The sequence below is a fragment of the Triticum aestivum genome, chromosome 5B, assembly GCF_018294505.1.
Source record: "Triticum aestivum cultivar Chinese Spring chromosome 5B, IWGSC CS RefSeq v2.1, whole genome shotgun sequence".
In the NCBI taxonomy this organism is placed as follows: Eukaryota; Viridiplantae; Streptophyta; class Magnoliopsida; order Poales; family Poaceae; genus Triticum; species Triticum aestivum.
In genome coordinates, this window is record NC_057807.1 from 548983951 (window position 1) to 549128129 (window position 144179).

Consider the following 144179-nt stretch of genomic DNA (forward strand, 5'->3'; position numbering starts at 1 on the left):
CGCCATCATCCGATCTAGCTTCGCCAGATCTTAGGTTTTCACCCGGAGACCTCAGCCAGAAGACATTTGCACAATGGTTGCATGTCTAGCACTGGCACACGTATCCACTGCGGTAGTTTCCAAAGACACAGCGGTAGTTGCCAAAGATACGGCGGTACGATCTCAGGCTGCTACGGCAGTGCTCCTCGCCGCGTTCTTGGAGTCAGCCCGGCGTCGCCACCCCCGGCAGTACCATTGTCCACTGCAAACTCAAGAGCCACATAAGTCACCTAAATGCAAGGAAATCACTGATCTTCACTCATCTTGGCGTGTGCGTATGTGCTGTTGCGTGTTTGCTACTGCCGATGTGTGTGTGCGCTATTGCCCCACTAATGTTGTGCGTATGCTACTGCCTCACACACATATATCATATGAGGGGCAAAAGAGTCTTTTCAAGTACCATTTAGGCTTAAAATGGACGAAAGTGTTATAAAGGGCATAAAATTTTAGACTCGTTGTCAGATAGGGAAAAAAGAGTTTTTCAGTGTTAAATAAGGAAACAAAATTTAAGATAGTGTTAAATAAGGAATTGTTTCTTATATGTAACTTGACTAAAATTTCGTGTAGATCATCTTGGTGCATTTTAACTTGCTGTTTAATAACTTGAACATAAGGTTTATTCAGATCTGGACCAATTTCGAAATTTGCATATGAGGACTTACCGGGTTTGTTATATGTTGTTTCCGGCCTCATTTAAACTAGCTTTGATGTGTTGCTCTTGTATGCATCATATCTTACCATGAGTAGCATCATATAGCCTTTGTCATGCATCATGCTCGGTTGAGCATCTTGTCATGTTTATGTGTTGTGTGTTTACCATGTGGTTTGCTCCTTTCCGGTTGTGCTTCTTCTCGATAGTTCTTGTTTTGTTGCGATCGTGAGGATTCGTTCGTCTAAGCTTGGTTCATCTTCGCCCGTTCGTCTTCTTCATGGACTCGTTCTTCTTCCTTGCGGGATTTCAGGCCTCACTACTATCATTGCTATGCTAGTTGCTTCGTTCTATCGCTATGCTGCGTTACCTATCACTTGTTTATCAAGCCTCCCAAATTCCCATGTCGTCCTCTAACATTTTCCACCCTTCCTAGCAAACTGTTGCTTGGCTATGTTACCGCTTTGCTCAGCCCCTCTTATAGCGTTGTTAGTTGTAGGTGAAGTCCAAGATTGCTCCATGATGGACAGGATTATGTTGGGATATCACAATATCTCTTTTTATTTAATGCATCTATATACTTGGTAAAGGGTGGAAGGCTCGGACTTATGCCTGGTGTTTTGTTCCACTCTCGCCGCCTTAGTTTCCATCATACCGGTGTTATGTTCCTTGATTTTGCGTTCCTTACGCGGCCGGGTGTATGGGGACCCTTGACAGTTCGCTTTGAATAAAACTCCTCCAGCAAGGCCCAACTTTGGTTTTACATTTGCCTAACAACCTATAACTTTCCCTTGGGGTTGCAAACTCGAGGGTCATCTTTATTTTAAACCCCCGGGTCAGTGCTCCTCTGAGTGTTGGTCCAAACTAGAGCCCTTTGCGGTGCCCCCTCAGGGAAACTTGAGGTCTGGTTTTAGTTGTACGGATTGCTCATCCGTTGTGCCCTGAGAACGAGATATGTGCAGCTCCTATCGGGATTTGTCGGCACAGTCGGGTGGTCTTGCTGGTCTTGTTTTACCATTGTCGAAATGTCTTGTAACCAGGATTTCGAGACTGATCGGGTCTTCCCGGGAGAAGGAATATCCTTCGTTGGTTGTGAGAGCTTATAATGGGCTAAGTTGGGACACCCCTGCAGGGTATAAACTTTCGAAAGCCATGCCCGCAGTTATGTGGCAGATGGGAATTTGTTAATGTTCGGTTGTAGAGAACTTGACACCAGATTCAAATTAAAATGCATCAACCGCGTGTGTAGCCGTGATGGTCTCTTCTCGGCGGAGTCCGAGAGGTGAACACAATTTGGGTTATGTATGAACATAAGTAGTTTCAGGATCACTTCTTGATCACTTCTAGCTTCTCGACCGTTGCATTTCTTCTCTTCTCGCTCTTATTTGCGTATGTTAGCCACCATATATGCTTAGTCGCTGCTGCAACCTCACCACTTATCCTTTCCTTACCCATTAAGCTTTCCTAGTCTTGATACCCATGGTAATGGGATTACTGAGTCCTCCTGGATCACAGATTACTACAACAACAGTTGTAGGTAAAGGTTATGCGATGATCATGACGCGAGAGCGATGTTACTTGTTTCGGAGTTCTTCTTCTTCTTCTTCTTCTTCGATCAGGGGATAGGTTCCAGGTCGGCAGCCTGGGTTAGCAGTTCCACAAGGACGACTCCAAAGCTGTAAACATCACTTTTCTCAGTTAATCGGCCTGTGTAAAAGTACATAGGATCCCAATATCCTCTCGTACCTTGCGCCCTTGTGGTAACCCTAGATATATCCATCGGAATGTAATTTGAAGCTCCAAAATCTGCTACCTTTGCCGTCAGAGTATCATCCAACAATATGTTAGCACTCTTGACATCCCTATGGATTATAGGGATTGAAGCAGCCGAGTGAAGATATGCTAGGTATTTTGCTGCCTCAATGGCTATCCGCAACCTGTTATCCCAAGACAATGATTTTGGTCCTTCTACATGAAGATGCTCGTAAAGGGTTCCATTAGATATGAACTCATAGACCAACATTGGGACTTCAGTTTCAAGGCAACAACCATATAGTTTAACAACATTTCTATGGTTGATTTGTGATAGGATAGCTACCTCATTGATCTCCATCCGCACGATGTTTTTGGGTTTCTTGATGGCTACAATATGTTGGTTCGATAAAATCCCTTTGTAAACAATACCATGTCCCCCACCTCCAATGACGAGATCATTATCAAAACAATGTGTTGCCTTCTCTAGCTCTTCCAAGGTTATGATCATCCTTTCTGCAATACCAGCACTTTGGGATACAAACTATTGCAATAATTGTCCGTGATTTTGTTTGAAGAACTTGCGCTTTAACATTTTAGCCCTCTCGTATTTTAGTTTCTTCATAATCAACAACCCAAGCAGAAACAGAAGTACGACTCCAGCTGCAGCAACAACAACTCCTACAACGGCGCTCGTACCTGAAAGTATACACAATATAGTTACATGTTATTGTTCTACATGGACCATAATACATATAGCAAAAACGTTGCAGTGTTTCTCACCTTTAAACTGTTTGCGGCGACTGCCTAGAGGAGACAAGAAAAAAGGGAGGGAGTATAAAATTAGAATATATAATAGTATAGATAAGCAATAATGCAAATTAAGCTCGCGTATGTGTGCGAGATGCTTCCATGCTAACCTTTACATCCATCCGCGGTGTAAGGGTTGCCGTCATAACCGTCACTACAATGGCATGAATAACCTCTGATCCTTGGTTTGCAGAGGCTATTGTTGCTCCTACAGATGCCGGGACACATGGCATACTGGTGATGCCAACTCACATTGGCTGGTGCATGTGAGTTAATAGGTTGCAACTGCAATATTTCCCAGTCTAGAACAATTTGAACCTCCAACCTAGGAGCAAGATATTTTGTTGACAGTGACCGTGACAGCTGGGAGTAGACCCAATGCTTGTTGAACCACCCTTGCTCTGCAATGAGTGCGTATGAATGCGGCAATGCCTCATCCCATACGCTATTGGGGTCCATTCAATCAATCCAGAATTCACTAGGCATGCCGTCCCTAGACATGGTGATCTGGGCCTGGCAGCATCCATTGCCGAAGCAGTACTCACCGTTGTCATCGATATTGGGAGATGACCTTGCATCATAGGCTCTACTCTTGTTTGAGGAGCAGAAGAAGGAGCAACTACTAAGGATGACCCGGTTATTGCCAGCACTGGACAACCCTGCCTGCACCCTGCAGCCAATGACGATAAGCTCATTGCGAGTTGATAACGTGTAGGGCACATTGTCTCCATGGCTAATCCCAAAATTGATAACATTAACACTGGCTACCCCGCCATAGATGCCATGCACTCGGTTGCTGTTGATGACTCGCACGGTGCTATTGTGGAGGGAGATGTCAACAACTTGAAGAGTGCTGAGCATCAGTCGTGCGGGGTTGTAGCTTGTGTCACAGGTGAGGTTGAACCCTGGCAGATAGCACTTGTGCGAGCCAATGCCGAATGGGTATGGCACACTCATGTTGCCACATAACCTGCTACAGCTATCTGCAGGTGCATATGCTTTGCCTGCATTAGTTTTTGAGGAATGACAATATGTTTCCCTACTCTATGCATTTTAAAATTTCAAAAGTATTCTACCTGTACAGAGTGGAAAAACAAGAAGGACAAGGCCAATACAAAAGCATTAATCCCATGTGGAAAGAAAAATAAATAAATAAAGGCTTCAGCCCGTGATTGAACTCCGAGGTGGGATTTTCTCTTCACTCTACATCACAATTTCATCCCTAAGTTTCTATGCAAACATTAATTAACCATAGTTTTTAATTTGATATAACATATATAAGTAGCATGCAAGCATCTCAATCAGAGTATATGCATGTACTCTAGCTACAAAAAACAAGAAGAAAACAAAGGTATAGATATTAAATAAAAATACATCCTATACTTAAATCATATCAATATTTTCCTTTTATGTAGTGGGCACGTATATCTATACAAATCATTTTATAGGAAGAATAATGCATGAACACATGTAGATCAATACCATAACAAAAAGAAAGAAAACCGGAGATATATACTACATGATGGGCCAGCAGTGATTACTGTTTGTAGACCGAACTTCTATTATATTTATATAGTCCCTCTTTATTGTTGGATGCAAGTTGTCTCATCCTGAAGCTTGATAATTTTACTAACATTCACACAACATAGAAAATTATTTCATTAATCAGGTGATTGCCCGGGACCAACATGGTGATAGCGAGAGCTTAAAAAGCTATATCGTGAAATTCTTTAAACTTTATAAGGACAAGGACTACAAACATATGCCCTACATTCCCATGTAATTCCTTCTCTACTTAGTAGCATACCAGTTTTCCATTTCTTAATGGAACTAGTTTTGTATGTTCACTTTTTTGATCTCATTTGCACATCAACCATGGATACTCATTAGGATCATTTTGAGTGATACGTCTACATATTTTTTTGATTCCCAAATAACATCCAAAATATCAGATACTACGCAGCACTACAACAATAAAAAGAAAGTTTTAGTTTATGTATACTTCAACTTCTGTACAAGGGATCAAATGTAAGGACAAGGGGAACGAGAAATTGGAACACAAGTTTGACAACTGGGTCACACATCAAATGGAACATAGTAGCACATTGGGGTAATTTGTCCATATCAATGCAGATGCAGAGCACGTTGTACATAGGGGGGGGGGGTAAATTATGGACTATGGAACTAGGACACGAGTCACCACCGATGGGTACAGATCACGACAACCTGTCAATAGTGGTAATTACATCAACTGCCTTACAAGTGTCATTACTGATGCATGACCTGCTAGCGCTAATACCATGGCACAGATAGGAATCCTGACCCATTAGTCACCATTGACAAAAACTTATTGATGGGTCTCCACCGACAATGTTATGGGCTTTTGACATAAACCTGATCAAGGGCAGCCTGGCATCCAAGACAGGCTTGGGATCGACTTTTCTGCCCAAACCCATCCCGGAAGCCCAGAAAAAAAATCTTTAAATGGGCAAATTTTATTTTTTCAAAAATTAATTTTGTATAGTGGTGAAGTTGGCTTTTCATGAGTGGTGACATGTTCTTTTTTTCTGTACTATTGGTGTGTTCTTTACCAGTGCATATATACTTTTGTATTGCATTATTGATTTGTTGTCGACATATATTCCAATAGAACTTGGCTGTAAAATTCTAACCATGGATAGTGGAGACTACATGTCTCGGTATCCTAAATGACTCACATTTGTGATGCGGGTGTATCATAGTGTAAATATATTCAATATAAATTATGCCATGATCAATTGATAAATATATTTGGAATTGCTTGTCCAGCTAAAAATTTGATATATTCTAGTCCAGTAACTTAGATGGTCTAATTCAAAATCCGTGATTTTATTCTTGTCAATGGTTTTTAGTTTATCCTGAATGGTCTCATTGATCCTTTTTAATTCTATATGCTCACTAAGCTTAGCAAACAATCGTAGATGCTTTGATTTTCTTTTATTTTGTTTTTGAGTGGTTTCCATGCTATGCTAAAAATGAGGTTATAAGTTTACAATTCTAGATCCTTCCAACTACATATCATATATATAACTTTGTGTATCTAAATCTTTTGCAACTATTGTGATACATACTATTTTTTCAATAATTATTTATTTTTGTGCCCATCCAGCATGCTCAACGTTTTATTTATATAGCCTGTAATTTTAAGTTTGCACATTTCCTAAAACTTAACATTAAGAATCAACATATCTTTAGAATATGTATTATTTATTGACCTTATAATTATTTTTCTTTACAAAACAAGAATAAGATTATAAATGTACACTTACGAGCTGTATAATTTATGTATCATTGTTTCATATACTAAAATTATACCACTTTATTACCATAATATATTTGCACTCATATTAAGATTGTTTTATCTTGGTTAAGAAGAGCAAGATTTTTTATTTATCTTAATTAGTTTTTTCTTCTATTTAGGTATATTTAGAATTATATTTTCATACTTACCAACTACATGTGAATTTGATTGATGGGAGATTACAAAGTCATTGCCAAGCACATCATAGTTATTGATATGGGTTTATTAGTCCAAAAGGTCAACCTTGGCGAAGTTGGTTGACATTTTATTAAATCTAGTTTAGCTTTGTATGTTGATTAACAACTATTTGGCAGTGGCACATTTGTTTCTAAATTTGAGTATTATTTATGTCTCTAATGTGCAACTTATGCAGTTTTACAATTGATCATGTGCAACATATATTATAACTAATTTCATTTATAGTTGACCAAGGATCTGAGATCTTTAATATACTACTTGAGTTGTCTTCTCAAAAGGTAAATGTGGAAGAAAGAAAAGGTGCTTACCTGTGAGGATACTAAAGCAACCACCGGGCATGTAGGGGTCGCCATGGGTTCCTTGTGGACACCGACACTGAAATGCACCATCCGTGTTGGTACATTGACCATAGCACCTATTGATTTGGAATTCTGCATGCTTGCACTCGTCGATGTCTATACAGTGTACATATATTAAGCTAGTTAGTGTGAAGCCCATGTCCAAAATCTAAAGTCACGTACATAAATACCTCACATTTATTTGAGTATTTTTTAATAATAATAATAATCACACAAATGTCCCTGCAAATCTTATTTAGTTTAGAATTATATTGATAGTACTTAACTTACCAGAAAGTAAGTATGAATAGTATATGATATATGAAAATAGTTGGATAGTACATCTAATAATTTTTAGGTAGTATGTACAATATTTTTGGGCATTCGTTCACATGCACAATATTTTAACCAGGACTATTAAGGTGGGAAGAAGCATGCAAGCACCAAACTTTATTATAACTAGAGGGAAAATGTACACACCAGAAAATCAGAAAACAAATTATTTTTTATGGCGGTTTTCCATTATTATTATTTTGCGGGGACATAAATTGACAATGTAACGACATAAACTCTCATTGTCCAGATGTCATTAAGCCAAACAACTGACAAAATAATAATTGGTCTTATGAGCTGCACCATGTGCTACTGAATTGTGATATGTAAATTCTAGTCGAGTCAGATTAATCATGTTAGATTGAATCCCTAAAGGAGTACTCCTTTTGTCAGGGTTTACTGGCCCCCTCGTATTTTAAATCAAACCCTGACCATTAATAGTTACATATAAAATATATTCTACAAAAATATATTGTTGTGTTTGCATTCAAAGGAAGTTTCGTACGGTATAATTTTTATGACATATAATTTATATTTTATTAGTTTAATCAATGGTCAAACTTCGCCCCAAAATAAGAGAGAGTCTAGTAAACTAGTATACTAGCTGTTTGTATCAAGTCCGGGTAGCATCGTGTTGGACACGAGTTCATGTTGAGTTGGACGAGCAATGTAAACGCAATTGCAACCAATAGAAAAGTTGCAGGTTCTAGCTACAAAAATCAGATACGGATGTATCTAGACGTATTTCAATCCTTGATACATCCATTTGAGTGACAAGTAATATGGATCGGAGGGAGTATATTCCTCACTTTTGCTATTATTCAGGCGATGCATTTTGTCTTTTAAATCAACCTTTTTTTAATTCTTTTGTGTGTTGTTTGCTACTTGTTTGGACGCCAATAAGTGTCACACGTGTGGGTGTTAGGGAGTCCGCCCACATATTTTTTGTGATGTATAAGAGGAACAGCCCACACACTTACGTGTGGGCAAAACAAGTAATGCCCACACACCTCTTTTTTCCCCTCCCGACCCCTCTCACACGCGTGCGTGTGGGCGAAGTTGATAACGCCCACACGCACGTATGTCAGGCCTCGTACCTCCTAGTCCCGCACGCCACGCGTGAAAGTCACCGCGCGCCCGCAGTTGCCATGATCCAGACCCTCGTCCATGTTCGTTTAACTGCAGTTGCCATGTCGCTGAACTACGGTTGCCATGTCGCTGAACTACGATTGCCATGGTTGCTCAACTACAGTTGCCATGTATGGTCACAAGCATACATGGGCAGTTGAGAGAGTTGCCATGTGCTCACAAGCATGCTAGGGCAGTTGCCATGTAAAAGGAAGAGTTTCCATCTGCTTACGTGCGCGTTAGGGCTATTGCCATGTACGTGCACGTTAGGGCAGTTGCCATGTACCATGCAAAAACACACGGCAACTCGGTAAAAGAGAGTTGTCATCTGCTTACGTGCACACTAGGCAGTTGCCGTGTACCCTGCAAAAAACACATGGCAACTCGGATAAAAAAGAGAGTTGCCACCTTCTTATAAAGCACACTAGGGGCAGTTGCCAGGTGCACTGCAAAACACACGGCAACTAGCAGGTTGGGTGTGACAGAGGAGACGGGCGTGTGGGCGAGATGGCAAATACCCACACACTAGCCCTTGTGCGTGCGTGCAAAGTGGCGTGTGGGCGAACTGCATCTTGCCCACACACCAGCCCCTCCCGTGTGGTGAAACGGTCGTGTGGGCGACCGGGTGAACGCCCACATACTAGGAGAGTCCTACGTGGCACTAGAAACATGCCAAGATGGCGCTTACGAACGGACGCGGATCCACGTGTGTGGGCGCCATGCAAACGCAAACACGTGTGGGCATTAACATTTTCGATTTGTTTTTGTTTATTGATTTCCTAGTCGGTTTTTTCTTTGTCTCTGAGATAACCCACCATTCATGCCGAACAATATATTTTCTCTTTGTTGGTGTGTATTCGTATACATGTTTCTATTGTGCATGCGGGTTTTTGTGTGTGCGCTTTTTGTTATGCACATGTGTGTACTCCCTCCGTTCCTAAATACTTGTCTTTCTAGAGATTTCAACAAGTGACTACATACGGCGTAAAATGAGTGAATCTACACTTTAAAATATGTCTACATACATCCGTATGTTGAGTCCATTTAAAATACCTAGAAAGACAAGTATTTGGGAACGGAGGGAGTATGTGTGTGTGCATGCATCAGTGTGTGTTTCCCGCTGGACGCCCGTGTGGTTGGAATGTAGCACATGACATGGACACATTTTCTAAACCAACAATATGTAGTATTGTACCTTCATTTTGAATTAGTTAGATTTGTTTAAATACGGATGTTTATATAGTCATGCTTAGTGTTAGGTACGTCCGTATCAAAAGAAATCTAAGATAATGCTACACGCAGGGACTCGGGGTTATGGATTCAACGAAATGTAATTGGGTGGCAGTTTATTTATTGAAGATTAGGAGTGAGGCGGGGCTCACCCCATGAAAATCAGGGGTGGAGATTGTTAGCCCAAAACTATGGACTAGCTAGTTCCCCGAGGATCAACCAGGCAGAGGATACACGGCCTAGAGCCAGCGCAAGCTAGCTATACTAGCAGAGGAGGACGTGAACTCAAGGCATCACACACACAGACGCACTAGTAAGAGTGGAGCTCACTTCTACTGCCTTGTACTGAAGCTGAAAATGACTTGAGTTGATTTACATATGAGGGACTAGGGGGGCGCAGAGTTTCTGCACCCGAGCTCAAATGAACTCTGGTGAACAGTAAAATCAAAACTAAATAAAAAAATCAAAAAAATCCTTTTTTTTGGGAGAAATATTGACAAAAGTTTTAAGTGCTTGCAAAAATTCGTCATGAAATCACATTTTTAGAAGGCGTGGCAAAAAAAAAAAACAAAATCGATATTCTCAAAATGCTACTTTCAAAAGCATTTTGGAGCACTGAATTTGTTTTTTTTTGCCATGCCTTACAGGAATGTGATTTCATGATGAATCTTTGCAAGCACTTAGAACTTTTGTCAATGTTTCTCTCAAAAAAAATTGGATTTTTTTTATTTTACTGTTCACCGAGCTCAAATGAATTCGGGAGCAGAAAGGCACTTTCGGGACTAGGGGTCCTTTTATAGGACTTGGAATGGCACTTGCGAGACAAGCACGACGTAAGTGCACAACACCTTCCTATCTACACTAGGAAACTACCACGTAGTTGCATGTACAGCTCTAGTCTACTTCTAGTCAATTTCCTTGCAACTACTAGGAAATTACTTAGTAGTTGCACACCAAGGAAGCTATTGATGTTGCTGCCGCATGCATGCAACCGAAAGACTGAGGTTGACTCAACAATCTCCCCCTCAACTTTGTCGAAGGAGCTTGGTCAGGATGTCCGCCTTCTGCTCACCAGTCCTAATGAACTCCACGATCACCGTGCCTTTCTCGACGCAGTCACGTATGAAGTGATAGCGGAGATCGATGTGCTTACTGCGGTCATGAAGCACTGGATTCTTACAGAGGGAAATCGCCGACTTGTTGTCGACGAAGATGAGCGCAGGGGCGGTGTCCTGATTCAGCATCTCGCCGAGATGGCGAGCAAGCCAAATGCCTTGACAGGCCAATGTAGCTGCCGCGATGTAATCCGCATCGCACGAACATGCGGCGACAACCTTCTGCCTCACCGATTGCCAGCTGATGGGACTATTCCTGGGGAGGAACAATATGCCCGAGGTGCTCTTCCGGGAGTCCATGTCACGAGCATGGTCGGAGTCGTTGTATCCGACCAAACTCTCGCCGTCGCCACGACAATATACGCATCCATGCGTGAGCGTACCCGCGATGTACCGGAGCAGGTGCTTGACGGCAGCGAGGTGATCGCTTGCCGGGGCTTCCATGAACCTACTCAGGTACCCGACAACGAACGTGATGTACGGTCGGGTGTGCACAAGGTACCTGAGGCTCCCGATGATGCTGCTGTAGAGTGTAGCATCCACCGCCTTCTCAGAGCTATCCTTGCTGAGCTTTAGTCGTGCCTCCATTGGAGCGTGCACGCCATGGCAGTCCTTCATGCCTGCTTGCTCGAGCATCTTGGTGGCATAGGCCGTCTACGTGATCATGATGCGACCACCCTCCTGGTTCACCTCCAGCCCAAGGTAGTGCCAGAGCAGCCCAAGGTCGCTCATGCTGAAGAGACTATGCATCTCTCCCTTGAAGAGTTGAACCTCTTCGGGTTCTGCCCCAGCGATGACCAGGTCGTCGACGTAAATGCCGACGATGAGCAGCGTGTTCGCGGTGCCACACGAGTACACGCCGTGCTCAGAAGCACTGCGTGAGAACCCAAGGGATGCGCGGCTTGAATCGAGCTTGGTGTTCCACGCCCTTGGGGCTTGCCCGAGACCGTACAGGGCCTTGTGTAGCCTGTACATGCCCTGCTCGTGGCTCTTGGCAACGAACCCTGGAGGCTGGGAGACGTACACCTCCTTGTTAAGGTCGCCGTTGAGAAATGCCGACTTGACGTCCATGTGGTGTACCTCCCACCCGCGGTGAGCAGCCACGACAAGGATGAGCCGCACGGACTCCAGCCTTGCCACCGGAGCGAACACTTCCTCGAAGTCCACTCCCTCACGTTGCACGTAGCCCTTTGCGATGAGGCGCGCCTTGTGGTTGACAATGGCGCCGTGCTCGTCCTTCTTGACCTTGAACACCCACTTGAGCCCGATGGCTCGGTGCCCACCAGGCAGCATGGTGAGTGTCCAAGTGGCATTGTTGTTGATCGACGCTAGCTCGTTCAGCATCGCGTGGCGCCAGCAATCCTCTTGCTCGGCCTCCACGAATGTGGTTGACTCCTCGCTGGCCATCAGATGCAAGATGTCGTCGTCATCAACGTCCTCTTCCTCGGACTATTGCGGTGTTGCTGCAGCCTCGCCGAGGAGATCCCCCATGCGCCAAAACCCGTGGAGGGCGCCAACGCCGTCGTCGGCGTTGAACAGCTCCGACCTTGCTATTGGCGGGGTTGCGAACTGCCTTCTGGGACACGCCTTGCTTGACGTCGGGGTGTCCGGGGACACCGTACCCGGGGACGATGTTCTCGGGGTTGCGGTTCCCGGATCCACACCTCCCGGGCTTCCCGGGGTCTTGCTTCCGGGGTTTGTAGAGTACATCGGGTACTCCACAGTGAAGGAGCTGCTTGCCGGGGCCTCCCCCGACGCCTCCCAAGTCCATCGCGCGTCTTCGTCAAAGATGACATCCCGCGAGACATGCACACGCTTTGAGACGGGGTCATACATCTTGTATGCCTTAGAGCCCGTCTCATAGCCCGTGAACACCATAGGGGTGCTCCTGTCATCGAGCTACTTCAGTTGTGGGCGCGTCATCTTGATGTGCCCGACGCAGCCAAAGGTGTGGAGGAAGCGTACATCGGGCTTCCTAACATACCACGCCTTGTAAGGCGTCTTGCCGTCGACGCTCTTTGTGAGGGAGCGGTTGAGGATGAAAACAGCCGTGAGTATGGCCTCCCCCCAATACGTGATCGGCCCCTGCTTTGCCTTGAGCATGTAGCGTGCCATCCCGAGCACCGTCTGGTTCCTCCGCTCGACGACGTCATTCTGCTGTGGCGAGTAAGGGGCTATGAGGTGACGCTGCACCCCTTTCTCGGTGCAGTGCTTGCAGAACGTGGCCAACGTGAACTCACTGCCATGGTCCATGAGTAGCACGCGTAACTTGTGGCCGCACTCGACCTCTGCTGTCGCTTGCTGCTTGACGATGGCTTGCTCCACCTCGTCCTTAGAGGCGAGGAGCAGCACCCACATGAGCCTGCTGTAGTCGTTGATGAGCAGCAGGATGTAGCGACGCCTTCCTGGCGTTGCCGGGGTGATTGCCGCAGATGTCCCCATGAACCATATGTTGGGGAACGTTGCAGAAAACAAAAATTTTCCTACGGTTTCACCAAGATCCATCTTGGAGTTCATCTAGCAACAAGTGATTAGATGCATCTACGTACCTTGTAGATCGCGAGCGGAAGTGTTCAAGGAACGGGGATGATGTAGTCGAACACGACGTGATTCAAATCACCGATGATCTTAGCACCGAACGGATGGTGCCTCCGCGTTCAACACACGTACGGAACAGCCACGTCTCCTCCTCCTTGATCCGGCAAGGGGGAAGGAGAGGTTAAGGGAGATGGCACCAGCAGCAGCACGACGGCGTGGTGTTGATGGAGCTGCAGTACTCCGGCAGGGCTACGCCAAGCACTATGGAGGAGGAGGAGGTGTTGGAGAGGGAGAAGGAGGCAACCAAAGGCCTGGGGTCGGTTTGCTCCTCCTTTTCCCCACTATATATAGGGCCAAGGGAGAGGGGGAGGCGCAGCCCTTGCCCCTTCCTCCAAGGAAGGGTGCGGCCAAGGGGGGAGGAGTCCATCCTCCCCAAGGCACCTCGGAGGTGCCTTCCCCCTTTAGGACTCTCCCCTTTTTTCTTCTCTTGGCGCATGGGCCTCTTGGGGCTGGTGCCCTTGGCCCATGTAGGCCAAGGCGCACCCCCTACAGCCCATGTGGCCCCCGGGATGGGTGGCCCCACCCGGTGGGCCCCCGGGACCCTTCCGGTGGTCCCGGTACAATACCGATAACCCCGAAACTTGTCCCGACGCCCGAAACAGGACTTCTCATATATAAATCTTTACCTCCGGACCATTCCGGAACTCCTCATGACGTCCGGGATCTCATCCGGGACTCCAAACAACATTCGGGTTACTGCATATACATATCCTTACAACCCTAGCGTCACTGAACCTTAAGTGTGTAGACCCTACGGGTTCGGGAGACATGTAGACATGACCGAGATCGCTCTCCGGTCAATAACCAACAGCGGGATCTGGATACCCATGTTGGCTCCCACATGCTCCACGATGATCTCATCGGATGAACCACGATGTCGAGGATTTAATCAACCCCGTATGCAATTCCCTTTGTCAATCGGTATGTTACTTGCCCGAGACTCGATCGTCGGTATCCCAATACCTTGTTCAATCTCGTTACCGGCAAGTCACTTTACTCGTACCGCAATGCATGATCCCGTGACCAGACACTTGGTCACTTTGAGCTCATAATGATGATGCATTACCGAGTGGGCCCAGTGATACCTCTCCGTTATCCGGAGTGACAAATCCCAGTCTCGATCCGCATAAAACAATAGATACTTTCGGAGATACCTGTAATGCACCTTTATAGTCACCCAGTTACGTTGTGACGTTTGATACACCCAAAGCACTCCTACGGTATCCAGGAGTTACACGCTCTCATGGTCAAAGGAAGAGATACTTGACATTGGCAAAGCTCTAGCAAACGAACTACACGATCTTTGTACTATGCTTAGGATTGGGTCTTGTCCATCACATCATTCTCCTAATGATGTGATCCCGTTATCAATGACATCCAATGTCCATAGCCAGGAAACCATGACTATCTATTGATCAACGAGCTAGTCAACTAGAGGCTTACTAGGGACATGTTGGTGTCTGTTATTCACACATGTATTACGATTTCCGGATAATACAATTATAGCATGAATAAAGACAATTATCATGAACAAAGAAATATAATAATAATGCTTTTATTATTGCCTCTAGGGCATATTTCCAACAGTCTCCCACTTGCACTAGAGTCAATAATCTAGTTACATTGTGATGAATCGAACACCCATGGAATTCTGGTGTTGATCATGTTTTGCCCTAGGGAGAGGTTTAGTCAACGGATCTGCTATATTCAGGTCCGTATGTACTTTACAAATCTCTATGTCTCCATCTTGAACATTTTCACGAATGGAGTTGAAGCGACGCTTGATGTGCCTTGTCTTCTTGTGAAACCTGGGCTCCTTGGCAAGTGCAATAGCTCCAGTGTTGTCACAAAAGAGTTTGATTGGCCCCGACGCATTGGGTATGACTCCTAGGTCGGCGATGAACTCCTTCACCCATATTACTTCATGTGCTGCCTCCGAGGCTGCCATGTACTCCGCTTCACATGTAGATCCCGCCACGACGCTCTGTTTGCAGCTGCACCAGCTCACTGCTCCACCATTCAACATATACACGTATCCGGTTTGTGACTTAGAGTCATCCAGATCTGTGTCGAAGCTAGCGTCGACGTAACCCTTTACGACGAGCTCTTCGTCACCTCCATAAACGAGAAACATTTCCTTAGTCCTTTTTAGGTACTTCAGGATCCGCTGTCCAGTGTTCCTTGCCGGGATTACTTTGATACCTTCCTACCAAACATACGGCAAGGTTTACATCAGGTCTGGTACACAGCATCGCATACATAATAGAACCTATGGCTGATGCATAGGGGATGACGCTCATCTCTTCCATATCTTCTGCCGTGGTCGGACATTGAGCTGAGCTCAATTTCACACCTTGCAAAACAGGCAAGAACCCTTTCTTGGACTGATCCATTTTGAACTTCTTCAAAATCTTATAAAGATATGTGCTTTGTGAAAGACCTATGAGGTGTCTCGATCTATCCCTATAGATCTTGATGCCTAATATATAAGCAGCTTCTCCAAGGTCCTTCATTGAAAAACTCTTATTCAAGTAGGCCTTAATGCTGTCCAAAAGTTCTATATCATTTCCCATCAAAAGTATGTCATCTACATATAGTATGAGAAATGCTACAGAGCTCCCACTCACTTTCTTGTAAACGCAGGCTTCTCCATAAGTCTGCGTAAACCCAAACGCTTTGATCATCTCATCAAAACGAATGTTCCAACTCTGAGATGCTTGCACCAGCCCATAAATCGAGCGTTGGAGCTTGCACACCTTGTTAGCATTCTTAGGATCGACAAAACCTTCCGGCTGCATCATATACAATTCTTCCTTAAGGAAACCATTAAGGAATGCCGTTTTGACGTCCATTTGCCATATCTCATAATCGTAGAATGCGGCAATTGCTAACATGATTCGGACGGACTTCAGCTTCGCTACCGGTGAGAAAGTCTCATCGTAGTCAACCCCTTGAACTTGTCGATAACCCTTAGCGACAAGCCGAGCTTTATAGATGGTCACATTACCATCCACGTCTGTCTTCTTCTTAAAGATCCATTTATTTTCTATGGCTCGCCGTTCAACGGGCAAGTCAGTCAAAGTCCATACTTCGTTTTCATACATGGATCCTATCTCGGATTTCATGGCTTCTAGCCATTTGTCGGAATCCGGGCCCGCCATCGCTTCTTCATAGTTCGAAGGTTCACTGTTGTCCAACAACATGATTTCCAAGACAGGATTGTCGTACCATTCTGGTGCGGAACGTGTCCTTGTGGACCTTCGAATTTCAGTAGGAGCTTGATCAGAAGTATCTTGATCATTATCATTAACTTCCTCTCTAGCTGGTGCAGGCACCTCAGGAACATTTTCTTGAGTTGCGCCATTTCCGGTTCAAGAGGCAATACTTCATCAAGTTCTACTTTCCTCCCACTTACTTCTTTCGAGAGAAACTCTTTCTCCAGAAAGGATCCATTCCTGGCAACAAAGATCTTGCCTTCGGATCTGAGGTAGAAGGTATACCCATAAGTTTCTTTAGGGTATCCTATGAAGACGCATTTTTCCGACTTGGGTTCGAGCTTTTCAGGTTGAAGTTTCTTGACATAAGCATCGCATCCCCAAACTTTTAGAAACGACAGCTTAGGTTTCTTCCCAAACCATAATTCATACGGTGTCGTCTCAACGGATTTCGACGGAGCCCTATTTAAAGTGAATGCGGCAGTCTCTAAAGCATAGCCCCAAAAGGATAGCGGTAAATCGGTAAGAGACATCATAGATCGCACCATATCTAATAGAGTGCGATTACGACGTTCGGACACACCATTACGCTGAGGTGTTCCAGGCGGCGTGAGTTGTGAAACTATTCCACATTTTCTTAAGTGTGTGCCAAATTCGTGACTCAAGTATTCTCCTCCACGATCTGATCGTAGAAACTTGATTTTCCTGTCACGTTGATTTTCAACCTCACTCTGAAATTCCTTGAACTTTTCAAAGGTTTCAGACTTGTGTTTCATTAAGTAGACATACCCATATCTACTCAAGTCATCAGTGAGGGTGAGAACATAACGATAGCCACCGCGAGCCTCAACACTCATTGGACCGCACACATCAGTATGTATGATTTCCAATAAGTTGGTTGCTCGCTCCATTGTTCCTGAGAACGGAGTCTTGGTCATTTTTCCCATGAGGCATGGTTCGCACGTGTCAAATGATTCATAATCAAGAGACTCTAAAAGTCCATCTGCATGGAGCTTCTTCATGCGTTTGACACCTATGTGACCAAGGCGGCAGTGCCACAAGTATGTGGGACTATCGTTATCAACTTTACATCTTTTGGTACTCACACTATGAACATGTGTAGTAATACGCTCGAGATTCATTAAGAATAAACCATTGACTATCGGAGCATGACCATAAAACATATCTCTCATATAAATAGAACAACCATTATTCTCAGATTTAAATGAGTAGCCATCTCGTATTAAACGAGATCCTGATACAATGTTCATGCTCAAACTTGGCACTAAATAACAATTATTGAGGTTTATAACTAATCCCGTAGGTAAATGTAGAGCGTGCCGATGGCGATCACATCGACCTTGGAACCATTCCCGACGCGCATCGTCACCTCGTCCCTCTCCAGTTTTCATTTATTCCGCAGCTCCTGCGGTGAGTTACAAATATGAGCAACGGCACCGGTATCAAATACCCAGGAGTTACTACGAGTACTGGTAAGGTACACATCAATTACATGTATATCAAATATACCTTTGGTGTTGCCGGCCTTCTTGTCCGCTAAGTATTTGGGGCAGTTCCGCTTCCAGTGACCCTTCCCTTTGCAATAAAAGCACTCTGTCTCAGGCTTGGGTCCATTCTTTGACTTCTTCCCGACAGCTTGCTTGCCGGGCGCAGCAACTTCCTTGCCGTCCTTCTTGAAGTTCTTTTTACCCTTGCCCTTCTTGAACTTAGTGGTTTTATTCATCATCAACACTTGATGTTCCTTCTTGACTTCTACCTCTGCTGATTTCAGCATTGCAAATACTTCAGGAATGGTCTTTACCATCCCCTGCATATTGAAGTTCATCACAAAGCTCTTGTAGCTTGGTGGAAGCGACTATAGGATTCTGCCAATGACCGTGTCATCCGGGAGATTAACTCCCAGCTGAGTCAAGCGGTTATGAAACCCAGACATAGTGAGTATGTGCTCACTGACAGAACTATTTTCCTCCATCTTACAGTTGAAGAACTTATCGGAGACTTCATATCTCTCGATCCGGGCATGAGCTTGAAAAACCATTTTTAGCTCTTCGAACATCTCATATGCTCCATGTCTCTCAAAACGCTTTTGGAGCCCCGGCTCTAAGCTGTAAAGCATGCCGCACTGAACGAGGGAGTAGTCATCAGTACGTGTCTGCCAAGCGTTCATAGCGTCTTGGTTCTGTGGGACGGGTGGATCACCTAGCGGTGCTTGTAGGATATAATCTTTCTTGGCAGCTATGAGGATGATCCTCAGGTTCCGGACCCAGTCCGTATAGTTGCTGCCATCGTCTTTCAGCTTGGTTTTCTCTAGGAACGCGTTGAAATTAAATACAACGTTGGCCATTTGATCTACAAGACATATTGTAAAGATTTTAGACTAAGTTCATGATAATTAAGTTTATCTAATCAAATTATTAATGAACTCCCACTCAGATTAGACATCCCTCTAGTCATCTAAGTGTTCCATGATCCGAGTCGACTAGGCCATGTCCGATTAACACGTGAGACGGACTAGTCATCGCCGGTGAACATCTTCATGTTGATCGTATCTTCCATACGACTCGTGTTCGACCTTTCGGTCTCTGTGTTCCGAGGCCATGTCTTCACATGCTAGGCTCGTCAAGTTAACCCTAAGTGTTTTCGCTGTGTAAAATTGTCTTACACCCGTTGTATGTGAACGTAAGAATCTATCACACCCGATTAACACGTGGTGCTTCGAAACGACGAACTGTAGCAACGGTGCACAGTTAGGGGAGAACACCTCTTGAAATTTTGTAAGGGATCATCTTATTTACTACCGTCGTCCTAAGTAAACAAGATGCATGAAACATAATAAACATCACATGCAATTATATAAAGTAGTGACATGATATGGCCAATATCATATAGCTCCTTTGATCTTCATCTTCGGGGCTCCATGATCATCTTGTCACCGGCATGACACCATGATCTCCATCATCATGATCTCCATCATCGTGTCTTCATGAAGTTGTCACGCCAACGACTACTTCTACTTCTATGACTAACGCGTTTAGTAATAAAGTAAAGTAGTTTACATGGCGTTCTTCAATGACACGCAGGTCATACAAAAATAAAGACAACTCCTATGGCTCCTCCCGGTTGTCATACTCATCGACATGCAAGTCGTGATTCCTATTACAATAGCATGAACATCTCATACATGACATATAGATCATTCATCATTCATCAGAACTTTGGCCATATCATATCACAAAGCACTTGCTGCAAAAACAAGTTAGACGTTCTCTAATTGTTGTTGCAAGTTTTACGTGGCTACCATGGGTTTCTAGCAAGAACGTTTCTTACCTACGCAAAGACCACAACGTGATATGCCAATTGCTATTTACCCTTCATAAGGACCCTTTTCATCGAATCCGATCCGACTAAAGTAGGAGAGACAGACACCCGCTGGCCACCTTATGCAACTAGTGCATGTCAGTCGGTGGAACCTGTCTCACGTAAGAGTACGTGTAAGGTCGGTCCGGGCCGCTTCATCCCATGATGCCGCCGAATCAAGATAAGACTAGTAACAGCAAGCATATTGAACAAAATCAACGCCCACAACTACTTTGTGTTCTACTCGTGCAAGAGAACTACGCATAGACCTAGCTCTGATACCACTGTTGGGGAACGTTGCAGAAAACAAAAATTTTCCTACGGTTTCACCAAGATCCATCTAGGAGTTCATCTAGCAACAAGTGATTAGATGAATCTACGTACCTTGTAGATCACGAGCGGAAGCGTTCAAGGAACGGGGATGATGTAGTCGAACACGACGTGATTCAAATCATCGATGATCTTAGCACCGAACGGACGGTGCCTCCGCGTTCAACACACGTACGGAACAGCCACGTCTCCTCCTTCTTGATCTAGCAAGGGGGAAGGAGAGGTTGAGGGAGATGGCACCAGCAGCAGCACGACGGCGTGGTGTTGATGGAGCTGCAGTACTCCGGCAGGGCTACGCCAAGCACTATGGAGGAGGAGGAGGTGTTGGAGAGGGAGAAGGAGGCAACCAAAGGCCTGGGGTCATTGCTCCTCCTTTTCCCCACTATATATAGGGCCAAGGGAGAGGGGAAGGGCGCAGCCTTGCCCCTTCCTCCAAGTAAGGGTGCGGCCAAGGGGGGGGGGAGGAGTCCATCCTCCCCAAGGCACCTCGGAGGTGCCTTCCCCCTTTAGGACTCTCCCCTTTTTTTCTTCTCTTGGCGCATGGGCCTCTTGGGGCTTGTGCCCTTGGCCCATGTAGGCCAAGGCGCACCCCCTACAGCCCATGTGGCCCCCGGGACAGGTGGACCCACCCGGTGGACCCCCGGGACCCTTTCGGTGGTCCCGGTACAATACCGATAACCCCGAAACTTGTCCCGACGCCCGAAACAGGACTTCCCATATATAAATCTTTACCTCCGGACCATTCCGGAACTCCTCGCGACGTCCGAGATCTCATACGGGACTCCGAACAACATTCGGGTTACTACATATACATATCCCTACAACCCTAGCGTCACTGAACCTTAAGTGTGTAGACCCTACGGGTTCGGGAGACATGTAGACATGACCGAGATCGCTCTCCGGTCAATAACCAACAGCGGGATCTGGATACCCATGTTGGCTCCCACATGCTCCACGATGATCTCATCGGATGAACCACGATGTCGAGGATTTAATCAACCCCGTATGCAATTCCCTTTGTCAATCGGTTTGTTACTTGCCCGAGACTCGATCGTCGGTATCCCAATACCTTGTTCAATCTCGTTACCGGCAAGTCACTTTACTCGTACTGCAATGCATGATCCCGTGACCAGACACTTGGTCACTTTGAGCTCATAATGATGATGCATTACCGAGTGGGCCCAGTGATACCTCTCCGTTATCCGGAGTGACAAATCCCACTTTCGATCCGCATAAAACAATAGATACTTTCGGAGATACCTGTAATGCACCTTTATAGTCACCCAGTTACGTTGTGACGTTTGATACACCCAAAGCACTCCTACGGTATCCAGGAGTTACACGCTCTCATGGTCAAAGGAAGAGATACTTGACATTGGAAAAGCTCTAGCAAACGAACTACACGATCTTTGTACTATGCTTAGGATTGGGTCTTGTCCATCACATCATTCTCCTAATGATGTGATCCCGTTATCAATGACATCCAATGTCCATAGCCAGGAAATCATGACTATCTGTTGATCAACGAGCTAGTCAACTAGAGGCTTACTAGGGACATATTATGGTCTATGTATTCACACGTGTATTACGATTTCCGGATAATACAGTTATAGCATGAATAAAGACAATTATCATGAACAAAGAAATATAATAGTAATGCTTTTATTATTGCCTCTAGGGCATATTTCCAACACCAGATCCAAGGGTTTCTGCGCCCGATACCGTGCCTTCTCGGGAAAGGGCAGGCACCGCTACTTCATAGAAAGACACACATCGCACAGCTCGTCGACATGCTCGATGTGAGGTAGCCCACAAATGAGGTTGCCTCGCGCCATCTTCCGCAACCCGTCGAAGTGCTGGTGTCCTAGCTGGGCATGCCAACGCCACGCGTCGGAGACATGGCCCACGGCAAGGCACACAGGATGCACGGGTCGAAAGAAGAGCTTGTAGAGGCGGTTTGGCAAGCGGGTTACCTCGATGAGCAGCCTCTTCTACTGGTCGCGCACGGTGAGAACACCGCGCTAGATGCTGATGTCGAACCAGCCCTCGTCGAGCTGTCCAACACTCACGACGGTGCTCTTGAGCGTCGGGATGAAGTAGACGTCCGTGAACGCCCTATGATCACCTCCTTTGTCGGCGAAGATGACGGTCCCGCGCCCGTGGGATCTCCACCACAGATCCGTCCATGAACCGTACCTTCGCGGTGATTGAGCGGTCCACCTCCACGAACACGTCGACCGAACCAGTCATGTGGTTCATGGCACCGGTGTCGAGGAACCAACCCTCACTTTGCTTGCCTCCTGCAAGCGTGGGTGTGGTCACGGCTCTCTCCTCGTTGAGGAAGACGTAGCCACACACACACTCCGTTGTCAGGGAGCCATCTCCCATCAACATGGTGGATCTCGAAAACTTTGTTGTCGGGGTGTGGCTGACCTGAGTATCCGTGCGCTCCTGCATGGAGTCGATGGTCGCCAGCATCATGGTCAGAGCATGGTCCTCCATATGCGTCATTGTCGCGCCAACTTGCGCGACCTTGTCGGGTCCCGTGGTATTTGGGGACATCGTCACCGGGGTGTGGCTCCCCCACACCCGAGCCTTCATCGCCTCCCAGTCGAACAGACCCGAGAACGTTGTTGTCGTGGTGTGGCCTATCACTGGAGTGACGGTTCCCGTGGATGAGTTCCGTGCCTCCTGCACGGAATGGGTGGTTGTCGAGGCCGTGGTCACGAGAGACGTTGTGCTCTCCTACACGGGCTCGACTCTTGCCAGCATCATTGCCGGCCCGCCGTCCACGTCATCCTGGACGAGGTTTGTTGTTGCTGCGGCTACCTCGTCGGCTTTCCTCCTGTGGCAATCCCGGATCTAGTGACCCGACATGTTACAGTAGAGACACTTGCCACCGTTGCCAGCGCCTTGCCCTGCCTGGCTTGGCTTGCGATCACGGTTGCCGGCACTGCTCTGAATGTAACCTCTGCCTCTGTCGCGACATCTACTTCCCGTGGGGACGCCTCCCCCACTGCCGGAAGAGCCGTCGTGGCCGCACTGCTGAAGGCGTGCGTCCCACTGCTCCCAGGAGAGCAGTAGTTCACTGCCGGCGTGGTTGTTGGCTTCGTCTCCGTGCTCCTCGACGACCTTGAGTTGCCCTACCAGCTCCTCGATCGTCATGGTGGAGAGATCCACCAAGCTCTCGATGGATCAGGCCAGTTCCTTGTACTGCCTGGGAACGACACGGAGAAACTTGAGAATTACCATCTTTTTGTCCATGGGATCTCCGAGCGTTGCGAACTCGGTGACGAGACCTTGTAGCCGCAAGGTGAAGCCGTTGACTTGTTCAGCGGCCTTGAACCGGATCTCCTCGTACTCGAGGTGCAAGGTCTGGGCCTTCGAATCCCGTACGCGCTCCACGCCGATGCGCAGAGTCTTGATGGTGTCCCATGCTTCCTTTGCCATCTTCTTGGCACCAAGGGTGAGCACCATCTCCGCTGGGACAGAGTGCAAGATCACCTCCATCGCCAGCCGGTCCTCCTCGTACTCGACATCGCCGGTTTCCATGGCTTTCCACATATGCCGCGCCTCCATGATGACTTTATGTAACACCCTGAATACGATGTGCCAGGTGTCTTCCAGTTATTCGCCGTCGTTGCCATGTCATTTGCTTGCGTGTTGCATTTTGCCATGTCATCATCTGCGTTTCTTCTGCATGTTTTTCAAAACTTGCATCCGTCCGGATCCTCCCAGTTCTCTCCTCTGTCCGTTCTGAGCACAGACACACTCGCACGCGCCCGCGGCACCTCCCAGTTTTTGTTTTGTGAGCTGCCAAAAAACGTTCTCAGAATGGGCCGAGATTTGCCGAGTGGCCTTGGTATATCACTGGTAGACCGCCCGTCAAATTTCGTTCCATTTGGAGGTCGTTTGATGCCCCAACGGTTAACCGAAACCCCTTTTTCTCTTGCAACCCAGCACCTAACCCACCTAGCCCATCTAACACCCCTCCATGCTCTCCGCCATTCGATCACGATCGTGTGGGCGAAAACCGCATCTCATTTGGACTCTCCTAGCCCCCTATACCTATATAAACACCCCCCCCCCCCTCAATTTTTGGATCAAATTCGACCCTAACGCTAGTCCAAACCTCTCCCCGCCGCCGGACAAATTCCCCACCGACGGCTAGACATGTCCTCCCTTCCCAGCCACCTCACTCCGGCCAATCGTGGCCCGTCACCTCAGCACCGCCGCCTTCCTCAACCTATCCCCGCCTGCCACCTTTCCAACGCCCGTCCTGCGTGCCACCGCGGCCCGCTGGACCCGAATCGGGCCCGCGTGAGCCCATTTGCCCGCACCGCTCGCCCAACTCCTTCCCGTCCCGCGCCATCCGTCGCCGGCTCGCCGGAGGCACTGCTAGTGACCACCTCGCCGCGAGCTCGACGTCCATGCCCCGCCTCCCTCGTCGGACTCGCTGGTGAGCCGCGCGCCGCCCCCGTCCGGCTTCCACCTCTCTCTTCGTGACCCCGTCTCTCTCTCGCACAGGGTCGCCGGCCCCGTCGCTGGAGTTAGCCAGGCCGCCATCACCGAGCTTGTTGCCGGCCTCCTCGGCCTCTACCTTCACCGGATCCGGGATCCCCACGCCTGGATCTATCCGTTCCCATCGAGCTCCGCCGCGCCCGTCGCCGGAATCCCTCGCGCCGCGCCCGCCGGACTTCCTCACCGTCGCGGCCTCCATCGTTGTTGCTCTATCCGACACGCGCAGCCGACCCACAACGACGCCAGCCCTCTCCACTGCCCTGGGCCTCGGCCCGCTAGGTGAGAATCCCCCAGCCTGCCCCATTTCTCTATCCGATGCCCTGGGCGTAGGATAGTATCATGCGCTCACTTTTGTTGTCTGCGATTTCGGCCAAGTCTCCAAGGATCTGCATTATGTTAGCATGTTTGAGTGGTTGTTACTTTGTGTATGAGTTCCCGAATGTTATGATCTTGATATGTGAACGTTTATCTTCTGATGCTCTTCATGTTAGTGTATTGTGGTATGCTTGTGAGGATTCATCTTGATGCCTTAATCTTCATTGCAAAACTGCTATAGGATATAATCTGCTGAAATCTGCCGATTGATAACATGATTTGTGCATCTTGTGAGTGCCACAACTTTGTCCCTGTTGACGCTATGATGATGATCTTGATATGCACATGTGATGCTCTTCATGCTATAAATGTTTGTGTGATTTGCATTCATGTTAGGGTGCATCTTGACATATTAATCCCTGTTGCAAAGGTGCATGTTGCTGTTAACTACTAAAAACTGCTGTAACTTGCTGATTTGTCATTTTTGTTGCATTTTGTGTGTGCATCCTATGGGCATGATGTCTACATGTTTTAGGAGCATGTTTATACCATATTTACAGGGGTGCAATCCATGTATTTTTATATGCCATGTAGTGAGTGCATCAAGCTTGTGAAGTGGGTCACTTGCTGTTAACTTTCTGTCAATGTTGAAACTGCTATATCATGTTGCCATGTTTGCACACAACCTTATGATGCTACCAATTAATCCATGCATAATCTGGAGATGCTTAGTTGATATGTTTTATTGTATATGCTATGTTCTATCATGCCATGCCTCTTTATGCCCTATATATGTCATGTAACATACGTTTTCATTGCCATGAACATGCTTATATAATGTTCCAAATTCCTGTTAACTTCATGATGCCTTGTTGTGAGCTTGTTTTTGAGTGATACATGCCTCTTCTGAAGATGCTCCAATTATATGTTTTGAAGTATGTTATGATTACTATTTCACATGCCATGCTTGCTAATTTTGGATGTCATATGCCTCTGTTCCATGCTTGCAAACATGCTATCATAAGGTTGCTGTTTTACACTTGCTGAAATTGTTTCAACATTCAATTTTGTCATGTTGGTTCCTACTAATCCATGAGCCTTTTGTATATGATGTCATGATGTTATTTTCTCTTTGTTATGTGTGCTTTGATTCCATTCCCTTGGTTGCTATATTTACTTATTGTAGCTTGTCTCTTTCTTGCTCTCAAGTTGCCATCATATTAACTCTGCTCATGCGTATGCTGCTGTGTTATAAAGTTGCATTTTTCATTGATCATATTGGTTTAATCTTGATGCCTATGAACCTGAACCTTAATGATATTTGAAGTATGTTATCTGTACATGAAGTGCATGTCAAGTTTGTGCTCATTTGATTCCTGTAGCAATGTTGTTTTGATGTTTGCAAAGTGCCTACTTGCTGTTTTGGACAGATTGTGGTTATACTTGTTTGGAGTGTATGTGTTGCACCATTGCTCCGTTTTGAGCATGCTCTATATGAAACTTGCTTGATTTTGCATGTAGTTCCATATTATCATGTTGAATCTTTGTTTTGAGAGTGTTTGCTTGATGTTTGAATGCATTTTGCATCAATGCCATGTTTAACTTGTTTTGCTCATATCTTCTAGGTCGTAGCTCCGAACTAAATGAACTTTATATGTAACTTGACTGAAATTTCATGTAGATCATCTTTGTGCATTTTAACTTGATTTTTAATAACTTAAACATAAGGTTTATTCAGATCTGGACCAATTTCGAAATTTGCATATGAGGACTTACCGGATTTGTTATATGTTGTTTCCGGCCTCATTTAAACTTGCTTTGATGTGTTGCTCTTGTATGCATCATCTCTTACCATGAGTAGCATCATATAGCCTTTGTCATGCATCATGCTCGGTTGAGCATCTTGTCATGTTTATGTGTTGTGTGTTTACCATGTGGTTTGCTCCTTTCCGGTTGTGCTTCTTCTCGATAGTTCTTATTTTGTTGCGATCGTGAGGATTCGTTCGTCTAAGCTTGGTTCATCTTCGCCCATTCGTCTTCTTCATGGACTCGTTCTTCTTCCTTGCGGGATTTCAGGCCTCACTACTATCATTGCTATGCTAGTTGCTTTGTTCTATCGCTATGCTGCGTTACCTATCACTTGTTTATCAAGCCTCCCAAATTGCCATGTCGTCCTCTAACCTTTTCCACTCTTCCTAGCAAACTGTTGCTTGGCTATGTTACCGCTTTGCTCAGCCCCTCTTATAGCCTTGTTAGTTGCAGGTGAAGTCCAAGATTGCTCCATGATGGACAGGATTATGTTGGGATATCACAATATCTCTTTTTTATTTAATGCATCTATATACTTGGTAAAGGGTGGAAGGCTCGGACCTATGCCTGGTGTTTTGTTCCACTCTTGCCGCCTTAGTTTCCGTCATACCGGTGTTATGTTCCTTGATTTTGCGTTCCTTACGCGGCCGGGTGTATGGGGACCCCTTGACAGTTCGCTTTGAATAAAACTCCTCCAGCAAGGCCCAACTTTGGTTTTACATTTTCCTAACAACCTATAACTTCCCCTTGGGGTTGCAAATCCGAGGGTCATCTTTATTTTAAACCCCCGGGTCAGTGCTCCTCTGAGTGTTGGTCCAAACTAGAGCCCTTTGCGGCGCCCCCTCAGGGAAACTTGAGGTCTGGTTTTAGGTTTACGGATTGCTCATCCGTTGTGCCCTAAGAACGAGATATGTGCAGCTCCTATCAGAATTTGTCGGCACAGTCGAGTGGTCATGCTGGTCTTGTTTTACCATTGTCGAAATGTCTTGTAACCGGGATTCCGAGACTGATCGGGTCTTCCCGGGAGAAGGAATATCCTTCGTTGATTGTGAGAGCTTATAATGGGCTAAGTTGGGACACCCCTGCAGGTTATAAACTTTCGAAAGCCATGCCCGCAGTTATGTGACAGATGGGAATTTGTTAATGTCCGGTTGTAGAGAACTTGACACCAGATTCAAATTAAAATGCATCAACCGCGTGTGTAGCCGTGATGGTCTCTTCTCGGCGAAGTCCGGGAGGTGAACATGATTTGGGTTATGTATGAACGTAAGTAGTTTCAGGATCACTTCTTGATCACTTCTAGCTTCTCGACCGTTGCATTTCTTCTCTTCTCGCTCTTATTTGCGTATGTTAGCCACCATATATGCTTAGTCGCTGCTGCAACCTCACCACTTATCCTTTCCTTACCCATTAAGCTTTGCTAGTCTTGATACCCATGGTAATGGGATTGCTGAGTCCTCCTGGCTCACAGATTACTACAACAACAGTTGCTGGTAAAGGTTATGCGATGATCATGACGCGAGAGCGATGTTATTGTTTGGAGTTCTTCTTCTTCTTCTTCTTCGATCAGGAGATAGGTTCCAGGTCGGCATCCTGGGCTAGCAGGGTGGATGTCGTTGGAATTTCTGTTTGTGTTTCATCTGTAGTCGGATGTGGCTCTTATGTATGATGATGTTGTATTCGTGTGACATTGTATGCCTCTTGTATGTATCCACAATTATTATGTAATGGTACGATGTAATGATATCCACCTTGCAAAAGCGTCTCCAATATGCGCTTCTATCCTTGGTGGGACCTTCGAGTTCCTTTAGGATAGGGTCGCATATTGGACGTGACACTTTCATCAGGACGGACCAACTGGGGTACTTGGTCCGCGTGAGGAGAGGGAAGGAGGCACTGGACATGCTCACGTCTCGCACGGAGCGTGGCGCACCCAGCTCACCTCCCGCCCTGCCTCGCAGCGCGAGCGCGTCCGTCGCACGGGTCTCCTCAGCCGAGCTCTGCTCGGCGGTTTTGGAACCGTCGTCGGTGACACCTCTTTTCGGCATATGCTTCGGCATAACCTGAGTCTCTGATACCAATTGTTAGCCCAAAATTATGGACTAGCTAGTTTCCCGAGGATCAACCAGGGAAAGGATACACGGCCTATACTACAGCCAGTGCAAGCTAGCTATACTAGCAGAGGAGGACGTGAACTCAAGGCTTCACACACACACTGACGCACTAGTAAGAGTGGAGCTCACTTCTACTGCTTGTACTGAAGCTAAAAATGACTTGAGTTGATTTACATATGAGGGACTAGGGGTCCTTTTATAGGACTTGGAAGGGCACTTGCGAGACAAGCACGACGTAAGTGCACAACACCTTCCTATCTAAACTAGAAAACTACCACGTAGTTGCATGTACATCTCCAGTCTACTTCTAGTCAACTTCCTTGCAACTACTAGGAAATTACTTAGTCCTTGCACGCCAAAGAAGCTATTGCTGTTGCTGCCGCATGCATGCAACCGAAAGACCGAGGTTGACTCAACAGTAGGGGTGGAAACTGGTAGCGGATAATCCGAAATATCCGATATTCGTATTCGAGAAAATGCCTATTCGTATGCAAAACATCCGCATCCGAACCAAAATGGAAATGGAAATTATCCGTATCCGAATTTATTAAACAAATAAAAAATAAAATATGGTAGGAGATTTTAACACAAATATGGATATGAAAGTGGATATATCCATATCCGAATAAGATTATGAGAGGTAATTTTCAAAATTTTGAACCCGATATTCCAATTATCCAACATAAAAGCTAAATAAGTGGTCAAATTTTACTCTTTATATGATTAAACTTATAAATTATTATGCATTACAACAGTATTTATTCATAAACCTATTTATCATTGACTTATTGTATGTCACAAGTTGATTATTTCAGGTCACACAGCTATCGACTAATATACTTAAGCAATATGTTGATATTATTCGTATCCGTTCCGAATCAAGAAAATAACCGATACGTATCCGTTTTCGAATAATATCCGAGCCGCATCTGTATACAATAACATCCGTATTCGGATTCGTATTCGTTTTGAAAATATGGAAATGGAAGTGGTAAGAGCACTATCCGATCCGCATCCGATCCGCTTGCACCCCTACTCAACAGAGATTAATTAGAGTTGAGATGCCCATATTCGTCCATGTGTATAGGATTATCCTATTAGTATAGTATATCAGTACTAGTATACGCTAGCGGGAAATAAAGGAAGGATCGAATTAACCTTGGCATCCGTTGGTGATGTAGGCATTGCCCTGGTAACCTTGCTTACAGGAGCACAAGTAGCCGCCTCTGTCACCTCTTGTGCAGCGCGTGTGGTTGCTCTTGCAGATTCTACGTGCCGCGTCCTTAGGACACTCCTTCGACCTCTGCAGCTGACCTGTGTCGTCGGCATCGCCATCGATGACCTCCCAGTTGAGCCAAAGGGGAACTTCCATGTCCGCGGCGGCTTGCGGGTCCGACGACAGTTGTTTAGAGGCGCTCCATGTCGTGATCCAGCCTTTCTTGGCGACGAAGACGCGTGCAGGCCACCGCTGGCCGTCGCTGCGGTTCCGCCCAAAGCACTCGATCTCCACGTCGTAGGACGTGATGGGGACGAGCTTTCCTCCGGCGGCCACCTCGCGGTTGACGACGATGGGCGCCTGGCAGCAGCCCATGCCGGAGCAGAGCATGCTGCTCTTACCAGACTTCATGTAGGATGTGCGCCCGTCGTGGCAGAAGGAGGAGCAGCTGCTCATTGTGAGGTTGCCGCTCCTCAGCGTGGCCCGCACGTTGCAGCCCACGAGGACGAGCTGGTTCCCGGCCGGCGGCAGCGCGTACGGCCCACCATCGCCGAGGCCACCGCCGAGCCTGCCTTGCCCGTTGCCGTCGGTCGGGATGTTGCCGGCGTAGACGACGGCTAGCGTGGCATCGCTGGGGTAGCCGATGTCTTCGGCGACCTGGAGGGTGCCGTCGCCGAGGAGGAGCCGCGGTGGGTCGCTTAACCAATCGCAAGTGAGGTTAAACCCCGGCAGGTAGCAGTAGGACGGGCCCATGCCGAACGGATACGGCACGACCATGTCGCCGCACCTGGTCTCGCAGCCCGGCATCCCTATCACCGGCACCGGTGCAGCTGCTGCTCCGGCACACGGCGGTAGCAGCAGCAGCAGCAGCGCCGCTGCCGCCGAGAATACGATGGTCGTGTGGTGTGCCATCGGTTGAAAGCACCATTAGCCAGCTAGCGTCTGTTTGAGTGGTGCAGACGGGCTTCTGCATCCCTCCACATTAATAGCTGAGAGCCATATATCCATATTATTTGATTGGTTGGAAATGGGAATGAGTCCAGATATTTTGGGAATATATTTTTATTTTTAAAAACAAACTACTCCACTTTACTGGAGGCAGAGCTATCCAAATTATTTGAATGGATGGAAATGAGACCAAGTCAATATATTTTGGGAGTATATGTTTATACTTCTTGAAAAGGTTACAAGTAAACGTCGTCGTCATTTTGACGAAGAGTATAGCAGCGAAAACGAGATATATTGGTATTGCCTTTTGCGCCTCCCCAGTGCAAAAATCTCACTCCTAATTATGGGGAAGACTTGGACTTTGCAGGTGTCTCCGTGATCCACACGGAGTTTTGACGAATGAGAAGAAGTGGTCTAAAGGTCTCGACCGTGATTCCAACCTCTCTTTCGCATGCTAGGCCAGATAAAACAATGTTGAGTAAATCGTGCTCCTGAATCCCAGACAAGAGTAGAATATTTTTCAACTTGTCTGATTGTAAACAATATGTAGTACACACTTTGAATGATAACTAACTGTCCCCAGTTGTCAACATTCCAGCATTCAGCTAGCGAGGCAAGGGCTGCTCTAGTACCCGTCCCAACACTGGCGCTTGTATCCGTTGCAGTAGTTGCTAGGGACATGGTGGCAGGAGCCGAGGCTGCTCCCGGAGCACTCCTTGTCGCGTCCTTAGAGCATCTAGACCCGGACTTTACAAATCTGGTCTCTTAAACGACCGGGGACATAACCGGCGCATCCGCGGACAGTTCCGGTCACGTCTTAAATTAGTCACTCCGCATCTGAATCTTTCATATTTTAATCCCTAAATCCGTAAAGAAATCATATGTCCTAGATACTACATACTACCCTAACTAGTCTTCGTCGTCGGAGATGACCACGACGATGGTGCCGGGCATTGGTGGACGGACGCGTAGGAGGGTCTCGGCACATCCTCCTCCTGCTCGACCTCTTCCATGTAGGCGAGAATCTCCGCAACCGACTCCGAGCGGAGGGAATCGATGATGGCCTGCTGCTCCAGCTGCAGATCCGCGTCGCCAGCATCCCCCACATCCTCCTCCTCCTCCAGCTCATCCTCCTACTCTTCCTCAACCTCCTCGTCCTCCTCCGGATCCACTGCATCCAGAGAGAGCCCCATGGAGATCCGTGCTTCGCGCCTTGCCCAGATCTGCTCAAGGAGCTCCAGCAGGCGCTCCGGCGTTAGAAATGGGTAGCTCCTCACCCGGTAGTGTGGGAGCATGGCTACTAGGCCGACGGGGACTAGAAAGTGGCGGCGACAACGGACAGGTGGAGGAAAATGCGGATGGTAGGGTTTCGGTGCCGGCGGTGAAGTTAAATAGCCGGGATAGGCACTACGCGGCCCGCCGGAGCGGCGGCATCGGTCCGACGGAGGAGACGAGTTTCGGACCGTCGGGTTTCCGGGCGATTCCGCATGGGACCCCGCCGCCAGTCCTGGCGGGCGCGCCTGAGCGCCCCATATCCGCCCCATATTTAGACTGGATATGAGGGGTCCTGGTCAGCCCTGGCGTTTAAGAGCCATTTGAGGTGCCCATCTGGGTTAGATTTTAGTTTTTTTAGACAACCTCGCGAAACTCTTTATTAACCTGTCATCACTGTTACAGGGACGAAAGAAAGATTCCCGGGATTCCCTAACCAAACATGGCGGCCACCACCGAGAGTAAGAACATGTTTCGCTAAGTTGTGAGCTTCATAATTCGAGCTCCTAAACTCATGGCTAAATTTACAGAAATCAAAAGACAAAGAGTGGTCTACTAATTCATGAACTATTGCTCCATAACTTGCTGCATTTTCCTTCCATATTTCCTTGACCCCCCCCCCCCCCTTGCAGTCCGATGCGATATGGATCCTCCGAAGATAAAGGTCGTCCGGGAGAGCTAAAGCCTCCCTTATCGCAAGCGCCTCGAGGGTTTGTGGATCAGCTATATGTCTGAAAAAAAGGCAGGATGCTCCCAAGAAAACCCCATTCTGATGCCTGCATATGGCGCCCATCGCGCCGTAGCCCCGTCGAGAGACAGCGGCATCCACGTTCACCTTTGCAGCAGCCTCGTCTGGCCTGATCCATCGAGCAGACCTAGTAGCTGCAACAACACTTGGTATCTGATGCATGGGTTTCAAAACATAAAGATCGCCCAAATAGCTATTGATGAAACCATTAGTGGAAATCGGAGACTGAAAAATATCCTCATGGATAGCCTTTCTCCGCACTCCCCAGATTGCCCAAAGTGTCACTATGAGCCTTCCAAATAAATCTGTAGGCATCACTTTATGTCTGGCAAAGAGCCAGTCCTTGGCCCTATCCTCTTTTCGCTCACTCATAGCCTGCACGAGATCATCAAGGGCCAGTGCCCACACACCGCCCGCCATTATGCATTTCAATAAAGCATTCTTTCCAAGTGTCCCTCGCCCCACACAGCATACAAGTGTCAATCGTTGCCATATTACGATGCTTTAGAACCTCCCCACAGGGCATGGAATGCCTAGCAGGGCGCCATACAAACATTCTTAATTTGGACGGAACCTTGAATGTGCCATATCATACTCCACATATTGCTCTCATTCTGTCCAAACGAGGTACCCTCCTCTTCGTGTATCCAGTCTGGGTCAGATTTTAGTGAGCAGTCACTGACCGGGTGGGCTGCCCGGGCGTTTGAGGCCGGTTTGGGGAGCCCGGCTGTAGATGCTCTTAGGGTCAGCCGGACATCGCCCCTCCCAGCTGTACCATTGTATTTCGCCGTGACACATCAATTTTATGTGTAGGCATGGACTTTTCCGCCGATGCTATACATCACTTACTGCAAGACAAAACTCGCGCTTGCCTACAAAGATTATTGAAAGTGGGCCGACCCAATAACTAGCACCTTTCGGTTGTTAAGCTTATGAGGACTGATCTGTGGAACCTTCTACCCCATTTGGCTAGTTTTGGGAAGGTTCTAAGCGGTTTAATCTCTTTTTTTCATGTTTTTCTATTGGTTTTCATCGGTGTATTTTTCGGGGTTTTTTTGGTTTTTCTGTACATTTTATTTTATTATTTCCTTTTTCTATTTTTTCCTTTTCGTATTACATGTTGAATTTTATTAACAAATGTTGATTTTTTATACAAATCAAACATTTTAAATAGAATATATATATTTTTATACATGTTGAACATTTATCAACATTTTAAATAGAATTTATATCAACATTTTTCAAATACTTGTTAACATTTTAATAGTTATTCAACATTTTTTCAAAAACTTGGTCAACGCTTTCAAATACTTATTTAACAATATTAAAATACCCATTAAACATTTTAATACCTATTCAACAATTTTCAAATACTGGTTCAATATTTTTAATACTTATTTAATATTTTAAAATACTTGTTCAACATTTTTTCAAATTCTTGTTCAACATTTTAAATACTTGTTCAACATTTTTCATATACTTGTTCAACATGTTTTAATACCTGTTCAACATTTTTCAGCCACTTGGTCAACATTTTTAATACTTATTCAACATTTTTTCAAATACTTGTTCAACATTTTTCAATATTTTTCAATATTCTTTAATGCTTCTTCAATTTTTTTTCAAAAGTGTTTTTGAAGAATGTTTTTGTAATATATATACATTTATATTTATATAATGAGAAAGGTTGAACACGAATAATTTAAAGTATAAATAAAAGTACAAAATAATAAAAAATGTGAACAGAAAACAGAAAAAAGATATAGGCAGGGACTCCCACACGAGAGTTTTCAAAGCACAAAAACATATCCCTATGTCTGTTTTCAAAGCACAAAGAGTTCTTGACGAGATTCGTTGGCGTTACTACGAGGAAACTGTTATGATACTGAACCTCATGCCCTATCGAGCATCTTATCCCATCTTAAAGTTGGTTTATTCGGCAGCCGCAAATGCTACTCATTATAAGGATTTCGACAAAGCGAATTTATTTATTACTAAAGCCGAAGTCAGTAGGAGTACTATTATGAAGAAATTCAGATCTTGAGCTCGAGGACGTAGTTTCCCCATAAAAAAAGCATGTGTCATATAACAATTGTACTAAATATAGTAAAGAAATCTAAATAACCTTTAGATCCATCTAAGATTTCGATTCCCAGTAAAAAAAATATAGAATAGAAAAATATGGGACAAAAAATAAATCCACTTGGTTTTAGACTTGGTACAACCCAAAAACACCATCCCTCCTCTCGTGTAACGCGAGGAATAGGGGCCTCTATTTATCGCGTTAAGTGATTCCCTAGGATCTCTCGGTTGGACGTAAACAGTATCAGGCCAGCCTAGTTAGCGCTCACAGACTTCAAATATCTGTCAGGAAAAATGGCGAACCCAGGGATCAAACCATGGCCTCTAGCGCAATTATCGGCGCAGCTATCCACTCCACACACTTTGAGTTACTGCTCAGTAGTAGGATCGCGGTCTAGTAGAGGCGAGCGGAGCCGGTCTTCTCTGGTTTTTCTTTGTTTTTTCATTTTCTTTTGTTTCATTTTTTCTGCTCCGATTTTTTTCATTCTTTTCTTCTTTTTCTTCTCCGATTTGCTTCATCTTTTTGTTTTTTCCTTGTTTCTTCTGTTTTGCATTCATTCTTATATACACGATCAATATTGTTTTCAAATACATGTTCAATATTTTTCAAATACTTGCTCAACATTTTTCAAGTACTTGTTCAACAAATATTATATACACGATGAACATTTTTTCCAAATGCTTGTTCAACATTTTGAAAATACTTGTTCACCATTTTTTATGTACATGATCCATATTTTTTCAAATACTTGTTCACCATTTTTCAAATACTTTTTCAACATGTTTTTTAATAGTCATTCAACATTTTTTCAAATACTTTTTCATCATTTTAATACCTTTTCCACATTCTTCAAATATGTGCTCCACATTTTTCAAATACTCGTTCAATATTTTTTAATACATGTTCAACATTTTCCAAATACTCGTTCAACTATTATTTTCCAATGTGCTTTTTGAAGAGTGTTTTTGAATTATAAACAAAACTACAAAATAAAGCAAAAAAGAGAAGGAGGAGAAGGAAGCGTGTGTTGCTAATTAGTACACACGCAAAACGTGCGTGCTTCTAGTTGTATATTCACATTTAATCATTTATTCACAATTATGTGATGTTGTGTGCCAATTTCATGCTATAGAAGTTTTTTAGTGTACATTTTAGTTGTATTTTAGTGAAATTGCATGAAAAATCCAAACATTTGAGTGGGATGATTCAAACACATCAAAAAAATTGCAATGGTTTTTGGATTTTTTTTAAATGTACACGTTGTATGAAACTACTGAAATTATGCATGGTGTCATCATGTGATCACTACAATATGTGGTTAAAAATTTAATGTGTTACACATAAGTTAGGACATATGTTGCTTAAAAAACGATCGATATCCAGGGGGAGATTCGTAGTTTCTAGGAGGGAGGGGGATTGTCTTTGAGAGAAACATGGTAGTGTTGTTATTTTTGTGACCTAAAAAGTTTGTATACATGTAATATACATAATTTAAAGTTGCATCTCCAATTTAAACTTTAAAGTTGCTATTTTGAATAGTTTAATATAATTATTCTCTTAGCAGCGATTATGTTGTATTGGACACTGCAAGCATGCACACTAAGCAGCATGCACATCGCTAAGGCGCTACTGGTGGAATTTTACCTTTTACAATTTTGAACAAACATGGGATCATGTGTTCTTATTTTTAAATGAACATTTGGGTGTTTTTTATGAAAGTACTATATCAAAAATCAAACACATCAACTCTTTGAATTTTGTTTAATTTCTTTAAAATATATATCTTTGGTGTTAGCAACGGACGACTATGGTTGGATGCTGCTACTTCTCAATCTAGCAGCGTGCGACGGGCGCTCACTCGTGGCTAATGATAATTTAGCATTTTAGGACTTTAAGCACAATTTCACAATCTTCTAAATGATATCTGATTGAAATTTTGCATGGTGTCATCATATGATCATTTGAATATGTAATAAAAATTTCTATGTATTACACAATAGTTATGAGATATGTTGATTTCAAACCAAAGGGGTCGATATCCATAGGAGATTTGTAGGTTCAAAGGATGGAAGTGTCTGGTTGGATAGAGACATGATAGTGTTGTAATTTTTTGACCTAAAAACTGTGTATACATGTAATATACACAATTCAAAGTTGCATCTTCAATTTTGGGCTTTATGTGAGGTGGATTTGCTATTCAGAACAATTTAATATAATTATATTTTTAGCACTATTTACCAACGCCGTTAGTATGCATACTCCAGCATGCCGCAGGCTGCTGCGCGCTGCTAGTGGACTTTTATGTTTTGCTATTTTGAACACAAATATGGGTCTTGTGTTCCAATTTATCTTAATGAAATTTAGGTGTTTTTCATAAAAGTAATATAAAAATCAAACACCCCAACTCTTTGAATTTTTTTTTTGAATTTTGAAATATTTAAATTAATCATTGGCCATTAGCAGCATCCATACTTTCCTAAACGTGTCTTGTGTACTTTTAGCATTTCATGCTTTCAAACATAATTTTGGTGTCTTGTGTTTCAATTCTTTTTTAATGTACATTTAGGTGTCTTTAATGAAATTAAGTGAAAAACTCAAACGAACCAACTCATTGAATTTAATTTGACATTTTAGTATTTAAGTACAATTGTGGGATCTTTTTTCTTTCAAATTCTTTTAGCAGCGCGCCATAGGCCGTGAACGCGGAGTATGACCTACCGGCGTTCCACTCCTCGACCGGACACTGCTAAGATTTTCTCTATATAGGTCGTGCGCCGCCTAACACTGCACCCCATACCACATACTCCCTCCATTCCAAAATTCTTGTCTTAGATTAGTCTAGATACAGATGTATCTAATATTAAAACATAATTTGATACATCTGTATTTAGACAAATCTAAAATAAAAAATTTGGGACGGAGGGAGTATCATCCTGGCCGGCTAGTGTTCCCCAGACCGTCAAGTGGAGCGCGAGCTCTCTCGCGGTGACCAGCCGGTAGAGCGCGAGCTGTCTCGCAGTGGCTGGAGCACTTTCCCTACCGGCCGGCGGAGTGCAGCAGTTGTCTCTGGGTGTGACTCCAGTGGAGAGGCCCCGCCCGCCCTAGCCATGGCCAGGGGTCCTCCATTGGGGTCATAGTCGGAGGTCGGTAGCCTGAACGTGAAGTAACGGCTCGTCGGTGTCCATCCGTTCCGCAGCACATTATTATTCAATATGGGAACATGTCAAAAACATACAGTTCATGTACGCACCACTAATATGTACACTCACTAGTGAAGGTCGCAACATATACACGCAGCAAGTAGTTTGAACAGACAGAGGCGGGTCATCCAATGTGGGATGCAAGTGGTTTTCGTGGCCTTCAATCCTAGCCGCAGGCGGGTCAGCCAATGTTGGATGCAAGTGGTTTTCGTGGCGTTCAATCCTAGCTGCACGCTGCTAGTTCTTAGTTACACTACTAGAGGTGCTCCGTTTTCTCAAGCACTGCTCGTAGTTCGTGGCAGAAAAACTCCCTTGGTGTGCCTCACTAGCGGCATGCAAGTTCCCACGAGGCCGCTAGTAGTATTACGGCAGTAGCGCCCACGTTCAGACCAAACGCTGCTGGTAGTTGGCCAAGTTAGCGTCGTCGTGAACATTTTAGCTAAACGCTGTTAGTACCATGTAAGGGCATCTCCAGCCGCGCCCCAGGAAGGTCTCCCCAGGCTTTTTTTTCGCGCCGGCGCCGAAAAAACGGCCCAGTCGCGTCCACAGGAGCCCGATTTTCGCCGGCTTGTGCCGAAAACAGCGCCGGCGGACCCAGCCCGAACCCGGCGCGCTGGGGGGCGCCCGGGGGCGCCGGGCGAACTGTTTTGGCGCGAAAAAGCCGCGGGCCCGCCGCGTCAGCGACGCGGCTCTCTTCTCGGCCCTTCGTCATCCTCATCGCCTCGTTTCCCGCGGCGAATCAATGCCAAATCTGCCGCGCGCTGCTGCGCCGGTCAGCCTGCACCATTGATGCCTCACGGGCGGCGCAGTGAAGACCGGACGAGGCCGAGTACCCGGTCCCGCCGGACATGCGGGTGCCCGGGGCGTGGAGGATCAGCGCGGGCGGCGTGCCGGTGCCCCCGGTACCCACCGGCGCGGCGCGGCGTGCGGAGATCGCACGCATCCGCTCGAACCTGCCGCGTGCAGCGAGGGAGGGGCCACGGTACGTCCCCAGCAGCCCTCTCTGGGAACCTTACTTCCGCCGCCGTCACGCCCAGCAGCTCGAGGCCACCAACAGCGTCGTGCCCTCCGGCAGGCTCAACGCCGCCGGCCGGCGTCGGTGGTGGGGCGTGCCCGGACGCACGTTGGAGGCCGTCCTCGAGTACATCGGGGGCGGCAACACGCCGCGCCTCGAGTACCCCGATCCCCCTTCCTTCTCACGCCGCCGGGGAAGCTCCTGGACCCCGAGGCGCATGGAGACCGGGGGGGTCCTCCTCCTCGTCCGGCGGCTCGCCCTGCCTCCGTCCCGTCAAGCCAGAGCCCCAGGACACGCCGGCCAGCGCGCGCACCCGCAGCTCCGGCGTCCGCATTGGCGCCAACGCCTCTCCACCCACCGGCCGCTTCATTCTTGTCGAGCCCAAGCCGGAGCCCGGCCTCCCCACGGAGTAGGAGGAGATAGCCGGGCGCGGCTTCTCCGCTGAGGACGCCATGCCGTGGGCGCGGGACGACTACCTCCGCGACGAGATGGTCCGGCAGCGCCGGGCCCTGAAGGAGATCGCCGCCCGCAAGCGTGGGCGCCAGGACGAGCACAACGTCGTGGTCCTCGACAACAACGACGACGATGACGACGCCCCCGGACCGTCCAACCCGCCGCGCCAACCGGGGGAGGGATACAGCAGGGACGACGGAGGCGGAGGTGGGGGTGGCGACGATGACGACGACGATGACGACGACGGCGGTGACTACACGCGGTTCTACAGCCTCATCGGCATGTAGAACCAACGTGGGCGGGCGGCGAGGTGGGCGGCGAGGGAGACGGCGGGGGTAGCCCGCGGTAGTTTTTTTCTTTTTTTTGTAAAATATGTTTAAATTTGAACGAACTCACCGATGTTTGCGTTAAATTTGAGTCGTTTTTGTGCCTTATTTGACTTTTTTGACTAACCGTGGGCGCCGCGACTGGGGGGCATCACGCCCCCAGTGCGCGATTTAGCGCCGGTGCTCCCCCAGGGGGCGATTTGTTGCCCCTCCTGGGGGGCCAACGGCGGAAGATGCCCTAAGACAATACGTGTTAGGGGAACCGGCACAGCCCTCTAGGGGAGACCAATCACATATATATAATGAGGTGGTATACAGCGTTACAATATACACGTGTAAATACAGAAGATATACAGTCTAACACCCTCCCTCAATCTTAGCCACTTCCTAAAAAATCTAGAAGGGTAAGATTGCGCCTGCAGTCCCCAAACTGTGGTAAAGGCAATGGCTTGGTGAAGATGTCTGCAAGTTAATCATTGGAAGAGATGAACTTGATCTATAGTTGCTTCTGAGAGACACGTTCACGCACAAAGTGATAGTCAACTTCAATGTGTTTCGTTCGGGAATGGGATACAGGATTTGCAGAGAGGTATGTAGTACCGATGTTATCACACCAAAGGACAGGAGACTGTGGTTGGGATATACCCAATTCCCGAAGCAAAGACTGTACCTAGATAATCTCCGAAGTGGCATTGGCCGCAGCTTTATACTCAACTTCAGTACTGCTACGTGAGACAATCGCCTGTTTCCGAGCACTCCAGGCGATCAGATTAGAGCCAAAGAACACATCATAACCCCTCATAGATCGCCTGTCATTCGGATTGCCAGCCCAATCTGCATCAGAATATGCTGAGAGACATCATGAGCCACGGTGAATCGAATGTAGCGCAAGATACGCTTAACAGCAGACCAATGAGTATCATGGGGTGACTGCAGATACTGGCATACTCGGTTCACAACAAAGGAGATGTCTAGTCGTGTGATCGTCAAGTACTGAAGACCACCAAAAATACTCATGTACTCCGTCGCATCAGCAGAAGACAGGAGCGCACCATCAACAGCAGTGAGCTTGTCAGTGGTAGACATGGGTGTAGTCGTCAGTTTGCACTTAAGCATCCCAGCCCGCTGCAACAAATCCAAGGAGTACTTCTTTTGCGTCATAACAAGACCATCAGCCCGAGAAGTAACCTCCACACACCAAGGAAGTAGTGAAGCATCCCAAGGTCCTTGATCGCAAAATTAGCACCAAGCAAGCGAACAAGAGCAGTAGCAGCCGACTGAGAGGAGTTGACCAAAATAATATCATCCACATAGACCAACAAGTACATAGTAACCTCTTGTCTCTGTAGAAGAAATAGTGAGGAGTTGGCAGTTGATGATGCAAAACCATGAGCACGAAGGGCCATTGCAAGACGAGCATGCCAAACACGTGGAGCTTGCTTCAGACCATAAAGTGCCTTGGACAGACGATAGAGATGATCAGGATGATCCGGATCAGAAAAACCCGGAGGCTGGCGCATATAGACCTCCTCTTCCAACACACCATGGAGGAAGGCATTTTGAACATCAAGCTGACGAAGAAACCAACCTCGAGTAACGGCAAGAGAGAGAAGCCTGATGGTAGTAGGCTTGACCACTAGACTGAAGGTGTCTTCATAGTCAAGACCAAAACGCTATCAAAAACCACGAGAAACAAGACGAGCTTTGTAGCGCTCGATGGACCCATCAGAATGCCTCTTCACTTTGAAAACACATTTAGAATCAATGACATTAACCCGCGACGGTGGAGGAACAAGAGTCCATGTCTGATTGCAAATGAGAGCTTGATACTCCTGCTCCATGGCCTCTCTCCAATGAGGAATGCGCATAGCAGCTTGATACGTGTGCGGCTCAGAGGAGGGATCTGCAAGGGCAGCAGTCATGCAGGCAGCTAACCATGCAACTGTACCATCGGTATGTTGCTAAGGCTGAAAGATGCCACTCCAGTTGCGCGTATGTGGACCAAGAGCAGCAGCCGGAGCCGTCGAAGTTTTGGATGACAACGGAGAGGTGCCAGACGAGCCCGCAGTAGGAGCCGGACTGGGCGAAGGCGACGAAGGTGACCCAGTCGGCTGCGGCGACATAGGAGTGCCAGGGGACTTGGAGCCAGGAGACCCGGAGCCAGGCGACGGGCCGGGAGAGGCTGACCCCGGAGACAGCGGCCCGGCCACTAGAGGCGAGGCAAGGGCGGGTGAAGCCGGCCTGGGCGCTGTAGGCGTGACCGGTGTGACAGGTCGGGCGGGCGATGAAGCCTGGGCGGGTGACGAAACCGGCCCAGAGGACAGAGGCGATGAAGCGGGCAGCAGCACCGGATCACCAAGTGGTCGTGCATGGGCACGAGGCCCGAGGCCATGCAGCGGCGCCATGCGATCGACGTGCACACTGGGTGGTGGCGACGATGAAGGCAAGGGCGACAACGAAGGTGATGGAGCCTCTAAAACCTCCAAGCGAGCCCCACGTCGAGTGCCTGCACCATGGTTAGGCTACAATATAGGATAATATGCAACATCGTCAAATTGGTCAGAGGCAATAGAGGATGAATGCATGGATGGTGGTTGAAAAACATGCTCATCAAACACGACATCCCGAGATATATAAACACGATTAGTGGGAACATGAAGACATTTATATCCTTTATGAAGAGAACTGTAACCAAGAAAAACACACTTCTTGGAGTGAAACTCAAGCTTGCTCTTGTTATATGGACGGAGATGCGGCCAGCAAGCGCACCCAAAAACCTTGAAGAAAGTGTAATCGGGTTGTTCATTAAGGAGAACTTCAATGGGAGTCTTGATGTTCAAAACACGAGTGGGAGTATGGTTGATGAGAAAACATGCAGTGGTGAAAGCATCACTCCAAAACCCAAACGGAATAGATGCATGGGCCAAAAGAGTAAGACCAGCTTCAACAATGTGACGATGCTTAATTATGTTCTACTGAACCATTCTGCTGATGTGTATGCGGACATGCTAAACGGTGAGCGATCCCAAGTGACTGAAAGAAGGAGTTGAGGTTGCGATACTCGCCGCCCCAGTCCGACTGGACATGAACAATTTTGTGTCTGAGAAGGCGTTCAACATGTTTTTGAAACTGAACAAAAATGTCGAACACATCAGATTTACGTTTAATAAGATAAAGCCAGGTAAAGCAACTATAAGTATCAACGAAACTGATATAATAACTGTGACCACTGACAGAAGTCTGAGCAGGACCCCATACATCTGAAAACACAAGTTCTAGAGGATGTTTCACCTCACGACTGGACTCTGAAAAAGAAAGTTGATGACTCTTCCCCTGCTGACAAGCATCACACACTGCTACATCTTTATTACTAGACACACTAGGAAGCTCATGCCGACGCAAAACATGACGGACAATAGGTGTGGCCGGTGACCAAGACGAGCATGCCACTGTGACGGAGATACCCGAACTCCACTAAAAACGCGAGCGACGCCAGGATGCTCCAGACGGTAGAGGCCCTGGCACAGCCGCCCACTAAGAAGAATGTCCCTCGTGTCCCGATCCTTAATAAAAAGATCAAAAGGATGAAATTCACAAAGCACATTATTATCACGTGTGAGTTTAGGAACTGAAAGAAGATTACGTGTCACAGATGAAACTCTAAGAATATTGCGAAGCTGAAGACTCCTATTGGCATGTCTAGTGAGAAGAGATGCTTGACCAATATGAGAGATGTGCATACCTGCTCCATTGACGGTGTGGATCTTGTCGGAGCCATGATAGGGTTCACAAGTGTGAAGCTTCCCCATCTCATTCGTCAGGTGCTCCGTCGCTCTAGAGTACATGTAACAGTGTGGATCGATGGAGTAGGACTGAGTGTGTCCCTGTTGCTTCCGCGGCGCCGGATGATCAGCCATGGCAACCTAACGGGCAAAGTTGCGTGTGTCCTTGCCGTCATTGCCAAGACCAAGAAAACTCTGCTGAAAGCATTTGTGACACTTGGAGGCCCAGTGCCCCTCAATGCCACACAACTGACAGACGTGTCGACCACCGGCCCCTGGTAGGGTTGCGGACGTGGGAGGAGCCGAAGAGGACGAAGACGAAGTAGTGGTGGCCCCTTGGACGAGTTGCGGCCACCCTTACTGACGGCGTTCGCAGAGAGGGAGCCGTGACTGGCCTTGGAGCAGCGCGCCGCGACACGCTGCATGGTGAGGAGAAGGCGGGAGTAGACCTCATGTGCCGCCATGGGAGTCGATTTGCCCCGCTCGTTAATGATCTCGACCAAAGCATCATACTCCTCGTCGAGCCCGTTGACGATGAAGGAGTTGAACTCGAAGTCGGTGAGCGGCTGTCCAATGGAGGCCAACGTGTCAGCAAGGCCCTTGACCTTGTTGTAGAACTCTGTGGCCGTGGAATCAAGCTTCTCGCACTCGCCAAGCTGACGGCCGAGCGCGGAGACACGAGCCTGAGACTGCGCCGCAAACGAGCGCTCAAGGATGGTCCATGCCTCATGAGACGTCTTGACGAAGACAACAAGCCCAGCGACAGCCGGAGAGAGCGACCCCTGGATGGAGGAGAGGTTCGCCTGGTCCTGCCCCGTGCAAATACGGTGAGTCGGATTGTAGACTGGACCGTGCATGCTGTCCACCAGCGCGCGGGGGGGGGGGGGGGCAGGGGAGAGAGCCGTCAACGTAGCCAAGCAGGTAATGGCTCCCAAGGAGCGGAAGAACCTGCACATGCCAAAAGATGTAGTTGTCGGCCGACAGCTTGATGGTGATGAGGTGGCCGAAGTGAAAGGCGGCGGCGGTGCACCCATCGAGGAGGCTGCCTGGGGTGACGACACCATGGAGGCAGTCAAGGGAACCGTGGGGGCAGCCGGAGGTGTAGACAGCGCCGAGGCAGCCGGCGCCATGGCTGGGGCCGACGCCGCAAGGCCCGCCATCAAGGCAGGCTGGGGCGCCCCCTGGTAGAGCGGCGGGAGAGAACCCGCAGCAGGGGCGGCGGACGAAGAGGCGCCGGTGTGGACTGCGAGCTCGTGGCCGAGCGAAGACGCAGCCGATGATGTTGAGAAGAAGTAGCCGACGCTCCGTGTTCCAAGCGGAGATTGCACGGCAGACGCATCCAACGGGCGGGACAAGAGCGCCGTGAGGGAGGCCAGCAGGAACCCTGCAGAGGTGGAACCGGAGGCTGAGGTACCCACCATGGCAGCGACGCGATTGGGGAAGAGCGTGATCGGGCGGCGGCGGCGATGGCGGCGGCGGTTTTAGGGTTTAGCGGAAGCGATCGTAACCTAGCGTGATACCATGTAAGACAATACGTTTTGGGAGAACCGGCACAACCCTCTAGGGGTGGCCTATCACATATACATAATGAGGTGGTATACAACGTTACAATATACACGTCTAACATACCAAAATCCTATAAGGGGTTCCTATCAGAGCGCTGCTGGTAGTTGGCCAAGTTAGCGGCAGCGTGCCGTTCCATGTGCTTGTCCATAGACCGACCCTGTGTGTTTTGCTTGCCGGTGGATCGGTGCCATTGCCATGGTAGGGAGGGGATAGGGTTCCTCTAGTCTGTCAGTGACATGGCACCAAATTCTTTGGGATCTGATCTGATATCATCGGTCATTTTATCTCCTTTGCTATATGTTTTTTCGCCCCTCGTCCTAGAACAACTTGTTTTCTTTGTGTATGGACTAGTGGGCTACAATGAGGCTCGTCTCTAGGTGATCTTTACACACAGTGGGTTGCTTTGGCTGAGAATCTCCCAAGGTGCTCTAGAATCACTAAATATCTTTGCTCTATGGCGAGCTGCCCCAACTTCCGATGGTTCAGCATCCTTCGACCCAGGGCAAGGGGTAGGGGGCCCCTTCGGAATTGCAGAAGGTTGGTTTTGTCAATGGTGTCTACCTTTCGAAATAGATGAGGGTGTGTCCATCGTTGCTGGCAGTGTATCCTGTATCCTCTTGAAGTTTGCTCGCTGTCATTTGTATTGGCGCTTCATTCGCGTCGAGGATTCCATCAACATCGAGCTAGCCTTTCTATAGTTTATCTTTGTGTGATTGTTGTTGTGGTGCTTGTAAGCTGCTTTGGCAACACCTTCTATGTGGCATTTTCAGTTTCCTTGTTTTTCTTTCATTGGTATTGGCCGATGTAATTTCTGGCCAGTTGATGGCTTCCTTAATTCGAAACCTGGCTCTGCTTAATCCTTCTTTCTGAAAAAAAAAACCATCCTCCATTTGTCGGTGCCACGACCAATGATTCACCACTGCCAACGGCAAGAGAATCTAGCAGTGCAGGGCCGCTATGATGACATGATGCCACTAGTTCCAAATTGCAACTCCATGCATCCAGCTAGCGTGCGCACACAGAGAAAAAAGCTAGCATGCATACACCCGAAAAGAGAGAGAGAGAGAGAGAGAAGCGCATGCATACACACGGAAGCCCGATCCCGAGGTTCACAACAACATATACATTTTCCAGCTTTGTTTCAGCTACGCAAGATTCATTTCCCAGCACCCAGCATCTTAATGAAGCCACAGACCTGTGCTCGCTGCTTATTGCATGTGCAGCAGCTGAAGCAGTCTGCTAGAAGACGCCCCAAAGTCCGCATGTCCAAAGCGAATTCACTCATGAGGACGCCGAAGCTACAGACGTAGCTCTTGCCGTGTCGGTGATCCTCCCGCGTAGTGGTGCAGCTGACGCGGCCGGCATCATAAGGAAGCTGAAGACCTTTGCTCGCTCCTCATGGCATGTGCAGCTGCAGCGGTCCACTGGACAACTGTGCTTGGTGGTGGGTCTAGGTTGCTAGCTAGCCACTGGGAGCGGCTGGCTCATGCACACAACGAAGCTAGCTACTCCTTCCATTCCAAAATAATTGAAGTTCTAGAATTGTCTTAAGCTAAACTTTTTAAAGTTTGAGTTAGTGTATAGAAAAATCTCCGAAGTTCTATATATGGAAAAGGTTCCAAGTCTCCATGTGTACAAATAGTTACACTCATGTTGGCATAAGAACAACAAGATATGAGTAAACCAAAAAACTACATTCATATGCATAATTTATGCCGTATTTTTATGATCGGATATAGGCTGGGTTTGAGGGGTGCCGGTCAAACCCGGACGTATAGGGCCGGTTTGAGGGGGGTGGCTGGATCACGTTTTTCTGACTAGGCACTAATTGCTTTGGCGATTTGAGGAGTCCGGCTAGATGCTCTAGCAATACACAAGCAAGTTCCTCTTAACTGTTCTGACTTGCTAGTATATATACACGCCAATGAGAGAACATTAGGACACAGCCATTGTAGTCTTGTTGAAATCAGAAATGCATTTGAGAATAGTTTTCTCCTGTGCTCTGCTTCTAGTGACGGTAGTGTCTCCTCCTTTGGCTAATGCGTCCAGCAAAGCAGTAAGATCGACACTTCCTCTTTTAGTTTAAAGGACTTTAATTTGGTTTTTTCCTTCATACTACTTATATCAACTCGGCTTGCTCTGATATTGTTCCTGGACATCCTTTTGCATAACAAAGATACATCAGGTCTACATTGTGTATCTGGGGGAGAAACATGATGATCCCTCCATGGTCACCGCATCACACCATGACCTACTAACCTCGGTTTTGGGGAGGTATGACATAGTTGTTGAGGTTTGCATCCTAATAAGTACCATGAAACTCATGTACTTGCTCATATTTTGTTTTCTTTGAAACAGCAAGGCTGAAGCCTTGAAGTCCATAGTTTACAGTTACAAGCACGGATTCTCTGGGTTTGCAGCAATGCTCACCGAGTCTCAAGCCGAGACACTTGCAGGTAATAATCTGTTAATCTAAGAGACTAAGACGGCATCACACGACACGTTATCTTTGATGATGGGTCCAACCTAACTAAGATTGTTCCAAATACAGAATTCCCCCAAGTCATCAATGTGAATCCTAACACTTATCACCAAGTACACACAACTCGCAGCTGGGACTTCCTTGGCCTTGACTATAAGAACAACCACCAACAACAACCGAGCCTCCTTAGAAGAGCAAAGTACGGTGAGGATGTCATCATTGGGGTGATTGATACAGGTTTGCGATCTCATCCTTAATACCACCTAGCTTATATTTGCATCATAAATATACTGGCTAATCCATGTGTACTTTTGTTGAAACAGGCATATGGCCTGAATCACCAAGCTTTGAAGACAACGGATATGGATCTATACCGGAACGGTGGAGAGGCACATGCCAAACTGGCCAGTCGTTCGACAACACAAAATGCAATCGAAAGATAATCGGGGCACGGTGGTACGGCCACGGCATCAGGGCAGCAGTGCTTAAGAGAGATATCATGTCGCCTAGGGACTCAAACGGCCACGGAACACACGTAGCATCGATAATCGCGGGTAGCCAGGTGAGTGGTGTGAGCTATGGGGGTAACCTAGCCACAGGCACAACACGCGGCGGAGCGCCACGCGCGCGTCTAGGTATCTACAAGGTGTGCTGGGGGGACAAGGGCTGCCCTGACATGGCGATCCTGGCGGCTATCGATGACGCCATACACGATGGCGTGGACATCTTGTCTATCTCGTTGGGACTGGCCGGCCATGAGATCCCAGGGACGTTGCATGCTGTGCTACGAGGGATCTCCGTCGTGGTCTCCGGGGGTAATGATGGTCCTGTGCCACAAACGGTGTCGAATGCCGTTCCATGGGTCACTACGGTGGCCGCTAGCACAATTGACCGTGCTTTCCCCACTCTAATATCTCTCGGAAACAAGGAAAATCTAGTAGTACGTGCTGATCGTAGATTAATAATCTAATTTATCCTTTAACCTATCATTACTTACTCTTAATTTTTTCTTAATTACCACGCAAAGAATTCTTACTTTAATATCGAACACATTCAGGGGCAGTCTCTTTACTATAATGCATCTGTGGTCAGCAACAACTTTGAGGACCTTGTTTATGGGCGAAGGTGCGTAACTAAGTAAATAAGTATAGATAGATCGAGAGAAGTCACTTGAAACATTTGATTGAGTAAATATCCCCTCTCACTTTAAAACTCTTGTGTGTATATGTAGCTGCAACGAGGCATCACTGGCATCGAGAAACGTCACTGGTAAATTTGTGATGTGCTACGCACCGGAGGCGCCGCCTGGTGCACGCCTCCATACAGCCATTTACCATACGATGGATGCCGGTGCCAAGGGATTAATCTTCGCGCAGCATGCCAACAATGAACTCGACACTCTGGACGAGTGCGACGGCATCATGCCTTGTGTGCTCGTGGATTTCGAGATCGCGGAGAGAATCCTATCATACTGGGGCATCACAGGGTACGTACATTGGCCTGTAGATAAAGGATGAAGAAGAACACCGTCATTTGATTATTTATTATGTTTTTTCTCAAAGATTTTCTTCACCCCTGATGGCTTCTGTCATGCTAGGAAACCGGTGGTGAAGGTCTCGCCTGCCGTGACTGTTGTTGGAGATGGGGTGTCGGCGCCGAGAGTCGCCTCATTCTCGTCGAGAGGCCCGAGCCCCTTGTTCCCGGGCACACTCAAGGTATTTCATCTTTAGCTGTGTCAAATAGACTGTAGTTCGTCCTTGTGACACCGTTAGCTATCTGGCCTCCCTGATTGTTTCAGCACTAGTTAGGACTTGCATCTTTAATGCATGCTTGAACTGCAGCCTGATATATCTGCACCGGGAGTCATCATCCTGGCGGCCATGAGAGGCTCCTACCAGTTAATGTCTGGAACGTCTATGGCATGTCCTCATGTCTCTGCGGTCACCGGCCTGCTCAAGTCAGTTCACCCAGACTGGTCGCCTGCCATGCTCAAGTCTGCTATCGTCACTACCGGTATATGGGCACTCATAGACGGTCAATATTAATTAGGTCAAAAAATTAGACACATTGCATGTAGTACATGGCTAACTTGATCATTGTTTTCTGCTGATATGAGTCATTGCTGCAGCGTCGTTCGTTGATCTTTTTGGTATGCCGATCCAAGCAGAGGGTGCCCCAAGGAAGCTTGCCGACCCCTTCGACTTTGGTGGTGGCAACATTGACCCAGACAGGGCTGCTGACCCCGGATTGGTCTATGACGTGGATGCAGGAGACTATATCAAGTTCGTCAACTGCACCCAACATGGATCATGGCTAGACGACTGCGAGTTAAACCAGCGCAACCTCAACCTCCCGTCAATTGCTGTGCCAAACCTCAAGGACTATGTCACGGTCCGACGCACTGTCATGAACGTCGGGCCATTGGAAGCAACCTACCGAGTGGAGGTTGAGGCTCCAGCAGGCGTAGCAGTGTCCGTGGAACCATCTGTGATTAATTTCACCAGAGGCGCTAGCAGAAGTATAACATTCGTGGTGGCTTTCACTGCAAGGCAGAGAGTGCAAGGTGGGTACGTCTTTGGGAGCTTGATATGGAGGTCAAATGGAAGTGCACACTCAGTGAGAATTCCAGTTGCAGTACGAACTGTGATACAAGATTTTGTTGCAGATACATCATAAATCCATGTGCAGTTTAGTTGTGCATCTTCCTAAGTTCATGTATTTATCTCAGAGTCATAATCTCAGCCCCATCACCACCACCTACAAAAGATTGAACGAGTGGTATAAGGCACTCCCCTAGCTTGTTCTAAGCTCTTGGGGAGGTGGCCGTGGTATCTTTCCATTTCATATTTATTTTCTACTTGAATTAGTTATATCCTCTTTTTTTTCCTTGGCTCTATTTGTGAGCCAATACTGGACCTGAGTTCTTGTTTCCGTACTTTAATTAAATAAATAGGTTGCATGGATCACTCTGATGTAGAGGCCGGGGGCTATCCTCCTTTTCAAAAAAAAGTAGTGTGTTTTATTTTCTAAAATTTTATTTGTAAAGCGTGTTATTCCTCTCGAGAGCAATACTAGTGAAGATATGGGATAAGAGTTTTCCTTTTGTTTTTCATTGTTATATATTCTAAAATGGCAATTCCTTATTGTAAAGACTTTCTCATGGCAGGTTGTGATTTTACCATAATTAGAGGCTTTATAAGAAAAATAAATGTTATATTTACCTAAACACCCACACTTATTTATTGAACTTATGAAACTTGATACAAAAGGAGAGATATATACATGCAAAAAAACTTATTTTCATCACTTTTTTTGTAGATATTCAACACGTTATTAGTTGTGAACCATCGGTACATATTCATAAACTTGAATAAACTATTTTGGATAGACATGGAACACTACTAGATATATTGTATATAAGTGTTTCTTTTTATTAAAAAAATGACTGTATGTAAATTACTAATTTATCTCTCATGAAGCCTCTAACAACAATGTTTATTTCTTAGAGCCTTTGCTAGCAAGAACCCATGTAGGTACTTACAATGAACTTTCTACTCTAAAAATAATGAATTTTGTTGGTGCAACCAGTCTCCTTGAACCATGTCACACTACTGCATATCCAGTTAGCACTAACCGGCCAAAAGTAGTCACCACTAACGTGCTCTGGCCCATCACTGATGATTAGTTCATTGGTGACAGACTAGTTGGCCTGTCAGTGATTCCGTGAAATCACTGACCACCTGGCCAATCAGTGATGATTTTCAAGAGGCAACCCAGAAGTTCATCCCTAAGCCATAGTGGAGAGTAACTTACACTAATATCATACACATATCCCTAGACTATGTTACTATCTTCATAGTGGGTAGTAACATAAGTGTGGTGTCATGCAAAACTTAGTTTATTAGGTTATAGACTCATATTGCATTGAGACATGTGATGTTATAGTAACTAGCTAAGTTACTCAAACTATCCCTCTCCTCATTAACTCATTGCCACATAAGCAAATTTGCTGAGTTAGACTCGAAGTTACTGCTGAAGTTACTCCCACTGTGGTTAGTCTGACTGATTGCAAGTCTACGGTCAATAAATGATGGCAATTTCTGTATTGCGCAACTTTGGTGCTGCACTGCTTGCAATCTACTAGCAATGCAGCCCCTGATGCACTACAACACAAAGTCATACACATGCACAATAATATATACGCACATCCACCATAATCGCATTACATTTCATACATACATTGGCTTATGTCCAAATGTGTTGGGCCAACATAATTTATATACTTAATATCATAGATATATCGGCATTACTAAATAGCATTGTAGAATTCACATGCATACACACGGTGTAGGATCGATAAGTATGTATAGGGTCGGGGGGAGGGGGGGGGGGGTTGAATAGAGTACTAAACCAAAAGATGGACCACTAGTAGAAAACCCCCCATTCGTCCCGGTTTGTGAGGGCCATTTGTCTCGGTTCCCGAACCGGGACTAAAGGGTCGTTACTAAATCCCAACTCGTAGAAAAAGGACCTATTGTCCCGGTTCGTAAGGGCCATTTGTCCCGGTTTTTGAACCGTGACTAAAGTGTCGGTACTAATGCCCTAGAGCTTTAGTCCCGGTTCTTGCATAAACCGGGACAGATGGACCTCCACGTGGCCGGTGCGGCGAGCCTAGGCAGGAGGCCCTTTGGTCCCGGTTGGTGGCACCAACCGGGACCAATAGGCATCCACGCGTCAGCATTTTAGGTGCTGGGTTTTTTGTTTTTTTGGAGGGGGGGGGGTTAGGGGGTTTTGGGGGGGTGTTAATTTAGGTGTTTCATATATTGTGTTAGCTAGCTAATTAATAGAGAGAAGTGTCCTCTCTTATCTTCGTGCTTGGTCGACGCTATGTACTATACGTATAGAGAGGACTAGACACGCTAACTAGTAAGCAAATGACGGAAACAGAAGATCGTCATGAACATATGCATACAAAGAGAAGTGATATCGACCACCTCTCCTTCTCTGAAAGATTGGTCGAACAACAAGTTCTCGTATATGTATCCGACGCTATGTACTGGCTACATATATACAATCACTAGTGCAGAACCGGACTTTAGCGCCGGTTCGTAAGGGCCTTTAGTGCCGGTTCTACAACCGGCACTAAAGAGTGGAGACTAAAGCCCCCCCTTTACTACCGGTTCGGCATGAACCGACGCTAAAGTGCCACCACGTGGCACGGGCCAGGCCCGGGTGCTGGTAGACCATTAGTACCGGTTGGTTACACCAACCGGTACTAAATGTTTTGGGGGGGGGTTGGTTTTATTTTCCATTAATTTTGTGTTTTCCATTTAATTCTTTTTTGTTTGCTGGTATTTTACGATACTACAAATTGTACACGTTATGCATCTATATAAAAATAGATTTTCTCGTACGTAGAACCACACACACATATATATATATAAATATATCAGCGAATGTCTCACAACCAACACCATTAATTATTCACACATACACATGTATATACATATACAATTTCTCCTACATGTTGCCTTGGTGCCTTCGGAGCACGATGACAAGTGGTTCATGGGGGCGGTAGCGGGTAATAGTATTCTCCTTTGGGATCTATGACCTGGTCGAGCAAAAATCCCGCTATTTCCTCTTGAAGTGCTAGTATGCGCTCCGCTGGTAGGAGCTGCTCCCGCACCTCTCTGAACTGTTAAGAAGGAGATCAATATGCATGTGTATTAGTTGTGTGACTAGATATCAATAATGGTGTGAATAGTGTTCTGACAAACGTACCCAGTCCTGTCTTTGAGATCTGCTCCTTTCGGACGCCATCATGCGAATGTTCTCGCAAACGTAGAATGCACACAGATCATTCCCCTGCGCCTGCTTCAGGGCCTTTACGAGAATGGAATTGAATCAGATAATGATTAATCAAGCATGATAATTAATTAATGGTATTGAAACAAGAATTAAAGAGATGGTAGCTAGCTAGCTAATAGTACTACTTAATTACTTACCTTTGGTCGATACCAAAACAGCTTTTTTGCCCATTTTCCTGGAGTCACCTTGATGGACTTTGCCCAAGCCCTGCCCGTCGGCAAAGAAAATTAATAAAGGGGTTATTAAATAGTTCATATCAGGAAATGACGAACTAAATAGGCCGAGATATAGTTAATAATGATTGAAATTACCTATTGACTATCCCCTTCATGATGGTGTAGTCTTTTTCTTCTTTAAGTAGTGAGTCCAGTACTTCAACTGTTCCTTTGTCAACTTTAATGTCTAACAAGATCCAGTAGAAACTGCATGTGCACACATTTGCATGTCTTAATTAAGCGGGCATGTGCATAACACTAATCAACTACTGTAAACCCTATACACTTAATTACTAACATCTAGCTAGCTAGTAAGCAAAAACAGAATTTGTAGTACAAGACAGTGTGACTCACCGGAAGTTGTAAGGAAGTAGTATATCCTCATTGGTATTGAGGCGCTTGAAGAACTCCAGCATGCTTTCCTCTAAACTTACTTGACAAGTTGGAAGATTCCATGTGTACTCATTAATGGTATTTGGGTCAATGAACCCAATGCCATAGCGTCCAGATTTTTTCATTTCATACATCTTCATCCTGCATATAATACCACAGAAAAGAATATATAGTGAGGATAAATACATGTAATGATTGATCAAAATGATCACTACAACTAGCTTGAGACTTAAATTACAGAAAGAAATCAATTACAGACAATAGCAACTGACGATAGATTTGTCGAGTGCGTCTTGATTGTATAACTGAAATGGTTCTGAATACTCAACGGACAGAGCTTTCTCATGGAAGTAATGCTCCTCCTTGATAGTCACCATGAGGGACTCTCTATTGGAACTCTTGGTAATGTTCATGTACCATTGATGCAATTCATACATTCTCGTTGGGAGGTTCTTGACCTTGTCTGGCTCGACCAAAGGTTGGCTCCGGACATATTTCTGTTTTATTTCCTCCTCTCTAAGTGGAGACATGGGCTCGATTTCGAGGAGTTGTCCAACCGAGATCTTGAGCATTTCAGCCTGCATTATTTGCTCCTCCGTTATTACCACATCGCACAGCTGGGGAACATTAACGGTTTGCCCACAATAATTGGGCGTGCGTACTCCTCTCATGTGTTGTTGGCACAACAAGCGGGGGGATCGATTGCGCCACCTGTTCTCCCAGCTGGGGAACGATTTTCCCGCATTTTTTGCCAGCTGCTTGTTGGCTCGAGCTCGAGCTCGGTTCCTTCTGTAGTCGTGCTCGATGTGACTTCCTGATTTGGCGCTCATAGTCTGAGTCAACAGGCTTGGGAGATGGTGCTCTAGCCATACGAATGAAGTGGTTAATCTTTTCCTCAGGCACTTTCTCCCTTGGCGGTGGTGTCGGTTTCGGTCCAAAATGGGCGTCCACTTGGGCCTGCACTATGGCTGCGTTTTGCTCCATGGTCATGTCGTAAGGCCTCTGAGGAAGAGGAGCGAGGCTTGGACCATATTTATATCGCTTGTCTCCGCCTGTACTTCCTGTACTACCTCGACTCGTACCGCTACGCACCATAGATGCGGCGTGTCTCTTCTACGATTGCTGAGACGGTGGAGATGACTGACGTGGTTGAGTTGGAGCAGGAGGAGTGGCCTGACGCTGTGCCGGACTTGAAGCAGGAGGTGTGGCCTGACACGGTGTCGGACTTGAACCCGGAGGAGTGGCCTAACGCTGTGCCGGACTTGAAGCAGAGTATGCTCACGCGTTCGGGGACTTGGAGGAGGTGGCGGACTTCGAGGAGGAGTCGGCAGATGACGCGGTGTCGGTGGACTTCGAAAGATGATGCAATCCTTTCTCCATAGGATGATACGATGTATGGCCTCTCCCAGTGTGCGCTCGTCTTCACCTCCAGGAATGTCAGGCTGTAGCCCCGAATATGGGTCCACCACTTCATCAACCAAGACACGAGCATAGCCCTCTGGAATCGGGGTGCAATGGAAGGTTGCATTACCGTCCGCCACCTTCATGGATATGTTCTTCATTTTGGAGTGTAGCTCACAGTTAGTGTTCTCTATGATGTCATCCACAGGATATGTATCCAGCAGTGTGTTGCCCAGGGCAGAACCAACGCTGCTTCTCGGCATGGATGGGACAGTGCTATCCAATGCTAGAAGATCATCCGCTTGCTGCTGCCGCTGCTGAGACCCCCTTTCCTGGCTAAGTGAGTCGACTTGCTGCTGCTGGAATTCGAGTGCCAAGTCCGCGTGCCTGGCTTCTAGGCCTTGAAGGCGTTCTGCGTCCTGCTTCCTCTGCTCCTCCTCCAGCTTCCTCTTCTTCTCCTCCTCCATCTTCTTTCTTGCACGGGACCTGTAGTCGTCGTTCCATTCTAAAAATCCCTCATACCAGAGAATAACGCCCTTGCCTCGTGTTCTTCCCGGGTGTTCAGGATTTCGCAGGGCACGTGTAAGCTCGTCATTCTCTCTATTGGGCGTGAACACCCCTGTTCGAGCTTCTTCTATTGCGTCAAGTATCTTTTGTTCGGCTCCTTTTAGACTTGCCTTCTGGAAAACCAGGCCTGTCTTTGGGTCCAACGCCCCCCATGCGCATAGAACCAAGTTCTGCACCTGGGGGGCCAGCTCCTAGGAACCGGAGTGACCCCTGCATCCTCCATCTCTTGCTCAGACTTATCCCACTTAGGCATTCCCATCGCATAGCCACCTGGACCCAGTCTATGGAACTGCGTCTTTTTTGCGGCATTGGCCTTGTTTTTTATCGACCGTTCCTTAGATAATTCTGATTCCTTGAATCTCACGGAATCGGCCCAGTGTTCTCTTTACTTCTCCAGTGTTCCCGTGAATTCTGGAGTCTTCCTTTCTGTAGCGAGGTAGTTGGCCCATACAGTTTTCTTGTGGGTGTCGAATGCAATTGCCATCTTCTTAAGAGCAGCGCCCTTGACTTTCTCCACATCTGCTTCAGTGAAATAATCTGGCAGGGTGAAACGTTCCATCAAAGATTCCCAAAGGTTTTTTTTTGCTTTGTCGTCGACCCAAGTAACACCTAGACGTTTAGTTTTTGGCTCTTTCCATTCTTGAATGGAGATCGGGAGTTGGTCCTTCACAAGAACTCTGCACTGACGAGTCCACTTGTTTGCAATGTTCTTAGGCGTGAGGGGTTCGCCACTAGGTTTGACGGAGTCGATGTTGTACTTTACACCCTCCTTCAACTTTCTGCCCGGGCCTCGCTTTGTCCTGCTGTCTGTAGAAGCAGATTTGCTCAACCCAGAGGGCTGAAAGAAGAAAGATCGATTCGTTAATATATCTTCAAATAAAGAAAAACATGTGATGATCACCAGATGCCTGCTTATATAAATATACCTCGCCGATAGTCTTTGTTATTTGAAGATCAGCATTGTTTGTGTCATCATAAACATTGTCTGTGTCATCATAATCATAATCATAGTTCATGACTTCATCAGCTCGGTCATCGAGATCGAATATCTTTTCATCACCCTCTCCGGTATTGTTCAGATATTGGGAGCCATCATCTGCTTCATTCAGATCATCTAGCCTGCGAGGGCTGCGTATGATGTCAAACAATTACTCTTCTCTCTCTCTGCCGGTATTGTCCGCCATAGCTTTTACTTAACTAATACAGAAGAAATATAAAACAATTTAGTATTCAAATTACAATGCATGGATGCAATCAATAAGGAAAAACTGAATCATATAGTACATAATATATGCATCGTCTTGATTAATATATAATCTCGAATACATCATCGTCTCGAATAATATATATAATCTCGAATACATCGTCTCGAATATTATATATCGAATACATCACTGGCTAGGTACCTAATAAAGATCGAGTACTACAGAAGAATCTAGGCCACTCACGGTTCCTGGGGCGCGGGCGGTGGACACCCAAAGAGAAGGAACCATCACAGGATCATATCTCCGGTCATCTTCTCAAAGAACCCACCAAGTATTGGAGAACCTGACGTCCATAGCAGCCATGTAGCGATGGACGTGCTCGTCCTCCTCCTTGACACGGCGACGCACCACCTCCGGCGGGGCTGGCTCCCTCTGCACCGAATGTGGCCCACGGGAACGCCACCAAAGGAGATCAGGGTCGACGACGGGACCCGAGGCCGGGTTCCTCACCAAGCGGCGTGCCCCTCCAGGTAGCACCTCCCAGTGCCAGCGCAGCAGAGTCCAGTCCCGGACATGGGTCCTCTGAAGCAGGACGTCATCGCGAACGGGTCGACGACGAGGATGCGGGTCGGGCATATCGTCGAGAACAAATACTATATGTTCGCAAAAAGTAACATTTTTATAAATGATTGGATTGTGATAACTAAAATTCTATATGCAAATTCTAATAATTTGACATTAATCTAATTCATCTAACTAAAACTAATTCTAAAATTTCTAATATTTCTGATTATATAACTATCATTTCTATAACATTTCTAATATTTCTATAACTAAAAAACAGAAAAATTGCTAACCTTTCTATAAATATTTCTATAACTAAAAAACAGAAAAAAATTATAACATTTCTATATAACAAACATTTCTAATATTTCTATAACTAAAAAACAGAAAAATTTCTAACATTTCTATAACTAAAAAATCGAAAAATTTCTATAACTAAAATTTAAAACAAAAAAACTAATGTGTGTGTGTGTGTATTTGTTTGTTTGTGTGCGTGTGTGTGTGGACATGGGGCGGCCGGGTATGAGCTCACCATCGAGGCGACGACGGGGCGGCGACGACGGGGCGGAGCGTGGCGACGGGTCGGGGTGCGGCGACGGGGCGGGGCACGGTGACGGGGACGACGGGGACGGGAAGGCCGGGGCAGCGACAACGACGGGGGCGGCGACGAGGGGCGGGGATGGCCAGGGCGGCGACGCGTCAGGTGCGGCGACGGCGTCGATTGGGGCAGGCGGCGTGTCGTTGACGGAGAGGAAGAAACAGAGGGAAACTGAATTTTTTTTCAAGTGTTGTATATATAGGATGGACCTTTAGTACTGGTTGGAGCCACCAACCGGTACTAAAGGTCTCTTTTGGCCAGGACAAGCGGCGGGAAGCGCCCCCCCTTTGGTACGGGTGGTGGCACCAACCGGTACTAAAGAACCCCTCTTTAGTACCAGTTTCAGCCACCACCCGGTACTAAAGGGGTGCGCTAGCGCAGGTGCGGTGCGGCAAGTTTAGTCCCACCTCGCTAGCCGAGGGGCGTCCGCAATAGTTTATAAGCCCCAGGGCGGTAGTTCTCTTGAACTCCTCTCCATAGCAGGCGTACTGGGCCTACCCGTTCTCTGTTGTCCTGTGGGCCTACTGGGCCTTTGCGGGCCTGCATCCTGGCCCAACAACACGTTGGGTTTCTGGTCGTATCCAGGCCGCTCTGGCCTAGTAGCCGGGTTTTTTTTATTTTCTTATTTTTTTTTGCTTTTTTTGAGTTGTTTTTTGCTGTATTTAACGTTTCTTTGTGAATATTTTTTCTTTAGGTACAAAAAATTACAAACTTTCTGTTAGTGCCAGTAGTTTTCAAATTTGAATAGTTTAAATTTTGAATTATTTGAAATTTGTGTGAATCACTAGTTTGTGAATAACTTAACTTTGAAAATAGATTTTTCAGTGATTCTTTTTTTATGTTTAATATTAGTGTGTTTTATCATTATATTCAATTTGGTAATGCTTAGGTTATTTAAAAAATGAAATGCCTGTGTAACCGATGAGTTTTCGTCCGAAACCCTGATACTTCGAAAGAGATTGTCCATTTTGTACACGAAGTGCATCCAGTTTTTGCCGTAACCCTCTCTACTTTTTTGCACATGCTATGTGGGTGAAATTATGATACCATGCCAACTTTCAACCTTTTCTGAGTTCATTTGAAATGCTTTTCAATTTCAGGGTCATTTAGCTGAAAAAATCAGTAAATGCATGAAATAATTTGTTTGCACATAAAATTTCTTCGCATTTCAAATGCCAAAACACATAACTGCCCTAACTATTACAGAGATTCCCTCCTGGGTGTGAAACACAGAAGAAAGTGATGATAGTGAAGCCGATCACATCCCAGATCTTTGGGTGTGAAACTTTTTCTTCGCGTGTGTCCCTTTGCGCCGTAGCCATGGAAAATCTTCATCATTTAACTGGATGCTCGGGTCAATATTCACTGTGAATGGAGCAATTTCATCAAACTTTTCATAATCTTCTGACATGTCTGTCTTGTCATCCACTCCCACGATGTTTCTTTTCCCTGAAAGAACTATGTGGCGCTTTGGCTCGTCGTATGATCCATTCGCTTCCTTATCTTTTCTTTTTCTCGGCCTGGTAGACATGTCTTTCACATAAAAAACCTGCGCCACATCATTGGCTAGGACGAATGGTTCGTCTGCATACGCAAGATTGTTGAGATCCACTGTTGTCATTCCGTACTGCGGGTCTTCCGTTACCCCGCCTCGTGTCATATTGACCCATTTGCACCGAAACAAAGGGACCTTCAAACCACCTCCATAGTTAAGTTCCCATATGTCCTCTATGTAACCATAATATGTTTCCTTTCCCGTGTTGGTTGTTGCATCAAAGCGGACACCACTGTTTTGGTTGGTGCTCTTCTTATCTTGGGCGATCGTGTAAAATGTATTCCCATTTATCTGGTACCCTTTGAAAGTCATTATATTCGAAGATGGTAACTGGGACAGCGAGTACAGGTCATCTTCAATATCGCCATCATGCATGGCACGTTTCTGCAACCAACCGGCGAAAGTCCTCGTTTGTTCACGTGTAATCCAGTCGTCAGACTTCTCCGGGTGTTTGGAGTGTAGAAAATTCTTGTGTTCCTCCATATACGGAGCCACCAAGGCGGAATTCTGTAGAACTGTGTAGTGTGCTTCAGTGAGAGAATGCCCGTCCATACATATTATTTGATCCCCTCCTAGCGTGCCTTTTCCATCCAGTCTGCCCTTATGCCGCGATTCAGGAACACCAATCGGCTTAAGGTCAGGAATAAAGTCAATACAAAACTCAATGACCTCCTCATTTTCATGGCCCTTCGAGATGCTTCCTTCTGGCCTAGCACGGTTATGAACATATTTCTTCAAGACTCCCATGAACCTCTCAAAGGGGAACATATTGTGTAGAAATACAGGACCCAAAATGTTAATCTCTTCGCAAAGGTGAACTAGGACGTGCGTCATGATGTTGAAGAAGGATGGTGGGAACACCAACTCGAAACTGACAAGACATTGCACCAAATCATTCTGTAACCTTGGTATGATTTCTGGATCGATTACCTTCTGAGAGATTGCATTGAGGAATGCACATAGCTTCACAATGGCTAATCGAACGTTTTCCGGTAGAAGCCCCCTCAATGCAACCGGAAGCAGTTGCGTCATAATCACGTGGCAGTCATGAGACTTTAGGTTCTGGAACTTTTTCTCTGCCATATTTATTATTCCCTTTATATTCGACGAGAAGCCAGACGGTACCTTCATGCTGAGCAGGCATTCAAAGAAGATTTCCTTCTCTTCTTTGGTAAGAGCGTAGCTGGCCTGACCCTGATGTATGCCGTCTTTTCCGTGCATACGTTGCTGGTCCTCCCGTGCCTCTGGTGTATCTTTTGTCTTCCCATACACGCCCAAGAAGCCAAGCAGGGTCACGCAAAGATTCTTCATCACGTGCATCACGTTGATTGCGGAGCGGACCTCTAGGTCTTTCCAATATGGCAGGTCCCAAAATATAGATTTCTTCTTCCACATGGGTGCGCGTCCGTCAGCGTCCTTCGGAACAGGTTGTCCGCCGGGACCCTTTCCAAAGATTACCTTCAAATCCTTGACCATATCATGTACATCAGCACCAGTACGGTGGCGAGGCTTCGTCCGGTGATCCACCTCACCTTTGAAATGCTTGCCTTTCTTTCTTACGGGATGCCTGCTCGGAAGAAATCGACGATGTCCCAGGTACACAATCTTCCTACAACTATCCAAATATATACTGTCGGTATCATCCAAACAGTGCGTGCATCCGCGGTATCCCTTGTTTGTCTGTCCTAAAAGGTTACTGAGAGCAGGCCAATCATTGATGGTCACGAACAGCAACGCCTTTAGGTCAAATTCTTCCTGTCCGTGCTCATCCCACGCACGTACACCTGTTCCATTCCACAGCTGTAATAGTTCTTCAACTAATGGCCTTAGGTACACATCAATGTCGTTGCCGGGTTGCTTAGGGCCTTGGATGAGCACTGGCATCATAATGAACTTCCGCTTCATGCACAACCAAGGAGGAAGGTTATACAAACATAGAGTCACAGGCCAGGTGCTATGGTTGCTGCTCTGCTCCCCAAAAGGATTAATGCCATCTGCGCTTAGACCAAACCATACGTTCCTTGGGTCACCTGCAAACTCCTCCCTGTACTTTCTCTCGATTTTTCTCCACTGCGAACCGTCAGCGGGTACTCTCAACTTTCGTCTTTCTTACGGTCTTTTCCGTGCCACCGCATCGCCTTCGCATGCTCTTTGTTTTGGAACAAACGTTTCAACCGTGGTATTATAGGAGCATACCACATCACCTTGGCAGGAATCTTCTTCCTGGGGCGCTCGCCCTCGACATCACCAGGGTCATCGCGACTGATCTTATAACGCAATGCACCGCATACCGGGCAAGCGTTCAAATCCTCGTACTCACCGCGGTAGAGGATGCAGTCATTAGGGCATGCATGTATCTTCTGCACCTCTAACCCTAGAGGGCAGACAACCTTTTTTGCTTCATACGTACTCTCGGGCAATTCGTTGTCCTTTGGAAGCATATTCTTTATCATTACCAGCAACTTTCCAAATCCCTTGTCAGATACACCATTCTCTGCCTTCCATTGCAGCAATTCCAGTGTGGTGCCCAACTTTTTTTTGTCAGCTTCGCAATTCGGGTACAACAATTTCTTGTGATCCTCTAACATGCGCTGCAACTTCTTCTTCTCCAAATCACTTGCGCAGTTTCTCTTTGCATCGGCAATGGCCCGACCTAGATCATCAGCGGGCTCATCTGATGCCTCTTCTTCAGCTTCTTCCCGCATTGCCGGCTCACCTTCTTCCCCCATTGTTGTATCATCGTATTCAGGGAACCCATGGCCAGGATAGCTGTGGTCGTCCTCTTCTTTTTCATTGTCTTCCATCATAACCCCTCTTTCTCCGTGCTTGGTCCAAACATTATAGTGGGGCATGAAACCGGACTCAAATAGGTGGACGTGAATGGTTCTTGACGTAGAGTAATTGTGACCATTCTTACAGCCAGCACATGGACAAGGCATAAAACCATCCGCCCGCTTGTTTGCCTCAGCGGCAAGCAGAAAAGTATGCACGCCATTAATGAACTCGGGAGAGCATCGGTCATCATACATCCATTGTCGGCTCATCTTCATTACACAACACCGAATAGACCAAATTAATACAAGTTCATACATAAAGTTCATATACAACACTTAATTAAATGCAACATACAAATAACTCTCTAGCTAAAGAATTTAAATGCAACAACAAATGCGATCAAGATCGCAACTAAGGTAACAATTGATCCAACAGCATAATGATACCAAGCCACACTATCAATGGCATATTTTCTAATCTTTCTAATCTTCAACCGCATTTTCTCCATCTTGATCTTGTGATCATCGACGACATCGGCAACATGCAACTCCAATTCCATCTTCTCCCCCTCAATTCTTTTCAATTTTTCTTTCAAATACTCGTTTTCTCTTTCAACTAAATTTAACCTCTCGACAATAGGGTCGGTTGGAATTTCCGGTTCACATACCTCCTAGATAAAAATATCTATGTCAACTTGATGGGCATAATTTGTCATAAACACGAAATGCAACAACTAGTTTTAAAAGAGAATATACCACATCCGAATCATAACAAGGACGAGGGCCGACGGGGACGGATATCAAAACCATGGCACTATGTATAACAAACAACGTACGGGTAAGATAATTATACGAGTAACTATATATCCAAATCACACAAACATCAATTTGGTAATGTAAAACATTCATGAACAAGAGCCTCACCACAAGGTGGTGCCGGCGATGGGACGGTGCGGGCGATTGACGGTGGTTACGACGGAGATTTAGAAGGCACTAAGTAAACCACACCAACATATGCAAACTAAGTGTTATTTTTGACCTCAAATTGCATATAAATCAAATACTAGCACATATAATTCCTCCCAAATTACTAAACTCACAAAGTAATCACTATACAAAGCATTGCAAGAGCTAATCTAGCAATGAGAGATGAAAGAACAAAGCTGCTAACCTTTATGATCATTTGAATGGATGGGGGCCCTTAAAATCCTGACAAATTTTGGGCAAAATGTGTGATGAGCTCGAGGAAGAGAGGGGAAGAACAGAGGAGGAGATGGGAAAGGGGAAGAACAGAGCGATCTCGGGTGGACGAAGGGTTTATGTACAATGACCTTTAGTACCGGTTCGTGCCACGAACCGGTACTAAAGGTGCTGGAGGGGCCCCAGACTGACAACATCCTGCCACCACTCTCTTTAGCACTAGTTCATGGCACGAACCGGTACTAAAGGTTCGCCAGGAACTGGTACTAATGTGAGCGGCCGGCTAGCCATTGGAACCGGCACTAATGGACACATTAGTGCCGGCTCAAAATCAAACTGGCACTAATGTGCTTCACATTTGACCCTTTTTCTACTAGTGAATATAAGTATCTCTTACAATATATTCTCCTAATTAAAAACGAGCTGATTAGGGTCCACGTGGTATTCTCCGTCTTTAGCGATCACGTGGTCAAGAAAGAATTCCGCCAATTCCTCTTGAATTCCTCGCATACGATATGGTGGTAGGAGTTCATCCCGCATCCGAAATATCTAATTTGAAGAAGGGGGTCAATACATATATATGAATAAATGAAACTGAAGACAAATGATGGTAATAAAATAAAATTGTGAATATTATTATTTACGCACTTCATATTGTTTGTCAGAGTAGCCCTGCTCACAGGTCGTGTGGCGGATGGACTCGCAAATGTAGTATCCACAGTAATTATTCCTTTGTTCCCGCCACAACCACTTTACAAGAAATAGAGGTCAATGAAACTGATAATTAGCAAGCATGCTAAATGGTATTGATGAAACTAGCGCTTGAATCACTAGGAGATGCGTGGAACATGCTACTATATTACTTACTTTCAGGTGTCTAAATGGCAGCTTCTTCGGCAGTCCCGGAGTTTTTGAGGTGAATTTTTTCCAAACCCTACCAGACAAAGAAAACAATTACTTGATATCAGGAAATGAACAAAAAGTTGCCGATATGGTGCGATAATGATCGATTTAACTTACTTCTCTAGGATTTCAGTAATGTCCGCATACTCCTTGGGATCTTTTCGTCTCGAGTCTAAAACGGTTACTAGTCCCTGCTCAAGCTTAATCTCTAGGAGAATATAGTGGAAGCTGCGCACGCATGCATAACTCATTAGTTACATTACTATAACCTCGACTAATAAGGGAAACCGAATATGCACAAGATAGTAACACTCACTTGAATTCGTAAGGGAAGAGTATTATAGCTTTGTTTTGATTTAATACAAACGATTGTAGCAGCTTGGCCTTGGTATCTCTGCCCTGAAATTTAACCATATATGCATCTATGAGATTTGTGTTAATGAACCCAATATCACCGATTTGCCTTTTCTTCAATTCGGTGATCTTCAATCTGCATAATATATTGAGGATAATTAAAATTACATGCAATGAAAGAGCTGACCTATATATAGAGACTTAATGACAGAAGTAGTACTACTTATAGGCAGTAGCAAGTGATCATTAATTTATCGGGGGCCTTTAGATTGAAAAACGCAAAGAACTCCTCGAATGGAACATTCAAAAGTTCAATTCCAACGAGGTCATGCTCCTCTCTGACTCTCAGTGTCAAAATATTCATCCCCTCAGACTCTTTGCAGGTTTTCATGTACCAATCATGGAATCTGTACATCATCGTTGGTAGAGACCTTTCATCTTTGACGAGAGGCTTCCCGTACACGTATTTGTGTCCGTCCACCTCCAAGAAATCATAATGTACATCGTCGGGCAGGTAATCTTCAAGATTGTTATAACCGGGCACCATCCCGCTCGGAACATTAGCGACAATATCGCTAGACACATGGAGCGGGGGGAACGATTGGTTCGCTTGATCGCCGAGCTGGGCAACTTTTTTCCCAGCTCGTCGTTGGCCACTTATAGTACTTCCCGACCGCGACGCTTCCTTAAATGACTTTGTAAAAATGCGCTCATAATTGCATTTCGCTGTAGACTTTGGTGGTTTCTTCAGGGCAGCCAGAGTAAGCTTCACTTTTACGAGATCTATCTTCTCCTCCGGAGGTGGATGTATCTTTGCTTTCACCCCTTCAAAGAAGTTATCCACTTCAGCTTGCACGATCTGTGTGTTTTCCTCGATGGTCCTCTCGTATGGTAACTTCTCTGGAGTCTTGAAGAAGGACCGAATTTGTATTGCCTCCTGGCTCTGGCTGTGCTGCTAGACGCCGGAGTAGACGGAGTGGATGCAACTGTCTTTCATTTCTTACGAGGCGGAGGAGAAGTACTACGATGAGCCAGAGAAGCCGAAGCGGCGGCGGGTCTCATGATCCGCCCTTGTTGACGAGGCGGAGAAGGAGGAGGCTGGCTGCTCGGGCGCGACGGTGCGGGCGGAGAAGGAGGCGGAGTGCCACCACGTGCCGGAGAAGGAGGCTGAGTGCCCTGATCACTCGCGAGAGGAGGAGGCGGATTTCCCTGACTCACCGGTGGAGGAGGAGGAGGTGGAGGCGTCCAGTTCGGAAGGTCGATGAGCTCCTTCCACCATAGGCATGGAGTCTTCAGAGAAGAACCCAGCCGAATCTCCCCTTCACCCATAGGGTGGTCAAGCTCAAGGTCCTCAAATCCGTCTGTTATTTGATCAACCATCACCCTAGCATATCCTTCTGGAATCGACTGGCCATGGTAGGTTGCCAGGTTCATTAGGTAAAACAGAGCCAACAGCCGCCTTGACTTTCAATGTCATCCATCGCGTCATAAGGTGGCAATATTGAGACTCCGTGATAGCATCCACGGGGTAGCTACCAGGAGCCGTGAAGACAGGCTCCAGCTGCTGAGTCTGCTTGGTGGAAGCCACACTGCTTCTCCGCTGAGATGGGAGGGTTGCTTCAGGGGAAGCTTTGGCAGGTCATTTGCTGTGATCTGCTTCTCGTTCCTCTAGACCTTGTACCCTTTCGTGCAGCGCCTGCAGTTGGCTATGCTCCACTTTCTTCCTCCTCTCCTGGGTTTGGTAACCCCCTGCATCCGGAAACCCAGCCTTCCACGGAACAGAGCCTGGCGTGCCTCGTGTCCGTCCAGGGTGCTCAGGATTCCCGAGGGCCATTGTGAGCTCGTCCTTCTCTCTATCTGGGACGAACGTCCCTTGCTGCGCTTTCTCGATATACTCCTGAATCCTTGTGACGGGTATTCGCAGTTGCTCTTCCATCCAAACCCCGAAGAACCTAGTCCGGCAACGGTCTGGCCACTTCAATGTCTCTAGTTCCACCCCTTTAGCAATCAGGTCATTCTCAGCCTTGTCCTACAAAGGCTGGGTTTTGAGGTAGGCACCTGACCCCGTGCGATGGTGATGTTTCTTCTTCGCAACATTTTTCTTGTTTGTCGCTCACATCTTTTTACTCTTTTCCGATGTCTTGTGGGCCACAAATATGGGCCAGTGATCTCTGATCTTCTCATACTTTCCGGTGAATTCTGGTGTCAAATCTTTGTCGACAAACTCTGTTTTCAGCTCATTCTTCCACCTCCTGAATAGTTCTGCCATCTTCTTAAGAGCATGAGACTTGATCAATTGCTCTTTAACTGGCTTCTCCAGATCCTCCTCTGGTGGTAGGGTGAAATTTTCCTTAAGCGATGTCCAAAGATCTTCTTTCTGCATATCGGAGACATAAGACACCTCAGGGTCTTCATTCTTAGGCTTTAACCATTGCTGGATACTGATCGGGATCTTTTCCCTAACAAGAACCCCGCACCGAGCACGAAATGCATCCCTTGTCCGGATGGGTTCTATTGGCTTGCCATTGCGTGCGATTGCTGTGATCTCAAACCTTTCATCCGAGCGCAACTTTGCTTTGGGCCTCGTTTCTTTACGGAAGTTGTGCTCGATCCGGAGGGCTAGAGAAAACAAGCAAGAAGAGAGTTAGTTAATATGTGTACATACAAAAACAATGAATGCATCAATTAGCTAGCTAGTCAGCACAGACTTAACTAATATATATACCTGGCCAGACTCGGTTCGATTACCGGAGCCGTCATCACGGTCTACTTCTTGTACCGGCATTGGGTCAGCGGAGCCATCATAATCATAATCTTCTTCTTCACTACCCTGTCCTTCCAGACAATCGGTGTCATTGAGAAACGACACAATGACATCACTTCCTTTTGTGACTATGTCCCCCAACATCTCTTCTGTTGCTTCGTCTCGGGGGTGCTCCATAGTTTCTGCTATTCAAACATGACAGATGGATATATTAATGACAAACGTAGAACTAGCTAGCTAATATAATCACAATAAGGAATCATATTAGTGGCCTTGACGCTGCTTATCTAGGGTTTGGGGTGGCCTCGGCAACGCTTCAAGGGTTTGGGGTGGCCTCGACAATGCTTCAAGGGTTTGGGGTGGCCTCGACGACAACGCTCTTTTAACTTGGTAAATTTGGGTGGCCTCTATAGAGTTTGTCGGGTAGGGGCGCGGCGGGAGGGGGTAGGAGACCAACATCATTTTTTTCTAGGGTTTGGTGTCCTCGAGAGTTTTGGCCGAGTGAGAGGGCCGGGGGGGTGCTCCCGTGGTATAAGTTATCACAGTCGAGAGGGGGTATATATATCGACCGCCCCTAATGTCGAAGTTATCCGGGATGGGGTTATATCAACAACGACGACATACATACATGGGAAAATAATGTTATCGGGGAGGGGGTATATCGACCCCCTCCCCCCTCGTGTTGAAGTTATCGGGAGGGGGTATATCGAGAATGACATACACGATAAAAAATAAGAAGACAAAATAAGAAATAAAAAGAGGACAAGAAGAAAGGAATAGAAGAGAAGAAATCGAAGAAAAAGAAGAAGAAAAAAAGGAGAAGAATAAAGGAATAGAGGAGAAGAAGAAAAAAATAGAAATTTTTCTATTTTTTTCTTCTTCTCCTCTATTCCTTTCATCTTCTCCTCTTCTTTTTTTTTCTTTTTTCTCTTCTTATTTATTTCTCCTCTTCTTCCTCTCCTCTTCTTCTTTCTTCCTCTTCTTCTTTCTTCCTCTTCTTATTTTCTTTTTTCCTATCCTTCTTTTTCTTCTTCTTACTTGTTAATATCACTTAGCAACTTTTGCAACGATAGGGGGGGGTGCTCCCGTGGTCTAAAATCGGTCTATGCACGATAGAAAATTCTGAAAAAATTACATCTATGATCCCTTGACGTCCCTGCCTCTCTCATGAACAAAAAAAATCTATGAATAAAAAAACATCATGTTCTATGAACAAAAAATATATCATATTTCATCCACATCGATGCATACATCATATATGTGATCATCTATGAAAAAAAACATATACATGAAAAACAAATTATGATAACAAGCATATATATCATCATATATATGAAAAAACAAGCATATACATGAAAAAAACAAGCATATATATGAAAAAATGCTAGGGAGGGCGCTGCCCGGACCAAGGTGAGGAGGAGCGCGGGGTCAGCGGCAAGGATGGTGACGGGGCAGTGGGTGCGCGCTCGGGGTAGGGGGCGACGGCGACGGCGATGACGGGGGCGGGCTGGGGCGGTGTGTGTCAGGGTAGGGGAGCGGGCGACGGCGAGGGCGCGGGCGACGGCGACAGCGGGGGCGGCGGGCGGCGTCGGGGCAGCCTAGCGGCATCGATGTCATCAGCGTCGTCGGAGCGGCAACTGCGAGATGAGAGTGAAAATTTCCTAAGTGTGAACTTATATAGCAAAGCCTTTAGTCCCGGTTGGTGCCATGAACTGGGACTAAATGTGAGCATTAGTCCTGGTTGGTGCCACCAACCTAGACTAAAGGCCTCTTTTCAGCAGCCCAAAGGGCGGGAAGCACAGGGCTTTGGTCCCGGTTGGTGGCACCAACCAGGACTAAAGGGGGGGGTCATTGGTACTGGTAGGTACTAGCAACCGGTACCAATGCCACCAACCGGGACTAAAGGCTTTGCGCTGGCGCGGTGCGGTGGGATGTTTAGTCCTACCTCGCTAGTTGAGAGGGGGCACAGTGGTTTATAAGCCCCACTGCCGCACCCCTCTCGAGCTCCTCTCCATTGCAGGCTTACATGCCTAATTGTGATTGCTATGCCTGATGGGCCTACTGCGCCTGCTGCGGGCCTGAATCCTGGCCCATGGATCGGTTTCTAGTCGTATTCAGGCCATGGTGGCCCAGTAGGTGGCAAGTTTTTGATTTGTTCCAAGTTTTTTTGTTTTATTTTTTTCTTTATTTATTCTGTTTTGTTTCTACTTACAACAAAATACTTATTTTTTTATTTTATTTTGTTTCTAATTACTTATTTATTTTATTTTATGATAGATCTTTTTGCTATTAAAGTTTCTAACAAAAAACAGTTCTTTATGAAAATTCTTTTTTGCTTTTAATGATTTTGAACAGAAAATACGTTGATAATTTTCGTTGCATCAATTTTATATAATTTTAGTTTCAATAATACTAGATGTTGCTTATAATGTTCTGAACAGGAAATACTTTGGTAATTTTAGTTTCATAAATTTTATTTATTTTATTTTATTTCTACTTATATATTTTATTAAAGTTTATATTATTTTGTTTCAAATAACTTATTTATTTTATTTTATGATAATTCATGTACAAAACTTATTTATTTTATGATAACTCGTCTGTACAAAGGGATTTCATTTTTTGAACTTATTTGAACTCCATAGTTTTTCTGTGTTCAAAACGCACCATTCAAAGCCACATCAACAATTTACAACCATTTCTGACTACATTTGTTATTTTTCATGCATTTACTAAGTATTTTGAGATATAAGACCATGAAATTGTAAGCATTTGAAATGAACTCTGAAAGGGTTCCAAGTTGGCATGGTATCATCATTTCACCCACATAGCATGTGCGAGAAAGTAGAGAGGGTTTCGGGCAAAACTATATGCACTTCGTGTACAAAACAGATAATCTCTTTCGAAGTATCAGGGTTTCATACGGAAACTCGTCAGTTACAAAGGGATTTCATTTTTTTGAACTTATTTGAACTCCATAGTTTTTCTGTGTTCCAAATGCACCACTGAAAGCCACATCATCAATTTACAACCATTTCTGACTACATTTCTTATTTTTCATGCATTTACTGATTATTTTGAGCTATTAGACCATGAAATTGAAAAGTATTTGAAATGAACTCTTAAAAGGTTCCAAGTTGGCTTGTATCATCATTTCACCCACATAGCATGTGCGAGAAAGTAGAGAGGGTTACGGCAAAAACTGGATGCACTTCGTGTACAAAACGGACAATCTCTTTCGAAGTATCAGGGTTTCATACGGAAACTCGTCTGTTACAAAGGGATTTCATTTTTTTAACTTATTTGAACTCCATAGTTTTTCTGTGTTCAAAATGCACCATTGAAAGCCACATCATCGATTTACACCCCTTTCTGACTACATTTGTTATTTTTCATGCATTTACTGATTATTTTGAGCTATAAGACCATGAAATTGAAAAGCATTTGAAATGAACTCTGAAAAGGTTCCAAGTTGGCATGGTATCATCATTTCACCCACATAGCATGTGAAAGAAAGTAGAGAGGGTTACGGCAAAAACTGTATGCACTTCATGTACAAAACGGACAATCTCTTTGGAAGTATCAGGGTTTCATATGGAAACTCGTCTGTTACAAAGGGATTTCATTTTTTGAACTTATTTGAACTCCATAGTTTTTCTGTGTTCAAAATGCACCATTCAAAGCCACATCATCAATTTACAACCCTTTCTGACTATATTTGTTATTTTTCATGCATTTACTGATGATTTTGAGCTATACGACCATGAAATTGAAAAGCATTTGAAATGAACTCTGAAAAGGTTCCAAGTTGGCATGGTATCATCATTTCACCCACATAGCATGTGCGAGAAAGTAGATAGGGTTACGGCAAAAACTGTATGCACTTCGTGTACAAAACGGACAATCTCTTTGGAAGTATCAGGGTTTCATACGGAAACTTGTCTGTTACAAAGGGATTTCATTTTTTTGAACTTATTTGAACTCCATAGTTTTTCCGTGTTCAAAATGCACCATTCAAAGCCACATCATCAATTTACAACCCTTTCTGACTACATTTGTCATTTTTCATGCATTTACTGATTATTTTGAGCTATAAGACCATGAAATTGTAAGCATTTGAAATGAACTCTGAAAGGGTTCCAAGTTGGCATGGTATCATCATTTCACCCACATAGCATGTGCGAGAAAGTAGAGAGGGTTTCGGGCAAAACTATATGCACTTCGTGTACAAAACAAACAATCTCTTCCGAAGTATCCGGGTTTCATACGGAAACTCGTCTGTTACAAAGGGATTTCATTTTTTGAACTTATTTGAACTCCATAGTTTTTCTATGTTCAAAATGGACCATTCAAAGCGACATCATCAATTTACAACCCTTTCTGACTACATTTGTTATTTTTCATGCATTTACTGATTATTTTGAGCTATAAGACCATGAAATTGAAAAGTATTTGAAATGAACTCTGAAAAGGTTCCAAGTTGGCATGATATCATCATTTCACCCACATATCATCACTAATAGAAGTTCATCATCACATTAAAGCCAAAGTACATACATAGTTCTCATTGAACAACATATAGCGCTCTCCAGAGCATCTAATTAAACCATACATCGAAATTATGTAAAACATTTCAATGCAACAACGAATGCGATCATAATCGCAACCAAGGTAACAACTGATCCAACTACATAATTATACCAAGCCTCAGTATGAATGGCATATTTCCTAATCTTTTTAATCTTCAACCGCATTGCATCCATCTTGATCTTGTGATCATCGACGACATCTGCAACATGCAACTCCTATATCATCTTCTCCTCCTCAAGTTTTCTTATTTTTTCCTTCAAGTAATTGTTTTCTTCTTCAACTAAATTTAACCTCTCGACAATAGGGTCGGTTGGAATTTCCGGTTCAACAACCTCCTAGATAAATAAAATCTAGGTCACGTTGGTTGGCATAATTGTCATAAACAATAAATGAACCAAATAGTTATGAAAAGATAATATATACCACATTTGAATCATAGACAGGACGAGGGCCGACGGGGGCGGACTACCAAAACCATCGCACTATATAATAACAAGGAATAATAAAAGTAAGTAAATTAGACAAGTATCTATCTGAAGTAAGAATTTTTTTATTCAGAAAGAAGATAAGAACAAGAGGCTCACCACGGTGGTGTCGGCGACGAGATCGGCGCGGGTGATCGACGGCGGTGAAGATGGGGACATGACGTGATGGACCGCTAAAACTAGACAAATCTCGGGGAAAATGGAGCTCAGAGGTCGAGTTTCAAGAGGAGAAAGATTAACTAGTGTGGCTCGGGCATTTTATCGAACACCTCATGTGCATAGGAGGTGAACTAGAGCACCCAAATGCCCTCCCCTCGCCAGCTTGAAAAAACAGAGCACTGTGGAGTGCTTTGTGGCGGCGATGGGTATTTATAGGAAAATTATTTGTCCCGGTTTGTGGCATGAACCGGGACTAAAGCCCCTCCTTCTACACCGGTACCAATGGCTGTGGGCCAGGAGCGCGGCCCATTGGTCCCGGTTCGTGCCTAATACCGGGACAAATGGCTCGAGACGAACCAGGACCAATGCACTCGAGGCCCCGGCCGGCCCCCTGGGCTCATGAACCGGGACTAATCCCCCCATGGGTCCCTGTTCGTGAGGAACCGGGACTAATGGGCTGGCCAGGCCCGAATGATAGCCCTGTTTTCTACTAGTGCCCTGTCCCTTTAGTCCCGGTTCGCCCAGGAACCGGGACAGATGGGGCTCCACGTGGCCAGTGCCGCTTGCCCAGGAAGGGGGGCCTTTTGTCCCGGTTGGTGCCACCAACCGGGAACAAAAGCCTTCCACGTGTCAACATTCCAGGGGCTAGGTTTTTTTTCTGAAGGTGGTGGTGGTGGTGGGGGGGGGGTTTGGGGGGTTTGTAGGGTTAATTTAGGGGTTTCATATATTGTGTTAGCTAGCTGATAGAGAGAAGTGTCCTCTCTTATCTCCGTGCTTGGTCGACGCTACGTATAGAGAGGACACGACATGCTAGCTAGCTAGTAAGCAAATGAAGGAAACTATTAAGTACAGAAGATCATCATGAACATATACATAGAGAAGTGATCGACCTCTGCTTCTCTCTGAGAGATTGGTAGAACAACAAGTTTTCGTATATCTTATCGATGGTACTGGCTACATATATATATACAATGTGTAAGATCTCTTACAATACCGTAACATATGAACTCAACTTCCACATGCATGGTGGTATTCTCCGGCTTTATTGATGACGTGGTCAAGAAAGAATCCAGCCAATTCTCTTGAATTGCTCGCATGCGATCTTGTGGTAGGAGTTAATTCCGCATCTCCCACATATAATTTGAATAAGGGGGTCAATAGATATATATGAATGAAACTCAACAGTAATGATGGTAATAAAATAAACTTGTGAATATTTTTGCTTACACACTCCATATTGTCAGAGTAGCCCTGCCTATTCTTGGTCGTCGCGTTGTAGATGAACTCGCAGACGTAGTATCCACAGTAATTATTCCTGGGTTCCTACCACAGGCACTTTACGAGAAATAGAGGTCAATCAAACTGATAAGGAAGCTTTATAAATGGCATTGATGAAAGTAGCTAGAATCAACGGGAGATGCGTGGAACTAGCTAGCTAGTAGTACTTGCTTTCGGGAATTTCCATCACAGATCCCGCGGCAGTCTCGAAACTTGTGCGGTGAATACTTTCCAAACGCTGCGAGACAAAGAAAACAATTACTTGATATCATGAAATGAACAAAGTTGCCGATATGGCACGATAATGATCGATTCAACTTACTTCTCGAGCATTTTAGACATGTCCGCATATTCCTCGTGATCTTTTCGTCTCGAGTCTAAGACGCTTACTAGTCCCTGGTCAAGCTTAATCTCTAGGAGAATATAGTGGAAACTGCGCACGCATGCATATAACTCATCAATTACATTAATTACTATAACCTCGAGTAGTAATTAAGGGAAACCGAATATGCACAAGACAGTAACACACTTGAAGTTGTAAGGAAAGAGTATTGTATCTTTGTTTTGATTTATTACCAACAATCGTAGCAAGTTCTCCTCGGTTTCTTCGGCATGAAATTTAACCGTAAATTCATCTATGAGATCTGTGTTAATGAACCCAATATCATACATTTCAGCTTTTCTGCATTCGACAATATTCGATCTGCATAATATAGTGAGGATAATTATATATACATGCAATGAAAGAGCTGAGCTATATATAGAGACTGAATGGCAGAAGTAGTACTTACAGAAAGTAGCAAGTGACCATTAATTTATCGAGGGCCTTTAGATTGAAAAACTGGAAGAACTCCTCAAATGGAACAGACAACTCCTCAATTCCAATGAGGTCATGTTGATCCTCTTTAACTTTCAGCGTCAAAGCATCGATTTTCTTCCCAGTTGACTGCTTTCTGCAGGTTTCCATCTACCAATCATAGAATCTTTGCATCATCATTGTTAGAGTAGTTCCATCTTTGATGAGAGGCTTCCCGTACTTGTATTTGAATTCGTCCACCTGCATTATATCAAAATGTACATCATCGTAATCTCCAGGATTGGTACCGGGCAAGATCCCCGGATGATTAGCGACAATATCGCTAGACACCTTGAGCCGGGGGCACGATTGGTTCGCTTGTTTGCCGAGCTGGGGATTTTTTTGCCAGTTCTTCGTTCTTGTAACCTTTTTTCACTGCAAGTATACCCGACGACTTCGCTTCCTTATATGTCTTTTTAGTACTGTACTCATAGTTGGTTTGCGGCGGATACGGTGGTGGTCGCTGCAGGACATCCAAAGTGCGCTTCGCTTTCACCAGATCCATCTTCTCCTCCGGAGGTGGATGTCTCTTAGCTCTTTGCGTTGCGAAGTAGTCCTTCACTTGGGCTTGACAGATCTCCTCGTTTTCCTTCTCGGTCATCTCGTATGGTAACTTCTCTGGAGTCTTGAGAGATGGACCAAATCTGTATTGCCTCCCGCCTGTACTGCTAGACGCCGGAGAAGGCCGAGCGGCTACGACTTTCTTCTTTAGTTGCTTACGAGGCAGAGGATAAGGAATGCGACGTGCCGGAGCAGTCGGATTGGCGGCGGGTCTCTTCCGCCCTTGCTGATGAGGCGGAGAAGCAGGAGTCTGGCTGGTCGGGTGCGCCGGCGCGGGCGGAGAAGGAGGTAGAGTGCCGCCACGCGCCGTAGAAGGAGGCGGAGTGCCCTGATCACTCGCCGGAGGAGCGGGCAGAGGAGGAGGCGGAGTGCCGCCACACGCCGAAGAAGGAGGTGGAGTTCCCTGATCACTCACCGTAGGAGCAGGCGGAGGAGGAGGCGCAGTGCCCTGACTCGCTGGTGGAGGAGGAGGCGGAGGCGTCCAGTTCGGAAGGTTGCTGAGCTCCTTCCACCATATGCATGGAGTATTCAAAGAAGAACCCAGCCGAGTCTCCCCTTCACCGGTAGGGTGGTCAAGCACGAGCTCCTCATATCCCTCCGTTATTTCTTCCACCATCACCCTAGCATATCCTTCTGGAATTGGACGGTAGTGAAAAGTTGCGCCAGCTTCAGGAGGTTTAACAGAGCTGACAGCCGCCTTGACTTTGTACTTTTGCCATTGCGTCATAAGGTGGCAATGTTGAGACTCCGTGATAGCATCCACGGGGTAGCTAGCAGGAGCCGTGAAGATAGGCTCCAGCTGAAGCAGCTCGGTGGAAGCCATGTTGCTTCTCCGCTGAGATGGCGGGGTAGCTTCGGCAGGTCGCTTGCTTCGAACTGCATCTTGCTCCTCTAGCTTCTGTACCCTTGCGTGCAGCTCCCACAGTTTGCTCTACTCCACCTTCCTCCTCCTTTCTTGGAATTTGTAACTGCATGCGTCCGGAAACCCATCCATCCATGGAACGGAGCCTGGCGTGCCTCGTGTCCGTCCAGGGTGCTCAGGGTTCCCGATGGCCATTTTGACCTCGTCCTTCTCTCTGTCTGGAACGAACGTCCCTTCCTGCGCTGCGTTAATATAGTGTTGAAGCTTCATGAGGGGTATTCACAGTTGCTCCCTTGTCCAAATGCACTTCCCTGTTAGAGGGTCCAAGGTTCCGCCAACCCCGAAGAACCAAGTCCGGCAACGGTCTGGCCAGTTCAATGTCTCTGGTTTGACCCCTTTATCAAGCAGGTCGTTCTCGGCCTTGGCCCACAACGGTCGGGCTTTGAGGTAGCCACCTGACCCCGTGCGATGGTGATGCTCCTTCCTCGCAGCATTGATCTTGTTTGTCACTGACATCTTCTTACTCCTCTCCGATGTCTTGTTGGCCACAAATGCGTCCCATTGATCTCTGATCTTCTCAAATCGGCCGACGAATTCTGGTGTCTTTTTTTGTCGACAAACTTTGCTTTCAGCTCATTCTTACACCTCCTAAATAGACCTGCCATCTTCTTGAACGCAAAGGACTTGATCATTGGCTCCATAACTGGATTCTGCGGATCCTCCTCTTCCGGTAGGGTGAAATTTACCCTCAGTCCTTTCCAAAGATCATCTTTCTGTCTATCTTCGACAAAAGAAACTTGAACCTCTTCATCCTTGGGCTGATTCCATGGCTCGATGCTGATCGGGATCATGTCCCTAACAAGAACCCCGCACTGAGCGGTAAATACGTCCTTGGTCCAGAGGGGTTCAATCGGTTGGCCATCGCGCGCGATTGCTGTGATCGTGAACCTTTCATCTGAGCGCAACTTTTTCTTTGGGCCTCATCTCTTTACCGAAGTTGTGCTCGATACGGAGGGATAGAAATAAGAAGAAAGATGAGAGTTAATATGTGTAGATACCAAAACAATGAATGCATCAATTAGCTAGTCAGCATAGGCTTAATTAATATATATACCTAGCCGGACTCTGTTCGGTCACCGGAGCCGTCATGACGGCCTCCTTCTTGCACCGGCATTCGGTCACCGGAGCCATCATAATCATGTCCTTCCTCCTTCGTTGTTTGATAACCGTAGCCTGCTTCTTCACGCTCTCCTTCCAGACCATCGATTTCGTTGAGATACGACATCAGCTCTGGCGGCGATTATGTCCCACAACACCCGTTCTGCTTCCTCGTCTTGGCCGTGCTCCATAGTTTCTGCAAATATTACAACATGGCAATTATTATACAAACATGATAGATGGATATATTAGTGGAAAACATAGACCTAGCTATAGCTATTCACAACAAAGGAATTATATGAATTAATGGCCTCGACGCTTCTCTAGGGTTTGGGGTGGCCTCGGCAACGCTTAAAGGGTTCGGGGTGGCCTCGACGACAACGCTCTTTTAATTAACTTCATAAAGGAGGGGGTATATTCACAACGACGACATACATACATGGAAAATATGTTATCTGGGAGGGGGTATATCGACCCCCTCTCATGTCGAAGTTATCGGGGAGGGGGTATCGACCCCCCCTCATGTTGAATATATGTTGAATTCCCGAGAGAGTTAGGAACCGGAGGGAAACATTCATCGAACAAACTAAATACGAGTTTTAACTGAGAACATTCATCGAACAAAATTACAACAGAAAAAATTGACCAAGTTTTCATATCGTCATCATCATCATCTACTACAAAACAAATTAACATATTCTTTGCATATGAACATACAAACATTTGCATATACGACAATAATATCACCAAAAAAAATTCTATGAAGCAAACATTATAAATTCTAACTTTTGCATATTCCTAGAACCCTCGAACCCTCGACCCTCAACCCTTGAACCATCGACCATATAGAACCCTCGACCCTAGAACAGTCGAACCCTCGACCCTCGACCCTCGACCCCTTGACCCTCGAACCCTCGAACCCTCGACCCCTCGACGACCCTCGCCCCTCGAACCATCGACAACCCTCGACCCCTCGGTGACCCTCGACCCTCTACTCTAGTTCCCGACCCTCGACCGCTCGGTGATCCTCGGAGAGTTGGTCGAGCGAGAGGGGGTTGATCGACGCTCGAAGAAGAAGAAATAGACTAACCTAAAATTTACTAACCTAAAATGCACTAACACAACTAACCTAAAATGCACTATAAATCAACTAACCCAAAATGAACTACCCCGAATCAACTAACTCAACATATGAAGAAGGAAATGCTATTGGAGACGGGGTATATCGCCCCCCCCTCATGTATCCACATACAGACATCTATACATACATACATCCATCTATGGATCATCATTGGAAAAAAATGCATACATCCATGGATCATCATTTCTCATATATATCCATATATAGCCACATACATATACAAATGGAAAAAATGCTATGAAAAAATTACATATATGAACAAAAATACATATATACTTGGTAAATATTCTATGAACATCATTTCTCATATATATCAATGCATACATCCATGGATCATCATTGCTCATATATGCATAGTCATATATAAAAACTTTCTATATATGAACAAAAAACTTTCTACGAACAAAAAAACATTTTTGACATATTTAGCATATTCTAAATTTTCCTAACTCTTTTACAACCAGAAAAATTACTCCAACTTCATGATAGTACCCACACTCCATTTCACCAAAAACCTTCTGATCCATAGTTCAAATTACTTTCTAAAAACCTATTCTAAACCACTCCAAAAATTCTGAAATTTTGCCTCTTCTCTCCTTCTCCTCTCCTTCTGCTCTTCTCTCCTTCTTCTCTCCTCTCCTTCTCCTCTCCTTCTGCTCTTCAATGCGTCGGGGCCGGGGCGACCATGGAGCCGGCAGGGGCGCTCGGGCGCAAGAGCGGCACTCAGGACCGTGGGAAAGGGGGGGGGGCTCACTTCGAGGGGGCAGCGATGGCTAGAGTCCGACGACGAGGACGGCGGGCTCGGGGTGGCACGTGATCCGTCTCCAACGTATCTATAATTTTTGATTGCTCCATGCTACTTTATCTACTATTTTAGGCAATATTGGGCTTTATTATCCACTTTTATATTATTTTTGGGACTAACCTATTAACCGGAGGCCCTGCCCAGATTTGCTGTTCTATGCCTATTTTAGTGTTTCGAGGAAAAGGAATATCAGACGGAGTCAAAACGGAACGAAATCAACTAGAGAAGTTAATTTTGGAAGGAAACCAACCTGATGGGCTTGGAGTGCACGCCAGGGGAGTCCCGGGCTGCCCACGAGGGTGGAGGGCGTGCCCCCTACCTCGTGAGCAACCCGGAGGTCCACCGACGTACCCCCTGCACCCGTATATACCTACGTACCCTAAAACTTCCAGAACAGAAGATAGATCGGGAGTTCTGCCGCCGCAAGCCTCTGTAGCCACCAAAAACCAATAGGGACCCTGTTCTGGCACCCTGCCGGAGGGGGTTCCCATCACGGGAGGCCATCTTCATCATCCCGGCGCTATCCATGATGAGGAGGGAGTAATTCACCCTCGGGGCGGAGGGTATGTACCAGTAGCTATGTGTTTGATCTCTCTCTCTCTCTCTCGTGTTCTCTCTCGTGTTCCTCTATGGTACGATCTTGATGTATCCCGAGCTTTGCTATTGTAGTTTGATCTTATGATGTTTCTCCCCCTCTACTCTCTTGTGATGAATTGAGTTTCCCCTTTGAAGTTATCTTATCGGATTGAGTCTTTTATGAACACTTGATGTATGTCTTGCGTGGGATAACTGTGGTGACAATGGGTTATTCTATTGATCCACTTGATGTATGTTTTGGTGATCAACTTGCGGGTTTCGTGACACTTGGGAACCTATGCATAGGGGTTGGCACACGTTTTTGACTCTCCGGTAGTAGCTTTGGGGCACTCTTTGAAGTACTTTTATGTTGGTTGGATGAATTTGAGATTGTGTGATGCATATCGTATAATCATGCCCACGGATACTTGAGGTGACAATGGAGTATTTAGGTGACATTAGGGTTTTGGTTGATTTGTATCTTAAGGTGTTATTCTAGTACAAACTCTTTTATAGATCGATCCGAAAGAATAGCTTTGTGGTGGTTTCGTACCCGACCATAATCTCTACGTTTGTTCTCCGCTATTAGTGTCTTTGGAGTGACTCTTTGTTGCATGTTGAGGGCTTGTCATATGTTCTATCTATGTTATTATTGTTGATAGAACTTGCACTAGTGAAAGTATGAACCCTAGGCCTTGTTTCCTACCATTGCAATACCGTTTATGCTCACTTTTATCGCTCGCTACCATGCTGTTTTTATAATTTCAGATAACATAAACCTATATCTACTATCTATTTTGCACTTGTATCTTCATCTCTTCGCCGAACTAGTGCACCTATACAATTTGCCATTGTATTGGGTGTGTTGGGGACACAAGAGACTCTTTGTTATTTGGTTGCAGGGTTGTTTGAGAGAGACCATCTTCATCCTATGCCTCCTATGGATTGATAAACCTTAGGTCATCCACTTGAGGGAAATTTGCTACTGTCCTACAAACCTGTGCACTTGCAGGCCCAACAACGTCTACAAGAAGAAGGTTGTGTAGTAGACATCAAGCTCTTTTCTGGCGCCATTGCCGGGGAGGCTAGGTAAGTGAAGGTATATCTTTAGATCTTGCAATCGAATCTTTTTGTTTCTTGTTTTAGCACTAGTCTAGTTTATAAAAGGAAACTACAAAAAAATGGAGTTGAGTTTGTCTCATACGCTTCACCTTTTTAATATCTTTCGTGAGTATGATGGAAAGGAAAATTGTGTTCAAGTGCTAGAAGAAGAAATCTATAGAATGTTTGGTACTAAATCTTTGAATGATGAGCATGATTGCAATGTTGTTAGTATGAATTCCTTGAATCTCCATGATGCTAATGATATGCAAAGCCACAAGCTTGGGGAAGTTATGTTTGATGGAGATGATATTTTTTGTCCCCCAAGCTTTGATGAGCAAATTTACTATGATGAAAGCATGCCTTCTATCTATTATGATTATTGTGATGACACGTATGCTTTAAAGAATAATGATAACCATGAAACGTGTCATCTTGATCTTAATGTTCAATCACATGATAGTTATTTTGTTGAGTTTGCTCCCACTACTATTGATGAGAAGAATTCTGCTTATGAGGAGAGTATTAAAAATTCTATGCTTGTAGATCATGAAAAGAATGCTTTAGGTGCTGGTTATATTGTTGAATTCATTCACGATGCTACTGAAAATTATTATGAGGGAGGAACATATGCTTGTAGGAATTGCAATAATGTCACGTTTCCTCTCTATGTGCTTAAAATCTTGAAGTTATGCTTGTTGTGCCATCCTATGCTAGTTGATTATTGTTCCCATAAGTTGTTTGCTCACAAAATCCCTATGCATGGGAAGTGGGTTAGACTTAAATGCGCTAGTCATATGCTTCATGATGCTCCCGTTATGTTTCAACTCTTATCTTTTATGTGAGCATCATTGTCATCATCATGCCTAGCTAAAAAGGCATTAAAGAAAAGTGCTTGTTGGGAGACAACCCAATATTTATCCTTACAGTTTTTGTGTGTCCACATGATTATGCTACTGTAGTAATCATGTTTTATAGCTTTTGTTTCAATAATGTGCCAAGTAGAACCTTTGGGAAGACTTGGGTGAAGTTTATATGATCTTGCTGTGAAAAACAGAAACTTTAGCGCTCACGAGAATAGCTGCAATTTTTTACTGGAGAGTGATTTTAGGTTGATTCTTTTTTCAGATGATTAATAGACAAATTTCTCAGGTCCAGCAATTTATTTCATAATTTTTGGGTTCCATAAGTATACATTTTATACATATTACTACAGACTGTTCTGTTTTTGACAGATTCTGTTTACTATGTGTTGTTGCTTATTTTGATGCATCTATGGCTAGTATTAAGTGGTATGAACCATAGAGAAGTTAGAATACAGTAGATATTACATCAGTATGAATTTATAATGAGTTCATTACAGTACCTAAGTGGTAGTTTTATTTTCTTTTACTAACAGAGCTTACGAGTTTTGTTTTGAGTTTTGTATGGTTGAAGTTTTCAAGTTTTGGATAAGAATTCGATGGACTATGGAATAGGGCGTGGCAAGATCCTAAGCTTTGGGATGTCCAAGGAACCCCAAGGTAATATTCAAGGACAACAAAGCAACTAAGCTTGGGGATGCCCCGGAAGGCATCCCCTCTTTCGTCTTCGTTCATCGGTAACTTTACTTGGAGCTATATTTTTATTCACCACATGATATGTGTTTTTCTTGGAGCGTCATTTTATTTTGTTAGTATTTGCGTGCTGTTAGTTAGAATAGTTTTTTACATCTTTAGTTTCAATAAAAAGTCAAGGATAGCCTTTGCCATGCTTATTTTGCTAGTTTGCATGTTGCTGTTTAAAAACAGAAAGTTTACCGCTGTTGCAAAAATTCCCTAGAAAATTAAGAGCGTGGTATAATGTTGAATCTTTTTGAATATTGATCTCTGATAAATTTATTACAGTGGGAATTTTAGTTCATAATTTTTGGAGTCAGGGAAGTATTGATACTCTTGCATTCTTTACATACTATACTGTTTTGGCAGATTGCTGTTATGGTTGCATTGTTTGTATATGTTTGCTTTTTTAATGATTCTATTTGAGGATACGAGTATTAAATATACAGAGGCATTTAGTATGCAATGTTGAATAATAATTTTAGTGATTTGTTACAGTAGAATATGATAAGGTTTTGCATTGGTTTATACTAACCTATCTCACGAGTTCTGGTTGAGTTTGTTGTGAATGAAGCTTTTGATAAAAAGAGAAACCATGATATGAGATGAATTAAGGAGACACACAAGTTAAAGCTTGGGGATGCCCAAGGCACCCCAAGATAATACTTCAAGAAGTCTCAAGCATCTAAGCTTGGGGATGCCCCGGTAGGCATCCCACCTTTCGTCTTCAACAACTATCGGTTAGTATCGGTTGAGCCTAAGTTTTTGCTTCTTCACATGAGTTGTGCTATCCTTGCATTGTAGTTTTCTTTAGCTTTGCTTGCTGTTTGAATAAAGTATCAAGATCTGAAATTCTTTAATGAGAGAGAGCCTTACACAAATTGGAATTTGTTAGAACACTCTATGTGCTTCACTTATATCTTTTGAGCTTGATAGTTTTGCTCTAGTGCTTCACTTATATCTTTTAGAGCACGGTGGTGGATTTGTTTTAAAGAAACTATTGATCTCTCATGCTTCACTTAGATTATTTTGAGAGTCATTTATATCATGGTAATTTGCTTAATGTTAATATACTTGGTGTTCAAGATATGTGAAATTTTCTTTTGAGTGAATTGAATACTAAGAAAAGTTTGATGCTTGATAATTGTTTTGAGATATGGAGGTGATAATATCAAAGTCGTGCTAGTTGGGTGATTATGAATTTGAGAAATACTTGTGTTGAAGTTTGCAAGTCCCGTAGCATGCACGTATGGTTAAAGTTGTGTAACAAATTTGAAACATGAAGTGTACCTGGCTTGTGCATCCTTATGAGTGGCGGCCGGGGATGAGCGATGGTCTTTTCCTACCAATCTATCCCCCTAGGAGCATGCGCTTAGTACTTGATTTTTGATGACTTCTAAATTTTTGCAATAAGTATATGAGTTCTTTTGACAAATGTTGAGTCCATGGATTATACGCACTCTTCGGTACCGTGCATTGCCCTTTCTCACCTTGAGAGTTGGCGCAAACTTCGCCGGTGCATCCAAACCCCGTGATATGATACACTCTATCACACATAAACCTCCTTATATCTTCCTCAAAACAACCACCATACCAACCTATTATGGCATTTCCATAACCATTCCGAGATATATTGCCATGCAACTTCCACCATCATCATCATGACATACATTACTTTTGTCATATTGCCATTGCATGATCATGTAGTTGACATCGTATTTGTGGCAAAGCTACCATGCATTATTTTTCATACATATAACTCTTGATTCATTGCACCATCCCGGTACACCGCCGGAGGCATTCATATAGAGTCATATCTTGTTCTAAGTTTTAGGTTGTAATCCTTGTGTTGTAATCAATAGAAGTTTGATGATCATCATTATTAGAGCATTGCCCCAAAAAAAGGCCAAAAAAAAGAAAGGCCCAAAAAAAAGAAAATAATAAAAAAAGGGCAATGCTACTATCTCTTTTTCCACACTTGTGCTTCAATGTAGCACCTTGTTCTTCATGTAGTGAGACTCATATATTGTTCTTCAAAGTAGCACCTTGTTCTTCATGTAGTGAGTCTCATAAGTTGTCTTTTTATACTAGTGGGAATTTTTCATTATAGAACTTGGCTTGTATATTCCAACGATGGGCTTCCTCAAAATGCCCTAGGTCTTCATGAGCAAGAAAGTTGGATGCACACCCACTAGTTTTCTTTTGTTGAGCATTCATAGCTCTAGTGCATCCATTACATGGCAATCCCTACTCCTCATGTTGACATAAATTGATGGGCATCTCCATAGCCCGTTTATTAGCCTCGTCAACGTCAGACTTTCTCCTTTTTTTGTCTTCTCCACACATTCCCCATCATCATATTCTATTCCACCCATAGTGCTATATCCATGGCTCACGCTCATGTATTGCGTGAAGGTTGAAAAAGTTTGAGATTATTTTAGTATGAAACAATTGCTTGGCTTGTCATCGGGGGTATAGAAGTTGGGAACATCTTTGTGTGACGAAAATGAAGCATAGCTTAACTATATGATTTTGTAGGGATGAACTTTCTTTTGCCATGTTATTTTGAGAAGACATGATTGCTTTGATTAGTATGCTTGAAGTATTATTATTATTTGTGTCAATATGAACTTTTGTCTTGAATCTTTCGGATCTGAATATTCATATCACAATTAAGAAGATTTACATTGAAATTATGCCAAAGTATCACTCCGCATCAAAAATTCTTTTTTATCATTCACCTACTCGAGGACGAGCATGAATTAAGCTTGGGGATGCTTGATACGTCTCCAACGTATCTATAATTTTTGATTGCTCCATGCTACTTTATCTACTGTTTTAGGCAATATTGGGCTTTATTATCCACTTTTATATTATTTTTGGGACTAGCCTATTAACCGGAGGCCCAGCCCAGATTTGCTGTTTTATGCCTATTTCAGTGTTTCGACGAAAAGGAATTTCAGACGGAGTCAAAACGGAATGAAATCAACTGGAGAAGTTAATTTTGGAAGGAAACCAACCTCATGGGCTTGGAGTGCACGCCAGGGGAGTCCCGGGCTGCCCACGAGGGTGGAGGGCGCGCCCCCCTTCGGCGCGCCCCCCTACCTCGTGAGCAACCCGGAGGTCCACAGATGTACCCCCTGCACCCATATAGACCTACGTACCCTAAAACTTCCAGAACAGAAGATAGATCGAGAGTTCCGCCGCCGCAAGCCTGTGTAGCCACCAAAAACCAATCGGGACCCTGTTCCGGCACCCTGCCGGAGGGGGATCCCATCACCGGAGGCCATATTCATCATCTCGGCGCTATCCATGATGAGGAGGGAGTAGCTCACCCTCGGGGCTGAGGGTATGTACCAGTAGCTATGTGTTTGATCTCTCTCTCTCTCTCTCGTGTTCTCTCTCGTGTTCCTCTATGGCACGATCTTGATGTATCCCGAGCTTTGCTATTGTAGTTGGATCTTATGATGTTTCTCCCCCTCTACTCTCTTGTGATGAATTGAGTTTTCCCTTTGAAGTTATCTTATCGGATTGAGTCTTTTATGAACACTTGATGTATGTCTTGCGTGGGATAACCGTGGTGACAATGGGTTATTCTATTGATCCACTTGATGTATGTTTTGGTGATCAACTTGCGGGTTTCGCGACACTTGGGAACCTATGCATAGGGGTTGGCACACATTTTTGACTCTCCAGTAGTAGCTTTGGGGCAGTCTTTGAAGTACTTTTATGTTGGTTGGATGAATCTGAGATTGTGTGATGCATATCATATAATCATGCCCACGGATACTTGAGGTGACAATGGAGTATCTAGGTGACATTTGGGTTTTGGTTGATTTGTATCTTAAGGTTTTATTCTAGTACGAACTCTTTTATAGATTGATCCGAAAGAATAGCTTTGTGGTGGTTTCGTACCCGACCATAATCTCTATGTTTGTTCTCCTCTATTAGTGTCTTCGGAGTGACTCTTTGTTGCATGTTGAGGGCTTGTCATATGTTCCATCTATGTTATTATTGTTGAGAGAACTTGCACTAGTGAAAGTATGAACCCTAGGCCTTGTTTGCTACCATTGCAATACCGTTTACGCTCACTTTTATCGCTCGCTACCCTGCTGTTTTTATAATTTCAGATTACAAAAACCTATATCTACTATCTATTTTGCACTTGTCTCTTCATCTCGTCGCCGAACTAGTGCACCTATACAATTTGCCATTGTATTGGGTGTGTTGGGGACACAAGAGACTCTTTGTTATTTGGTTGCAGGGTTGTTTGAGAGAGACCATCTTCATCCTACGCCTCCTACGGATTGATAAACCTTAGGTCATCCACTTGAGGGAAATTTGCTACTGTCCTACAAACCTGTGCACTTGCAGGCCCAACAACGTCTACAAGAAGAAGGTTGTGTAGTAGACATCAGCACGCAGTGACGGGGACGACGGGCTCGGGGCAACGCGGGGCGGCACTGGGAGGTGATGGTGACGACGCGGAGTGGCGCGGGCGGCGACGGGGGCGGCGACGACTGGCGCGGGCGACGGCGACAAGGAGCAGGGCGTCGGGGAGAATGAGGAACTGAACGAAATTTTTAGCAAGTGTTGTATATATAGCAAGAGCTTTGGTCCCGGCACCAACCGGGACCAATGCACCGCTTTAGTCCCGGTTGTTGCTACCAACCGGGACCAAAGGTCTCATTTCAGCAGCCCAAAGAGCGGGAAGCAGAGGCCTTTGGTCCTGGTTGGTGGCACCAACCGGGACTAAAGGTGGGCATCGGTACCGGTTCGTGGCAACAACCAGGACCAATGCACACCTTTAGTCCCGGTTGGTGCCATCAACCGGGACCATAGGCCCTGTGCTGCCCGTGGCCAAAACTTTAGTCCCACCTCGCTAGTTGAGAGGGGCGCGCAGTGGTTTATAAGCCCCACTACCGCACCCCTCTCGAGCTCCTCTCTATTGCAGGCTTACGGGCCTATTTGTCACTGATATGCCTGTTGGGCCTTCTGCGGGCCTGAATCCTGGCCCACAGTAGGGTTTCTAATCGTATTCAGGCCGCAGTGGCCCAATAGGTGGCATTTTTTATTTTTCCCAGTTTTTTTTTCTGTTTTTGCATTATTTATTTTCTTTTGTTTTTTGCTTTATTTTTCATTACCTTTTGCTTTTAGGTAACAAAAATTATAAACTTTCTGTTAGTGTCATTTGTTTTCCAATTTGAATAGTTTAAATTTGAATTTTTTGAAATTTGTGTGAATCACTAGTTTTTGACTAACTTTACTATAAACATAGATTTTGAGTGATTTTTCCTACTATTTAATATTACTATGTTTTATCATTATATCCAAAAGTATATTTTGTTATTTTAGTTTCTAACAAAAAATTCTTTATGATAATTCCTTTTGCTATTAAAGTTTCTAACAAAAAAATTCTTTATGAAAATTCTTTTTTCTTTTAATGTTTTGAACAAAAAATATGTTGATAATTTTAGTTGCATAAATTTTATATAATTTTAGTTTCAATAATACTAGAGGTTTTATAAAAGTTTATTTTGTTTTTACTTCACTACTAGAGAAAACCTTACTAGTGGCGCTGGTTTTTACATACCAGTAGCACAGGCACCCGTGCTATTGCTAGGGCGCTATAGCTATTACTTAACAGTAGCGCGTTTATAAACAAGCGCCGCAGCTAAGATACTTAGTAGTAGCGCATGTTTCTCTACCAACGCTACTACTATCATCATGTAGTAGTAGCGCCATATTTTCCCCCCACGCTACAACTAGGCAAATAGAAATAATAATAAAAAATGTCACATGCAATATTCATGGAAATCAAGACAAGTCCAGTGCAAATAAACTAAGTTCACAAAACCATCTCACAAACATTAAGGACTAAGTTCACAGAACCGTCTCACAAACATTAACGACAATACCACATTTAATATAACCACACAATCTCACAAACCCATATATAGTAGTCAACAATGCACGGATAAATCATAGTTGATAAGTCTACTAGGTAGTCATACTAGCATATTTATGGTTCAGCAGCCACATGCAAGCATATGTAGTTCTAGATGATATCGATGACGACCATCATCCTCAAGCCTGGGCGGTGGGTGTTCCTGATAGTACATAGGATTGCCTGTCCAACATGAAGATTCTTGCCGACGAGGGAGCTCTTCCACCCAACCGAGTTGAAGTATGTGCAACCGTCCGTGTCCACGCCGTACGCACAAGTGGCGACGGAGCCCTTCACGGTAAGGCGTATTCCAGCAGAGCCTTCTTCATCGGGCTTGATACCACAACTCTCAGATAGGCTCTTTGGTAATCTCTGAATAAGAAAAACATATCAATTAATAAGTAGCCTCACGCATTCTACACTCTCAAAAGACAGTACTACATTTGTGCTAAGCATGAATTCTACTAATAAGTATATATGGATTCTACACTATTAACAGTTCTTTGGATTCTACACGAAGCATATAGATCATCAGATTCACTAAGCATATAAGATTCACTAAGCATATATATCATCGGACTCTACACTAAGTATAACAATAAAGCATATATATCATCGGATTCACTAAGCATATAGATCATCAGATTCACTAAGCATATAAGATTCACTAAGCATATATATCATCGGACTCTACACTAAGTATAACAATAAAGCATATAAGATTCACTAAGCATATATATCATTGGAATCTACACTAAGTATAAAAATAAAGCATATCATCAAATTACTACAGTAAATGCAACATACCATGATATGCCGGTCAACCATGGTACTTGTCAGGCGGGTCACGAATGGTACCCCGACAAAGTCAGCACGTGGCGGAATGATTTCCCATAGGTTGCACACCTCCTCCTTGCTCAACCTCATTCTTTGAGCTACGATGGCTTCACCAAGTGGGTCGTCATCATCATCATCATCTTCATCATCTTTTGCTTTGTTGACATAAATCACGGCCAGCTTGGGTCTTTCTGCTCTGAAGGAGAAGCTAATCAACTCACCACCGGTGATACGCATGTGGGCGATGAAACGGACCCATCCATCTCCTCCCACCTGCGTCATATTTCGTCCTTTCTCGACCTCCATAGTGTAGGGGCCCCCAAGAGCCTCAAAGGTCACAGAGTCTCTGGTCAGCTTGTTGAATTCTGACCTCACATTGCATGGGACCATCTGTGTACAAAAAGCAAAATGATATATACACGATGCATTAATGCCAATAACACTAAAAACAAAATAGTGGTTACTAGTTTCATATAATTTATTACCACCGCATGAAGAAAACTAGACTCGAAGTAGATGCCGAACAGCGTGCCGGTTGTAAGGCTGCTGGCGCACCTTGACTTGCACCGTCGACATGGTGGTGGTGGTGGTGGCGCTAGTTCCCTAAAGCAATATGATTAAAGGATTAACGATCCAAAAAGTAAACATAAAGTTTTCAATATACATCAGGTTTTGAATAATATACATGTCATGTTCACATCATAGAGAATACACATCAGGTTCACATGGCAAGCAAAATAACAACTAAATTGTAGTTTAGTTCGGACAATAACTTAATAGAGATCATGTAACCCAAACAGAGCCTAATAATAAGATAAATGGCATATTGCCATTATTGCACAAGCAGACAAGCAAAAGTAGTTCAATCGAGAGAGAGAACCCCTCTCTAATCCCTATAACACTAGGCACCGCCGCCGCTGCCACTAAACAAAAGCCAAGGCAGGAGGAGAGAGAGAACCACTCTCTAAACCCTAGAACACTAGGCACCGCCGCCGCCGTCACTGCTCCAGGGACAGTAGCCAAGGAAGAAGAAACCAAGCCTCCGCCCTTCTGCTGCCCTTAATCCCCCCTCGCTCAGGTCAGTTCACTCGCTCCCTTCTGCTGCCCTCAATCCCCCCCTCTCGCCTCTACCCGCTTCCTTTTCTGTCTCCCGGATTTGACTAAGCTTGGCTGACCAAACTTGTGCATCTGGATTAGTTCCTCACCTAACCCCTGTCTCTACTCTCACCTAATGCCTCTCACCTAACCCCTCTCTCTACTCTCTTTACTTTAATGTCTCTTCTATGCAAGTGAAACATGCACTCGAGGATACAAAATTGACTAGTTGTTGTGTTCTCAATTCTCCTAGGCTAGGCCATATTTAGCACCAGCTGCAAGAGCCAACCAACATAGTCGCACCATCAACCACACCTTGTATACATCTAGTATGATCACCTAACCCAGCCACCTTACTTGACACCCTCGATAATATAACCATGTAGTATAAATGTCAACAAATACACAACAATTCAGTACACTTCCACCTAAAATCAACCACGCACACACTTTACGGTGAAGCTATCGGACTTCGGGCTGGCCAAGGCCGCCATGGTGGCATACAACTGCCAGCACAGGGTGCCCAAGAACCGCCCCACCATGCGCGAGGTCGTCGACTCGCTCGAGCCGCTGCGGTGAATCGATCGAAGCCTAGCTAGCTAGTGGTGGCGCGCGCAGGGAGGAGGAGATCGAGGGGGACTTACAGGGCTGGAGCGTCGGAGGAGGCAAGAGGCGACCGTGCGTGGTGGAGGCACACGGCGCCGTCGATGGGGGTGAGGCGGCCGGGAAGGAACCCTAACCGCGGCGGCGGCGGCAGGCGGAGGGGATCGATAATATGAGAGTGAGGGGGTGGGGGCGCTTGGGCCTATTTTCTTTTCCTCTTGTAGTAGCGCTGGGTAGAGGCCGGCGCTACTGCTAAGCCCACCAGCTGTAGCGCCCATTCGAAACAAACGCTACAGGTAAGTGGGCTACCATTTTTGCCCTGCAGCCCATGTAACAGCAGCACGGCCCAAGCTAACAAATGCTGCTGTTATTTAGTAGTAGTAGCGTGTTTTCTACACAACGCTACTGGTAAATACCAGTAGCATGTGGTCATAAACAGGCGCTGCTGGTAAACTTCTATCTATAATCATTTTCCTAGTAGTCCTTACTTATTAAAGTTTATTTTGTTTCTGCTTATTTATTTTCTTTTCTTTTTGCTCTTTTCATTTTGTTTACGAAAATTCTTTCTTTTTTTCTTTCTTTATTTTATTTTGTTTCTACTCACTTTTGCTATTATTTATTTATTTTTTTACTTTATTAAAGTCTATTTTGTTTCTACTTATTTATTAAAGTGTTTTATGTTTCTACTTATTTATCTTATTTTTATTCTACTTATTTATTTTCTTTTTTTGCTTTTTTATTTATTTCATGAAAAAAATCGCTCTTAATGTTTTACACACAAAAGCCCTCTCCCCTAGCTGGTTGACTCGTCCCAGTTCGTGGTTTGACCCGGTACTAAAGACCACCCTTTGGACCCGGCTCAGGCCACCAACCTGGACCAATAGTGGTGGGCCAGGAGCGAGGCCCATTGGTCCCGGTTCGTCCCACCAACCGGGACCAAAGGCACCAGACGAACCGGGACCAAAGCCCCCACGAGGCCCGGCAGGCCCCTGGCCTCGCGAACCAGGACCAATGGGCGCATGGGTCCCGGTTCGTGACTGAACCGGGACTAATGGGCTTACCTGGCCCAAACAAAAGCCCTGTTTTCTACTAGTGGACTCTTTTCACAAATTTCAATTTCCTTGGCAATTTTAAGATTTTCTACCAATCTATCAAGCACGCAAGCATGATCTACTAGAGTGCAGGCAACGAAAAGTAAAGACATGAAAGTGAAAGTAACTAGGTAGAGTTAGAGAAATGCAGAGATGGATCGGCTTAGTGAACATTTTTCCCATGGTTTAGATAGTTGGTGCTATCTTACATCCACACTGATTTAGGTTTTGAATCGCAAAGGGTCTAAGATCACAAGGATTTTGGTTGCAATATTCCACCAACGAACAGCCGCCGGAGGACACTGACCCATAAATAGTCCACAAAACAACAACCAAATAATCCCACCATGGTGTACTGATACGTCTCCAAGGTATATACTTTTCCAAACACTTTTGCCCTTGTTTTGGACTCTAACTTGCATGATTTGAATGAAGCTAACCCGGACTGACGTTGTTTTCAACAGAACTTCCATGGTGTTGTTTATTGTGCAGAAAACAAAAGTTCTCAGAATGACCTGAAAATCCACGGAGATAACTTTTGGAAAATATAATAATATTGGTGAAAGAATCAAGGCCAGGGGGGCCACACCCTGTCCACGAGGGTGGGGGCGCGCCCCCTCCCCCTGGGCGTGCCCCCTGTCTTGTGGGCCCCCTGATGCTCCACCGACCTCAACTCCAACTCTATATATTCCGTTTCACGAAGAAAAATCAGATAGAAAGTTTCATCGCGTTTTATGATACGGAGCCACCGCCAAGCCCTAATCTCTCTCGGGAGGGCTAATCTGGAGTCCGTACGGGGCTCCGGAGAGGGGGATTCATCGCCGTCGTCGTCATCAACCATCCTCCATCACCAATTTCATGATGCTCACCGCCGTGCGTGAGTAATTCCATCGTAGGCTTGCTGGATGGTGATGGGTTGGATGAGATTTACCATGTAATCAAGTTAGTCTTGTTAGGGTTTGATCCCTAGTATCCACTATGTTCTGAGATTGATGTTGCTATGACTTTGCTATGCTTAATGCTTGTCACTAGGGCCCGAGTGCCATGATTTCAGATCTGAACCTATTATGTTTTCATGAATATATGTGAGTTCTTGATCCTATCTTGCAAGTCTATAGTCACCCATTATGTGTTATGATCCGACAACCCCGAAGTGACAATAATCGGGATACTTCTCTGTGATGACCGTAATTTGAGGAGTTCATGTATTCACTAAGTGCTAATGCTTTGGTCCGGTTCTCTATTAAAAGGAGGCCTTAATATCCCTTAGTTTCCATTAGGACCCCTCTGCAACGGGAGGGTAGGACAAAAGATGGCATGCAAATTCTTTTCCATAAGCACGTATGACTATATTCGGAATACATGCCTACATTACATTGATGAACCGGAGCTAGTTCCGTGTCACCCTATGTTATAGCTATTACATGAGGAATCGCATCCGACATAATTATCCATCACCGATCCAATGCCTACGAGCTTTTCACATACTATGCTTTGCTTATTTACTTTTCTGTTGCTACTGTTACAACTACTACAAAACTGCTATCGTTACTTTTGCCAGTATTACCATTACTATCATTTTACTTTGCTACTAAATACTATGTTGTAGATATAAGTTATCAAGGTGTGGTTGAATTGACAACTCAATTGCTAATACTTGAGAATATTCTTTGGCTCCCCTTGTGTCGAATCAATAAATTTGGGTTGAATACTCTACCCTCGAAAATTGTTGTGATGCCCTATACTTGTGGGTTATCATGTACGTATACACCCATTAAAGACTAGCTTCATGAAGGTAGATCTTCATGAATTAGGCGATCTCAAAGCCCTTACAAACGTCTTGGGTCCTTCAAAAACTTGAAGACTTCCAAGCACCTAGTGGATCTAGGAGGCGCACACACTACTGGAATCAGGATCTTTGTCGTTAGCCAGCTCTTTGCTGTCAGCCACCTGACGACAAAGAATGTCTTTGCCATCAGCTTGAAGAAAACTGACAGCAAAGAATGAGCTGATGGCAAAGGTCATGTTTGTCGTCGGCTAGCGGATGGCATAGAAGCTTTTTCATCAGCTAGCAGACGTCAAAGAGGGAGGGTGGCCCACTAGCGAGAACCACCTAACCGACACTTTCTTTGCTGTCTGCTAGTAGACGGCAAAGAAAGTGACCAAACTAATGTCTGTTAGCCGGGCTCTTTGCTGTCTGCTAGCAGACGGCGAAGAACCGTGCCCTAACTAAAATGCCAACGACGCCCGCGCCCATCTCTCTGTCCTCTCTCTCTCTCTCTCTCTCTCTCCACCCTGTGCCCGAGCTGTTGCCGCCCCGCGCCACCCCCATCCGCCACTGCCCTGGTGACCCCCTCCTCCGCCCCGCGCCATCCCAGTCGCCGTGCAGCCCCTACCGCCCCGGCGACCCACTCCTCCGCCCCGCGCCACCCCTGCCGCCGCACCGTGCCGCCCCGCCCCCGTGCCCGAGTCGCCGCCACCCCACTCCACCCCAATCGCCGTGGCGCCCCCTCCTCCACCCCGGTGGCCCCGACGCTCCTCTCCTGCGCCACCACGGCCGCCCCGTCACTCTGGCGCCCCCTCCTCCACCCGGCCGGCCCGACGCCCCTCTCCTCCACCACCGCGGACGCCCCGCCGCTCCGGTGCCCCCTCCTCCACCTGGCCGCCCCGGCGCCCCTCTCCTCCACCCCCGCGGCCGCCCCATCGCTCCAGCGCCCCCTGCTCAAGTGAGACCACTTGTATTTTTTTTCTTGTTTTTTGATTTAGTTTAGGTTTAGTTTAATTCAGGCTTGGTTTAGTTTAGGTTTACTTTAGGTTTTGTTTCTGTTTTTTAAGTTTCTGTCTACATTTAGTTCACTTTAGCTTTAGTTGAAAGTGATTGGTAGGCCTAGTGATTGTGTGATTCTGTGATCCTATCCAGTAAAATTTATATGCACACCTCATATGAATCTATGATCATATCCAGTAAAATTTATATGCATGTTCCACTTAACTGTCTACACATTTACTTAGTAATACATACTTCTGCACTTCTGTTATGCTTCTCTCTTTGTTTGTATGAGGCGTCCAGGCTACCTATTTGGTAGCAGTTTGCTTCCATAGTGTTTGTATGGAGTCGAGATAATTGTGTTTTCCTCTTCATGAATGCTCAACTAAACCGCTCTTTCATTGTACTACCAAATACTAAAGTTTTGCTATGTATAACATTGCTACATGTGTTTTTAACTATATAGAATTGCATTAATTTCCTCTTCTCGACATGAACCAGCTCTTGCATAGAACCGAATCTGATACATTTGTGTAGTAAATGTGTGTAATCCCCAAGTGCAGGGAATCATCGTAGCAATTTCCAAAGGTGGAAGTGATAAGTATGGAGTGTCGAACCCACAAGGAGCTAAAGGTAAGATAATATTCTATCAAGTCCTATCTGCCACTGATACGACTCTACGTACACCGAACGTTTGCTTCCAACTAGAAACGAGAAATAAAACTATGTTGTGGGTATGAAGAGGATAACTTTGTATGATATCAGAGGACTAAAATATAAATGTAGGTGCTGTTATCATATAGTTAGAGTATATTACTTAAGTTTTATAAATAGCGAGTGTGGAATAATGATGGGTTGGTGTGCGGAATTTTCCTAGGCAATTGTTAACAAGACCGGTAATCACTATTGCAATTTCCTATGAGGGAGAGGCATAAGCTAACATATTTTCTCTTCTTGGACCATATGCACTTATGATTGGAACTCTAGCAAGTATCCGCAACTACTAAAGATCATTAAGGTAAAACCCAACCATAGCATTAACGTATCAAGTCCCCTTTATTCCATATGCAACAACCCCCTTACTCGGGTTTATGCTTCTGTCAGTCAAGCAACCCACTATAAGAGAATCATGAACGTATTGCAACACCTTACAGCGGGAATCCCTCACGCTTGTGCGACACGGAGGTCACAATAGGACAGCACCAGAATAAAACATACAACTCATACCAATCTAGATCATCAATCAACCCAAAGATAAAAGATGTCTACTCAAAACATCATAGGATGGCAACACATCATTGGATCATAATATGTGGCATAAAGCACCATGTTCAAGTAGGGATTACAGGAGGGTGCGGGAGAGTGGACCGCGTAAAAGAGATGAGGATGGTGATGTTGATGAAGGCGATCACCGCGACGATGATTCCCCTCCTGATGGCACTCCGGCGCCACCGGCAGAGAGGAGGAGAGGTTCTCCCCCTTGTGCTTCCTCCTCCATGGCTACCCCCCTGGATGGAGAGAGGTTCCCCCTCTGGTCATTTGGCCTTCATGTAAATGATGGCCCTGCTACATCTTGATCACTGCGTTGGTTTTCCCTTGAAGAGGAAAGGGTGATGCAGCAAAGTAGCATAAGTATTTCCCTCAGTTTTTGAGAACCAAGGTATCAATCCAGTAGGAAGCTACACACAAATCCCTCGTACCTACACAAACAAATAAGAACCTTGCAACCAAACCGATAAAGGGGTTGTCAATCCCTTCACGGCCAATTGCAAAAGTGAGATCTGATAGAGATAATAAGATAAGATAAATATTTTTGCTATTTTTATGATATAGATTGGAAAGTAAAGATTGCAAAATAAAGTAGATCACAAACTTATATGATGGAAAATATTCCCAGGGGCCATAGGTTTCACTAGTGTCTTCTCTCAAGATAGCATAAGTATTACGGTGGGTGAACAAATTAATGTCGAGCAATTGATAGAAAAGTGCATAGTTATGAGAATATCTAGGTATGATCATGTATATAGGCATCATGTCCGCGACAAGTAGACCGAAATGATTATGCATCTACTACTATTACTCCACACATCGACCGCTATCCAGCATGCATCTAGAGTATTAAGTTCATCAGAACAGAGTAACACATTAGGCAAGATGACATGATGTAGAGGGATAAACTCAAGCAATATGATATAAACCCCATCTTTTTATTCTCGATGGCAACAATACAATACATGCCTTGCCGCCCCTGCTGTCACTGGGAAAGGACACCGCAAGATTGAACGCAAAGCTAAGCACTTCTCCCATTGCAAGAAAGATCAATCTAGTAGGCCAAACCAAACTGATAATTCGAAGACACTTGCAAAGATAACCAATCATACATAAGAATTCATAGGAGATTCAAATATTGTTCATGGATAATCTTGATCATAAACCCACAATTCATCGGATCTCTACAAACACACCGCAAAAAGAATTACATCGAATAGATCTCCAAGAAGGTCGAGGAGAACATTATATTGAGATCCAAAGAGAGAGAAGAAGCCATCTAGCTAATAACTATGGATCCGAAGGTCTGTGGTAAACTACTCACAATTCATCACAGAGGCTAAGGTGTTGATGTAGAAGCCCTCCATGATCGATTCCCCCTCCGGCGGAGCACTGGAAAAGGCCCCAAGATGGGATCTCACGGGTACAGAAGGTTGCGGCGGTGGAAATAGGGTTTTGTGGTTCTCCTGGATGTTTTGAGGGTATATGAGTATATATAGGGGAAGGAAGTTGGTCAGGGGAGCCACGAGGGGCCCACGAGGGTGGGGGCACCTACCCCCTGGGCGCGCCCTCCTACCTCGTGGCCGCCTCATCTCTTTCTTGACGTCCACTCCTAGTCTCCTGGATCGCATTTGTTCCAAAAATAACTCTCCCGAAGGTTTCATTCCGTTTGGACTCCGTTTAATATTCCTTTTCTGCGAAAAACTGAAATGGGCAAAAAACAGTAATTTGGGCTAGGCCTCCCGTTAATAGGTCAGTCCCTAAAATAATATAAAAGTGTATAGTAAAGCCTATTAAACAACTAAAATAGGTAATAAAGTAGCATGGAACAAACAAAAATTATAGATACATTGGAGACGTATCAAGCATCCCCACTTTTAATTCCTGCTCATCCTCGAGTAGGTAAATGATAAAAACAGAATTTTTGATGTGGAATGCTACCTAGCATATTTCTCAATGTAATTTTCTTGATTGTGGCATGAATGTTTAGATCCAAAAGATTCAATATAAAAGTTCATATTGACATAAAAATAGTAATACTTCAAGCATACTAACAAAGTAATCATGTCTTATGAAAATAACATTGCCAAAGAAAGCTTATCCCTACAAAATCATATAGTTAGGCCATGCATCATTTTCATCACACAAAATGCTCCCGTCATGCACAACCCCGGTTTCAGCCAAGCAATTGGTTCATACTTCCTAACGCGCTTCAGCTTTTTCAACCCTTACGCAATACATGAGTGTAAGCCATGGATATAACACTATGGGTGGAGTAGAGTATGATGATAGGGATTGTGTGAGAGAACAAAAAAGGAGAAAGTCTCATATTGACGCGGCTAATCAACGGGCTATGGAGATGCCCATCAACTGATGTCAACATGAGGAGTAGGGATTGCCGTGCAACGGATGCACTCGAGCTATAAATGTATGAAAGCTCATCAAAAGAAACTAAGTGGGTGTGCATCCAACTCGCTTGCTCACGAAGACCTAGGGCATTCTGAGGAAGCCCATCATTGGAATATACAAACCAAGTTCTATAATGTAAAATTCCCACTAGTATATGAAAGTGACAACATAGGAGACTCTCTATCATGAAGATCATGGTGCTACTTTGAAGCACAAGTGTGGAAAAGGATAGTAACATTGTCCCTTCTCTCTTTTTCTCTCATTTTTTTATTTTTGTTTTTATTTTGGTGGGCTTCTTTGGCCTCTTTTATTTTTCATAAAGTCCGGAGTCTCATCCTGACTTGTGGGGGAATCATAGTCTCCATCATCCTTTCCTCACATGGGACAATGCTCTAATAATGAATATCATCACACTTTTATTTATTTACAACTCAAGAATTACAACTCAAAACTTACGACAAAATATGACTCTATGTGAATGCCTCCGGCGGTGTACCGGGATATGCAATGAATCAAGAGCGACATGTATGAAAGAATTATAAAGGTGGGTTTGCCACAAATACGATGTCAACTACATGATCATGCAAAAACAATATGCCAATGATGGAGCGTGTCATAATAAACGGAACGGTGGAAAGTTGCATGGCAATACATCTTGGAATGGCTATGACAATCCCATAGGTAGGTATGATGTCTGTTTTGAGGAAGATATAAGGAGGTTTATGTGTGATAGAGCATATCGCATCACGGGGTTTGGATGCACCGGTGAAGTTTTCACCAACTCTCAAGGTGAGAAAGGGCAATGCACGGTACCGTAGAGGCTAGCAATGATGGAAGGGTAAGAGTGTGTATAATCCATGGACTCACATTAGTCATAAAGAACTCATATACTTTATTATCCCTCGAAGCAAAGTACTACTACGCATGCTCCTAGGGGAAGGGTTGGAAGGCAATCAAAGAACACCCCTTGCTTCAAATTTGTCACACAACATTCACTATACATGCATGCTATGGGACTTGCCAACTTTAACACATGTATTTCTCAATTTCATAATTACCCAACTAGCATGACTCTAACATTACCACCTTTATATCTCAAAACAATTATCAAGTATCAATTTTATCATAGTATTCAATGCACTCTATATGATAGTTTTTATTATACCCAACTTGGATGCCCATCATATTAGGACTAATTTTATAACCAAAGAAAATACCATGTTGTTCTAAAAGACTCCCAAAATAATATAAGTGAAGCATGAGAGATCAATAATTTCTATAAAATAAAACCACCGTCGTGCTCTAAAAAGTTATAAGTGAAGCACTAGAGCAAAATAATCTAGCTCAAAAGATATAAGTGAAGCATATAGAGTATTCTAATAAATTCCGATTCATGTGTGTCTCTCCAGAAGGTGTGTACGGCAAGGATGATTGTGGTAAACTAAAAAGCAAAGACTCATATCATACAAGACGCTCCAAGCAAAACACATATCATGTGGTGAATAAAAATATAGCCTCAAGTAAAGTTACTGATAGACGAAGACAAAAGAGGGGATGCCTTGCGGGCCATCCCCAAGCTTAGGCTTTTGGTTGTCCCTGAATTTTACCTTGGGTGCCTTGGGTATCCCCAAGCTTAAGCTCTTGCCACTCCATATTCCATAATCCATCAAATCTTTACCCAAAACTTGAAAACTTCACAACACAAAACTCAACAGAAAATCTCATGAGCTCCGTTAGTGCAAGAAAACAAACCACCACTTTAAGGTACTGTAATGTACTCATTATTTATTTAAATTGGTGTTAAACCTACGGTATTCCAACTTCTCTATGGTTCATACCCCCCGATACTAGCCATAGATTCATCAAAATAAGCAAACAACACACGAAAAACAAAATCTGACAAAACCAGAACAGTCCATAGCAATCTGTAACTTTGGAATACTTATGGAATCCTAAAACTTCTACCAAAATAGGAAGTCCTAGGCAATTTGTCTATAAATCTTCTACAAAAAGTATTAACTAAAAATCAGGTTTCTGTGATTTATTAAAATTATTCTGGTGCGTGCAAAAGTTTCTGTTTTTCAGCAAGATCAAATTAACTTTCACCGTAGGTTATCCTATATGTTCTACTTGGCACAAACACTAATTAAAACATAAAACCACATCTAAACAGAATCTAGATGAGTTATTTATTACTAAACGGGAAAAAAAATTAAAGAACAAAAAAAATTGGGTTGCCTCCCAACAAGCGGTATCGTTTAATGCCCTAGCTAGGCAGAAAAGCAAGAATAGATCTAAGTATTGCCATCTTTGGTATTCAATTCATAGGCGTCTCTCATAATAGATTCATAAGGTAATTTGATTTTCTTCCTAGGAAAGTGTTCCATGCCTTTCCTTAATGGAGATTGGAATATAATATTTCCTTCTTTCATATCAATATTTGCACCAATCGTTCTAAGGAAAGGTCTACCAAGAATAATAGGACATGAAAGATTGCAATCTATATCAAGAACAATAAAATCAACGGGCACACAAGAGCCAAGGGAAAAAGAGGAGAACGGGAAAGAGAGGGCATATAAAATAGCAAGGGTGAAGTGGGGGAGAGGAAAACAAGAGGCAAATGGCAAATACTGTGATGCGAGGGATAAGAGTTTGTGATGGGTACTTGGTATGTCTTGACTTGTGCGTAGACCTCCCAGGCAACTGCGCCAGAAATCCTTCTTGCTACATCTTGAGCACTACGTTGGTTTTCCCTTGAAGAGGAAAGGGTGATGCAGCAAAGTAGCGTAAGTATTTCCCTGAGTTTTTGAGAACCAAGGTATCAATCCAGTAGGAGGCTACACGCAAATCCCTCGTACCTACACAAACAAATAAGAACCTTGCAACCAACGCGATAAAGGGGTTGTCAATCCCTTCACGGCCACTTGCAAAAGTGAGATCTGATAGAGATAATAAGACAAGATAAATATTTTTGGTATTTTTATGCTGTAGATAGGAAAGTAAAGATTGCAAATAAACTAGATCAAAAACTTATATTTTCACTAGTGGCTTCTCTCAAGATAGCATAAGTATTACAGTGGGTGAACAAATTACTGTCAAGCAATTGATAGAAAAGTGCATAGTTATGAGAATATCTAGGCATGATCATGTATATAGGCATCACGTCCGCGACAAGTAGACCAAAACGAATCAGCATCTACTACTATTACTCCACACATCGACCGATATCCAGCATGCATCTAGAGTATTAAGTTCATAAGAACAGAGTAACGCATTAGGCAAAATGACATGATGTACAGGGATAAACTCAAGCAATATGATATAAACCCCATCTTTTTATCCTCGATGGCAACAATACAATACGTGCCTTGCTGCCCCTGCTGTCACCGGGAAAGGACACCGCAAGATTGAACCCAAAGCTAAGCACTTCTCCCATTGCAAGAAAGATCAATCTAGTAGGCCAAACCAAACTGATAATGCGAAGAGACTTGCAAAGATATCCAATCATACATAAAAGAATTCAGAGGAGATTCAAATATTATTGATAGATAATCTTGATCATAAACCCACATTTCATCATATCTCGACAAACACACCACAAAAAGAATTACATCGAATAGATCTCCAATAAGATCGAGGAGAACTTTGTATTGAGATCCAAAGATAGAGAAGAAGTCATCTAGCTAATAACTATGGACCCGAAGGTTTGTGGTAAACTACTCACAATTCATCAGAGAGGCTAAGGTGTTGATGCAGAAGCCCTTCATGATCGATTCCCCCTCTGGTGGAGCGCTAGAAAAGGCCCCAAGATGGGATCTCACGGGTACAGAAGGTTGCGGTGGTGGAAATAGGGTTTTGGGGAGCTCCTAGATGCTTTCAGGGTATATGAGTATATGTAGGCGAAGGAAGTCGGTCAGGGGAGCCACGAGGGGCCCACGAGGGTGGGGGCCGCGCCTACCCCCCTGGGCGCGCCCTTCTACCTCGTGGCCGCCTCGTCTTTTTCTTGATGTCCACTCCAAGTCTCCTGGATTGCGTTTGTTCCAAAAACAACTCTCCCGAAGGTTTCATTCCGTTTGGACTCCGTTTGATATTCCTTTTCTACGAAACACTGAAATAGGCAAAAAAACAACAATTTGGGCTGGGCCTCCGGTTAATAGGTTAGTCCCAAAAATAATATAAAAGTGTATAGTAAAGCCCATTAAACATCCAAAACAGGTAATATAATAGCATGGAACAATAAAAAATTATAGAGACATTGGAGACGTATCAGGTCCCTCCGAGATCCTTCCCCATGGCCTCCGATGATGATGGCCCTCTCTGGCAGGGTGCCAGAGAGGGCCTAGATTGATCTCTCATGGCTACAGAGGCTTGCGGCAGTGGAACTTCCGATCTAGGTTTCTTTCGGGAAGTTTGGCATTTATAGGAGGGTTTGGTGTCGAGAACAAGTTAGGGGGACCCTCGAGGAGTCCATGAGGCACAGGGGCGCGTCCCAGGGGGTGGGTGAGCCCCCCACCCTCATGGGCCCCATGGGACTCCTCTCCGATAACTTTTTATTCTAGTATTTTTTATATTTTCCTAAAAAATCTCTGTTGATTTTCAGCGAATTCCGAGAACTTTTATTTTTGCACAAAAACCGCACCACGGTAGTTCTGCTGAAAACAACGTCAGTCTAGGTTAGTTCTAATCAAATCATACCAAAATCATATAAAAATGTTGTAAACATGGCATGAATACTTCATAAATTGTAGATACGTTGGAGACGTATCAGCATCCCCAAGCTTAATTCCTGCTCGTCCTCGAGTAGGTAAATGATAAAAGAAATAATTTATGAAGTGTGAATGCTAGTAAGTGCTTAAGTTTGATCGATGATAGTTTCCGTCACTTTTTCTAGCACCATTATATATCATAACAGTAGCTCAACTCATAAAAATTCTCATGATCAAGTAACAAGCTATTCACATGTTAAAGTATATATATATCATAAACTTTCTTGAAAACTAACAAACCATGTTCTTAGTCATGAAACAACTGCAATTCATCTAATTTTCGGGAAGGGTCTAGTCAGAGCTTTGGTTCAGCAAAACTCCACATACTCAACTATCATTTAATCTATTACAATTGCTAACACTCATGTGATATTTATGGATTCAATGTTTTAATCGGACACAGAGAAAGATAGGGGCTTATAGTTTCGCCTCCCAACCTTTTACCTCAAGGGTAATGTCAACAATAATAATTTATGAAAATGTACATCCAAGTGGATATATATATTCGTATTGCTCCAACACAAAGTGCTTGCCAAAGGAAAAAGTGTAAAAAGGAAAGGTGATGATCACCATGACTCTTGTATAAGGGTAGGAGATAAAAGTAAAAGATAGGCCCTTCGCAGAGGGAAGCATTGGTTGTCATGCGCTTTTATGGTTGGGTGCACAAAATCTTAATGCAAAAGAACATCACTCTATATTGCCACTTGTGATAAAGACCTTTATTATGCAGTCCGTCGCTTTTATTTCTTCCCTATCACAAGTTCGTATAAAGTTTATTTTCTTCGCACTAATAGATCATACATATTTAAGGAGCAATTTTTATTGCATGCACGATGACAACTTACTTGAAGGATCTTACTCAATCCGTAGGTAGGTATGGTGGACTCTCATGCAAAAACAGGTTTAAGGGATGTTTGGAAGCACAAGTAGTATCTCTACTTGGTGCAAAGAATTTGGCTATCATGAGAGGGAAAGGCAAGCTCAACATGTTGGATGATCCAAGTCAATATAACATTTCGGATATAGGAAAACATAAACCATTAAGTTGTCTTCCTTGTCCAACATCAACCTTTTAGCATGTCATATTTTAATGAGTGCTCACAGTTACCAAATATGTCCAAGATAGTATATTTATATGTGAAATCTCTCTTCCTTAAATATTATTTCATGAATTGTTCAAGTGACCAATTATGTGTTTGCTAACTTTCAATAAATTTACCACCTATACTTATTATGTGTGAAGCCATTACTCCCCATGGTATAAGAATATGAAACATATATAAATTCAGATTTATGATATTCAATTCATTCAATCATTTAGTCATAAGATATATGTGAAGCACGTGAGTAAATGACAAACTACTCCAAAAAGATATAAATGAAGAACAATGAGTAGTCAAATAATTAACTAGCCATGGGAGGATTATTTTTCATTCAAGATTTCAGATCCAGTGACTTTATTCAAACAGCAAGTAAAATTGAAAATACGCTCCAAGCAAAACACATACCATGTGACGAATAAAAATATAGTTCCAAGTAAGGTATACCGATAGTTTTGAAGACGAAAGAGGGGATGTCTTCCGGGGCATCCCCAAGCTTAGGCACTTGAGTCTTCCTTGAATATTACCTTGGGGTTCCTTGGGCATCCCCAAGCTTAGGGTCTTTCCACTCCTTATTCTCCTCATATCGATAACTCACCCAAAGCTTGAAAACTTCAATCACACAAAATTTAACGGAACTTCGTGAGATAGGTTAGTATGATAAAGAGTAAATCATTCACTTTGGTACTTTCAAAGACAAGATTCATAATTGTTATCACACAATGCCTACTGTACCATATCATTCCTACAAATTAATTGAGCAATATAAGTCAAAGAAACTAGAAAACAAGCAAACTATGCATTGAAAACAGAATCTGCCAGAAACAGAACAGTCTGTAATGATCTGAACAACAACCATACTTCTCCTACTCCAAAAATTCTGAAATAAATTGTGGCGTGCGGAATTTGTCTATTAATCTTGTACAAAAATAATCAACTCAAAATCACTCTTCTGTAAAACATGACAGCTAATCTCGTGAGCGCAAAGTTTCTGTTTTTTACAGCAAGATCACATTAACTTTCACCCAAGTCTCCCCACAGGTCTTACTTGGCACTTTATTGAAACCAAAGCTATAAAACATGATTACTACAGTAGCTTAATCATGTGAACACACAAAAAAAGTAGGGTAAATATTGGGTTGTGTCCCAACAAGCGCTTTTCTTTAATGCCTTTTAGCTAGCCATGATGATTTCAATGATGCTCACATAAAAGATTGGAATTGAAACATAAAGAGAGCATCATGAAGAATATGACTAGCATATTTAAACCTAACCCACTTCCTATGCCTAGGGATTTTGTGAGCATACAATTTATAGGAACAAGAATCAACTAGCATATGAAGGCAAAACAAGTATAACTTCAAAACTTTAAGCACATAGAGAGGAAACGTGATATTATTGCAACTCCTACAAGCATGTATTCCTCCCTCATAATAATTTTCAGTAGCATAATGAATGAGTTCAACAATATAACCATCACATAAAGCATTCTTTTCATGATCTACAAGCATAGAAATTTTTCTACTCTCCACATAAGAAAAATTCTTCTTATTCAGAATAGTGGGAGCAAACTCAATAAAATAACTGTCATGTGAGGCATAATCCAATTGAAAATTAAAATCATGATGACAAGTTTCATGGTTAACATTATTCTTTATATCATACATATCATCACAATAATCATCATAAATAGCAACTTTGTTCCGATAATCAATTGGAACCTCTTCCGAAATAGTGGAATCATTACTAACTAAGTTTACACTCTTCCAAATCCACTTCCATAAATATCGCACTAAGATTCAACACCCTCCAAAATAGTGGGATCACTAATTCCTAAAGTTGACACTCTTCCAAACCCACTTTAGATGATAGTATTATTCATACTCCAAAAGGTATTAGTAAAGTTCATGGGGCATTCTACAATTAATATATACTAACCAATATCCAAGCTCAAAATATATAAGTGAAGCACACGAAGCATTCTATAAAACCATACTAAAAAGATTTAAGTGAAGCACAAAGAGCATTCGGTAAGATCATACTCAAAAGATATAACTGAAGCACATGAAGCATTCTATAAATCAAGGAAGGGATATCTCATACTAACATAGTTCTTAAAGAAAAAGAAAAACACAAAGGACAAAAATCATGTGAACAAAACAAAAACCAAGGTATACCGATAATTGTTAAAGAAGAAAGATGGGATACCAACCGGGGCATACCCAAGCTTAGATGCTTGAGTGTTCTTGGAATATTTGCTTGGGGTTCCTTGGGCATCACCAAGCTTGAACTCTTGCCTCTGTTTTTTCTTCTCACATCTGTAACTCCTCGTTCTTCGAACACTTCATCCACACAAAACTTAACAAAAACTTTGTTAGATCCGTTAGTATAATAAAGCAAATCACTACCTCTAGGTATTGTTGTAAACTCATTTCAATTTCATATTAGCACTATATCTACTTTATTCCAACTTCACCATGGTTCAGACCCCCCGATACTACCCATAGATTCATCAAAATAAGCGAACAACTCATAGAAAACAGAATCTGTCAAAAACAGGACAGTCTGTAGTAATCTGGAAATTTAGTATACTTCTGTAACTCCAAAAATTCTAAATAAAATATGAAATTTTTTTTTTACAGAAGTAATGTGCAAAAAGTTTCAGACCCAGTTGACTTTCCAGTAAAAAATGTAAATTCACGCGCTACAGCCAAAGTTTCTGTTTTTGTACTGCACATAGTAAACAAGCAGTCTAATCATCCTAAAACCAAAGCTTGGCACATTATTTTTATAATACAATGGATGTATACAAGGGGATAATTATTTTCAGATAAACTTCAATGAATTTTTTTACATTGTTTCCATGAGCATGAACACAAGTGTTCAAGGTCGACCCTCACTTCTCCAATGCATAACTTTCCAATCACTTATCTTTTTGAAAAACTTTTTAGGCATATGAGGCCAGTGAATCTTTTTATATTTTCATTCTTTTAATTTTTTTCTATGTTTCACCCACAACTAAGCAAAACAAAAAAGGAAAACAAAAACTACTTAGTGAAAAAAGCAAACAAGTACACACGAAAATATCAACCCCACGCTATTGCTCCCCCGCAACAGCGCCAGAAAAGAGCTTGATAAGTATGGAGTGTCGAACCCACAAGGATCTAAAGGTAAGATCAATATTCTCACATGTCCTATCTGCCACTGATACGACTCTACATACACCGAACGTTTGCTTCCATCTAGAAACGAGAAATAAAACTACATTGTAAGTATGAAGAGGATAACTTTGTATGATATCCGAGGACTAAAATATAAAAGTAGGTGCTGTTATCATAGAGTTAGAGTATATTACTTAAGTATTATAAATAGCGAGTGTGGAATAATGATGGGTCGGTGTGTGGAATTTTCCTAGGCAATTGTTAACAAGACCAATAATCACTATTGCAATTTCATATGAGGGAGAGGCATAAGCTAACATACTTTCTCTTCTTGGATCATATACACTTATGATTGGAACTCTAGCAAGCATCCGCAACTACTAAAGATCATTAAGGTAAAACCCAACCATAGCATTAACATATCAAGTCCCCTTTATACCGTACGCAACAACCCCCTTACTCGGGTTTCACAACTAGAGAAAACCCTAGAATTAGCGCGGGTATTTTGCCTATCAGTAGCGCGGGATGACGCGCTACTGATAAGGCACTACAGCTAACGTGTAGCAGAAGCGCCTGTCATCCCACTCTACTGCTATTCATGGCTAGCAGTAGCGAGCTTTAGTGTAGAGCGCTGCTGCTAATATCTGCAGCACTTTTTAGCAGGAAGCGCTACTGCTAACTTTATTCCCCTCGCTACTGCTAGTTTTATTAGTTCCTGTTTTCTTTTCATATTTGTTTTGTATTTGAATAGGCTTTATACAATAATCTTTAGCATATCATACACATACAAATGTAATCATAGCATATACATACAAATAGTCTCATCAAATCATGTCATCATCATAATCATCATCCAACACAAAGTGGTCTCTCGTCATCATCTCGAAAATAGTGATACAAGTCTCGATTACTGGCAACTACATCGTCATCCATCTAAACAATGATATACGTGAGAAGAGTTATCACTATGAGTGAGAGCAGAACTATGCAGTACATGAGTTCGTATCCCTCTCTCCCATTAGCGTGAACCTAAAATAACTACCAGCTATCGCTTAGAAATCGGAAACCGGTACACCTGGGCCTGATACTCCGGCCACTCATCGTATACTCCTGGCGTAGCACTTGTTCTCCATCGAAGATCTATGCACCTACATCATCACACGAGTCGATGATATACAACATATATAGTTGAGCAACAGAAAGGGACAGACTTGGCAAAAATAGAAGCAACATATCATAAGCATAAACAACAAAGTTCATCGTATCCTAAATGCCCTAACTAGAGTGATCTTCGCCAGTCAAGGAGGACGGTCTAAATACATCACAAATAAAGTTTCGTCGTGCATAACTCAAAGTTTCGTCATACATAAAGTATGGACTAAACGGACACATTGTCATATATCAACAATCACAACATGTCATGCCATCCATCCAAGTCAGGGAGATAGTCCCCGAGCTTAGTGAAAGGCTTCAGGTCGAGACGCTGAGCGGCTACGTGTGTTCATACGTCTTCCCGCGACTTTTGTCCTTCTTGGTAGAACATCACTGTTTTTTCGATGACCTCCTTCATGATGATTTGGGCAAGTTCGCGCTGGATGTGATAGAACTCAGCTCGAAGTCGATGACCCTCGATATCTCCTAAGTCCTTTGCCAGATATGGGCATCGCCAGATCTAGGTGACATGTGAAGGTTTTGGTGATCCCGTCTATACTCTAGCATGTGGTGTAGGATATAGAATCCATCATTAAGAGAATCACTCGGTTGCTGGATGCAGCAGAAGTCGGTCTTATGGCTGAAGGTGGGCCTGCCGTTCCTCTTCTTCTTGTCCTTGATCTCTCCACCCCATATGCCATAGAAAAACATAGTACTATCAAGAACATAATTGATGTGGGTGTAATGCTTTTTGGTAATGTTCTTGGACGAGTCCAAGTAAAGAGCGTGGGAGTATCGGGGATAGAGGATGATGAGGACGGCGCGCCCGCCGCTGCGCAAAATAAGTACACCTCATATCCACGCGGATGACTTACAGTGGATGATAAGGCGAGAATGGCCTCCTTGTCCTTATTGGCGAGCATGAAATTGACGAGGTAGTCCCTCGTGTAAGGCACGAGAATGGCCTCCTTGTCCTTATTGGCGAGCATGAAATTGATGAGGTAGTCCCTCGCGTATTCACAGTGCTTTGCACAAACAGCCAAAAAGCCCTCGTGCATGAGGTATGGGTCAGCGACACAGATAAAAGGTATCTGCTCAACCCTGATGAGGTAGTTCATGTGCAAGGCATAAAGGCAGACAAACGTAAAATCCAGCTTCTTCAATTGAAACATATCAAAGATGAAATCGAATCGAAGGAAGAACTTCTCCGTGGGGAATGTGTCGACGTGCGACAATTGCCGCGTCACGTTAACCACGTAGAGTAGGTATCCTGGATTTTTCAAGGCGAGGCCATTCTGTATCCGCAGCACATCGTCATGAAGTCTCCTTACATCGTCAATCTGGAAGCTATCGCTGCTTTAGGTAGGATCCATTCACCGGCGATATGCCATTTTGCTGCACCGGGGATATCTATACGGTCTTGAACCCGAGGCTGCTGAGGCGGCTGGATCATACAAGAAGCTTTGTTGCCTTTCTTCGGTCTCTTCCTAGACTTCTTTGCAACTGGAAGGTCGTCCATAATACGTTCAAACTCCGGAGGTGTCAATTCAGGCACCGACTCATGACGCTCAAACCCTAAGTAGGCGCCAGTATTGACATACTGTTGAGTGTCATTGTCATCCTCATCCTCATCTATGGCGACGTCACCTGCGACTAATGGAGCCTCTTCCTCACCCCGTCCGCTATCACCCAGCACGACAACCGATGCTAATTGGGTAGGTTAGGTGTTGATGTTCATACCTAACTGCGTGCTCGTGCGTGTGCTCTCGGCCGCCTCCAGATGAAGCAGACTCTTTGGCCACAACAGGACCCACCCATTGCAATCACCAAGCCGCCGCGGGGTCTCGTTGTCATCCCCCCTAGTACCAGAGGAGCCAAATTCTCGTGGCCTGGTTTGACACTGGCCATGGAAACCTTGAAGATGTCCGGGGGGATCTGCCGGTTGTGGAACAATGGTTCCTTCAGCTCCATTATCGTCGCCTTCCCCAGGTGCACCTTCCGGTCGTCGATGGTGTACAATATGGTGCACGGGGTTTCGTCAGCCTGCAAAGAAAAGTCTGCGACATGGGACATCCGAAAGGCAACGAAAACGGAAGATTATACATTTATTGAAGAGAGCCGGTGTGATAGATACCGTGAGGGCGTCGAGCTCAGCCAAAGACCAAGCACCACCGAGCACGTCCAGTGCCGGAGCCGGTCCGGGAGCCGGTGCGGGAGCAGGTGCAGGTGCAGGTGCTGGTGCAACGCTAGTCGAGCTGCTCCCGAAGAAGTCAGCAAGGGGAAAGTCTGCTGCATTTTTTCTGGATTTTGCCTGCTCTAATTGAAAACGGCCGGAACCAAGACAGTAGACATATCTGCAAGCACCTGTTTTGTGGCAGCTACCGCTGTTGCGACAGTCTCAGATGATTTCTTCTCAACCGCAATCTCAACCTTCTTGTCAATGTTTTCTTCAGTTAACTTCCGTCTTTCCTTTCTCTCCTCCGTGGTCTCACGGTAATACTTCTTCCACGTGGCACCATCTCTGCCACCGTGCACACGTCCATACGACAATCGAGTCTCCACCGGGAGTCCTTTCAATATGTTCAATGCCCGGTTGAATGGAGTGTCCCACTTTAGCTTCGCCAACGCCTCAGACGGCGAGTTGCTTTCGGCCATAGTCCTATGCTTCTCTCTCTGCAAAAGGCACAAGGATTGTTTACAAATATGACCAACATGCAGTCGAATTGATCAGAAACTAAAATTACCAACAGTCTCATGAACTCCGTCGTGATCGCGTTCCTCTCTAAAACCTTCTTCACTGGGTCCCAACGGTGTCGGGCCCTGAGGACGTCACACTCCTGCAGGACGGTGAACTCCGCCAAGGGGTCTGGGATACCCAGACTCTCGGTTTCCGCATCCTCCTTGGCCCATATGGACCTCTTCCCGCTGTAACCACGGCTTCTGAGGTGGTGGCACCCAATGTTCCTCTGTTGAAGCCCCTTAATGTACTTCTGAGGTGGTGGCACCCAATGTTCCTCTGCCTCGCAAGCCGCCTTGAATATTTCAAAGTGCTCTTCCATGATTGTCGGATTATCCTTTACAATCTCGAAGTAGGGTTCCTTTTTGTTGACGATCCGATGTTTCACCCTTGCTTTCCAGGCGGCCAACGCGTCGCTAAACTTGCTCATGGCGTGTTTTTTTATCTTCATCATTGTCGGGTCCTTATCTGGATCTTTATAATCCTTTTCATTCCGACCCGGGAACAAGAATATCTGGTGCAACTTCTTTAGGAGGGAGGGCCTCATATTATCTATCTTCTTTAGTTTCTCTTTGTTGATGGTGGCGGCTATCCGTACGATGCAGCCTATTTGATTGCCGTAGCACGCGCGCGCTTCCGCGGGCGCGTTTGGCTCAAAATTGCCGTCGTCCACCTCCATGACCACTAGTCTAGTAGTCCTGAGCTTGTTAGGAACTCGTTGCCTCACTACAAGAAATATGTCAACTTGTGACCTTCTATCAGTGACCCTGGAAGAATTGGTCATAGATCTATGACCATTTCGGACCAATTGGTCAAAAGCTGTTCGGGGGGCTCCAAACCCTAAACCATTGCGACCATTTTTGGCAGAAAGGTCGTAAGTTCCTTACACGAAATGGTCATAAAGCAAACAGCGCTAGTCCGCTGCCTTATTTCTAGTTGTTAACGACCAATATAGATGGTCATAGCCTTGTAAATTGTGGTGGGTTGCGATGACTAGGCGCCATCTCATCAGTTTTGCCTATGTGTCATGTCCATGTGGCAGTTTTTGCCCTAGGTTGTGAAGCAACCTATATTTCTGTCATGGCCAAAATTCCCAAACAAATCTCATAAATTCTTTGGGTCATATCTTCGTCAAATATGTAAAAACCTTCCTTGCCTAGTTCAAAAATAATTCAAAAATATTCATTTTCCTATTCTGTTCAGAACAACAGTTTGTGAAGGAAGTACCACTTTGGCATGTCCAAATAGCATCCATTTTCTACAGTGCTTTCCTATGCCCAAATAACCATCCTCCACCAAATGCCAGCTCAATCGATTCATTATTTTGAGCCGAGCTTCAACATTCGTAGTTATGTCCAGTGTGGTAGTTTGCAAAGCAAGTACCACCTAGGCTCCTCCTTTTGAGCTGAAAATTTGTGAAAACGGTCTTCTTAGTAACTGATCATCCTCAGCCAAAACTCACGCCCATTAGCCATGTACATTTCCCGTACCGCTAATCAAACACTTGGCTGGTAATTCATGTTTGAGCATCGATTGGTCTCCTCGTGAGAATCTTATGTTGTAATTTTCTTCCTAGTACCAACCTGGGGAGTGCCCAACCCACTAGACATGCCTAGGCCGCCCAGAACACATGGCAATGCCACGGTCACGCGGTGACCATGCGGCGGGCATGCGAGTTTACGCGCTCTAGAGTTGGGGCCCTCGGCCACCGCCCAAACCTCGACGTATCGCCACCAAACCATGTATTTATGATTAAATAGGTCCTTATGTAACTAGAAATGATTTTTGGAAAAAATAAATAGCAAACTATGAGGCAGCTGCAGTTCAAATTTGACCCGCTTCCAGCTGAATCGGCAGAAATTTGTCTTTTTCATGAGAGGTCGATCAAAAAAGTTTACACTAGACCATTTTGTCAATTGTGCGTTAAATATGGCCTAGTATTTTATAAAAATGATTTGGTCCAATTTTGCAACAATTATTTGGTAGTTCCTTCACAAAAAAACCTCCTTTCGGGCACTGGAAAAATGGAAAATGGTTTTTTCGTCCAACGAAAATGAAAACTTCCTTAGGCAACATTGTTTTCCATTCAAATATGCACCCTTGTGCACAATATGAGATCATTTGAACAAACTATGCTATGAATGTGGCCATAAGATTGATCATTTGGCTTGAAAGCCATGAATCTTCACACTTGATAGCTCATTTCTGAGAACACTTTTTTAAAATAATTACCGTATTACAATTTTATTATTTTTCCTAGAAACTTGTTCACATATAATGACACAATGCGAAGGTTTTCCAATTTTTTGATTTTTTTGAATTTTTTATACCCGTTTCAAAATGCGGTCAAAACGTCGGGAATGACCATTGCTAGCTAGTGGTTGAATCTTGGAATTTTTTTGGTGTTTCTCTGATTAAATAGATACTTATGTACCTAGAAATGATTTTTGAAAAAAATAAATAGCAAACTATGAGGCATCTGCAGTTCAAATTTGACTCGCTTCCAACTGAATTGGCAGAAATTTGTCTTTTTCACCAGAGGTGGATCAAAATTTTTGACACCCTACCATTTGGTCAATTGTGCATTAAATATGTCCTAGTATTTTATAAAAATGGTTTGGTACAATTTTGCAACAATTATTTGGTAGTTCCTTCACAAAAAAACCTCCTTTCGGGCACTCGAAAAATGGAAAATGGTTTTTTCGTCCAACGAAAATGAAAACTTCCTTAGGCAACATTGTTTTCCATTCAAATATGCACCCTTGTGCACAATATGAGATCATTTGAACAAACTATGCTATGAATGTGGCCCTAAGATTGATCATTTGGCTTGAAAGCCATGAATCTTCACACTTGATAGCTCATTTCTGAGAACACTTTTTTAAAATAATTACCGTATTACAATTTTATTATTTTTCCTAGAAACTTGTTCACATATAATGACACAATGCGAAGGTTTTCCAATTTTTTGATTTTTTTGAATTTTTTATACCCGTTTCAAAATGCGGTCAAAACGTCGGGAATGACCATTGCTAGCTAGTGGTTGAATCTTGGAATTTTTTTGGTGTTTCTCTGATTAAATAGATACTTATGTACCTAGAAATGATTTTTGAAAAAAATAAATAGCAAACTATGAGGCATCTGCAGTTCAAATTTGACTCGCTTCCAACTGAATTGGCAGAAATTTGTCTTTTTCACCAGAGGTGGATCAAAATTTTTGACACCCTACCATTTGGTCAATTGTGCATTAAATATGTCCTAGTATTTTATAAAAATGGTTTGGTACAATTTTGCAACAATTATTTGGTAGTTCCTTCACAAAAAAACCTCCTTTCGGGCACTCGAAAAATGGAAAATGGTTTTTTCGTCCAACGAAAATGAAAACTTCCTTAGGCAACATTGTTTGCCATTCCAATATGCACCCTTGTGCACAATATGAGATCAGTTGAACAAACTATGCCATGAATGTGGCCATAAGATTGATCATTTGGCTTGAAAGCCATGAATCTTCACACTTCATAGCTCATTTCTGAGAACACTTTTTTAAAATAATTACCGTATTACAATTTTATTGTTTTTCCTGGTAAATTGGTCATATATAATGACACAATGCGAAGGTTTTCCAATTTTTTGATTTTTTTTTGAATTTTTTATGCCCGTTTCAAAATGCGGTCAAAACGGCGGGAATGACCGTTCCTAGCTAGTGGTTGAATCTTGGAATTTTTTTGGTGTTTCTCTGATTAGATAGATACTTATGTACCTAGAAATGATTTTTGGAAAAAATAAATAGCAAACTATGAGGCAGCTGTAGTTCAAATTTGACCCGCTTCCAGCTGAATCGGCGGGAATTTGTCTTTTTCACCAGAGGTGGATCAAAATTTTTGACACCCAACCATTTTGTCAATTGTGCATTAAATATGGCCTAGTATTTTATAAAAATGATTTGGTCCAATTTTGTAACAATTATTTGGTAGTTCCTTCACAAAAAAACCTCCTTTCGGGCACTCGAAAAATGGAAAATGGTTTTTTCGTCCAACGAAAATGAAAACTTCCTTAGGCAACATTGTTTGCCATTCCAATATGCACCCTTGTGCACAATATGAGATCATTTTTTGAATTTTACATGTGAAAACCTAGAAAAAAAGAATGCTCAGGGATTCTTTTTCTGAAACATTAATTGTCTTTTTGATGAGAGGTGAATCAAAAGCATTTTACATTTTAAGATTTGGTAAACTGTACCTAAAATGTTGTCTTATAGTTTTGGAAAATGGTGTAGTGCCATTTTGAAAGAAATATTTGGCAGATTATTCACAAAAAAGGAATTTTGTCACTCCGAAAATAGAAAATGATTTTTCCCCTAAAAACTCATTTCTCATAACACTTTTTAAAGATAATTGTCTTATTCCAATTCCAAGTTTGTTAGTTTTCCTAAAAAACTAGGTCACATTTGCTGACACAATGAGAATGTTTTTATTTTTTTGAATTCTCGTATCATAAAACTGTTTATATGATTCAACATCTTATTTTTAATTGATTAAGACCAATTTAGATGGTCATAACGTGTACTGGGCTCTGATTGGTCCATGAGCATGTCACGCGGATCGTGCCTTCAGCGCCGTCGGATGCTCCTCTCCAGATCCAGATCCGACGGTAGCCCTTTCTCCCTCACCCCCTTTTTGTCTAAAAAAGGAAACTCCCTCCCGCACGCGAACCCTAGCGTTGTCTCCCAACCCCTCTCGAGATCCAGATCCACCACCCCTCTCCTTCTCCCCTCGCCGCCTCGCCTCCCCTCTCCCTCTCCCCTCGCCGCCTCGCCTTCCCTCGCCGCCGCACCGCCCATCGCCTCCTGCACCCCCCCACCTGACCTTCTCCCCCTCCCCTCCCCTCCCCTCCCGTGTCCCCATCCCATCGAAAGCCTAAGTGGCGGCAGCCGCCATTGTAAAGGGACGCACGGGGCAGCGCATCAGGCTCTACGTCCGGAGCACCATCCTCGGCTTCAAGAGGTGAGCAGCCCCGTTCTTGGCCATGCTCTCACCGGATCTGGCGATTCATTTCATGGTGAGATTGGGCGGCGCACTGATGGCGATGTGGGGGGTTGATCTGCAGGTCGAAGTCGAACCAGTACGAGAGCACGTCGCTGGTGCAGGTCGAGGGGGTGAACACCAAGGAGGACGTGGCGTGGTACGGTGTCGCCGTGACGGAAGAAGCCTCCTCTGCTCTGCTCTGCTCGCCGGTACGGACCCCCAACCCCTTCCTCCCGCCCTGGCCGGCCGGCCGAGGTTCTGATTGGATCCCCTCTCGCGCTTCGTCCCCGGGTCGGCCGGCTCTCCCACCTCTGTTTGCATCCCGTCCAGCTAGCCGATTGACCGCTGGTGCCCTGTTCGCTCACGCACGGGGCACGCTAGCCAGCTGATCCTGTCCGGCGTGTCTAGTAGTAATAGACGACGACATGTTCTCTACTTATCAACTCTGTTACTTCTGCGCATCTGGACAGTGTGCTGCTTATTAAGGGGTCTAAAACGTCTTATATTCGTTAACAGAGGGACGACACCCACTACCGCTGCCTCTGGGGCAAGATCACCTGCCCGCACGGCAACTCCGGCGTCGTCCACGCCCAGTTCAAGTCCAATCTCCCCGTCGAGTCCATGGTCAGTGCCTGCCCGCCCGTAGTTTTCTTGATGGTGCTTTTTGCTGAGGCTGTTTGTTGCTTTGCGTTGTGTGCAGGGGCGCAAGGTCAGAGTGTTCATGTACCCGAGCAGCATCTAAAGTTAGCATCTGATGCACTATCCCTGATGATGTTTGTTTAAGGCTGTTGCTTTGCTCTGTGTGATTTTACTCTAGCATGTGTGTTGCATTTTGTCCTACGCCTTGAGAATGACTAGGATTTATGTTATAGAATTCCAAGTGTAGTCGCAATATATAACATGCCTAAAGTATATGGACTTGTGAAGTGTGTCCATCGAGAGTAGATAGACTATTTCTTTCATGATTCATCTATATATGCTGCTCTTATATGCTAGTTTGTATCTGGATGTCTTATGCATGACAGAAGTTTGTGAAATGCAATGTTTTTCTGTTGTGGTCTGTTTGATGGGGATTGATGCACATGTAGGTCATATCTCTGTGTGTTTGGACCGAGGGAACAACACTAGCTTATTAGCTTACTTTTCATCAAATACTAGTATTAGTTGAGATGTAGATGGACTGTTTCTTTCACGATTTTATCGATATACAGCTGTTTACATGTTTTTTATCTGGATGTCTTATACATGACAGAAGCTTGTGAATTGAAATGTTTCTTTTGTGGTCTGTCTGATGAGGATCGATGCATGTGTGGATCATATATCCCTGTGTGTTTTGGATCTAAGAACTAGCTTATTAGCATACCTTTTTATCAAGTACTACTAATTTAGGTGTAGATGGACTATTTCTTGCATGATTCATCAATATGCAGATATTATGCCGTTTACATGCATGCTTGTATATGGATGTCTATTGGTGTATATGGATTTTCTTTCAAGATCCATCAATATGCAGTTATATACATGTTAGTATCTGGATGTTTATATTACATAATAAGGTTTTCTACAAATTAGTAAGGTAGTGGTTTCAGCTGCTGCATTGTTGCTTATATTTGATACTACACAATGTGACTGGAGTTTATTGTGATTTGCAGAAGATAGAATCTGGATGCAATTGCTTTGATATTCCTGTTTGGCCCCCAGGCATGCTCATGAAGTACAATGAGGTGTCCTCATCTGACTATTTCGCCAATGGGTAAGCCTCACTGCCAATCTTTCAAGTAGTAGTAGTACGGTGTCACTATCATCTCTGTTTGTATATAAGTACGCCACTGTTGAGGTTTAGCTATCTCTGTTATGGTGTTGATCTGAATCATGCTTTTCTATATGTGGCAGCGAACTGGCTACCCTCGTGTAGTTGAGCAATTATTATCCATACATGCCCAGTGCATGCCTAAATCCTGAGTTTTATTTTTAAACACCTCTTCTGTCTGTGCCTAATACATGCCCAGATATGTGCAGTGCCTATTGTAATTGTCAAGTGTGAATTCTGTATATGAGGTGTGTTCTCCTTGTAGTAATTTCTAGTAGCCTGCTTGTTATGTGTAGAGTGCACAACACATTACGTGTATTGAGGATGAAATGGTCAGAGTATGGCATTTTCAATTTAACTTACTTTTTTGGTGTTGAGCTGTCGATAAATTGGTGTTGGTACCATGATTAATACACTCAATACACTCTACTTGTTTTCCTGTATAGTTTTCTTACTTGTTTTCCTTTATGCATTCACTCTTTTTCAGGAGCTCCAAGCCTATTTTTTTCCTTTATGTTCACTCTTTTACAGGAGCTCCAGTCCTAATTTTTCTGAGTGTGAAGCCATGAAGCCAAGTGCGAAGCAGTGAATGCTGGAGAGAGATGATGCTAAAGAGATGCCCTTCCTGTAGGTCTGCACATAAGCGGAAGTTCCTGGGTATACAAGATTCGATGGTTAAACTGGTTGATGTGATGTGAATGAGTGTATGGAAACTGGTTGTGTGATGTGAATGAGTGTATGTAGTTTCATGTGTTCTGTTCTGTATAGCATATTGTAATAAACTTATTTTAGCTATTATTTGAAGATTTTCATATGCTTTCTCTCTTCTGTCTGTTTGATATATACATATATATTGCTTATTAATAAGTTGTGAAAAATCTTACTTTTGGGACCCATCTGTAAACTGGAGCCGGGAAAAAAAGCTGGAAATAAAATATAAATTGACTGCAAAATGTTGTGCGCTAGAAAATAAAAAGGCCAAATTGTAAGCCAGGCCCCCAGGTAGCTAACCAAAATTAACATAAAATACATATATTAAAAGGGCTTTCCTAAAAAAATACATGGGCCGAATTACTGGGTCAGACCCATGTAGCTAATTAAAGCACAGGAAAAAATACATTAAGAAGGCTGAATTAATGGGCTCGGCCCATGTAGAACACCAAATCGGACCAGGCTGAATCTTGTGCCACATCAGCTTGCCACGCTGGATGCCTACGTGGCCTGGGGAGGTTGCTAGTGACCAAAACGCCACAGTAGGAATATTTTGGTCGTAAACGTCTTTGACCATTCCAGAAGAAAGGTTGCTATAGTCAGTTTACGACGGCCAGCTTTTGACCTTCTGTTTTTGGTCACAAAAAGGTCATAAATGGAAATTTGTGACCTTTCAGTGACCAATAGTGGTGGTCATAAGTTGACATATTTCTTGTAGTGCCTCTTTACTTTTGGTTCTATACCGGCTCCGCTAGTCTCGGCGCCGGTCTCAGTCTCAGCACCGGTCTCGATGCTGGTCTCAGTCTCAGCGCCGGTCTCAGTCTTAGCGTCGGTCTCGATGTCGGTCTCAGTCTCTGATGTGACAGGTGGACCCAGCAACATCAACTACTGATCGTCGGCTTCCCTCAAAAATTCCTCTGCCGCCAGGTACACGTTGTCGCAGTTACCAGAACCCTGTCATTCATTGTTGCTAGCCATGTTTCCTATGATTAAATCTAGTCAATTAATTCTAGACCTAATAAAATGAATAATGACATAAAAAGGCCTATGCTTTGCAGGAACATTGACTCCTTCCCGGTGCGGCAAATCCCGGGCACTCGATATGTCCTAGTTTGTAGCACAAGTCATGCCGAAATTCACGAAAAATTTCGGCATGACTTATGCTAAAAAGTGGACAAATCGAGAACCTGAAATTTGCCAGAACGGAAATGAATCAACATTCCGGCAAAACATAGGCCACTCGGCTTCATTCCCTGGAAACAATAAAGCCACTTGGGCACAATCAAAACATGTGCAGACACAATTGAGGAATTTGCATATATCCTAACCGCTTCAAATTTGCATCTCCTAGCGTTTGACACTTTAAGAACATCTACACAAATATCATGCTCTCTCAAACTCAATTCAAAACCCAAATATAGATTATATTTAGTTAACTACTGAACTAAACTTTGCTCTAAACTAAACCCTACTGCCCTAATTAACATCTAATTAAACAAACTCAATTCAAAAACTAAACCCTACTGAACTAATTGACATCTACATTATCTACTACTTAACATCTATTATTACCCTCACTAAAAAATATCTACTATTAACCATACTGCCCTAGTTAACTAGTACCATCACTACTACTAATTAACATCTACTACTACTACTCAAAAATCATTATGTAAGAACCCTAGTACTAATTAACATCTACTACTACTGCTAATTAACATGGAGGAGGAAGAAAAAGCATAGAGAGGGGGTGGGGGAGGGGTGGGGGGGCTTACAGAGAGGGGAGAGATGGTGGCGGGGAGGTGCTCGGCGACCGAGGTAGGGGCGGCGAGGGCGGGCTCGGGATCGAGAGGCGGCGGTCCTGGGCGGGCTCGGGCGGTGGCGGTTAGGTCGAGGGTGGCGACAGTGAGGTCGAGAGCAGCGACGGGCGGCGGCAGTGAGGTTGAGGGTGGCCTTGGGCAGCGGCGGTGAGGGCAGGCTCGGGCTCGGGCGGCGGCGACAGAGGAGTTGGGGGAACAGGGGGGAGGGGGGAAAGTAGGACTTAGCAAAATTTTGAGCCCGCGGGTGGTTAAGTCGAACTAGCAGTAGCTCTGTTTTGGAAACGCGCTATAGCTAAGTTAGCTATAGCGCATTTTAGCAAAACGCGCTACTGCTATAGGAAGCAGTTATTTCTTTTGTTTATCCTTACATTTTTTTTCATTTCTCTGTTTCCTACTTCTTTCATTTTCATTTACTTTTCTATTTTTCATTTTTCTTTTCTTTCTTAGCAGTCGCGCTCTACGCAGGAAACACACTGCAACAACGACCATGGTGGTAGCGCGCTTTGCGCGGAATCGCTACTAATATTCCTAGCCTACCGCCAACATGGTGGGAATTATAGTGGTAGCGCTTTTTGCTGCACACGCGCTACTGCTATAGTTGTAGCTATAGTGCGCTTTTCTGGAACGCGCTACTACAAAGTAGCAGTAGCGCCCTATTTTAACCAGCGCTACTGCTATAGCACTGTGTATAGGCTTTTCCCTAGTAGTGTTTATGCTTCTGTCACTCAAGCAACCCACTATAAGCGAATCATGAACGTATTGCAACACCCTACAACGGGAATCCCTCACGCTTGCGCGACACAGAGGGCACAATAGGACAACACCAAAATTAAACATACAACTCATACCAACCTAGATCATCAATCAATCCAAAGACAAAAGATATCTACTCAAAACATCATAAGAAGTCAACACATCATTGGATCATAATATAATGCATAAAGCACCATGTTCAAGTAGGGATTACAGCGGGGTGCGGGAGAGTGGACCGCGTAAAAGAGATGAGGATGGTGATGTTGATGAAGACGATCACCGCGGCAATGATTCCCCTCCTGATGGCACTCCGGCGCCACCGGGAGATAGGAGGAGAGGTTATTCCCCTTATGCTTCCTCCTCCATGGCCTCCCCCTGGATGGGGAGAGGTTCCCCCTCTGGTCCTTAGCCTTCATGGCGGTGATGGCCTCTTTGAGATCCTTCCCCATGGCCTTCGACGATGATGGCCCCCTCTGGCAGGGAGCCAGAGAGGGCCTAGATTGATCTCTCATGGCTATAGAGGCTTGTGGCGGTGGAACTTCCGATCTAGGTTTTTTTCTGAAAGTTTCGGTATTTATGGGAGGGTTTGGCATCGAGAACAAGTTAGGGGAACCCTCGAGGAGTCCACGAGGCACAGGGGCGCCCACCCACCCTCGTGGGCCCCATGGGACTCATCTCCGATAACTTTTTGTTCCAGTATTTTTTATATTTTCCAAAAAAAGTCTCTGTTGATTTTCAGCACATTCCGAGAACTTTTATTTCTGCACAAAAACAACACCACAGTAGTTCTGCTGAAAACAACGTCAGTTCGGGTTAGTTCTAATCAAATCATACCAAAATCATATTAAACTATTGTAAACATGGCATGAATACTTCATAAATTATAGATACGTTGGAGATGTATCAATGAGTATGTTAGCATTTCACCTGGCTTGTAATCAAATTTGTTACTGCTAATGTACCTCAACTTTATTTGTCGATGAGATGCCCGAGTCTTGGTAGTTTTGGAATCCCTATTAGTTGAAACATGAGCATTACAAAGTTTCATATCAATGATCAATTTGTTGACAGACCCTTATCTTGGTAGAATTTCTCTTGCTGGTAGATGCTTATTTCTTTAGGTTTTGTCTTTCATGTTTGTTTAGCTGATGCTCATGATGTTGCGATTGTCATTTTTTTGTCTCAGGGTCTGGTCGTTCTGTCTCCTACTTCAACAACGGCTAAGGTGTGTGTGTGCCTCAAACTTGCAACATGGACTCAGTGTATGTTTGATAAATGATAACCTCATGCCGTTAGCCCTCAAGTTAAAATAGGACCTATTCTCCTACATTAGTTGCATCTCCTGTGCTCATAGTTGAGCAAGTATAAGATTGAAGTATGGATATAATGTCTTACCCCAGCTTGCATTTCCATACCTTTCCTGTAATAGGATCCTATGGTACTGTGATGTGGTACTTGTTCTGATTTGCATACAAAGTAAATTGATTTTAGAACATTGTCCTTAGTTCCTGATTTGAGGTATGTTTGTTTGCTTGGTGTGTGTCAATCTCAAAATGGCAGACAAAACATGACAAGGGGAAAATCCACATACCAAGGATAGGTCACCTGCCCTCATCAAACAACTTGTGCATTCTCAAAATTTTAATAGTAAATTGTTCAATTTAACTACTACAACTTCCGCATTTTACGATTGATATTTTGGTGTATTGATATTTTTGTGTATCTTTGTATATGAATTCGTAAGGCTTATGGTGTCATGAAGTACTTATCATTATGAGAAAATTTCATTAATCATACACAAACTTAATTTCTTCCAAGTAATCATGTGTCCGTTGTCTAGTCCAAAATCTATGCTGAAATTGTATTAACTTTCAAGTAATCCCAGGCAACAACGATTTTTAGTGGAATCTCATAAATGGAAGATTGAGGCACACAATGACATGTTTAAGGGTATATTTGAGCATATACCACTATGTAGATTGCTCCCTTGAGATTTACTTTTGTTCCTATCAATCTTAACATATCTTGAAGCTAAAGATGGTGAGGATATATATTCTCTTACATTTGATGATCAATAATATATGGAATAACATGCTACTAATAAATCTTGTGCTCTTCTCTAGTATGTCAACCTAGAGCCACCTAAAATATGGTGCAACCATGATTGTTGCCACAAGTATTCAAATGTGATCACACCGCAAGGAACTTTAGTTTTAGTTTCGGTTAAGAAGAAAGAAGAAAGATGGAAAAAATAAGAAGAAGAAGAGGAGGAGGAGGAAGAGGAAGTGTGTTTTTCCCTATTTTTAGATTACTATGCTCTGTTTTTCAACATTTTCAGTTTTCTTTCATGTCTAAAGAAATCCCTAGTTTTGAAGGGTGCCAATTGACATTGCCAACTAACCAACCAAATTAATTAAGTGTTCTTGATGTTGTTGAGCACAAGTGCATTGCTTTTTTTTTTCTCAGTTTTCTTTCATGTCTAAAAACTTGGCTCTGTTCCAACTATGTCCATTTATCAAATATAATAGAGTTGAATTAGAGCCAAGTTGGATTAGAGCCAAGTTGTAGTAGATATGCATATGGTCCATTTATCAAATATGGTTCTAGTTGTGTTTATAGATATGGTTCTAGATACTAATTGGTCTCTTCCGCTGCTTATTAGAGATGGGGGAGGCCGCCACCGCAGGCTGCGCTCTGCCACACCGGAGTACGACTTGGAAGGTTTCGAGTTCTTCACGATCATACTTGAGAATTCCTCCAGGAGACAGATTATAACAGGAGAGATCTTCCCTTCACCCATCTCTTTATCATAACCCTGCTATTTTCTACATTACTCCGTGACCCATGCTGCAGAGGCTGACTAACATTTTTATGAAGATGTTGGATGGCCATCGGCCAAAGAATGTGAAGCTGCGACAGGCCGGCAGCGTGCTTCGCAGGCTGTGGGACGTGGAGGTGGTGTTCAGGTACGACCATGTACCTTTGTTGTGGCTAGGAGCAGTTCCTCTATGCCTATGACCTGCGGCACAGGTACTTCCTTGTCTTCAGATACGACGGCAACGCCATTCTCACTGTGAAGGTGTTCAACACGACTATGTGCCGCATGCGCTACCAGGACGATGACGATGCCAGTATGCTCTGCCTCTTCTTCCTCTCCATTTGTCTTTGCCTCACACCGATTGTTAAAAAAACTTTGTTGCATTTGGTCAGGGAATGGGAGCAGTAGCAGCGACTCTGGCTACAGCAGAAGTAGCAGCAAGGATGAGGAGGAACATAGTGGGGAAGAAGAGGAGCAGAGCGGGGATGACCTCGCGATGGTGGTGGCTGACGCTGGACACGTGATGGTGGTGGCCGACGATGGCCACGTAATGGTGGTGCCTGACGATGACCTAGCCATGGTGGTGCCTGAAGATGGCCTCACGATGATGGTGGTGCCTGATGATGACCATGCAATGTTGGTGGCGCCTGCGATCCCACAGCCGGGGGACTATAGAACCTATGCCAATTGTGGTAGAGGAGTACATCCCACTGCCTCGCCGCTCTAAGCGCATCAAGATGATGAAGGAGAAGAAGAAGGAGGAGGAGTGAAGATCTTAAGAAAAGCTAGTCTTCTTCTTATTTTAACTTTCATCTTTCTAATTTGCAGATATGTTTTTTTGGAAACTTGTTTTGGATATGTAGTTGGAAACTTGTATGTTGGAAACTTATTGTTGTTATGCTTGTTAAAATTATTTTGAATAGTAACACTATATATATATATATATGAAATTCTGTCAAATTGAATGAATTTAAGAAAAACAGAAAAAAAACAGGGGCTATACAGCCACTTTGTCGTCCGCTGGCAGACGGTGTTTGCCGCCAGCCAGCAGACAGGAAAGCTGACACATGGCAGCTACCTGTGCAACCTGGGGTGCACTAGGCTGGCCTATTTGGCAGCTTTGTCGTCAGCTGGCTGACAGCAAAGACCTTTACATCTTTGCCGTCCGCCAGCAGACGACAAAGATGCAAAGGTGTTTGTCGTCTGCCAGCTGACGGCAAAGCACGTCGTTAACCCCTTAATGGGCCTAAGCTTCCATGTGCACCGTCGAGGCCCTTAACGGGCCTTTGCATCTTTGTCGTCTGCCAGCAGACGGCAAATAGGCCTTTGCCGTAGCTTATTCTGCCGGACCTATTGTCATCTGCTGGCTGACAGCAAAGGCCTTTGCCGTCCGCCAGGCATACCTTCACTACTAGGGAAAACCTTATACATAGCATCCTAGCAGTAGCGTTGGACAAAACAAGGCGCTACTGCTACTTCGTAGTAGCGAGTTTAAATAAACCGCACTACTACTACTACTTTAGCAGTAGCCCGTTCTGCTAAAACGCGTTGCTGCTATACTTGTACTGGGAACAAATGGCAAGCCCCACTTAGCAGTAGCGCGTATGCCTGACCAGCGCTACCGCTACGTCCCTTAGCAATAGCGTGTTTCCCTGAAACGCGCTACTACTTACTTACCTTATCCTAGAGCGGTTCACTGCACCCCTCTCACTCACTCTCTCCCTCTCACTCGCTCTCGCCCGCGCCGAACCCGTCGTCCGCCGCCGCCGCGCTGCTCCTCACCGAGGTACTTGCTACCTCTTGAGCTTGCGTTGGTTTTCCCCGAAGAGGAGAGGGTGATGCAGCAAGTGTAGCGTAAGTATTTCCCTCAGTTTTGAGAACCAGGGTATCAGTCCAGTAGGAGGCTCGTCAAAAGTCCCACGCACCTACATAAACAAACTGAGAACTCGCAACCAACGCGATAAAGGGGTTGTCAATCCCTTCATGGCCTCTTGCGAAAGTGATATCTAATAGAGAGAAGAAGCCATATCGCTAATAACTATGGACCCGTAGGTCTGTGGTAAACTACTCACAACTCATCGGAGGGGCTATGGTGTTGATGTAGAAGCCCTCCATGGTCGATTCCCCCTCCGGCAGAGTGCCGGCGAAGGCTCCAAGATGTGATCTCGCGGATACAGAAGGTTACGGCGGTGGAAATTGTGTTTCGTGGTGCTCCTGGATGTTTTCGGGGTCCGTAGGTATATATAGGAGGTAGAAGTACGTCGGTGGCCGCCCGAGGGGCCCATGAGACAGGGGGCACCCTCCTATCTTGTGGGGCCCTCGGAGCTTTCTTGACTTGCACTCCAGGCTCTCCGGATCAGATTTGTTCCAAAAATAACGCTCCCGAAGGTTTCATTCCGTTTGGACTCCGTTTGATATTCCTTTTCTTCGAAATACTGAAATAGGCAAAAAAACAGCAATATGGGCTGGGCCTCCGGTTAGTAGGTAATTCCCAAAAATGATATAAATATGTAAAATAAAGCCCATAAACATCCAAAACGGGTAATATAATAGCATGGAACAATAAAAAATTATAGATACATTGGAGACGTATCAAGCATCCCAAGCTTAATTCCTGCTCGTCCTCGAGTAGGTAAATGATAAAAAAGAGAATTTTTGATGTGGAATGCTACCTAGCATAATTCATAATGTAATTTTCTTCTTTGTGGCATGAATGTTCAGATCCAAATGAATACAAAATAAAAGTTCATATTGACATAAGAAATAGTAACAATTCAAGATACTAATCAAAGTAATCATGTCTTCTCAAAATAACATGGCAAAAGAAACTTCATCCCTACAAAATCATATAGTTAGGCTATGCTTCATTTTCGTCACACAAAGATGTTCCCAACTTCTATACCCCCGATGACAAGCAAAGCAATTGTTTCATACTTAAATAATCTCAAACTTTTTCAACCTTCACGCAATACATGAGCGTGAGCCATGGATATAGCACTATGGGTGGAATAGAATATGATGATGGGGATTGTGTGGAGAAGACAAAAAAGGAGAAAGTCTCACATTGACGAGGATAATCAACGGGCTATGGAGATGCCCATCAATTGATGTCAACATGAGGAGTAGGGATTGCCATGCAACGGATGCACTAGAGCTACAAATGCTCAACAAAGGAAAACTAGTGGGTGTGCACCCAACTTGCTTGCTCATCAAGACCTAGGGAATTTGAGGAAGCCCATCGTAGGAATATACAAGCCAAGTTCTAAAATGAAAAATTCCCACTAGTATGAAAAAGACAACTTATGAGACTCACTACATGAAAAACAAGGTGCTACTTTGAAGCACAAAATATGAGACTCACTACATGAAGAACACGGTGCTACTTTGAAGCACAAGTGTGGAAAAAGAGATAGTAACATTGCCCTTTTTATTAATTTTCTTTTTCTTTTTTTTCTTTCTTTTTTTTCTTTTGGGCCTTTTTTTGGCCTTTCTTTTTTTTCTTTGGGCAATGTTCTAGTAATGATAATCATCACATTTCTATTGATTACAACATAAGAATTACAACTTGAAACTAGAACAAGATATGACTCTATATGAATGCCTCCGGCGGTGTATCGGGATGGTGCAATGAATCAAGAGTGACATGTATGAAAAATAATGCATGGTGGCTTTGCCACAAATATGATGTCAACTACATGATCATGCAATGGCAATATGACAAAAGTAAAGTATGTCATGAGAACGGAACGGTGGAAAGTTGCAAGGCAATATATCTCAGAATGGCTATGGAAATGCCATAATAGGTAGCTATGGTGGCTGTTTTGAGGAAGATATAAGGAAGTTTATGTGTGATAGAGCGTATCGTATCACGGGGTTTGGATGCACCGGCGAAGTTTGCACCAACTCTCAAGGTGAGAAATGGCAATGCACGGTACCGAAGAGGCTAGCAAAGGCGGAAAGGTAAAAGTGCGTATAATCCATGGACTCAACATTAGTCAAAAGAACTCATATACTTATTGCAAAAATTTAGAAGTCGTCAAAAATCAAGTACTACGCGCATGCTCCTAGGGGGATAGATTGGTAGGAAAAGACCATCGCTTGTCCCCGACCACCACTCATAAGGATGCACAAGCCAAGTACACTTCATGTTTCAAATTTGTTACACAACTTTAACCATACGTGCATGCTAAGGGACTTGCTAACTTCAACACAAGCATTCTTTGAATTCATAATCACCCAACTAGCATGACTTTAATATCACTACCTCCATATCTCAAAACAATTATCAAGTATCAAGTTGATCATAGCATCTAATTCTCCAATTCACTTCCTATGATAGTTTTTATTATACCCAACTTGGATGCTCATCATTCTAGGACCAACTTCATGAAAATAGCAAATACCATGCTGTTCTAAAAGACTCTCAAAATAATATAAGTGAAGCATGAGAGGCTAGCAATTTCTTCAAAATTAAGACACCACCGTGCTCTAAAAGATATAAGTGAAGCACAAGAGCAAAAACTATCAAGCTCAAAAGATATAAGTGAAGCACATAGAGTATTCTAGCAAATTCTAATCAAATAGGATTCTCCCAAAGTGGGTGTACAGCAAGGATTATTGTGGCAAACTAACAAGCAAAGACTAATATAATACACGACGCTCCAAGAAAGACACATATCATGTGGCGAATAAAAATATAGCTCCAAGTAAAGTTACCAATGAACGAAGACGAAAGAGGGGATGCCTTCCCGGGGCATCCCCAAGCTTAGGCTTTTGGCTACTCTTCAATATCTTGGGGTGCCATGGGCATCCCCAAGATATGGCACCCCAAGCTTAGGCTCTTGCCACCCTTTATTCCATAGTCCATAAAAGCTTTACCCAAAACTTGAAAACTTCACAACACAAAACTCAACAGGAAATCTTATAAACTCCGTTAGTGAAAGAAAACAAAACCACCACATAAGGTACTGCAATTAACTCATTCTTTATTTAATTTGGTGTTAAACCTACTGTATTTCAACTTCTTTATGGTTTATAAACTAAGTTACTAGCCATAGATGCATTGAAATAAGCAAACAACACACAAAAAACAGAATCTGTCAAAAACAGAACAGTCTGTAGCAATCTGTAACTAACACAAACTTCTGGAACTCTAAAACTCCTACCAAAATTTGTCTATTGAACAGCAGAAAAAAGAACCAACGCAAAAGCACGTTCCTCTGATTTAACAAAATTATATTCGTGCATGCAAAGTTTCTGTTTTTCAGCAGAATCAAATCAACTATCATCGTAGGTTATCCTATAGGTTCTACTTGGCACAAACATTAATTAAAAGATAAAAACACATCTAAACAGAGAGTAGATGCAAGATTTATTCCTAAACAGGAGCAAAAACAAAAAACATAAAGAAAAATTGGGTTGCCTCCCAACTAGCGCTATCGTTTAACGCCCCTAGCTAGGCATAAAAGCAAGGATAGATCTAACGCGTGCCATAATAATAAGATAGATCTTGAAGGCTCATCTCATATTCTCTAAGTTCGGTGGCAAGTTTTCTTTGAGGCAGACAAAAGTAAACAAAAGGGCTAAATTTAGTGGGACAGATGTCCCCAAGATCAATCATAGGAGGAATGGGTTCCTCCTTTGGCCCTTCATAGTGCACAACTATTTCATCACTAAAAGCATTCTTTTGGTAGAATTTTGTGAGCCTATACTCAAGAGAGTATCCTAGCTCATTGTTTCGAAGAGCAAAATCATTATTAAGTTCGTTAATGCAATCAACCAAGACATTGGTAGGAACCTTTTTTCTAAGGTTTTCATTAAAGGCAACGTAGTCCGAAGATTGAAAACGCCTAAATTTCTCTTGATCATAGAGGATCGCCTCTATGGGAGGACGACCGGCGTCCACCCTATAGTGCACAAAGATTTCTTTGGCTTCTCGTATGATAAATCTAAACTTGTGAGCCAAAAAGATAGTAACAGCGCGCTTAACAGAAGAATGCTCAATATTAGAGATTCTAGAAAAATTCTTTGTATGCAAGGATGCATATGCACAAATTGTCTTTCAAGTTCAACTACAAGCATAGCGATAGCATCTGCAAGACTACTAGTTCTATGAAGAATAGAACATCCCAAGGAAGGTAAAGCACCGGCACAAGTAAAGAAATCTTGAATAACGCCTTTGCCAATGATGTTACCACTACCGATTCGAAACTCTTTAGTATGCAAGATAGGGGGTTCATCGGCCGGAGCCTCGGGATTTTCCATGTTATCATTATTGTCCATATCGATGATAATCTCCCCAATTTCAGACATAGCTGCAAACAAAAGTAGGGCGGAAGAAAGCGAGTGAAAAAAGAGAAGAGGAGATTGCGAAAGACAGGGCGAATAAAACGGCAAGGGTGAAGTGGGGGAGAGGAAACCGAGAGGCAAATAATGTAAATGCGAGGGAGACGGGTTTGTGATGGGTACTTGGTATGTCTTGACTTGAGCGAAGACCTCCCCGGCAACGGCGCCAGAAATCCTTCTTGCTACGTCTTGAGCTTCCGTTGGTTTTCCACAAAGAGGAGAGGGTGATGCAGCAAGTGTAGCATAAGTATTTCCCTCAGTTTTGAGAACCAAGGTATCAATCCAGTAGGAGGCTCGTCAAAAGTCCCACGCACCTACACAAACAAACTGAGAACTCGCAACCAACGCGATAAAGGGGTTGTCAATCCCTTCACGGCCTCTTGCGAAAGTGAGATATAATAGAGAGAACAAGCCATCTAGCTAGTAACTATGGACCCGTAGGTCTATGGTAAACTACTCACAACTCATCGGAGGGGCTATGGTGTTGATGTAGAAGCCCTCCGTGGTCGATAACCCCTCCGGCAGAGTGCCGGCGAAGGCTCCAAGATGAGATCTCATGGATATAGAAGGTTATGGCAGTGGAAATTTTGTTTCGTGGTGCTCCTGGATGTTTTTGGGGTCCGTAGGTATATATAGGAGGAAGAAGTACGTCGGTGGCCGCCCGAGGGGCCCACGAGACAGGGGGCACGCCCTATGGGGGGGGCCTCCTATCTCATGGGGCCCTCGGAGCTTTCTTGACTTGCACTCCAGGCTCTCCGGATCAGATTTGTTGCAAAAATAACGCTTCCGAAGGTTTCATTCCGTTTGGACTCTGTTTGGTATTCCTTTTCTTCGAAATACTGAAATAGGCAAAAAAACAACAATATGGGCTGGATCTCCGGTTAGTAGGTTAGTCCCAAAAATGATATAAATATGTAAAATAAAGCCCATGAACATCCAAAATGGGTAATATAATAGCATGGAACAATCAAAAATTATAGATACGTTGAAGACGTATCAGTACTCCCTCCTCCCCCTCCTCCTCCGGCCGCCCTTCTCCCACCGCCCCTCCCTCCTCCTCCAGCCGCCCCCTCCCTCCTCCTTCTTCGGCCTCCCCCTCCCCCTCCACCCCTCCCCCTCCCTCCTCCTCCTCCTCTGACCGCCCCCTACCCCTCCTCCCCCTGGTCGTCCCTCCTCCGATCCCACCGGCCTCCTCCCCCTCCTCCTCTCTCCTTCTTCCTCCTCCCTCCGTCTCTTTTTTTCTGTATTTTACTATTGTATAATGTAGTTTTTTTACTGTTTTTAGTAAGTGTTTAAAATAATCAGTAAGTAAATTAATAAACTAGTTGAACTAGTTTGGTTTTCGTAAGAACTAATTGAATTAATAGAACTAATGTATTTTTAGTAAGAAAATTAATATAACTAGTTGAACTAGTTTATTTTTAGAAAGAACTAGTTTATTTCTATTTATAGTAAGTTTATTTTTAGTAAGAACTAGTTGAATTAATAGAACTAGTTGAACATGTCACATTTGTTGTTATTTTTTAGTTTAAGCAATTATTCCCGCATAGACGTCGATCGACATCGACGATGCCTATCCCGCATCCTCGTCATCGTTACCCGTCGTTCGCTAGGGTTTTAGTTGTATTAGTGATGTTATATGTATGATACTATTCGAGATTTATTAGTGTTAACTTATATGGTTTTTGTTTTTGCAGAAATCAAGGAGCCCCTCCATCATCCCCGCCGTCGTCCCCGTCACCGACCCCCACCGACCTCAAGGTGAGACCAGCCAAATCTCCATGTCAATATGAGTCCTATAAGATATGATGTAGATAAAAACATGTATATCTTGTGTTGATCAAATAGGATATGTGGCTGCCCAAGTGGCCAGTCATGTTTGCAGGTTACACCTCTGAGTGGCCTATGTTTTGCCGGAGTGTTGATTAATTTCCATTCCGGCAAATTTGAGGCGCTCGATATGTCCTATTTTAGCAAAGGTCATGCCGGAATTTTCCGTGAATTTTGGCATGACTTGTGCTAGAATATGTAGGAAATATCGGGTGGCCTAGATTTTCTAGAAAGATAATTAAACGATATTTTGGGTTGACTTTAAGACTGTCGAGGCTGAAGAATCCCCACTGTTGTTGTGGGGGTCATTTCTCCTTCTTCTCCGGGTGCTAGAGCTTTGTTATGCACTAGGGGAAGGAGGAGTAATGACCATCACTGACGGTCGCAAATGTCAGAGAGGAATCAATGAGGGAGAGTATCCATCATATATGAGAGGACGAAGAATCCCGACTGTTGTCGTGGGGGTAGCTTCTCCTTTGTTCCCATGTGCTAGACAATTTGGTGTAATGCACTCGGGAATGAAAGGAGGAGCTACCATCACCGACGGTCGAATATATACACCACGTGAGCTAAAAGTTTTCAAGAAAAGACTCGACAGACCCATAGTCAACCCGTGATGAATAATAACGATCTAATTTAGTTTTTGTAGTACATATATTTAATTGTACAAATTTAATCTTTGAATTATGAACATAGGAAATGTCGTCGGACGAAGAAGGTCCCGGGGAGTGCACCTGGTGCGGCGACAACCGGGGTTTGTGCGACAGGCCTCACCTGGACGAAGGTCTATGCTTCAGCATTAAGCTTGAGGAGGCCTTTGATGACCCACAAGTGTAGGGGATCTATCATAGTCCTTTCGATAAGTAAGAGTGTCGAACCCAACGAGGAGCAGAAGGAAATGATAAGCGGTTTTCAGTAAGGTTTTCTCTGCAAGCACTGAAATTATAGGTAATAGATAGTTTTGTGATAAGATAAATAGTAACGAGCAACAAGTAAATAGAGTAAATAAAGTGCAGCAAGGTGGCCCAATCCTTTAAGTAGCAAAGGATAAGCCTGGACGATTTCTAATAATAATAAAGGAGCTCCCGAGGACACATTGGGAATTATCGTCAAGCTAGTTTTCATCACGCTCAAATGATTCGCTTTCGGTACTTTGATAATTTGATATGTGGGTGGACCGGTACTTGGGTACTGCCCTAACTTGGACAAGCATCCCACTTATGATTAACCCCTACTGCAAGCATCCGCAACTACAAAAAGAAGTATTAAGGTAAACCTAACCACAACATTAGACATATGGATCCATATCAACCCCTAACGAAGCAACGCATAAACTAGGGTTTAAGCTCTTGTCACTCTAGCAACCCATCATCTACTTATTACTTCCCCATGCCTTCCTCTAGGCCCAAATAATGGTGAAGTATCATGTAGTCGACGTTCACATAACACCACTAGAGGAAAAGACAACATACATCTCATCAAAATATCGAACGAATACCAATGTCACATGACTACTAATGGCAAGACTTCTCCCATGTCCTCAGGAACAAATGTAACTACTCACAAAGAATATTCATATTCATAATCAGAGGAGTAATAATATGCATAAAGGATCTGAACATATGATCTTCCACCAAGTAAACCAATTAGTATCAACTACAAGGAGTAATCAACACTACTAGCAACCCAAAGGTACCAATTTGTGGTTTTGATACAAGATTGGATACAAGAGATGAACAAGGGTTTGAGAGGAGATGGTGCTGGTGAAGATGTTGATGGAGATTGACCCCCTCCCAAAGAGAGGATCATTGGTGATGATGTTGGTGATGATTTCCCCCTCCCGGAGGGAAGTGTCCCCGGCAGAACAGCTCCGGCAGAACAGCTCCGCAAGAGCCCTAGATTGATTCTGCCAAGGTTCCGCCTCGTGGCGGCGGAGTTTCGTCCTGTAAGCTTGCCCACGATTTTTTCCAGGGTAAAAGTGATGATATAGCAGAAGATGGACGCCGGAGGCCCACCAGGGGGCCCAGGAGATAGGGGCGCGCCCTATAGGGGGGCGCATCCCCTGTCTCCTGGACAGGGTGTGGGCCCCCTGGCCTATTTCTTTCGCTCAGAAATTCTTATTAATTCCAAAAGGTTGTTTCGTGGAGTTTCAGGACTTTTGGAGCTGTGCACAATAGGTTTCCAACGTTTGCTCCTTTTCCAGCTAGAATTCTAGCTGCCGGCATTCCCCCTCTTCATGGTAAACCTTGTAAAATAAGAGAGAATAGCCATAAGTATTGAGATATAATGTGTAATAACAGCCCATAATGCAATAAATATTAATACAAAAGCATGATGCAAAATGGACGTATCAACTCCCCTAAGTTTAGAACTCGCTTGTCCTCAAGCGGAAGTCGAAATCAAAAAATATGTCCGCATGTTTAGACATAGAGGTGTCGATAAAAATAAAATACGGACATGAGGGCATCATGATCATTCTAATAACAGCAACATATATAGATTTTGTCATATGATTTCCTATGCTCAAGTAACAAGCAATGCACAGTGTCAAGTATGGTTCAAAAACTACATTGGGAACTAACAAACTATAATCTCAGACATTGAAGCAATTGCAATTTATCGCAACATCAGAAAGAATCAAAAATAGAACTTTTCAGCAAGCTCACATACTCAACTATCTCGTAGTCTCCTACAATTGCTAACACTCACGCAGTACTTGTGGTTATAGAGTTTCAGCCGAACACTGAGAAAGATAGGGGCTTATTGTGTTGCCTCCTCACATATTCACCTTTAGGTGATGTCAACAATAATAGCCCATGCTAACTTACATCCAGTTGGATATACATATCATGATATTTCAAACACAAGGAGCTTGCCAAAGGATAAAATGAAAAAGGAAAAGGTGAGGATCACCATGACTCAAGCATAAAGTAAAAACATAAAGTAAAAGATAGGCCCTTTGTAGAGGGAAGCAGAGGTTGTCATGCGCGTTTAGGGTTGATGCATAAAATCTTAATGCAAAAGAACGTTACTTTATATTGCCCCTTGTATGTGTCCCTTTTTTATGCAGTCCGTCACTTTTTTTACTTCCACAACAAGTTCGTACAAAGCTTATTTTCTCTGCACTAATAAGTCATACATATTTAGAGAGAAATTTTTATTGCTTGAACCGATGACAACTTACTTGAATGATCTTACTCAATCCATAGGTAGGTATAGTGGACTCTCATGGCAAAACTGGGTTTAAGGATATTTGGAAGCACAAGTAGTATTTCTACTTGGTGCTAGGAATTTGGCTAGCATGAGGGGGAAAGGCAAGCTCAACATGTTTGTAAGGTCAATGACAATATACTTTAACTGAGATGTCGGAAGACATAAACCTTTATGCTGTCTTCCTTGTCCAACATCAACTCTTTTAGCATGTCATACTTAATGGGTGCTTCACAATCATAAAAGATGTCCAAGATAATATATCTACATGTGAACCCCTCTTTCCTTATCACTTCCTATTAATTGCAACGATGACGAAGGATACGTTCATCAACTCTCAACAATTTTTATGCCTCATACTTTCTATATGTGAAGTTATTACTATCCATAAGATCAATATGAACTCTTTTATTCTTTCTACTTTCTCAAGATCATAGCACATAGCAAAGCCCTTGACTCAACACTAAACTTTATTATAGATAGCACACGGACTTGATTACATAAAGAGATCACAATGCAAAACTCGAACTACGATATCAAAACTTCAAACTACTAAATCAAGATACTACTAAAAGGATCGAACTAAATAAAGCGGTAAAGGCAGGAGTGTGATGGTGATACGATACCGGGGCACCTCCCCCAAGCTTGGCAGTTGCCAAGGGGAGTGCCCGTACCCATGTGATTATGTCCTCGAAGGTGATGGAGGTGGTGATGATGACGGTGGATAATCGCACATCGAGCATAGAAGTTCCTCCAACTTGTGGATAATGCCCTTAAGCCCAGCAATATGATCCTTCAAAAGAATATTCTCCTGTGTGAGATACTTGTTCTGTATGCGAGCTAACTCAATCATCCTTAAAGCTTCAATCTCTGTTGGAGTGAAGAGGTTAGGTAAAGGTTGAGGGATATCTTCTTCTTTCACCGCTGGAGCTTCAACCTCCATGGCTTCCTTGATCCCTTCATCCTTGTTGATCTCTTCTAGTTCTTCTCTTTTCAGCTCTATCTTCAAATGCCAAGCATCCTTGTCTTCATTGTTGGAGGAGGGTGAAGTCATGGTGCTCTAAATATGAAACAGAAACAGCTCGAAACGAAAACAGATGATATTTGTGTGATACGATGGTCAAAACCTTCGGGAGTATATATAATGAATCTTTACCGACCAAAATGCGTAATGTGTAAGAAAACGGAGTCCGGGAGGCACACGAGGTGCCAACGAGACAGGGGGCGCGCCCTACAGGGGGGGCGCCCTCCACTCTCGTGGGAGCCTCGTGTCCCTTTCGGACTACTTCTTTCTTCCTAAAATTCTTAAATAATCCAAAACTGATAAAAAATGCCATTGGAGTTGTTTTGGAGTCGGTTTACTTACCGTACCACATACCTATGCCTTTTCGGAGTCTGGAACATTCTGGAAAGTGTCCCTTATGTATTCCTCAGGGGTTACGGTTTCAATAATATTAGTTTCAACATTGACAGGATTACCTGAAATATAGTGTTTAATTCTTTGGCCATTTACCACCCTCGGATTCGTGCCTTCGAAGTTGTTGATTTTTATAGCACCAAAACGGCAGACCTCCTCGATAACGTAGGGACCTTCCCATTTTGAGAGAAGTTTTCCTGCAAAAAATCTTAAATGAGAGTTGAATAATAACACATAATCTCCTACGTTAAACTCACGCTTTTGTATCCTCTTATCATGCCAGCGTTTGACTTTTTCTTTGAAAAGCTTGGCATTCTCATATGCTTGGGTTCTCCATTCATCAAGTGAGCTAATATCAAATAACCTCGTCTCACCGGCAAGTTTGAAGTCATAATTAAGCTCTTTAATAGCCCAATATGCTTTATGTTAAAGTTCAAGAGGTAAATGACACGCTTTTCCATAAACCATCTTATAAGGAGACATACCCATAGGATTTTTGTATGCAGTTCTATAGGCCCATAATGCATCATCAAGTTTTTTGGACCAATTCTTTCTAGATCTTTTCACAGTCTTTTGCAAAATTAATTTGAGCTCTCTATTGCTTAACTCTACTTGACCACTAGACTGTGGATGATAAGGAGATGCTATTCTATGATTGACATCATCCTTAGCAAGCATCTTACGGAAAGCACCATGAATAAAATGTGAACCACCATCAGTCATAAGATATCTAGGGACTCCAAACCTCGAAAAAATAACTTCTTTAAGCATTTTAATAGAAGTGTTATCATCAACACTACTAGTTGGAATAGCTTCTACCCGCTTAGTAACGTAATCAACAGCAACTAAGATATGTGTATAACCATTAGAGGCAGGAAAAGGTCCCATATAATCAAAGCCCCAAACATCAAACGGTTCAATAACAAGAGAGTAATTCATAGGCATTTCTTGTCGTCTACTAATGTTACCTATTCTTTGACATTCATCATAGGATAAGACAAACTTACGAGCATCTTTGAAAAGAGTAGGCCAATAAAAACCAGATTGTAGTACCTTGTGTGCAGTTCTATCTCCAGCATGGTGTTCTCCATAAGATTCAGGGTGACACTTACGTAGAATCTGTAACTGTTCATGCTTAGGCACACAACATCTAATAACACCATCTACTCCTTATTTATAAAGGTCTGGATCATCCCAGAAGTAATGTCTTAAATCATAAAAGAACTTTTTCTTTTGCTGGTATGTGAAACTAGGCGGTATAAATTTAGCAACAATGTAATTAGCATAATCAGCATACCAAGGAGCAGTACGAGAAGCATTGACGACCGCTAATTGTTCATCAGGGAAGCTATCATTAATAGGTAGTGGGTCATCAAGAACATTCTCTAACCTAGAGCAGTTATCTACAACGGGGTTCTCGGCTCCTTTTCTATCAGTAATATGCAAGTCAAATTCTTGGAGCAAGAGAACCCATCTAATGAGTCTAGGCTTAGCATCTTTCTTTTCCATAAGATATTTAATAGCAGCATGATCAGTGTGAATACTAACTTTGGAATCGACAATATAAGGTCTAAACTTATCACATGCAAACACAACTGCTAAGAACTCTTTTTCAGTAGTAGCATAATTTCTCTGGGCGGTATCAAGAGTCTTACTAGCATACTGGATAACATTCAATTTCTTATCAACTCTTTGCCCAAGAATAGCACCTACAGCATAATCACTAGCATCGCACATAATTTCAAAAGGTAAATTCCAATCAGGTGGCTGAACAATAGGTGCAGTGATCAAAGCTTTCTTAAGTGTTTCAAAAGCTTCTACACAATCATCATCAAAGACAAAAGGAATATCTTTTTGCAATAAATTAGTCAGAGGCCTAGAGATTTTAGAAAAGTCCTTAATGAACCTCCTATAAAAACCGGCATGACCGAGGAAACTTCTTATACCTTTTATGTCCTTGGGACATGGCATCTTTTCAATAGCATCAACTTTGGCTTTATCAACTTCAATACCTCTCTCGGAGATCTTGTGCCCCAAGACAATGCCTTCATTAACCATAAAGTGACACTTTTCCCAATTTAGGACGAGACTAGTGTCTTCACATCTCTGCAAAACTCGATCAAGGTTGCTCAAACAATCATCCAAAGAGGATCCATAGACAGAGAAGTCATCCATGAATACCTCACAAATCTTTTCACAAAAATCAGAAAATATAGCCATCATGCATTTTTGAAAGGTAGCAGGTGCATTACATAAACCAAAAGGCATACGTCTCTAAGCAAAAGTACCAAAAGGGCAAGTAAAAGTAGTTTTAGATTGATCCTTCGCGGACACAGGTATCTGAGAGAAACCAGAATAACCATCTAGAAAGCAAAAATGTGTGTCCTTCGATAGCCTTTCTAGCATTTGATCAATAAAAGGTAAAGGGTAATGATCTTTCTTAGTAGCTTTATTCAACTTACGAAAATGAATTACCATCCTATAACCTGTAATAATTCTTTGTGGGATCAATTCATCTTTATCATTAGGAACGACGGTAATACCTCCCTTCTTAGGGACACAATGGACAGGGCTTACCCATTCACTATTAGCAACGGGATAAATAATACATGCCTCAAGGAGCTTTAGTATCTCCTTTCTTACCACTTCTTTCATCTTGGGATTTAATCGTCTTTGGGGATCTCTAACTGGTTTGGCATCTTTCTTCACTGAAATCTTGTGTTAACATAATGTGGGACTAATGCCCTTAAGATCATCCAGAGTATATCCAATAGCTGCATGGTGCTTCTTCAGAGTTTTCAATAATCTTTCTTCTTCTTTCTCTGAAAGGTTAGCACTAATAATAACAGGATATATTTCTTTTTCATCAAGATAAGCATACTTAAGATTATCAGGTAATGGTTTAAATTCAAAAACGGGATCATCCTTGGGTGGAGGGGTATCCCCAAGAATTTTAACGGGAAGGTTATGTTTCAGCATAGGTTCATGTTTAAGGAACACTTCATCTATTTCTTCCCTTTCCTTCATAAGCATATCGTTTTCATGGTCTAGCAAATATTGTTCTAACGGATCAGTTGGAGGAACAGCAATGGAAGCAAGACCAATAATCTCATCCTTACTAGGTGGTTCCCTTTCACAAGGTTGTCTACTAAACTTAGCAAAATAAAACTCATGATACATACCATCTATGCCAACAGTGATAGTATTCCTTTCACAATTAATCTTAGCACTAGCAGTATTCAAGAAGGGCCTACCAAAAATAATGGGACAAAAGGCATCTTGTGGGGAAGCAAGAACAAGAAAATCAGCAGGGTATTTAACCTTCCCACACAATATTTCAACATCTCTAACAATCCCAATAGGTTTAATGGCATCCCTATTAGCAAGCTTAATAGTAACATCAATGTCTTCTAATTCAACGGGTGCAATGTCGTGCATAATTTCTTTATAAAGATCATAAGGTATCGCACTAGCGCTGGCACCCATATCACATAAGCCATGGTAACAGTGATCTCCTATTTTAACAGAAATAACAGGCGTGCCTATGACAGGTCTACGTGTCTTAGTATCAGGTCTAGCAATATTAGCAGTCTCACCCAAGAAAGAAATAACATGCCCATCTAAGTCCTCATCCAAGAGATCTTTAACCATAGCAATACTAGGTTCAACATTAATTTGCTCAGGAGGTGTATAAGTCCTAGTATTACTCTTACGAACAATAGTCGAAGCTTTAGCATGATCCTTTATCCTAATAGGAAAAGGGGGTCTTTCAACATAAGCAGTAGGAACAATAGGATCACTATAGGTAATAGTCTTTTCTTCGACTGTAATAGGTGCAACTACTTTCACTTCAACAAGAGGATTATATTTAAACCACTTCTCCTTAGGGAGATCAACGTGAGTAGCAAAAGATTCACAAAAAGTAGCTACTATCTCAGAGTCAAGTCCATACTTAGCGCTAAATCCACGAAAAACAACGGTATCCATAAAAGATTTAACACAATCGAACTTAGGTGTCATACCCGACTCCTTACCATCGTCGGAACCCCAATATTCAAAGTTGCGTTTAATTCTTTCCAATAAGTCCCATTTGAAATCAATAGTCTTCAGCATATAAGAACCAACACAGGAAGTATCGAGCAGGTTGCGATTATCAAGAGAAAGCCGAGCATAAAAGTTCGGAATAATATTTTCCCGAGAGAGCTCATGATTGGGGCATGAATATAACATTGACTTAAGCCTCTTCCAAGCTTGAGCGATGCTTTCTCCTTGGCGAGGCCAGAAATTATATATGTAATTATGATCACGCTGAGCAAGATGCATAGGATAGAACTTCTAGTGAAATTCCAACTTCAATCGCTTATAATTCCAAGATCTTGTATCATCACATAGCCTATACCATGTCATTGCATCTCCCTTCAAAGATAAAGGGAAGACCTTCCTTTTGACAACATCATCGGGAATACCTGCAAGCTTAAATAATCCATAAACTTCATCCACAAAGATAAGGTGTAAATCGGGATGCAATGTTCCATCTCCTGCAAATGGATTAGCTAGCAGTTTCTCTATCATACCTGAAGGAATCTCAAAGTAAATATTTTCATCAAGTTCAGTAGGTTGAGGAGCAACTCTTTGCTCTTCTGGTTGGGGTAAAGATACACTACTAGGAAAAGGGCTATAGATAGGACTGATTCTAATGGCGCACCAAGTAAATAGTGCGACACTACTATATACTAATGGCGCACCGGTTGCTCGTGCGCCATTAGTGTGGAAGACACTAATGGCGCACCGTGCTCACGGTGCGCCACTACTATTGATTTTTTTCCCATTTTTCCATACAAACTAATGGCGCAGGATGACAAAGTGCGCCATTACTAGTTAGAACTAGTAATGGCGCACGACCAAGACAGTGCGCCATTAGTATATATTTATTTATTTTACTTTTTTGCAAACCTATTAATGGCACACTATGCCAAAGTGCGCCATTACTAGTTTAAACTACTAATGGCGCACTTTTCCACAGTGCGCCATTAGTATACATATGTTTTTTTTACTTTTTTGCAAAAAGTACTAATGGCGCACCACCTGCCGGTGCGCCATTAGTAACCAGGGTTACTAATGGCGCATTTTGTGGTGGTGCGCCATTAGTAACCTGGGACCAACAAGATATTTTGGACAGCCCACCTACCCACTCACTTTCCCCACTTCATTCTCTCCACCTCCTCCTCCAAGTTTGTCTTGGCTGCCTCCTCCTCCTCACCTCATTTCCACCATAGATTCATCAAAATTAAGTGGTGAAATTACCTTTTTTTGATAGGTAAGTAAGGGGAAAGCTATCTTCATGATGTAGATCTACTTTTTTTCTCCCTAGCTCGCTCCAACAACGTGCACATGCACTTTTTGTGGCCTAGCTAGATCTATGTATGTTTGTGGTGTTGCTTGTGTTTGTGGTGTTGCATATATGTTTGTGTTTGCAGGTACCGGTATTTGAAATGCGATAGTTGCCAATATTTTGCCGGAATGTTGATTCATTTCCGTTTCGGCGAGAATTTTGGCACTATGCATTCTTTTTGGTCCTATTTTTAGGGAAGGTCATGCCAAATTTTTTCTTGGTTCTAAAATATCGTTTTGCTCTACCCCGCAGGCGACCATGGTCCGCACGATGACCGAAGG

The 144179-nt window shown here is 44.0% G+C and overlaps 1 protein-coding gene and 2 pseudogenes across 2 annotated transcripts; 2 read left to right on the plus strand and 1 right to left on the minus strand.

The window, feature by feature from the left end:
* Positions 1-202: 202 nt before the first annotated feature.
* On the minus strand, positions 203-31383 carry LOC123115005 (wall-associated receptor kinase 3-like; annotated as a pseudogene).
* A 16340-nt stretch (positions 31384-47723) lies between these two features.
* LOC123113116 (subtilisin-like protease SBT3.8) lies at positions 47724-51394 on the plus strand. 2 transcript variants are annotated; one of them, XM_044534259.1, is made up of 10 exons: positions 47724-47877; positions 47998-48095; positions 48180-48277; positions 48373-48540; positions 48627-49243; positions 49361-49428; positions 49535-49789; positions 49901-50018; positions 50145-50316; positions 50420-51394. In XM_044534259.1, exons 1-10 carry the CDS (start codon positions 47794-47796, stop codon positions 50977-50979), a joined length of 2238 nt encoding a protein of 745 aa, XP_044390194.1. In that variant the 5' UTR covers positions 47724-47793; the 3' UTR covers positions 50980-51394. The 2 variants fall into 2 exon arrangements, with proteins under 2 accessions (XP_044390194.1, XP_044390195.1); XM_044534260.1 differs by having other exon boundaries at positions 50432-51394.
* A 7629-nt stretch (positions 51395-59023) lies between these two features.
* On the plus strand, positions 59024-118534 carry LOC123115006 (60S ribosomal protein L35a-1-like; annotated as a pseudogene).
* The last annotated feature ends 25645 nt before the right edge of the window (positions 118535-144179 follow it).

Excerpts from the sequence above, each read along its gene's own strand:
- LOC123113116 (XM_044534259.1), top strand. The coding sequence starts at position 47,794 with ATGCATTTGAGAATAGTTTTCTCCTGTGCTCTGCTTCTAGTGACGGTA. Across the intron at positions 48,541-48,626 it reads CATTGGGGTGATTGATACAG|GCATATGGCCTGAATCACCA; the intron begins GTTTGCGATCTC and ends TTGTTGAAACAG. Across the intron at positions 49,429-49,534 it reads GACCTTGTTTATGGGCGAAG|CTGCAACGAGGCATCACTGG; the intron begins GTGCGTAACTAA and ends GTGTATATGTAG.